Below are 144,179 nucleotides of genomic sequence, written 5' to 3' on the forward strand. Positions count from 1 at the left end.
ACTTATTTTTAGACTGCAGATTACAGAATTTCATTACATGAATAGTCAATATGTGGTAGTCTAGTTAAGTCGGGCACAAGAAGCATGGGAAAGCCTTAACAATCTTCATCTAGGCACTTTAGGCCCACAAGAATGTTCAGTCACAGTAACACCAACAGGTATTTATGTAGTCTAACAGCGTAGTCTAACAGGAGCTGGTGGAAGGCCAGGGCTTACGTAAAGCTGATAAGGGGGATTCAGGCTGGAAAGCAGAATGTCTAAACAAGAATTACTGCCCTTGGGAGTAAAGCACATCCTGGAGAAATACATAAGCTATTTAAGATGTTTTGGAAACCATCTGAAACAACTAGTACAAGTGTGATAAGAAGCACCCTCACGTGAACTGTCCTCATTATACTACTAAAAGTCACACCCCTCGAGCTAGAGACCCCGGCCCAAGCAGAGACCCCTCACCTCTGAGTGTGCCCAGAATATTAAAGTAGCACTGTAGCTTTAAGTTGAAATAAGAGAAATATAGACCAATAGAAAACTGCTTTGTGTAATTACTTATGCATATGCATAACTAGACTGTATAAATACTGTACCTGTATGACTGAACTTTGTGCTAGCTTTGTGGAGCTGCCACCTAGCACCCATCTCTGTGCAGACATGAAATAAAATACCTCTGCCCTGTGTGTATACTGGCATCTCGCACACCGGGTAAACGACCTCACACTTGTGGGATAACATTTATATACGAAGTAATTTCTGTTACTGCATCTACCAACACAACAGGGAGTTGAAGGAGAAACGAAACCAGATGAACTTTCTTTTGAGAAGTTCTTTTGAGAAATCAAACAGAAATAGCACACATCAAGCTAAGAATATTCACTCTAAATTTAATTTAATTATACTAATTAACATTAAAAAACAGAGAAAAAACAATGCTCTGCACCAAGGGTCTGACAAACTTTAGCAAGGGATAGAGTAAAAGTGACTGCTAGTAGTGAATATCTGCAGTGAAATTTTAGAGCATGCATATAGAGAGAAATATGTCAAAATCCAGTATTTTTATTAAATTTAGTTAGGGATTGTCCCCTTGTGTGAATGTTTGCTCCCAAGTTTGTTTTTGAAGTTTTTTTTTTAAATCTCCCCAGAAGAAGAAGACTAAGGCACAAAGGATAGTTATTTTGTGAAAAATGCACTGCTGTTAAATAGGTGTCTCCATCATTCATTGACTGGTTCAATGCTGATGAGCAGTGTTTGTTCAGTTTAACCCACACTGTTTCCACAAAGACATATGATGGATGAAATTGAGTATATCACATTCTGCTAAGTGCATATATAGAATTCCTATTTTTTTATGGTTCAGCTGTGGGAGGCCCCTATTGAAATGGTTGTGAAGATCTGCAGGTAAGTCTTTTATCTACTGTTCTGGTGCAATCTGGTTCCATTTGCTGTACGGTCTCCTGGAAGCCTGGCCCTGATGAGCCTCATTGGACTGTGGGAAAATGGGGTTTATGCGACATCCAAAGCTTCTTTAAATATATTTAATGAATTCTCATAGAATTTTCAAAACAGTGGTATAAAATAACTGTATGAGTTATCACTTCATTTTGTATTAAGTCTATATAGGGTTTTTTTCCTTTTTCTTGCAGAGCTGAGCCTCAAACAATATTTTCCTTGTGTTGCCCTTATTTTGTGAATTCCTTTTAAGGTTGTGTTGCAAGTGCAGCTGTGTATAAAGTAATTGAGGCTTTTATGCAAACATATGTTTTAGATGATTGCTGGTTTTATGAAGGTGGATGTGTTAATGTTTGAGTTTAAGTGCACCTAGAAGTCTACAGGTTGCTATTTCTTTTTATGTTCCTCATCCCACTAGAGGCTTACTGGATAAATATCACTATGAAAGCAGTCTAATTTGCATCCTTAGACCATCACAGCTGAGACCACTAAAATACATGGTAAATTATTCTACCAAGTTATGTACGTACTCCGTCTTCAGTATCAACACAGAACAGAGTAAAGCTTAATTTTCTTTTTACACAAACACAAATGCATAAGAACTAGTGAATGCATCTAAACTGGAAGTGACATGACTGTCATTAAAGCAAAAAAAGTAATGAAGATATTACACATAAAAAGTGAATGAACAACAAATGAAAATAATAAATACAAAGTAAAAGTTATGTAAATACTATGGACAATGAAAACAGAATGAGGCATTATGCTTATTATGTAACTTTAAAATAGTCTGTAATATTTGCTAATTAATCAAACATTACTGGAAGCAAAATCACACAAGATTATCTACATCGTATTTTCCATCTTGGATGGAAATAAACTTGGCTTCCTTAAAAAATCGATCAGTATCTCATAGTTTTTCTTTCTGCTCTCAGTACTAAATCTTTGAAAGACCAGAGCTTTCCTATCTTCTTTGAAAGCTATTAACAAGGTGGGATGCCATGCCTTTTTTTCCCAAGATTTCTCACAGTGGGTTTTTTTTCCTGCTGTGTACTTTTTTGTATTATTCTTTGGTTCCCCTGGAAAGCTTTAAAGCACATTACACAGACAGCACATGTGTCTCATGTGCTCCTGTACCTCCTTTAAAGCAAAAATTCTAAGGATGAAAATGAATGTCATGTATTTGCAAATTAAGCCGCTTATCAAGGGTCTCATGTTTCAAAGTCCATATAAAGGAAATAATGAAGAAACGGTGTATTTTGGAGTACGTATCTTCCTTGTCTGTCATAGAGATTTCCTCTACCTACATGGAAATTATCAAGGGAAAAAAATGCTATACTTTGTCTACCAAAAGGCTGAGGACTACTGCTTTTGTGTGTGTGTGTGTGTGTGTGTGAAAGGGAGGAAGGAAGATACAACAGTGGGAGGAGAAGGGTTTAAATTTCTGCAATAGTAGTATGATTCATTTGGTATTCTCTCTTGCTGTGACCAAAGCAAGCCTGTGAAGAAGGGTCTCAACTTACATGACAGAAAATTGTATGTGTTTTAAAGGAATGTCAGGTTAATATCTGTGACTCTTCTCTCCAAGCACATTTATTACTCTTTTTCCCCTTCAGTAGTTTATCATTCCTTGACACATAGTAATAGATCATTTACTTACAAATGGGATGTAACTACACTGGTAAAAATGAAGACTTTTGCTGATAGCAAGAAAAATCTAATAATTGAGACTGAGCTATGAAAAAAATAATTAGTTTTCCCACAAAAACTTCCCCATCAAACCTCTAAAACCTCAGTTAGTTTTTGGACTTTGCTCAAATTTAAGTACTGATTTAATTTATTTTAAACACAGTTTTCTTCATTTACTTTTTACATATGTTTCAATTCTAAGCAGGTTCATTGTAAGCCTGCTCCTAGAATTTAAATACATTGACCAGAAGTCACTCTCTCTGAAAGCAGAAGGTAGAAATATCTGATAGATCTTGAGTTTTAGTTTCATAGTAGTTGGAGCATTTCCCTTAAAAGCTGAGCTTTATTCACCCCTTCCTGATAATATGTAAGGACTCATTCACTTAAAAAGACTCAAATTTTAATGATGATCACCTAAATTTGAACCTTATTGCAGTTTTACTGAAATTGTTAAAAGACAGATGTTTGGTTCCTGTAGGCATGACATTTCATAAATGTTGCAACCATGTCATTCAGCAACACACTGGAAGGAGGCCTCCATTTCTCTTAACTTCTGTATCATCAGCTTTATAGCAACTTGCTTGGAAAAGACAAATTGGCCACGGAGCTAATTAAAGTTACCCCTTAATAAAGTAATAAAGTCCCTTTAATTATTCCCTTAAAGCAAAGTTAAAGCAGAACTGGCTGATTGATCCCAACATTTGAAGCTGTTGGTTGAAAATCAGGCTCAGAGGCAAGATGTTGTTATCCCTCAATTGTGAGGTCGTTTACCCAGTGTGCGAAACACCAATATACACACAGGGCAGAGGTATTTTATTTCATGTCTGCACAGAGATGGGTGCTAGGTGGCAGCTCCACAAAGCTAGCACACAGTTCGGTCATACAGGTGCAGTATTTATACAGTCTAGTTATGCATATGCATAAGTAATTACACAAAGCAGTTTTCTATTGGTCTATATTTCTCTTATTTCAACTTAAAGCTACAGTGCTACTTTAATATTCTGGGCACACTCAGAGGTGAGGGGTCTCTGCTTGGGCCGGGGTCTCTAGCTTGAGGGGTGTGACTTTTAGTAGTATAATGAGGATAGTTCACGTGAGGGTGCTTCTTATCACACTTGTACTAGTTGTTTCAGATGGTTTCCAAAACATCTTAAATAGCTTATGTATTTCTCCAGGATGTGCTTTACTCCCAAGGACAGTAATTCTTGTTTAGACATTCTGCTTTCCAGCCTGAATCCCCCTTATCAGCTTTACGTAAGCCCTGGCCTTCCACCAGCTCCTGTTAGACTACACTGTTAGACTACAATGTCATTCCTCCTTCAAATTCAGATCAAGCAAAGATTTTGCAACTTGGATTCTGAAGGTTCTTGATTCTACCATCATGTCAAGAGGGCTCTGATTCTTCAGTAGTTAAAGCTGATTCTTCTTAGGCTGGGAGGATGTCGGAAAAGAGAAGTTTTTTGGAACCGGAGTGAACCTAGTTCCCACCCAAAGCAGCCCAATAACCTTCAAAGCTTGTAGAAGAGTTCAGACATTCTGTTCCCAGAAAAACTAGGTAGTATTTGAAACATTCCAAAATTCTACGAAGTTTATGTACGGCACTCTTTTTTTTAAACAACGGTAAGTTAAAAGACAGTTTGCAGGATATTATTCATTAAGTTAAGTTGCATTTTGTTTCAGAATACGATGGCCTCCAATCAAACTCTTCTCGACTCTTTAAGGTACAGGAAGCCAAATGAAGAGTGCTTCATGGCTGTCTTCATGCATTAGAGTTTCTTTGTCTTACGATGTTGTAAGAGAAAAAGTCGCATCATGTCATGCTATACTTGCCAATGTATATGTAATGTAAGGCTTGCCAGCCTAATGGAAGATAAAAGCTAGGAGCACCTTGGACAGTCCACCAAGTCCATCAAGACTGTGTAAATAACTTGTAACCAGTGCTTTTGTTCAGCTGGGGTTTTTGAAGTGTTCCTCCTTTTTTGTTTCCCTGTTCCATAGATGACAAGAAGGACACGATTTTGAAGGAACTACTCTTCCTCCATCCCAAGAAATAACGCTGGCTCTCTTCCATAAAGAAGACAACTGCACAAAATGCAGTCTTTCATTTTGCTTTTCTCTACATCTGATGGCCTCTATTACTTACAAACACTTTGCCTAGTCACATGAAATGCTAGTTAGCTGTCAGGTAGCTGCACAGTCTTGGGCTTCTCTGTACAAACACGACCACCTACACTTACTCAGATAACCTGAACAACCATCATTTGGGGGTAGTGTAATGCAGAGCTCCAAGCTTGTGCTCAGGCAATCCACTGCCTCACACAGTTTGGCTGAAGCAGAAGGTCAGATCCAAAGCTGCAAGGGTTAAACAGTTAGGTTTGCCCTGCCATGCCTAAGGGTGAGTCAGGCAGGAGCTGTCAGCAATTCCAAAGAAAGAACAAATGGGCTTGATGGGCAGCCAATCTCAAATGCTTCTCCATCAAGTGGACACTCTTCCATGCCAGCTCAGGGATCACCACATCCGTGATGGGCATGGGATGGGAATGCATCCTCATGCATTTCTCCATCCAGGCATGAAAATGCAGTCTCCTGCTGTGGACAACTCCCAGTACACACAGAGAACTAGCAAGAGTGGTTAGCTGTTAAAAAGAGTTGTTAGCACTTGATGATCCTGCTTGGGAGGGTTTTCCAGGGTAATGGCTCTCTAGAACCTTCCCAGGAAAAGAAGATCTCTACAACTACCCTGAGCAGCCCGGGATTAACAGTAGTTAAAGTTCCCCTTTCAAATTGCCCTCCCCCTAACAGCATAAAGGAACTACAGTGTAAGTAGTGTTCATAGGACTGAATGCAGTCCTTTTTCCTGGGCGCAGATATCCCTCCAGAAATTACTCTTTGGTGATCCCTTCAGAAATTACTCTTTGGTGATTTCACATTTGGTTTGATGACTTCAGGAACTGTCTCCAAGAAAATACCTGGTTGGACTCAAACAATATTTCATTCAAGAAGCAGCCACATCCCATTTTTGTTTTGTGGCCTGTAAACTGAGAGACAAGGCCTGTGGTAAAACTGGAAGGCTTGTGAGTGAGGGTGGTAACTGCAGTTACCAGCAGTGCACATTTTGGTTTGGCTCTCTGGATGCTCAGAAGCAACTGAACTCTGAAAAAGAGTGTATCTGGAATTGGTTCCTACAGGAAACAATGTAATTGTAACGGGCATGTAATTTAGCCTGCTGACAGAACAAAACTCTTGATAGTGTTTGTGTAAAGGCAACATGGGAAGTGCACAAGATAAAACAGACCATGCAGGTTGTGCTAAAAAAAATGTTAAGGAGGAAAAGGATGTTGTCAACCTCTGTAACTGTGTGACTAAACAAAAGAAATACACTTAGAGCATTGGCTGTTTTTAAGCAGCAGACCCCATCTCTGCTGCCTGTGAAGCATACGTTAGTCATAGCAAATCGGCAGAATTGAAAGGCAGTAAAAACAAAGCTTGTGCCATTTGAACCCTGTTGTACGCCTTATATCATGCATGGGATCTCACAAGAGAAAAATTTCAGGAGGTAAATAACTTAGAAAAAGAAATCCAGAAACTGAAGGAGGATGAAATTCCCAAATTAATAGAACAAAACTCTACCTTAATCAGAAGAAAGGAAGATCTTAGATCTTGTTTACAAATCAAACAACTGGAGTTAGACATGGGAAAAGTGCAAGATTAGAAACAGGAGGGTTTAGAAAATTATCTAGAAAAAGCTAGAACAGCAGCTCAGTTTCTGGCAGAGCAACGTAAAGTCATGCAATCAATGCATCGGTGCAATGTAATCATTGAAGATCTAACAGAAAACATTTCTTTGCATGAAGGGTTAATAGCTCTTGTGAGGGCAGAAAAAAATTCCTGTTATTTTCCTAACGCCTGAACCTTCTTGCCCAATAATTTATTCTGAAATTTGGGAACCCTCTCCCAAAGACACACTGCCATGAGCTCCTTCCAGCCCTGAGCTGGAGGGACTCCATCCATTAACCCTATAGTAACCTGAAAGGACAGGGAATAACAGGCACAAGTGTTCAGGAAAAAAATAAGCGAAACAATGCAACAGAAGTCCCTTGAAGCTAAGTCCATTGTAGACCAGTTAGGTCCTTTACACAGAAATACTCTGACTGGTCCACTCGAGTGTGGGGCATGTATCCACACTTAAATGGAGAAGATGTAACCCAGCTGGCTCCTGGAAGTCTGTCTAATACAGATGCCCATATGTTTAGGGAAGATTTAAGCATTTTAGCCAATCCAGACACAAACTTTCAACAGGTGGATAAGAGGTTTTAGCCCCATTTTTCCCAGGGAAGAGTCTTAATACTTGTTTGAGAGTGACTGCACTGTTGCTGGATGCTGGGACCATCAGGACGCCTAGTCAGTTGCAAGGGAAGAAACTCCTGTAAGCCCATTCAAACTGTGATTTATTCTAATCATGGCCCTCACTTTGCTTCAGGCAGAATGGCAGAAAACCTCACAACCCCCAAATTTCGGTGTTTCTTCATGGAGTATTCTAACCTTTAGCCAGAGGTGACCACCTTTTAATCAAAGCCACTTGGGATAAAGAAAACCAAGGCCATCCAAAGGTGCAATTCAACTCATTACCTACGCATAATCCCTGCCCAAAATCTCTTGAATTCACACAAGATCCATTCAGAAATCGACTCTTGAATGAACTAAATGATTTCGGAGAAGATATGACAATCTACAATAGTCAAACCTACTGATACTTTTATGGAGGACCGAAATTGGGAATCAAACTCCTTAACAGCAATGTAGCATTAAGAAGCAGGCATTCTGTATTATGGCACCAGATGCACAGGGGATCGCTCCACCAAACGTGCATACTGTAGGTTACATCAACCAAAACTTATACTGTTTGACTATATACATATGCATCAAATTTCCCAGAATGATCATACATATTCATTCTATTTCATAGAACTAATTATCATATTTACATGGTCATTACGCATGCGTCCTTGAACTCCGAGGGGCTTCCGTGGGGGTCTCGTCCTTGGTGGTCGTACAGGTGTGTCCTTTAATTGACCCCTTTCTTATGGGCATGCATAATATTACCTTGCTTATGTAACTTGCTTCCCTTCTTCATGGTGCATGGTCCCGAACAATGATTGGCACCCTTACTCCTATTCTAACACAAACTAATTATTCTAACTACTCCTCGACTTGTTGTCAACGTGGGCTGGGGCTGTACTGGGACCATAGCAGCATGTCCGTACTATTCCTCGTCCTATTGTCTTTGGGCATAGCAGCACATCCATAGCCATAGATGTATAAACACAACATTAAAGTATTGTCTATCCCGCTCCTATCTCCATGTTGATTCTATTACCTTAGTTACAAAAGACCACACAACAAACTGATCACTTTGGTTACATTTGGTTACATTTCCCCCCTTTGGAAATTTTGAAATAATCACCTTTTCAATACTTCCACTCTTAATCTTTCACATCTCACCATAAGCGGGTGGCTTCTCTACTAGCATTGGTGCATGATGCTTCATCACTGATTTTAAGATTGCTACAGAGTTCCTAGACATTGTCTGTGTCAACATTTTCTTTAAACATTGATAAACCAAACAAATTATCAAAACAACTATAATCAAAATAATTAGTGTCTGTAACAACTCAATTATCCATCCTTTAAGAGAAAATCCAAAATGTCCCAAAATTTGGCCTAACCAATTTGTTTGCATTTTGCTATTATTGACTTCACTGTCCCTGTCATTCCCACACAAATAATTGATTTCTGTAAATCCACAATCATCACTTAAATTCCCCAATGTGTTTCTCTATGTTTTTCCTCTCCTATTTTTATCATTATTTGTGGGGTAACTATGACTTGTTGGGTGGGTGTTACCCACCACCCCTCCTCATTTTCTACTGCTCTCAACTGTTCTGCCAATAATCTATCCAACTTACCATAGTTTGGTTTCGGGGTTGGAAGTTTTACCTGTTTTACTGGTACCAGGGCAAGGATGCTTTGCTCCGCTGCCTCTCTAGTAGCTTTATCAGCCAATCAGTTGCCCACATTTACCATGGTTTGTCCAAATTGATGTGCTTTACAATGCATTACTGCTACTTCCTTGGGCTGCTGGATGTCCTGGAGGAGTTGAAGAATTTCTTCCTTGTATTTGATGGGGGATCCTTGAGCTGACAACAGTTCTCTTTCCTTCCAGATAGCTCCATGTACGTGAACCACGCCAAATGCATATTTTGAATCAGTCCAAATGTTTACCAGTTTTCCTTTAGCGATTCTCAGAGCCTGTCTTAGACCCACTAATTCTGCTTTCTGTGCTGATGTATTCCCAGGGACGGTTTCAGCTTTCATCACTCGGGTGGTAGTAACCACTGCATACCCCACCATTCATTTTCCATCTCGGGCAAAACTGCTTCCATCCGTAAACAACTGCAAATCAGGATTAGTCAATGGTTCGTCCTTCAGGTCCTGCCTGCTAGAATATACCTGCTCAATAGTTTGCAAACAATCATGGGGTAAAGACTCAGAGTTTTTCATTTCCGAGCTCAAAAACATTGCCAGATTCACTGCTCTTGTAGCTTTAAATTCCATATCGTCTTGTTCCAAGAAAGTGACCTGGTATTTGAGCATGCGGCTCAGGGACAGCCAATGCCCCCCTTTTTGCTCCAAGACAGAAATTACTGTATGTGGGACATAAACCATAACTTTCTGCCCCATGGTTAATTTCCTTGCTTCTTGGATTAAGAGTACAGTTGCTGCCACAGCTCGCAGACATCCAGGCCATCCCTTGCTAACACTATCCAATTGCTGAGAAAAATACCCAACAGCCCGTTTCCAAGTTCCTAATTTTTGAGTCAACACACCCAAAGCAAGATGTTGTCGCTCATGTACAAACAATTCAAAAGGCTTTGCTAAATCTGGGAATCCTAACAAAGATGCAAACATCGGAGCCTTCTTCAGATTTTTAAAAGTTGTCCAACACTCAGGTGTCCCTAACAGGTGATTCTCCTGGGATCTTTTCAAAGCTTCACGAAGAGGTTTTACTAACAGCCCATAACTGAGGATCCACAATCGACACCACCCAACCATACCCAAAAATGATCACAATTCCTGTATCATTCTGGTTTCTGGAATTTGACAAATTGCTTCCTTCCTGCCTGCTCCCAATCTTCTTTGTCCTTGCAAAATTTCAAAGCCTTAATATATCACAGTCTCTTTCCCAATCTGGGCCTTGCTTTTTGATACTCGGTATCCTGCTTGTCCCAAAAAAATTCAACAAGCTGATGGTCACTTGTAAACAGTCCTCCCGAGCGTCTGCTGCTATCAAGATGTCATCTACATACTGCAATATTATTCCTTCTAAATTTTGTTCCTTCCACACTTCCAATTCCTTTGCCAACTGACTACCAAATATTGTAGGACTATTTCTGAACCCTTGAGGTAGCACTGTCCAGGTGAGTTGTGTTTTGCATCCAGTGGTGGGGCTTTCCCATTCAAAGGCAAATATTGCCTGGCTATCTTTGTCTAGAGTTACGCAGAAGAAAGCATCCTTGAGATTAAGTACAGTAAACCACTTACGTTTTTCTTTTAAGGATGTCAGCAAGGTATATGGGTTAGCTACTACCAGGAGAATGTATTGAACAATCTGATTCATGGCCCTTAAATCTTGAACTAACTTCTATTCCTTGCCATTCTGCTTTTTCACTGGCAATGTCGGGGTATTATATTCTGATTCACACTCTATCAATAATCCATAATTCAAAAATTTTGTTATTAATTCTTCTGACCCCTTTCTAGCTTCCCACTTAATAGGATACTGGTTTTGTCTTACCGGTTTACTTCCAGATTTTAGAACAACTTCTACTGGTTCCGCCATTTTAGACCGGCCTGGGATTCTGCTAGCCCATACCAAGGGTGTTACTGCATCCTCTACTTCTGCAGGAATTTCTTCTGCCCCTGGTGTATCCTGTAATAAAAATCTTTGCCTCCCCGGCTTTTGACTTAAGTATTAACAGCTGTATCTCCCCATTTTTAAAAATTATTTGTGCATTCAATTTGCTCAATATGTCTCGTCCCACTCGGTGGGTTGCGAGATGGGTGAATCTTTTTGATTCCCTGACAGTTTGTGTACCGACAAAAGCTGATCTCTGCTCAGCAGAGCCATGCGGTCGGTAGAGTCACAGCAATGACTCAGAGGAACAGTCTATCCCAATTCTGACACCAAATTAATGTCTCGTCCCACTTGGTGGGTTGCAAGATGGGTGAATCTTTTTGATTCCTCAACTGTTTGTGTACTGACAAAAGCCGATCTCTGCTCGGCAGAGCCGCGTGGTCAGTAGAGTCATGACAACGACTCAGAGGAACAGTTTGGCCAGCAACTTTATTAACAGGCGAATTCAACAAACTGACAAACTTAATGAACTGGCAAGCGCAACAAACGAACAGAGGTGATTTGGTAATGGAGCTATTTTACAGGCAACGCGTTACAATTTGTCCCAAACTTGCATATATTGGAAGAGTGGAGGAAGAGAGAAGTGAGAAAAGGAAAAGAGAGGAGGAAAGAGAAAGTATCACCACCCTTGGATCCCGCAATGACGATGACAGAAGTGGCAATCCTCCAGTGGTGGGCGCGCGCCATTCCCTGGAGGGCCTGTCTTTTATAAACTAATCCCTGCCTCCAGGCACGCCCCTTCAGGACTTACATGGTTCTTGTTCTAGAAAGGTCCCAATCTTCTGCGCAGGCGCTGGGGGAGGGGGGTGGTTGCAAGGGGTCTCTCAGGTGGTTGCAAGCCCCTTCCTCAGATCAACTCTGTGTGATCTCTGGCCATAGATGGTAAGGTCCAGCAGAACCCGGAACTGCGCATCCTCTGACACGCTCTCCACGTCCCGCACGTCCCACTCCCGCTCTTGCTCTCCCCCACCCTGTGCTCGCCGACCTGCGTCGCCATGCAAATAGCGCCTCACCTTGCCACAATGTTTGAGACGTTAACTTCCTAACAAAGATGATGGATACTCTGGCATATACAAAAATTTATGAGTTACCCATTGCTTTCCTAATTTGAATTTCAAAGGTTGTAAAAACCGATGATTTTCCTTCCACCCTGTCACCCCAACAACACTTATAGTTCTATGACTAAACCCCCCTTTGCATATATTTAATAACTAATATGTTGCCCCTGTATCAACTAAAAATTCTACTTCATCATTCCCCAGCTTTAATGTAACCAGGGGTTCAGCTGGGGTTGACTCCCCCGGTCTCCTTCAGTCCTCATCATTTAGAGTCATAACGTAAAGAAAAAAGCAACATAGGACACTTGATCCCATTTACCCTCCCGCCTACAAAACAACATTAAATCCAAGATGGCATTATACCTCAATGTACCATTCTTTGGCCATTTTTCCCCACTATCCAAAGTATACAATGGCCACCAATAATTACAATACTCAATCAATTGTTTCTGAGTTAGTGGATCTCCTCCTAGATTTTTCCAATGCCTTAATATACAGCCTAGAGGGGATGTTCTCGGGATCCTCCCTTCCAGCAATTGCTGACTTCCCATTATAAAATAATACAACACAAAACCATAAAAACTATATCTGAACGCACAGCAAATCCGTAGTTCTAATATCCAAACCAAAATTCAAAGACCAATCAAGACAATTAGCTAGCTGGGGACTCCAACCCCATTTACTTTAAGTGGGACTCGAACCCACAACCTTATAGGGGACTCTAACCCCAATCCTTTAGCCAGAGCTCCACAGGCTTTCGCCTAGCAGAGATTAGCTTCCTCACCTTAGGTACCTTTTACAGCCCAACCCTGCGTAGCTTTCGCTGCACCTTACCAGCAGACAACCACCCCTTGTTACCAGTATACCCAGAAAGAATGCCTTATTACCTTGTTCCAGGGGATTTTGCTCAGAATTCTTCGGTCCGGGGATCAGAGGTTCTCCTCGAGAATCCCTCGGTGCCAGCTGGAGGTCTTGTTATCCCTCGGATCCATCGAAATTCAAGAGCAGCGTCCCATTTGGGTCACCAAAACTGTCACCGAAATCGGGAATCAAACTCCTTAACAGCAATGTAGCATTAAGAAGCAGGCATTCTTTATTACGGCACCGGATGCACAGGGGATTGCTCCACCAAACGTGCATACTGTAGGTTACATCAACCAAAACTTATACTGTTCAACTATACAGATATGGATCAAATTTCCCAGAATGATTATACATATTCATTCTATTTCATAGAACTAATTATCATACTTACATGGTCATTACGCATACGTCCTTGAACTCCGAGGGGCTTCCGTGGGGGTCTCGTCCTTGGTGGTCGTACAGGTGTGTCCTTTAATTGACCCCTTTCTTATGGGCATGCATAATATTACCTTGCTTATGTAACTTGCTTCCCTTCTTCATGGTGCATGGTCCCGAACAATGATTGGCACCCTTACTCCTATTCTAACACAAACTAATTATTCTAACTACTCGTTGACTCGTTGTCAACGTGGGCTGGGGCTGTACTGGGACCATAGCAGCATGTCCGTACTATTCCTTGTCCTATTGTCTTTGGGCATAGCAGCACATCCATAGCCATAGATGTATAAACACAACATTAAAGTATTGTCTATCCCGCTCCTATCTCCATGTTGGTTCTATTACCTTAGTTACAAAAGACCACACAACAAACTGATCACTTTGGTTACATTTGGTTACAGAGCCTCTGTGAAGAGCTGAAAAGATGGAAGCAGACACTACAGCAACTTCGCTGTCCCCCCAGTGAATCCGTATCAAGGTCTCCGAAGTGAGTCTGGCCAACTCAACAGCGAGTCCTAGAAAAGGTCTGTAGGTTCTGGCAGGGAGACCCAGGTTCCTGTGGGCTGGCACCGCAGATCCTGGCACCTTTGCCAGTGGATTCTTCGGGATGACCCTCAGTCAAAATGGTCACTGGGAACTCAGAAAAAATTGCCCCAATTATTAACAGACGCAGGAGCATCCATGAACATTCTTGACATGTCTATGGTAAACTCAAGCAGAAAAACTCAAGTGCAGGTCACTTTAAGTAGTTAGGGTGGAGTCCACCAGCATGCCCCAGTTTGGGAAAACATCCCCTTACAACTAGGGAAATTAAAGGGAGTAATGCATAACACAGTTAGCAAGAGCCCAGAAGGAAGAATTTTAGGTGTACCATTTCTAAAGGAAAATTGTCCTACAGTGGATTTGGCAAAAAGAAATTTATGGTAGTTTGAGAGAGGACCCTCAGTCATTTCTGCTGTGCATAGCTGGGCTGCACTCAAGGTACCAGACCCATTGCTACCAAGACTGATGATGCTTGGGCAAGAAATCCATGAAAGCTTGGGCACAGAATGAGACCGAGTGTGGTAGAATTGAAGCAGATATGACGATCTTGTAAATGAAGGTGTTCTCATAGAGATGCTGTCTATCCATAATGCTCCCCTGTGGCCTGTGAGCAAAGCAGATCAGACTTGGAGGCTTACAGTGGACTAGAGAGCTTTGAATGCCTCTGCAACCCCAGAAGCACTTGTGATTGTCACATACAAGGAAGTTGTGACAGCAGTTGCACCAGGATCATGTTGATACAGTGTGACAGATGTGTTCAACGCGTCTTTTCTGTACTGTTGAATCAAGCTTGCTGGTACAAATTTGCCTTTTCCTTTTCAGGAACTCACTTTGCCATCACTTGCACCCCCAAAGTTAGCACTCTTCCCCCAGTATTTCTCACATGCATGTATCACGTATGCCAGAAAAATTGTGACGAGAGTCCAGAAAGCACGTGATCATACGTGGATGACATTTTAATCCACTCACCCGCCAAGGAGAGAAAAACAAGACTTCATGGAAGAAGTATTGCCTTTCCTAATCGAAAAAAAAGACTTAAACCCAGTAGGTAAAAGGCTCAGTTAGTTCAAAACTAAGTCAAATACTTAGGGATGTTGTTAAAAAGAAGTGAGGAACATGTAAAGAATTAAGTTCAAAGGGTTAACCAAGAAGTAACAAAAGAAAACCCAAGAATATCCTGGTAAAGCCGGATCTTCCAGCATGCGATCTTTAACAATGGAGAAAATTAAGCCTTAAAAGGAAGAATGACCCTGAATTCATGACCTGAAAAGCATGGTTTTGGGGTCTACAACCAGACCACCAGCAATGACCAGAGGACCCCCATGTGAAAAACTGAGCATGCGTTATGCTAAATCATCATTATGTAAGCTACTAATTAACATAGTCCCGCCTAGTAGTTTGAAAACCTATGCATATGGAAAGATATACTGTATAAATGGACCTACATCTGTGTAAATTGGTATGCACACTAGGTGGAAGGATCCCCCGTGCATCCAGCGCTGCAATAAAGAGAATGCCTGCTTCTTAATGCTACATTGGTGTTAACAGGTTTAGTGCCGATTTCAGTGACAATGTCCTTGGATAAAAATGGGCCAATCTCTGTATGTTCAGATTGGAAACACTGTAAAATTCCAGCCCCAACCAATGCTCACTCATTATGGTAATTTTTAGGCTTAATTAATTTTCCACAAGACTTCACCAAATCCTTTGCAAAAAACCACAAGCATCTATATTGGATACTCAAGAAAAAATCTAAATGGATGTGGGGAAAGGAACAGAGTGAAGCATGCATAACTTAAAAGATTTACATAGGGCCACTGCATTAGCCCACTCAGGCCTTTCTCCTCCCTTTCACTTTCAGTTAGCTTGTTCCCCTGAAAGCATGGGAGCCACCCTTTCTCAAATTCAAACAGGGAAACCAAAGGTTATTGCATATGCATCCAGACTTTTGGATGTAAGTCAACAGAAGTTCAGCCCCTGTGAAAGGGTTTGCCTTGCCCTGCTACAGAGCTTGAAGCATTGGGATTATATAATTGGAAGGTCCAAAGGGATTACACAAACTGCACACTCTTCTCTAAAATAATTTCAGGTAAAATCAAGGACAGTCAGGTTAGCAACCCCAGAACTGCACAGTGGACTCCAGCTTTAGTAAATCATGGTGTCAGTTTCAAAACTGCACCCCAAGAGCCTGCAGCCCTAAATGGGTTGCTGGTGGAGGGAGAAGTACACACTTTTCCCTTCCCCAAGGTAGAGAGTCTCTTGGCCTGCAAAATGCAGTGAATCACAAGAGGAAGCTGTAAAAAAGGGTTTTACCATCTGCTACACAGATGGGTCCCCCTTTTATGACAAAGGTATTACCAAAACAGGATACAAAGCAGTTATGTTCTAGATGGTAGAGTACTGTCTGGTCCAGCATGTCCTCAGTCTGCATAAACTTCAGAGCTGCAGGCAGTGTTGGAGGTTTTGAGATTCGAATCGCCAAATGTGGTTTATATGGACTCAGACTGGACCACGTCTGGCAAGTCTGGCCTCCTGTTTGGTCAGCAAGAAATCTAGAGTATTCAGATGGTAAACCAGTAGCACACAATGCTAAATGGCAACAAATACCTAATCTAACCTAGACCACAAAAGGATCACACACACTCCTGCCCATAGTGAACAGCAAACGGCAGCAGCATACTGTAATAACCAATACGGCTGATAATATGGTCAAGCAAGCTGTATACAAGTCTGAGCCCAGCACAGAGCACAATCCTGACTCCATCCCTGTTGCAGTTGTCATAACTCACACTCAGGGCAGAACTGGAAGAGTCATATTAGATTTAAGTACCTTCCAGGAAGGAGATGCAGAGATTAGAGCATTGACTGAAGCAGGAAAAGACCATCAGGTCAATTCACCACAGTATGGGAAAGTAATAGGTACTGGGCTGCAGATGCAGAAGATAGTAAGCATTGGATTCTGTCTCAGAATACACAATATCTAATCCAATTCATACATTAGCAAGGCCATAGAGCTAAGGCAAACACTCTGAGCAAAGTAAAGGACACTGGCTGGTGGCCTAATAGTAAGAAGGATGTAGACCACTGGTGTGAGAATCGCCTTTCTTTGTGCACAACCAATGCAGATTATGCTGGAGTAAATGCCCCAATCCAGCACCAATGTGTAGTCTAACAGTGTAGTCTAACAGGAGCTGGTGGAAGGCCAGGGCTTACGTAAAGCTGATAAGGGGGATTCAGGCTGGAAAGCAGAATGTCTAAACAAGAATTACTGTCCTTGGGAGTAAAGCACATCCTGGAGAAATACATAAGCTATTTAAGATGTTTTGGAAACCATCTGAAACAACTAGTACAAGTGTGATAAGAAGCACCCTCACGTGAACTATCCTCATTATACTACTAAAAGTCACACCCCTCAAGCTAGAGACCCCGGCCCAAGCAGAGACCCCTCACCTCTGAGTGTGCCCAGAATATTAAAGTAGCACTGTAGCTTTAAGTTGAAATAAGAGAAATATAGACCAATAGAAAACTGCTTTGTGTAATTACTTATGCATATGCATAACTAGACTGTATAAATACTGCACCTGTATGACCGAACTGTGTGCTAGCTTTGTGGAGCTGCCACCTAGCACCCATCTCTGTGCAGACATGAAATAAAATACCTCTGCCCTGTGTGTATATTGTGTTTCGCACACTGGGTAAACGACCTCACACTTGTGGGATAACAAATATATTAAATGCCCATGCATATGACTGCAGATTGACTTTGTGGGACATCTGTCAGTGACAGCTCGAAACAACAAATACATCTTGGTAGTATTAGACCCTTTCAGAAAAATCCACACTGCAGCCACCACTGCAAAGCTGTTACTGAAAACCGTTTCATGCTGCGGTATGCCCCATACCACAGATTCTGATCTCGGCACTCACTTTGTCTGACCAGTTACGCATGAGCTGTGCAAAGCCCTAAGAATAAAGCAGAGGTTCCACACTGCTGGGCACCCCACATTTTCACATTTACTGGAACACATAAACCGCACAGTTAAGGAAGCTTTAAGAAAACAGTACAAACCTAATGACAAGAATCAGGATGAGAAACTCTGCATTATTTTCACAGCATTGTGAGGACCTAAAGCAACTCATGGTTATACTCCCTTCCAAGTTATGCCACACTGAGAGAGCAAATGAGAACGCTCAGGTCCTGGTGGTTTGGGGTAGAGTTACCCAGCTCTTGGGAACACAAGGTAGTTACTGATAGTAGATAGAAACATTAGTAGAAGAAACAGCCAAGGCTCACCAAGACATAGTAAGACAACTGGGGAGAGCCCAAGTAGATATGGACAAAAGGTTAGGATGTGATAGCAAACCAGTTACATGGTGTGCACACCAGCCAGTAATGTATAGGAAACTCCCCGTGAAGAAGCATTCTCTGACACATCTGTAGGATAGACCAGCCTACATTATGGATAAGGTTAGTCCTGCTATTTATCAGGATGAAATTTCACAGGGCAAACATGGCAGGCCATGGAGAAAATACTTCCATGCTTCTCAACTGAAGGAATAGAAAGCTGAACCTTCAGCCACCACACATAGGTGAATTCCCAGAGTGGACTTGAGTAACACTAGTTTCATGGTGTGGAAACAGGTGCTTGAACATAAATAGCTCCGAACACTTTCGTTATAACTTTATCCTTTACCTGGGAGTGACGGTGGGGAGGGGGCTGGCAATAACATCCTTCTCTAGTTCTGTTCTTCACAGGAAAAATGCAGTCATATCTACACATCTGGTTGATATAAGCAATCAGAGCAACAACAGTCAAGACCATTCAATCCACTGATAAGCAACTGAGACCTGTGCCTCTAACAGTTTGGAGCTGCTGAATGAAGCAGTATTGTGTTGGACTGTCATATGCAATGGTTCAACGGTCACATAAAGAGTGAAACATATCAACGCTCCTATATTTTCCATACACTGAGATGGACTGAAAGCATCCAGCACTCCTCTGGAGATTTGCTATGCTTTTGTTAAAGTACACATCCTTTAGCAGGTGATCAAAAGGGAATTACTGTGGCTTGTAAACCACTGCAGAATCACGCATGGAAAAACCCAGATGCCAGCATCACCCATGATGTTTATAACAGAGACTTGTGAGGTGGTGCTGTCAGCTATTGCCTAGGCTCCAAGTTCTCCTTTTAATCTTGCTATTTTAACAGGGCCTCGAGTCTTAAAAGAGCCAAACAACAAACTGCGCCTTGGTTTGGTCAACCCCACCAGTCTTAAGACCACGAAAGTCATTGCAGAATGAACTCCCTACAATTCAACAATTAAAGGTAGAGATTTGAATAAGAAAGGTCCTGCACTGGCAGAGATTTGATAAGAAAGGTCCTGGACTAGCTCATCCCACTGGGTGGAACCACATCCAGTAAAGCTATGTCAGTTATCCACTTCAAAAACTTTGAGAAAGTGTCATTTAATGTTAGTGAGGGTCCGGAAGGGAATTATACATTGGTTTGGGGAAGAAAGAATCAAACGATGCAGTGGTTTATCCTTACATCATTAAAGAAATGTCCCTCTATGACTTAAAATATCCCAGTGTTGGTCCCCATGTACTTAAAACTAGATGAACCCACTAAAATCCTCAGAAACTCAAAAACTTCTCTTAAAGAAGTCCAGGTGCAATTAGATGGCTTTAACATCTCCTTAACCATACCCCAGTGTGCCTCCTACTTGAAAATAAGCTGGCAGGGATGGATGAGATGGACCAAACCAGACCATTCAGAAACACCCAAATCCAAGTTTAAAAGAGGTTGCAAGGTCTAGATAGGTCCTAATGGAGCAGGTTTGTCTCCTATTAATGCTGCAGAATTAAGTCATTGCTAATAAGCTTTCTTATGCTACCAAGTAGAAAAACTGGATGCATCCCATGCCAATTCTTTCAGCCAAACTGGCACCACACAGCAAGACATCAGTAAAAATCTTCCAACATGGGAAAATATTATAGAAAATTATTAATAGCTCATGCTTACAAGTATTCGGTATCTTCAATCAGGGAAAATAACGTATCTATGGCTATAGCATATATGCAAGCTCAGAATGTATTACAGACTGTAATCACTGGCATGATTAGACAAGCTAGAACAGGTAACATTCTTACAGAGGTTAAATCATTGATCAAACCTCCACTAACCATGAATGAGATTTCTATCATTGAATCCAGCAAATTGGTAAGTGCTACTTATCATCCAGACATAAATCAACTATGATTATTCATAATCCTAATTTCAGATGCTGACAGATGTATTGAATGTCTATCCTGTGATCCACTTGGGTTTGCAAGCAAAGTAGGGTTTAGCAACGTATCCCAGGGAGATGAACCACTATGATATCAAGAAAGAAATAGCTTTAAAACTGTGAATGTTGAAGTTTATCACAAACACAACTCTTGGTTTTGTTTGTGAAGATCAAAGGTTACAGTTATAATCCTTGTTTGTCGCCACACCCCACTGATTCTTCCTCCTGTACATTTGATTTAGTCAAGGAGAGTAACTCCTCTACAGTTTACGTTGGTACAGGTCGTTTGTGTGTCAGAACTGCTTGTACTTACGTTCTTACTTCTCTGGACAAGCTCAAGAAGTGGACCCATGTGAACTTCATGAGGTTCAACAAGGCCAAGTGCAAGGTCCTGCACCTGGGTTGGGGCAACCCCTGGTATCAATACAGGCTGGGGGATGAAGGGATTGAGAGCAGCCCTGCAAAGAAGGACTTGGAGGTACTGGTGGATGAAAAACTGGACATAAGCAGGCAATGTGTGCTCGCAGCCCAGAAAGCCAACCATATCCTGGGCTGCATAAAAAGAAGTGTGGCCAGCAGGTCAAGGGAGGTGATTCTGCCCCTCTACTCTGCTCTGGTGGGGCCCCACCTGGAGTACTGCATCCAGCTCTGGAGCCCTCAGGACAGGAAAGACATGGACCTGTTGGAGCAGGTCCAGAGGAGGGCCACAAAAATGATCAGAGGGATGGAACACCTCTCCTATGAGGAAAGGCTGAGAGAGTTGGGGTTGTTCAGCCTGGAGAAGCGAAGGCTCTGGGGAGATCTTATTGTGGCCTTTCAATACTTAAAGGGGGCTTATAAGAAAGATGGGGACAGACTTTTTAGTAGGGCCTGTTGTGATAGGACAAGGGGTAATGGTTTTAAACTAAAAGAGCGTAGATTCAGACTAGATATAAGGAAGAAATTTTTTACGATGAGGGTGGTGAAACACTGGAATAGGTTGCCTGAAGAGGCAGTAGATGCCCCACCCCTGGAAACATTCAAGGTCAGGTTGGACGGGGCTCTGAGCAACCTGATCTAGTTGAAGATGTCCCTGCTTGTTACAGTGGGGTTGGACTAGATGACCTTTAAGGGTCCCTTCCAACTGAAACTATTCCATGATTCTACGATTCTTTTAACTTTAGGAAAATTCAACCAATGGTTGCTTATCTCAACAGCTGTCTTGTAATATTTCAGTGATATACACATGTGATTGATTACTGATTTTATAACCCTGCTTGGACCGTATAGCATTATTAAGCTGAACCCTCAACTTTACCAATCTTCATCCCCTATTTCATTAGATTTAGGTCTCACCTTACTAGAAACCTTACTCACTCACCCCAGCTTACAACAACAGATCAGTTAAAGCAAGTGAGAGAAACAGATTTCTTCAAAGTCTTCCATTAACAACGAACAAATTTCTAGCATCACTGCTGAGGTAGGCAGGGCAGGTAATCATGAGTAGTGGGAGACTGCTCAGTTGGTCACCATCAGCTAACCAGATGTTCTCAACTGTGCTTCATCCCATAATAAAAATTTTAATATTTCAAATACTCACAGTTCTTGTGATAGTATGGCTGGCTTGTTGGAAGAAATGAAAACTTGTACAGCTTGAGACACTGACTTCTTCTCACTCACACTTCTGCTGGCAAAATTCCCCAAAAGGTTCTCAACCAGCACAGAGCAGGGAGTGTAACGCGGAGCTCCAAGCTTGTGCTCAGGCAATCCACTGCCTCACACAGTTTGGCTGAAGCAGAAGGTCAGATCCAAAGCTGCAAGGGTTAAACAGTTAGGTTTGCCCTGCCATGCCTAAGGGTGAGTCAGGCAGGAGCTGTTAGCAATTCCAAAGAAAGAACAAATGGGCTTGATGGGCAGCCAATCTCAAATGCTTCTCCATCAAGTGGACACTCTTCCATGCCAGCTCAGGGATCACCACATCCGTGATGGGCATGGGATGGGAATGCATCCTCATGCATTTCTCCATCCAGGCATGAAAATGCAGTCTCCTGCTGTGGACAACTCCCAGTACGCACAGAGAACTAGCAAGAGTGGTTAGCTGTTAAAAAGAGTTGTTAGCACTTGATGATCCTGCTTGGGAGAGTTTTCCAGGGTAATGGCTCTCTAGAACCTCCCTTTTGTTCCCTAGAGAAGACGACATCCATGACTCCACTAACTCTGCCCAGGATTAACAGCAATCTTTTATTCTCTGCCAGTACTGCAGCAAACAGAGCTTTTAAGGGCCCCTTTTTGTTAATATATGTAAATCTTAAAAGACCCCATAAGAATCAATGCAATTTTTTCAAATAACTACGAGGTCTGCATACAACAAGAGAGAGAGGGAAGTAGAAGAAAGGAAGGAAAGTGACAAGGTCCAAACCAGACAGCAGGGCTTTTGACCCCACTCACTACAAAACTATAAAGACAGGTACAATTCTCCTCACTTTACTCCTATGAGAAAGCAAAGCTCTCTTTTTCACGCTTTCTCTCTTTCCCTCTCTTTTCCTAATTCTTTCAGAAGCTTCTCTCTTTAGTTAGTCATCCTTGTAAGTGTATTTAAATTGTAAACAGATCATGTCCCAGAGTTTGGGGGACACCTTTGTCAGAGGAATACAGGGGATACAGTCCTTCTTTGATGAAAGTGAGAGTTGTGAAATTAACAATGGGCTGACTAAAGATACGGTTCTTTGTTCTCCTGTTTTGCCAGCAACAATTTTAAGCAAAATATGTATGCTTGTACATTCATGTTCCTGTATTTTATTTTGTGTCAAAGACTCTGAATTTGTGAATGACGTGATCCATGAGTGTGAATCTGGAATTTGGATCTTACCCTTTGTATTTGCTACTGTTGAACTAAGAAATCCCAAATGTGTACCCATCCTTTGAACCGAATTATCCTTTCCCCAAATCAATTTCATTTCTTGGACTCCGAGTGTACATGTGGCCCTTAGCTACATGCAAATGCCCTACACATAACAATACTTTACGGCTCCCTTAATGAATGGAATTTTGTCGTATGATGTTGTAACAGAAAAAGGTCATACCATGTCACAACACATTTGCCCAGCTCTACTTTGAAAAAAGTGCCCGTTTGATTTGTTAAGGCAGACCGGGTCCCAGCTGCTCAGTTGTTTTCATTGTTAAACAAATTACTTGTCAGAGAACATAATCTTACTTACTGCTGTTTCCCAGTTTGTTGTCAGTCTGAAGCTATGAATGGTTCTTGGAAGTCTATGCTTGAATGATGTACCAAAGTGATGGACTAGGATTTGATGACACTGTATCATATTGTCATCAGAACATCTACAGATGATTTTACTTTATTCTTTCCTATGACTAAGGGCTTACACACAGTTTCATCTGAAAATTTCTGGTATGGCTTACTGAATTTCTTCCTCGTGTCCAACTCTATCTATATAGTGCACATTTCATTAATTAGAAAATTCTGTGACAGTTAAGAAGCTTGCTGATTCTCTTCCAGATGTCCTGGGATTTAACAGTCATGGTTCAGTAGATGGCACTTAACTGTGGTCTGGCAATTGCTCAGCAACAGTCTTGACTACTTGCAAGCTTTCCGTCAACTGCCCTCTCAGGTATTGTTCATCAGCCTACTGGATGCCAAAAGCTGGGAGCACCCAAAAGCTGGGAGCACCCAGGACAGCCCATCAAGACTGTGTAAAGAACTTGTAACCAGTGCTTTTGTTCAGCTGGGATTTTTCAAGTGTTCCCCCACCCCCTTTTTGTTTCTGTTGCATTGATGACAAGGGCATGTGTTTAAAGGAATCCTCTAAGTTTTGAAGGAACTGCTCCTTTTCCATCCCAATAACGTTGCCTCTCTTGCAACAAGAAGACAATTCAGTGCAAAATGCAGTCTTTTGCTTTCCTTTGAGATCACGCTATACTCGGCACACCCGAGAGCCTCTATTACTTACAAACGCTCTGCCTAGCCACATGAAACGCTACTGAGCCTTCAGGTACCTGCACACTCTTGGGCTTCTCTGTACAAAGACGACCACCAACACTTCCCCAGATCACCTGAACATTGTTTGAGGGTTGGAAGATGACCAGAGACACCGCAGAAACCCGCTGGAAAACGCTGGGCACCCTGAAACCCGTGAGGCTGCCAGCCATGGCCCTGCGCCCCGGGTAGGCCGCGGCCCCACGGCCTGCCTGGGGAGGAGCCGCCGCTAGTGAGCGGCACCTCCGCCACGGACCGCTGCGGCCCGCCCGTGAGGCGGCGCTGGGTGCGCTGCGGAGAGCGGACGGGGCGGGGCGAGGGCCGCCCGCCGCCCCAGGGCCGGGCAGGCCGTGTTTTGAGGCGGCCCGGCAGTCGGCCGCCCGCCGAGGGGCTCCGGCAGCGACGCGGCACCGCCATTCCGGTGGGTAGCGGGCAGGGCGAAGCGGCGGCAGAAGAGCGGCGGGCGGTGGCTGCGGCCGCGCAGGCGCGCTGGGATCGGCGACGGCGGGTGGGGCGGGGCGGGAGAGCGCTTCCTCCGCTCCTGGCGCAGTTTGGGAGCCGCAGTACGCCTGCGCGCCGCGGGGTGGGGAAGGGGGGCAGGGCGGGGGAGGAGGGCGGGGCTCGGCCCTGTGTTTTGAACGGCTCGATGCGGGAGGCTCACTATTTGGCAGGAAGGTGAGGAGGCCTCTATCCTGGCGGCGGAGCTCGCGTAGGGAGAGGGGGATCCAAATGTGGCAGAGGCGAGCAGGAGGCAGCGGCGGCGGCGGCGGAGGGGGGCAAACGAGACAAGGGGAGCGGCCGTCCCCGCTGCCGCCGCCGAGGAGCTGAGCGGCCTGGCGAGGCAGGGGGCTGCGGCAGCGGCTGCAGCGCTGGCACCCCCGGGCCGCCCGCCTGGCACCCCCGGGCGCCCGTCCCGCCGGCAGGTGAGCGAGCGGGGAAGGCGGGGGAGGGGAGGGGGGGGGGGGAGCGCAGCCCGTCGCGCCGCCCTTGGCCTGGCCCGGCCCAGTACCGGGCAGAGCCGGAGGGAGTCGCTGTGGGGGGAGCTGGAGCCGGAGCCGCCGCTCCCAGCCCGCCCAGTCTCGCTTCCCCTCCCCCGGGGCTGACATTATGTATCCACCAGCGGCGTCCCGGCCCCGCGCCCCCACCTCCGCCGTGGTCCGGCGCCCCTCCCGTCTCGCCCCCGCCGCCCGCCTCAGCGGCCCGCCCGGAAGCCGCGGGAGGCGGGCGGCAGCGGGGCCGCGGGGGCCCCGGGCTCATGTTGCCGTCTGTGCCCTCCCTTCCCCCGCAGCGCCCCGGCTGCCTGGCAACCCCCACCCTTCCGGGCTCCGGGGGCCTGCCGCCCTCCCCTGGCACGGGCCCCGCTCGGCGTCCACCCTCCGTCCCCTGCCGGAGGGGAGGGGTCGGGGTCGCTTTCCCCCGCGGAGCTATTGTATGTGGGCTGGGGCCCGGCGAGGGGCTGCCGGCAGATAAGCCTCCCCCTCGATAGCGCACGCCGGGGGAGGCGGAGGCGGGGGGGGAAGCGTGCCCCGGCCCCCCCCCCGCCGCGGGAAAGCGGGGCGAAGGAGGCGTGAGTGCGGTGGCGGCGGGGCCGGGCCGGGCCGCGGCAGCCGGAGGGGGAGCTGCCGCCCCGGGCTGGCAGCGGCTGCGCTGCGGGTAGCGCTGCCGCGGTGTGGGGCACCCCGTGTGTGTGCGTGAGTGTGTGCGAGCGTGTGCGCGCTCCGCTCGGGCTGCGCTGGGATCCTTTGTCTGCTGCTGCCGCTTTCCCCTCCTCCCTCCCTCCCTTCCCTCTCTCTGTGCCTGCCTCTCCTCCCTCCTCGCCTTTCTCTCTCCCTCCCTTCGTTCCCCTCTCTCCCAGATTCCAAGCGCTGCTGCAGCTGCAGGTTTGTAAATACTGGACCAACACACACACAACATGGCTGACGCTCGCCCTGCTCCTCCACCAGGGTCTCCGCCTTCTCCCTCTGTCTCCGCCGCTTAGCCTCTCCTCCGTTTAGGCTTTTGTTTCTTCCCCCTCCCCCCTCATCTCCCATCCAAAAAAAAGAGGAAAAACAATTCACCCTCCTTATTGCGCGCATGGCGGGATTTCAAGGGTAAGGATCCTCGCTTTGGAAGCTTTCTCCTTTCGTTTTGCTGTTTACAACAAAATGAAACCTAAAATCAAAGGGGATTTGGGAACCTGGCAAGGCCTGGGGCGAGGGAGGAAGGGAGGGAAGGAGGGGGGAACTGGGTGAGCCCCGCTGAGAGAGGCTTGATTGGAATGTGCATATCTCTTTCTCTTTTTGGGTGGGGGGAGGCTGATGCATCAGAGTGCTGGCAGAGATGAAATACTGTATTACACTTGCAGAATGATCTAGGGCCTTTTCTTTCATTTCAGGATGTAGTTTGGTATAAGGTATCAACTCAGCACAGTCACATTAAAAAGACCTGAACTAGTTACGTCAGAATAGGCATTGTGCAGGTAAAAACCGTAGCATAGGCTTTTTGGATTTCTTTGCATTCCCTGTGTCTCCTTGTCAGTATCTTGAACAGCTCACAAATCATGGGATACAAAACTGGAATTAACACTTGCCAGGTCTTTGTGTTACTAGTTTTCTGTCACAGATTAATTTGCCCTTGTGATGACAATAGCACAAACTGAAGCATTTCCTTTTTGCTACAAGGAGCGCTCCTGCTTTTCAGATTCCTTTTTTGTAAAAAAGGCATGGCATCATGAACTTAAGTGAGCTCCCAAACTAAAACAAGACAGCATGCTTCTGACCTCTCCTAACACAAGGCAAATGCTCGGCTCAATACCCCCCACCTCAGTTATTCAGAGCACCCCCTTCTGGCTTCGAGGAATATGGCTTATTTTTTTGCTTGCTTGTGACGTAAAACCAAAATAATGTTTGAAGGTAGTTTGAGCATATCTGAAGTGATCTGCTGTGGAACAGATTTATATCTGGGTTGTAACTTAAGGTTGTAACTTGAATGCTGATGTTGCTAAGACATGGTGCTTTATATTGCTTTCTAGACATGTTACTGTAATTCATAGTAAATGTTTCATTTTTCAAAGATTATATTTAAAGACACGGTCTTTATTCAGTCATATACACATGGATGGCCATGGCTTCTTTTAATATCTGAGCACTGCCCTAAAGTAATGAACAGCCTAGCTCTGTCGTCTTTGTCTACTTTGCTTTGGAAGCTTCTAGTGGAGGAGCACTGGCATGGCATAATCATACAGCTTTTACTGAGATAGAAACAAATATGGCACTTCGGTGCTAGAATTAAGTATCATGTATTAATACTGTTTTTGTGCTGCTTTTTCCATCCCCATTAACAAGTGTTGGTTAACCGGTGACGAGAAAATAATTTATAATAATGAGTTCAATGTAAAACTTGAGTGGAGTCGTCCAGGTTACAAGTTCATTTTGGAATGTGTATCTACGTCATGGCTCCTGAGCTAACTGTACTACTTCTAGATGGAAAAGTGTGAGCAAAAGTCTGTAACTTGATATATCGGTAGATTCCTGCAGCAGTCACTTTTTTTTTTCACACATTTAACAACCTGAAGGCAATATTGATAAAGCCACTAGAATAGTTTACCTGTTGTAGCTAATTAGTCATTAATTATGATAGCCACCAAATTTTGAAATTATTGTTCTCTTACTGAAAGTGTGAAATGTACTGAGGTATGCAGCTCCTCCCTCAGAATAGGTCTTTGGATAATTAAGCTGATTCTTAGGCTGAAGAGCAAAATAAACGAAATAAAAATAGGCCACCCGCAATATACCTGTTTAAATAATGGATCACTTTAAAATAGTCATGTTTCTTCACTCTGATAAATTGTAGTGTTGTTGCTAGGACTGAATTTTATTCTGTAAAATTCAGCTCTCCTTCATTAGCTTTGTGAAGTTTCTTGTTTATAGCATCTTTGCTATAACTTGTAGTTGTGTTCTTTTCTACGACACCTAGAAGATTTTTCTTTCTGTCTTGATTGTGTTGATGAGTTGGTCAAAAATCAGTATTGTGGGTCTTGGTATCCCATGAGGAGCTGATCTAGTTGAAGAACTTGCCAAATCTTTGTGTCTTTGGTACCACTAAGTGAAGACATTCCTGTGTTTTTGTCACTGTGGGTAATGCTAGGCTGTGTTTAACCAAATTAAAAACCAGGTAGTAGTAAAATATTTTTTTTTCCGAAACTGTTTATTTTTTCGTATTGGGAAGTGAGACTGGGGAAAAAGAAGACTGTAAGAAATGCAGTCTCTGTGATTAGCTTGCTGGAAGATGTTAGAAATTAATCAATTTCTTTTAACATACTTTTCAGTGAATCTTCGATCAAGTAAATCATGACTTGGTGTAGTTCTAATTATTTATGAAATTACCAATTAAAATATAGAGTCTTAAAGGTAATAAACACTTCTGGTTGATCTTATAGTTCAATACTTCTGGTATATTTTCTCAATCCAAGTAGTATTCTTCCATCAACTTCTCACCCTGTATCTTTCCTTGCTATCTGTTGCCAAGCTGCACTGTTTGACATGTTCAGATCTGTAAACATCTAGCTGATGCAATAGCTGTTCTAAAGTGCTTTTTTAATGTAATGCATAATTTGCTTAATGTTTGACAAATGAAAGATTTTCAGTAAGATTCTCTTTTCTGAAGAAAAGAAACAGACAATTTTTTTAGAATGAAGCCTGTTGCTGTAAACTTTTCGTGTTTTCATTTTGGTTTTCCTTGCCTCCTTTCCTTTCTTTCCCCAGGTATTAGAAAGATCAAACTTGACTTCTTGATAGTATGGCATGAGAATATGTTTTTGTAGATGACTAAAACCAATTCAACAAAGTGGTTTAAAAACCATCTTTCGCAAGCTGTTAGCTGAAGCTGAGCCAAGAGAGAATCACTATCATGGAAAGTTACTTCCTGTTGTGTGGTTAGATAGCTTGTTTCTCATACCAGGTGTGAGAGAATTTTCTGGTTTGTTGTTTTTCTCATTTTCCTTCTCTTACTACTCTTCAGAGTTTGGTGGTTTTATGATCGGAAGGTGAATGCTGGTCTTTCTTGACACTGGTTTTCATAATGAGTACTTTCTGTATATCAAGATGTGTCCCACTTCCTATCCAGGTACTACCTAGATGTCAGTGTACCATGTGACTTAAAGGAATGGGGAATGTGACCTTCCTTGTATAAATGTGCAGATGGCTTCCATCCACATCTTTATGACATGGATAAGTGTTGAGTTCCTTGAAACAGTGTAGTTAACTAGTTTGTATTTATCTGTGAACAGTTGATTCTAGTGACAAAGGAGCCTCATCACTGATCCATTTCAAACAGTGGTGAAATAATTTAATTCAAACTTACCGCTTTCATCATGTGGTGGCTGTAGTTACTTTTCTGTTGTAGTGTAAAATGTGAATTTGCCAATGGCATGCAGAATTCAGGAGGTAGATTGATTTGGCTATCAGGTTGTGGAGAATGGCTCTACAAATCCAGGTTACCTTTTTATGTTTCTTTCCTGTAATGTATGTTGTGAAACTGCTGTAAACCTATGCTATATGAGGTCTAGTTTGACTTGCTTACTTGGAAACTTTATTGAAATGGTTCTACAAAATGCTGAAATGTATACAAATTGTTGTCGTTAGCTGTGGTGACTACTAGCCTTAACTATTACCTGATCATATTCTAATCTTTCCAGTTAATTGCAACGTAGTTGAGATGTTGTTGAAATATCTTCTGATGATTTTTTTTTTGAAATCTGCTTGCAGAATAAGAGTATACTGTAAGCACTTACAATTAGGTTTTTATAGTCTTTTTGATACGACTGTAAGCTTATAAACCCCTAAGACCTGATTAGCTCTTGGTTTGTTTTTTTGTTGTTTGCTTGCTTGGTTTGCCTCTTTAAATGTTATTGTTGAATGTTCCAATATGGTATTCAAGGTCTGCACCTAAAAGTACTGGTGAGAGTAGATACTTACTTCAAGAGCAGTTCCATGGATTTCAATGATATAGTAAATACTTAAGTTACACAGAATGGCTGCTGAACTTCAGACCTTTGGTTCCATATGATAGTTTGAACAAAATGGAATTGTGTTATTTTACTCCTTTGTAGTGTTTTCCATTAGTTTTCCAGTTGTTGTCACATTGCTGACTTATGGTCGCCTTACATAGGGAGAACATTTTTATCATGGTGCCCAACTGCTGAGCCCACTTGCTGTCTTTGAAGTCATCTCTTAATTTTCACTTCACCACTTCTGGCCTAGCTGTACACAGGTCATATTCTCTGACTCAGTGTAGCTGGTAGTCCCCTTCTAACAGTGCCAGATACCTCGGCTGAAGGACCCTGGGTTGTATCACTACAGCTGCCTTTCTTGAGTGGTTGGTGGTGTATGGTAACCTAACTATTGTTAATGCTGGTTTCCAGAGTTGTTTGTTGTAGTGTCAGAGTGTTGGGGAGCCTGTCGGGTGAAGTCTAGGACTGCTTTTATCTGAAAGTTTGGAAGTGCTTTAGAATTAAAGTGCTCCAATAAAATGTTCTGCTTTCTTTAAGGTCACTGGTGGATCTTCCATCCTTTTGTTTTCAGAGAGTCTTCATAATGGTTCAGAGGTAGTCTTGAATCCTGAGATCCCAATCTTGGTGAAGTAACTATGTAGCTTTGGGAGTTGCTTATGAAGATGACCGCTCCCTCTGAATGTGTACCTCAGAGGCTTTTTTCTTCCCCTGTCCATTGTGTTGCTTTGTTTTCTCTCCTAGATTCCTGTTAGAGCAGAACAATTATGAATACAGGGAATGTTTGTAAGTGTAATCTGTTTTAAGATTGCTATCCTGACTAGGTTGTAAAGTGTAACATTACCTAGCAATTTAGTGTCCACCACTGATGCTGCTGCTTGGAGTGATACTACTCTACCCAGATGTGGCCAGTCATATGAAAACATTATAAGCGTGCCTTTTTTTCCCTGTACTGTTCTTTGACTTATTCTAAAGTGTAGTAAGCTGTTCTACCTGGTCTATGCTGTCATGCAGAGGTTTATAAAATTCACCTACGTAGACTTTAATTTGACCCTTTTTCAAAGAAAATACTTTTTTCCTCTGAACTTGTCTTAATCCAATTTAACTGTAAAAATGACCTTTGCTAGATAATGATCTCTTACCTTAAGTGGGTAAGAACTGAAAGATTTGTTAGATGTCAGACTTCTGGTCTGGTATTTATTAAAATCAAATAATTATTTCTGTTGCAAAACTCATTTTCCTAATTTAGTATTTATGTTCCCTGCACAGAATTCTTCCCTAGTATGCTGAACAAAGGTAGCTTAAGTCCAGCGTATAATCTTGTGTTTGCTGATGAGATTTTTAAATGTGGAAACTTCAAGCTTTCTGGATTTAATGTAAGAGCTGAGTAGTGTAAGGGAATGCATGTTCTAGAATAGTTCCCTGGTGACATTTCTGTTAAGTTTTCTTGCTAACCTTTTCCAAATGCCTTGACAAACATAACGTCTGCTAAAATTCAGTACAGTACTTAGGCTTCTGGTATGCAAAGGTAAGTATCATATACTGGGAAGTATTGTGTCTGTTCTTCTGCATGTCTGTAACTTATCTCTGGTCTTGAACTGTAACAATCTTTGCAGATTAGACTGTCTTTATTCAATTTTCTAGGAATGATAAAAATAAAAATAATGCTTGGAGGATGTAGGTCATGTAACTTGTATAATTATTCTTGGAAGACAGTTGGCTATGTCTGTATGATTCTGGGCAATTGCTTGCCTGTCCTGTTTTGTAATCACGTGTTTTAGGCAATGATCTGAACACCAAAGTGAAATCAGAATGGGAGCAAATATTTTAGAGATTAATTTACTACTTCCTTGTCAAAACTTTCCAGTTGCAGAGAGCTTTATTACACAGACATGATGACTTTTTTTGTTCATGAATCCCCTTCAGAAGATCTTTGTCTTAATGGTGAAAGGTGACACACAAATTCATTAATGGTTATTCTGCCATCAGTTGAACTGCAGTTTTGTGAGATATGATTGGTCAAAATCCATGCTCTGACAAGAGTGTGTTACAAAATAGCTTAACAGTAAATTCTGCCTTTCATGTGACTTCATTGAAATCTGACTCTTAAGTGCTTTTAGGGTTAAGGAATATGCAGGTGTTTGATATACTTGGAAACCACAGATTGTTGGATACTCATATGGTTGACATCATGTTGGTAGGGGGAGGAAGCATTCACAGTGGCTGTCCTCAGGGTCTTCTCTGTCTGCTGCTGAAAGGAGGAGGAAAAGGCTTCTCTAGGAGTGAATAAGGATAGAAATCTCTCTTAGTCCCTAGACTGCAGGAGTGCACCTCAGGTGAATTACATCTCTCCATCTTCTGCACCTCCATTTTGTCAATAAAAGTGTACTTTATTGTTAGGTGCCAGCCATAAGACAGAGGGGGCAAGCAAACTGTCTTCTGGTTCATGTGTTCTCCTAACTGTTCAAGCTGGGGGGGAGAATCACTCCTACCCTCAGTTACACCTGTGTGTATACGTGTGGCTTGTATGGAGAGAGAGGAGACAAATTTGTTATTTCATATCACTAGGGACATGTGGCCGTATTAATAATGGATGAAAAGTACATTTTTAAATGGTAATATCTTGCTGTGACCTTGGTGGGGAACCAGGGGTGAAGGAAGCATTGCATTACAGATGGTTTTAGGCTAGATGCTTGAAGAATGGAATTTACATGGATTCATTTGAGGTGGGTTTTTCCCTATATGTATAAAATTAATTGAAGGAGAAAAAGGGGGGGGGGGTGAGATGTTGCTGTGAATAAACATCCTAGTTTTCAGTCATACTTAGGCCTCTAACCACATTTTGAGGAGACTTTGTTTGGGCAGGGGTGGTGCAAGGTTAAATATGAAGCAGGGATCAGCGTAAAAGGCAGAGGCGTGGTTGTTCTTGTGTGTGCTCTGTTTATCTGTAGGACAGAATTCTAGAAAGCCTCACCTGCTTTTATGGGGAAGGATATCCTGCCTTCTGAGATCCTGTTTTCATTGGAAGATACCTCACTTTTTCTGGTTTTGAACTTCTATTTATTCCCTTCTCTGCTGCTCAATAGAGCACTCAACCTTTTTTCAAGTACTACAGGACAATTTAGTCCTCCCTGTGAATAAATGTGTGCATTTCCAAAAGGAAAAAGGGATGTGGGTTTTCTGGGGGTGGTGGTTGTTATTACCAGTACCTCGATTGACACAAAATCTCAGGAAATACAATTAAATGTTTATGTTAGTGAATCTAGTTCAGGTCAGATATAAAGCTTTCTGGAGAGAAAATCAGATTACACAGCTAAAAGGAGAAAAGTCTACCTGTTGCTGCTGCTGAAAGCTCTCACTCTGAAGTCCTATCTTGATTAATTTACTTTCTCATTTCATTTCCATTCATGCTGCATGCACAGTGAAGTAATTTCAAAGCAGGGTTTTTGATCAGAGCTTATTATCAAAGTCTAACAAAGGAAAGCACGTTTGTGAGACAAGCAAGGTATGGTAGGGAACAAGTGATTCCAAAGTGGTCCTCATTCTTAAAGTCTCGACTTCTGGCCATCATTTTGTCACCTTTCTGCTATTACAGAGCAAGAGGGATTCAATGTTTTAAGGCAGCTGTTTCTGAGAAAAAATTGTCATATGCTCCAACGCATGCAGGTGTTCTCTTAAAGTACATTTTTTTTTACAGTCCAGTAAATAACTTTTCAGAGTAACTTGAAACAGTTCTTCATCCTCTTAAATACTTCCAAGATCTTCTGATTAGTTTCATGAGAATGCAGAAACCACACCAGTTTCAGAACTCGTACTTTGTGCATTTTTTCTTCCATGTTTTAAAAAGCACCAACAGTATGAGGATTGGTCTGTTCTGATGTCTTCACTGCTTTTAGGGAGTCACTGGTTTTACCAGCTTGATTTTTCTCTCCCTGTTGTCCCACTCCTCCGGTCCTCCTGTCCCTTCCCAGCTTTCACGTATGCGGGATGTGTTGTGTTTTCCACCAAAAATCTGAAAGTTCTGTATGTAAGCAAAGAAAACACCATGTATTGTTACAATGTTGATGGTTCTCATCTTTTATAGAAAAAAGTATGATCAGCAGTTTAATAAGTTACCATTGTCCTTGCTGATGAATCCAGTATTAACTGCAGTATTTAAATTATTAAAATTACACGTCTCTGATATCTTTTCTCTATTACTATACTACTATAAGTAGCAATTTATGTTTTAAAGTACTGTTCTTTCACTGACAGTATGAATTTATCAAAAACAGTGTAGTTAGCTATAGCTAGAGCTCATAATACAATGCTGAATTTTGTTTTCAGTGCCTTGCTGTTACTGCATATTACAACTTTGACATCCATTGCAGCTGTTCACCATGTAAAGCTGATAATCTGTTTAGGTTGAGATTTGTATTAACGTTGTAGATGGTGAGTGAATATTCTGCAGTTGGTCTGGAAAAACGAAGATCACATTGTTGGTTAGTAGTCATGGCAAGAGACTTGCCAGTCTTAACAGAAAATGCTTTCACTTAAGTGATTTATGTTTCCAGTGTGATTCACGTTTCCAGTGTAAACAGTTACTGGAATGCATTTGTATGAGAACTGCTTTAATCTAAGCTAAAATGGCTGAAGGTGAAGAAAATAGGTAAAACAAATTCAGTTCATGACTGGCTGGTCAGCATTTTCAAGATGCAGATTAAAGGCAAGAGGTCATTTTCCCTGAGTCCTCTTTTTGGGTTTTTTTGTGGGTTTTTTTTTTCCCTGATCATTGCAAAGATAGGATGAAAATTACTGCTGATTTAAATTGTCTAATCATGTCTATAAGTTTTTCCTAAAATCAGATCTATAGGGAGAAATTTTTCTATGCTTTGAGTATGGGCTTAGGGTCTTTGTATCTGTGTGATCATGCTTCAGTTTGCAAAAATGTTAGTTTACTCTTTCATTGCAGCAATTCGTAACAAAATTATTTGTCCATTTTCTTGTGACTAGGGGAGGCCTTAATTTACCCAATATCTTTACTCTAATTCTTTGCCCTACTCCCAGCTGATTTAAGAAAGAGAACTACATTTTTATCAGAGTAGAGGCAGTCAGTATTTGTGTCCAACAGAGACCCAAGTTAATACCTCTGATTCGTTAAACACTGTCTGTTATGGATTGTAGTTACTGTGGTGTTGATGGGAGAAGTTTAGGTGTGTGATTCTCAAATCCATGAATAAATTGGCTCATAGTACAGCTTGTCATAGTTTTGGTTGTATACAGAGCTAATGTGGGTAACTGTATCTTCTAACCTGCTCCCTCTAAGTATTTTGTGGCCCTGCTTTTTTTGGTTTTTTAAGTGCTGAATTACTACTTATTTGTGAATATCCTTATTGGTTACTTAGGTTGAGGTTCATAACAACAATTAAATTTTGACTTTCTAGTCAATGCTGTGAACAATAGCTTGTCCTAATAAGAATTTTGAATGCTCATGAATTTTGTCTGCTTCTAAAACTGGTAGGTAGTTGCTGTAGCACAAGTCTTAAGTATTGATATACAATTACTTGTCTTACTTTTCCCCCACACTGTTTTTGGTGTCTTCTGGCCTTCTCCCCCACCTTGGTGGCCTGCACTCTTTATCTTGAAGACAAATAATGATTATGTCATGAGTAAGTTATAAAACAGCTGCAGACATTGGATATAAACCATAAGAATCAATGATTGTTAAAGCATGAACTGTCATCTCTGAATGCAGGAAACAAAGTATGTTCTTTACTGTGGGACTTCATGAATAAAGTTGTAGAAGGCTGCTGCATTAGAGAGAAAAAAATGTTTTAAGTATGTCGGCAAAATATTTGCTCGTGCAAAATTAACAGATGTCACAAATTCTTAAGCTTGGCTTAGGAAAATATTTTAATTATGCATAATTTCAGTTTAGTGTTGCAGTGGTGTCTTGTCAGTGTACTAGGCTCTGAATAATTTGTTACTTATGATCCACAGGCTACTGGTGGGCTAAAAAGCTTGAAAGTGGTCTGTCACATGGCAGATCCTCCCCCTCCTTTAAAATATGATATGAAACTTACATTCCCTCAATGTTGTAAGGTGTGCGTAGCAGTGTTACTAGCCTGGATTGTTGATAATTGGCTGCTGCACACTTAAAATGTCACTTAGAAAGATCAGCCAGCCTCCTAAAGAGATGTGAACCCAAGAGTTAGATTTGCCAAGATTAATGTAACAGACTTAGCGAAGTGCAGTAACTTAACACTCCATTACCTTTTAACAGCAGGGTTAGGTACGTTTGCCCTGGGCTTGCTCTTCCAGAATGTTTGGGTGATCCTTCTGACTTTGGAACAATGTTTCTCAGACTAACACAATAGCAATTAAACCTAGTCTTCAAGCAAAGGCTGATGACCTAAGTGTCCCCTATGAGGAGACATGTAAGCAGAGAACGGAGAAATGTCTTACTTTTTCAAATAGACATTTCCCTCTCTAGTTTCCAGAGACCTGTCTTTGTCACTGTTACCAAACCAAACTGACTGAACTTGCTTACAGATATAATGAATTATTTGGATCACTCCATCTGTAAGAGCATGAGTAAGGACAAAATGCTTGCATTATAACACTTAAGTTCATTTGCATTTATGACAGAGTGGCAGCAATCATATGGCTTGTACAGTAATATGGTGCTGCCATCATACCCTGGGCAGTGGGTTTTTTGTGCATGTTTTTTGGATTCAGGGGAAGAGGAAGATAGCTTCTCCTTATTGATAAGTAGCTAAGTGATTCATATGATTCATATTTGCCATGATGCAAAAGTGTACAACTTAAGGCAATTACATCAGCCTGTGACAACTTGTTACCCTGGTGTCTGTACATGTTCTTGCCCTGTGGTTAAGTGCAAGGTAATTTGCAGTAGACTGAACAATTAGGAGTGAGTTAAAATTTACCTTTGGATAAAGGGGTGCAGAGAAGGTTCTTCTGCCTTTCAATAAATACTAGATCTCTTCACACTTTTTATAAAAGCACTCTCTTGTAAGATTTCTTTAAGCATGGAGAGCTGTGTATTTATTAAATGATCAATCAGTAAGTTGGAACATACACAAGGTTTTGTCAGGGACTAGTTTTGCATTGCCTGTAAGAGAAATTATGTGGATGCTTTAAAAAGTAATTGTGCTTCAGAGTCCTGGTATGTTGTGTAAAGTCACAGGAAGAATTGTAGCAATGGGGTGAAAATAAATGAAATCGTATCGTAATGTTACTAAGTAAGTGATAGGCTTTACCACTGTTTTAAAGCTGTTTGGTTAAACTCTTATAGCCACTTATGATGATTCCACAGTAGAAGGACAGAAGAATACTGAAATTGAACTATGATTTCTGTTGGCATAGGCAAATCATTCCAGAATAAACAAAAGAGGTTTTGCTTATCCAGGCTGCTTGAGGGAAGAGTAGACTAGAGCTCTAAAACAACTCGTTAAAAATGCTCTAGGCATGTGTCTTTATTGTTCTAGTACCAAAGGTATGCATAATATTGCAGTAATGGGCAAACTTTTTTTTGCAAAATTAGTTTTGCTTTGCCAAGGAATGACTGAAAGGTTTGTGTGTAGTTAAATGTTTCACTTGTTCTTTTCAGCTGTTGGAAAGCAAGTAGACTAGAAACTGGGTTTTTTATTTAAAAACCTGTACATGAATTAAGGTGGAACTTAAAATTTTATGTTGACAAGCACATTCTGTTTTTTTAATTAAGCTGTTGCAAGCTCATTTGGCACTAGTCAAGTCTTTTATTCCTTCTTTAGTTTGATTCCTGTTCAGCAGAACAGCCAGTGCGTGTGTGTTTTAATACCAAATTTCACATCCAATTTTTTTTATTCTTGTGTTCAATTTTTGGTATGTGTAATACGGGAAACAAGGAGTTTTAAAAAGGGCAAGCATATGGGAGATTGTCATTGAGTCCCTTAGCCAACTATTATTGAATCTGGTTGTGACATTACTAAGGTGGGAGGCAGATCAAATAAGAAACTATTACCTGGCTTTACTGTTGATAAGCCCTAAAAACCAGACTAAACCTGCAAGGCTTTCTGGAATACATGTTTGGAGAGCTTAACTTTCTTTTGTTTTCTGGGTTATTTATGTATTGTTAAAGTGGCAGGCATGTAATTGTCCTTTCCTCCTGAAACCTGGAGGGAATTTCAGAAAGCTAATTGTATTTAGTGTGAGAGTAAACTTCAAACCTGTAATTGAAAAGAGCTTGGTGTTTTTCCTTACTGCGTTCTGGATATGGCATGCATATCTTATTTTCCACTCCCAACCCCTTTTACCTCAGGAATTTCGTTTTTCTTTAATTATTTTGTCACTTTGGTTTTTCAATGCTTTTTTTTGCCTGTGTGTGTTGATGACTTGCTCTTTTCCCTTTCAGGCAAAATCCTATGCCTATAGTTAATTGTAACCATCAGCTGATGTATTGATAGCTTGTCTGCTTTAGTGAACATGTGGCGTTATCACTGTCACTTACTTCTAATCAGCCCATATGACTTGAGGTTTAGCATTTAAAGATTAATGCTCTTGGGGTGTTAATTCCATATACACTAATGTACAATTCCTTTAGTAGTGGGTTGTAGGCCTCTCCTGGCCTTTTTTCTTTCTCTGAAGAATTCCAGGAACATAAAGAGCAGCACATAATTAAAGGCTTTGATCAGAGGTTCCCAAACTGTTTCCAGTTGATTCAAAGACCCAAACAACGGGAGAAGCCTTGATCTGTGAACTATTGAGCTGGACCAGCCAAGATGATCATCTCTTGCAGGCACACCTGTCTGTTCATCAAGGGAAGATCAAGAACTTTAAAAACCTCTGGACAGAGGTGAGCTAATTCCTACACAACAGTACTGGTCTGAATGATGTATCCACTAATGGAACTTCTGGCTACCTGTTATATAAAAAACAAAGGATGAAGAGTAGATAAAGCGTAATAAAAGTACACCTTTTTCTGATGAAAGTGAAGTTAGTCATCCTCTTTATCTTTCTTTGTCCATCTTGTTTAATTCCACAAATGGAAAAACTAGCTGCAGTCTGGTGAGCTTATTTGGCAGCAGAGGGGGAGGAGGAGTTGGTTTTGTGTATTTGCACTTCCAGTGCTATTGCAAAGATCACTTAGTGTATCAGATACATGCAGGTGTGACAGAAGCTGCATGCTATACAAGTTCCTGAAGTTCAGAGAACTGTATTAATTTGCTGGTTATACCCAACACAAAGCTAAGTAGAATAGTGGTTTTTGTAGTGCTTTCAGTTTAATGACTTCTATGCCTGATACATAACTAAGGGTGCAAGTTGAAAGGTTGTTGTGGAGCTGTGCTAGAATATTTTATAGACCATTAAATGTTCACAGATTTTACTGAAGCATAATATTTCTGATTATTTCCAGAATTTTCTGCCATGCTGAAGGATGATTCTTTCTCCTGTTAGTTCAAACAGCAATATCAGTCACTAATGGGCTGGAATGATGCAGATTTGTCTACAATTATTTATAGGGATTTCTTACTTTCTGTTAAGCCTTATATTAGCTTCAAGTAACTGTTTTGCCAATCTTTTACCACTCTTTAGGAAGCAGATTTAAAAAGCTGATAGTGAATTGTCCCACATTTTGGATTGTTTTGGTCATTAGAGCTAATTAAGCCACATTTCATTGCTGCCTGTCTGAGGGTTGAGAGGTGTCCAGTCAATCACTGCTATTAAAAGCTTGTGAGGGCAAAACAGAGGAGTTCTTGCTGTTGAAGTTCACTGGGTTAATATTCTTTGTGTTCATGATGTGGTATTGAGGTATACTTACAGACACTTGTAATATGTGGTGAGTTTTCAGGTGTTTGTGTATACCAGATTGCCTATCTGGAAATTTGTCATTACCTCATCATTATTTATTCATTGTGGTTTTTAAAAAAATACTGTATTTTTGCTCCATAAGGATCTGCAACAATGTTTACAAGAGCTTTTGTGAATTTTGAGAAAGAAAATGCATAATCTTTTAGTACAGAAGTGGCTTTCTTAAATAGAGTGAGGTATTGTGAGGGAATTGTATCAGAACAGATTGATTTCATCAATCAGCTAGCCTTCTTTAGATGAAAGGATCACCTAATTTAACGTACTTATGGAAGCTGTAAGTATAAGAAATAAACTGTAGGTGCGCACTGAGAGAGTTTTTGTTGGGAAGGTTACTTTCTTTAGCTGTAGAAGATTCTTGTAGGTATAACTTGTTACATGGTTTCCTGGGGAGTTCTGCTTAGCATGTCATTGGATGAGTTTTCATTCAAGTTCCATTAGTAATTTGAAGGATAAAATGGAAGCATGCTTACAAAATCTGAGAGAAGAATTTTAGGCAGCATACTTTAAAAATGGGAAGTATAGAGGAATAGTCAATAGAAAACACAAGACTTGGAAAACAGGCTTTAGCTATAATTAATTTAACCTACCATCAAGGAAACAGCTTAAAATAGATGATAATTCTGAGGACTTTAAGGCCTACTTCTCTAAGAAGCTATTTTATTGTACGTATTACAGGGAGGGTGGGAAAGCACTTATTACCTGTCTTTGAAGCCTTCAGCATGCAGAATAATTCAGGAGTAGTTGGAAAAACTATAGATGAATAATGTAGCCATTTTAAGGAAACCTGTTGCTTTGGTTTTGTATGAGTGAGTAACAATTTTTTAAAGCTAGTAAAAGAAAATGCTGATAAAACTCAAATACAACTTGAGAGTTCAGTTTAATTAGTTTGGGGAGGGTTGTTTGGTTCGGGGTTTTTTGCATAACAATTTTTTTATCGTGTGGCACTGTATGGATCATGCCTACTGTTGAAGGAAAAAATGTTGTTCTTCCACTTTTCTCCAAAAAAAGCTAGAATAATGTTTTTCTTAAGCCATATGAAGGGAATTGTACAGTGTGATAAATTCATCTTGCTTCAAGGGCCAGGATTGTCATATTCTACTAGGTGACTGGACTACCTGCATATTAGTAGAATTAAGTGTTAAGGCTTGTAATAGAAGAAATAAAATTCACCAAGTTGTCAGTGTAGTTCTAATTGAATTGCCAGTGTCCTGGGGAATTAAGGGAAGAGAAAGTAGAGAGGTTTCTTTTCAACCAAATCTTACTCTTACAGCAGAGACATTAGCTCAATCTCCAACTCTACCAATACAGAAAAATGTCCTTTTGTAATACTTTTCACAGAAACAAGATCACATTAAATCACACTCTCTTGCCTTTTCCCATTTAAGTGTTATACTGGGTTAGTAGGAGACCTCAGTAGAGGAACTTGGTTCCAGCCAGCTTTACAGGTGGACAGATGTTAAATGTAATGTAAATGGAGAGTTTTAAAATACATGATTGCATAAGCTAGATGTTAAAAACAGGTGATCGGGGAACCTGTTTCAGCATTGACATTTAAATCTAGAGAAGTTGGCTTTTGTTTTAGAGGACTAGCAAGACCCAGCCTTATGTATGGCTGTTTTGTAAGGAGGTGTAACTCACATGCCTAAGGCTGAATTACAAGAATTTTTCATTAAAAAAAAAAAATCAACAATTGTTGTGGTTTAGCCCCAGTTGGCAATTAAGTACCACACAGCTGCTCACTAACCCTGCCCCCCCCCCCCCCCGTGGGATGGGGGAGAGAATCGGCAGAGCAAAAGTAAGAAAACTCGTGGGTTGAGATAAGAACAGTTTCATAATTGGAACAAAATAATAATAAGTTGTAATGAGAAGGAAAACAGCAAGAGAGCAAGAAAGGAACAAAACCCAGGAAAAAAACCAAGTGATACAACCACACTCACCACCCACTGACCGATGCCCAGCCAGTCCCCAAGCAGTGATCGCTGCCCCCCGGCCAATTCCCCCCAGTTTATATACTGAGCATGACATCGTATGGTATGGACTAGCCCTCTGGCCAGTTTGGGTCAACTATCTTGGCTGTGTTGCCTCCCCGTTTCTTGTGTGCCTGGCAGAGCATGGGAAGCTGAAAAGTCCTTGACCAGTGTAAACACCACTTAGCAACAACTAAAACATCAGTGTGTTATCAATATTATTCTCATACTGAAATCCAAAACACAGCACTATATCAGCTATTAGGAAGAAAATTAACTCTATCCCAGCCAAAACCAGGACAACAATGCAATGCATTGCTAGTGGAACTAGCTACCATGAGAAATACTTGTGCTTCTGAAGACCTTCTAGAAACAGCTGTATTTGTAGAGAAGCTCGAGATGGATTTTGCAATACTTGGATCCTATTAAAAACAGCATGAGAGGGAGATGCTGAGTTGCTGAAAATTTGGGCCAAGTGTTCAGCACATTGTTCACAGGTGGAATATTTGGCCTTTAAATGGATATTGACAATGCCTGAAGCATTTCTAATACCAGTGGTTTCTGTTGTCATAGGTTGCATGCCATGTAGAGTAGATAAAGTCATATCTTAATTGTGATAAAATATACTATTGAAATAAGAAAAGTATAAATGAGAACTGTTCCTGCTCTGTAAAACTTATCTAACTGCAGAAAACAGAAAAACTCCTGTGTAGTTAGTAGTCATATACTTGCATATCTATACTGTTTCAACAAAGCAATGAATAGTAAGCAGGTCAGAAAGAACAATATTATGTGATTTTTCTCCTATAAAAGGGAAACTCTGTCCCCTGTGTACATGGAACAGGAATGGATTTCCTGTAGATCTACAACTGATAGCCTTAATTATTTTGCTGACTTTGACAATAAAATAGGAAAACTTTTTGCTCCTTCTCTTGAAATATGTTATCTTGCTCATTCTGTATACCTCAAGACTGTCTCTTGGTTAATGTATGCAAAGTGCTTATCTGTCCTATGTGATAATTGTATTTTGTGTTCAGCTATAGTAGGTAAAGTTCTTTCTGCATTTAGAGCTGTTCCACCTTTTAAACGGGTAAGGTGAAGAGGTCACTTGAATTAACCAGTATAGTTCTTTCTCTTGCTGCACACAGTTGTGTATGCATGGATATATGTGCTTGCAATTCATTCTGATCAGTGTTTGTTTTCCTTAGCTGTCTTCCTAAGTGTTTGCTGCTGAACAGTGAGGAAAAGCAACTATTTTCAGTTGCGTATTCACTCACCAAGGGAGAAAGGCTGGTGAAGTTAGCACTAGTAAAGTGTTTGGGAGTACTTTTCTTCTTAACAATACTGACTAATTTTGGCCCATTTGCAGAATTTGGTAAGATTACTTACTTTAAACTGGAAGGAGACTTAAAAAATGCTTCCAAATCCAGTGCCGCCTCTTTTGTTCTTAAAGTTGTGGCTAGTAATATAAGATCAAGTGTGTAAGCTGATGAGTTTTATGTATTGTAAAGGAAAATATTGCTTTCATTTAAAGTACAAAAGGCAATAGTTTGGATAGCTTAACTAATATTTGAAATAATATTTTAAAAACATTTTATTTTTTGAACTTAAAAATTAAGAAATTGCAGTCTACTTGCATATGTGTGCCCTGCATTTTGCTGTTGGCTGGCTAAAACTGTTGCATACTTAACTGAAAATGATTTATGACTTGTCAAATATCAGTTAAAGTTTTCTGACAAACGTGGTTCATTAGTGAAGATTCAGTACTTCACTGTAGTGAGTGTGTGTGAATTAAGAGCTGCCAGTATGTTAGAAAGCATATTTACCTTTAGATTTTCATTAAGGTAGTAGCTGAGTCGCTGAATTTCTGCTATAGGCTTTTTATTAATTTGCATGGTCTTACGAATTTAATTGTAAATGAGAGATCATTGGGTGGAAGGGGACCACTGGTTCCACTGAACTTTGTGGAGAAACATCCATCCTCTAACAAAATAATGGAAAGAACAGTGGGTAGGAGCTGCTCAAAATACATTGGTATAAGATTAGGGATTAAAAATGGCTTCCTCTTACTGTATTTTGGACTGGTAGGGTGATAGTGTGGTTGGGAAATGCTTCCAAAGAAGGCATATAAGAATTTTGTGGTACTAGGGGACTGTGGTGCTGTGAGTCTGTCCATGGTTCTGTTTATGCTGGAAGCTAGTCCATGTTCAAATTTGGGAGGGCTTGTTTGCAATTGCTTTTGACTGTCTGAGATTAGACATTAAGACTTGCATCTCTTATTCTGGATGTATGCTTTAAGCTCTTTGGATTGAATTTCTAATAAAACTTCAGTCAAAATTGCTTAATTGTCTTCATGAAGATGTAACTAGGAAAAATAGTTTTATTTTTTCTGCAGAAAGAAGCTGTAGCCTTCTTGATCTGATACTTTAACCTGTAGATTAGAGAGGTGAAACTGAAGAGCATAAAGAGTATATATATCTTTGATAAGGACATAGTGTGTTTTTACTTAAAAAAAAAAAACCAAAACCTAGTGAACTGCTAATGAAAAACTTCAACTCTGAACAAATAAGCACTGAGCAATTCTTGTTCATGCATACTTAGCAGAGACCCACTGGTGTTTGGCAGCAGAGCTCCCTAAGTCCCCGTGTATGTTTTCTTCCTATCCAGCATTGTGTGGGCTGGATAGGATTGCAACTATAATTCAGTAGCGTATCATTTGTTGTGCTGCTGAAGATGACCAGTGAGACTTTTTCTGTTTGTATTCTGTGTTCTGCTTTATGCTTTTTTTAAATGGTTTTCTTATTGACTGAAATGCAGAGTTTTTCAGAGGTGGAACTTGTGACAAGTAGCCCTCAGTGAGAAACCAGAAACCACAGAGAAGCATGTACTGCAGCTAGTTTTGCAAACAGGCTAGGACAGAAAAAAAATGCTTCAGTGATCCCAAGAGAGTATTGGTATGAGGAACTATGTAAAAAGAGGTTGGGCAGCTGATTGAACTGGTCATTGTCAAATGACTGGAGGAATTTTTGTGTAAAGCAATGGCAAAATGACTTACGTAAACACAAGGAAGACTGGAGGCTGAAGTCAGGGAGAAGGATAATGCAGAAAGAGTGTAAGACAGTGCTGGGGAAATAAGGTCTTTAAACAAAGTTTAGAAAGAAGTGAAGGACTTCTTGGTTTGCTTTAATTCAGTATTCTGGAGTGGCAGATAGCTTTAGAAACTATGGTAGAGTGGCAAGTAATTTTGACAGGTAAAAAGACCTCGGCAATCTGGAAGGGTAACTGGTGTAATAAATGTGGGCAGAGCCAGGCAGGCTAGGTGCTGACAGTGGCACAGACTTCTTAACCTGATACCCTCAATAGAAGTGCTTTGAATGTACATATGCAGTATTAGTAGTCACTTCTGTTGCACGCTTGTTAAGGCTTACCTCACCTGTAAACCAGTTATTATCTGTGTACTTAAATGTTGTGAAATGTGAGAAGAGCAGAGCTCTAAAGAACATAGAAAGAATTAATTGTGTTTTTGTAAAGAAAGCTGTATGTGATTAGTGAAGCAAATGTAACAGGTGCACGACTTTGCCTTTAATATTAAACTCTTATTAAATAGCAATGCATTGTGGCAAGTTTCAAGGATCCTACTAGGGAAAAAAGTTCATAATGATTTACATGCTTTAGAGAAAAATTTCCCAGAGTCCTGTAGAATAAAAATCTTCTTAAAAAATTTAAAATTAGTTTAGAAGCCTTTTTTAACTTACTAAGCAGTGTCTGTATGCAAAAAAGTTGAATTTAACTTTGATATTTCCAGGGTTTCATTTCTGAATTATACTTTTCTTAACTGTAATTTTTAGATTGTTTTCAGGATGTACTGTATTGTACGCTGCTTCTTTGCTTTGTGTTTAGTTTGCCTATTCTTTGAGCAGTTTTTTTTATTGCTCTGAAATATGAAATCTAACTAAAATCTAAACATTAGTTAATTGTTATCTTGGAGTTTCAACAGCTTGGGCTACAACAGTTCATATTGCAGTTCAGTAATTTGCCGGTGGGCTGTGTTTTACAGTGTTCTTAGTAGCACAGAATTTGCTGAAATGGGATCAAGAGAAAATTCTCATAATTTTAACACATGTTCTGAAGCAAGCTCTTATATCAGATTTCATTTATCAAAAAAGTATGTATTGCAGTTCTTGTTCCCAATTTCTCTTTCATTTAACAGCTCTTACTCTCTTAAAAGAATCTGAAGTCATTTTTTTGGTGATTTTGAATGTATGAAGTGATTCTGATATGACCCAAGTGATAAAGTTTAGTTATAAAACTTTTACTTAATAATATCAGTGTCAAAATTGTCACTCTATGTTAAGTGGCAGAGACATCCAGTTCAATTTCATAACTTCTGGGTGGCAGTCTGTGTAGGGTAGCTACTAATTCTGTGTAGCACTTAACTTTTTTCTTAAGGTCTAGTCATGGTGCTCTCTAACAATAGCCCTCTGCCCATTTTGAAGTCAGCAAGAAAATAGATGTGGCTCACTTAACTTGTTAACAGTTAAGGCACTTTTAAACCTCTGATCAATTCTATCCTTTATCCTTATCCTATGATCTTTACTTCATGCTAGAACAGAATTCTCCTTATGGGAAGGCTTTTTATGCATTCATCTTCTAGCTCTGTAGGCTTCTAGAGTAGGGTTTCATTACCACAACTGCACATTAAAGCTTCCCATACAGTGATTTCTTGAACTACCTGGACAGATATTGGAGAGTTAATAATGGAACTTCTTACAGGTTATGTTGAGATTCCTGCCTAACTCTTATACGTAGGAAACTGTAGAAGATAATTCCAGATCTCTGATGGATCAAGCTTCAACTTCTGGTTTTGTTTGCTAAGAATCTTTGGCCAGTTTGTTCTAAGGGCTTTCTTCCTGCCCCACTGAAGAATAAATAAAAAAACTAGACTGGCACAACCTGGGGCTTTGTAACCCTGAAGGTAAATACCAGTTCTCTTATGATGTGTTCGTACATACTTAATATTTTAAGTCGTATGTTCGAATGTGCTGAAAATACTATCATCCACATGAAAGATTCTGCAAAGGAAGAAAGCCACTTACTCTCTAAGGCGTACCTGAATGGCAGATGAAAACAATGGTATCGTGCAAACAAATAAAGATTATATGAGGATTGGTGGGATGGAACTGAGAGAGGAAGAGGGAAAGAAATAATATGAAGGGCATGCAGGCTGCACTACAGTACTCACTGCACTGCAGTATATGTGCTTAATTTTTGGCTGCTGTTATGGTCAAAAGTTACTGCTAATCATCTGTAATAACTTTAATCTAGACTAGAAAACAAGAAGGTAAGTTGAAATATATTTGAGGTACTTCTGTGCTTTCACTGTACAGATGTTCAGATAGCTGTTTGTCAGATAGCTATTAGGCTCTGAAGGCTAACAGCTGACCTGCTAGTTGAGTCATCTTGGGCAGTTTATCTTGGACAGTTTACTATTTACTCTCTGCTTCCACTTGTGGCCCACTGAGTAAAATCTTATATGTGTAAATGCAGTGCATTTCATGGGGAATCCCTTTGAACTATGTTTATGGTATGTCACTTGTGGAGACTGCCGCTTTCTCAGGCCAGAATCCCACATTCATGTTGGATATGGAGTTTTTAGTATATACTAAGGACTAGCATAAAATATCAAGCCAGTCAGATAAGAATGAGGTGACATCACCGTAATGCGTAGTTGACCAGAAAGTCTGAAATAATGCTTTGATTGCCATAGGATTTAGCTGCGCTTTCTAAAGTGCCACCTTGGTATATTTCTGAAAAGTAGGCATTTGGTTCTAGATACCTAAACTTTCAAAAAAGTGGTTCTGGCTATCTGGAGAGACTTTGCCTCTTTCAGGGCTTAATTTCTAGACAGCTCAATTTCACCGATGTGGCACTAGTCAGATCCATTGACTGTTTTCTTAGGCTGGAAAACATTTGGGAAATCTCACTTTTTATGGTTGTTTTTCACCTATGGATTTTATTTATTTTAAGAATGCAATGCATACTTCTGTGAATGTTTAAGACAAACACCCTATCCTTCATTGTAGGGTGCTTAGAATTAACTTCCTGAAATTGATCTGTCTCCCAGTAATACAGGGCTTTTCAAGGAGCAGATGCCAGCAAAATATGCCCAAACAGGATATAGTGTGTTCTTCCTGTGATTTTGAGCAGTTGTCGAGGATGGTAATGTCGAATGTGATTACTCTGGGTTTTGGGGTTTATTTTGTTTGGTATTTTTCTGTAGAAACTGAAAAATCCTACTTTTTTTTGTGTTCCAGGCTATTGATGGATGGGTGCTGTAATGCAGACAAGAACACACTTAACTTCTCTACCTTGCATCTCCCACAGTAACTATTTATGTAAGCATAAGGGTAATGCAGACAAGGCTAAAAATTATTTTATAAGCTTTTGGAGGAAATAACATCTTTTTAGCATTTAACCTGTAACAAGTTTTCTTAATCAAATAGGTGCATTCTGACATAGGGGCTGAGAATCCTGCACTCTCCTGCTTTCTTTGCTGGTGCTTTTACTACAATTTGGAACTGTAGTGTGGGAGTTCTGAAAATTAGTCCTGCAGGATAATACTCTGATGCTGAGAGGGTGGACATTAAGTCCCTGACATTAAAATAGATAAGCAAGTTTGTTTAAAGTACTGTTTTATAATACTGACTTGAAGTTCTTACTGCTGCCTTTACAAAGTGGCTGAATTACACACTGTCAGAGTTTTTCAAATTACATCTGTTGCAAAAATAACAGTTCTTAAATGCTAAATTGGATTAACTGAGACGAGACTGCTTTAATGATGTATTTAATGAGGAAAATGCAGTGGAAATAACAAACTACTGTTGTCTCAGTAACAACTAGATTTTGCTAATTCAAGAGGAAAAAAACAAGCATGGATAGGAAACATTGGAAATCCTACTTTCAGGATTTCTCTGTGGCTGTTCTTTCCTTTTTTTGTGTGTGTAAGATTTTTAAATGCAGTCTTCAAGAGTTACCATTTGCATGTGTTCTTGTAAAACTGTACTAATGCTTCAAGATAAGTTAATTTTTTAAAAAAGTAAAATAAAAATAAATCCACATTTCACCTGAAATACTGTTTCTAACTTTAGTAGAGCTATGGTAAGGACATGGGCTGAAAGAGGGTTTAGACAAAACTTGTTCAAATTGTTGCCTGAGAGAGAAGACTTCTGAAAGATTAGTATCCTTTGTAAAGCTACCTATCTAATTCTGAACCATTGGGATAATTCTTCAAAATAATATTACTGTTGATAGTTGTTCTTCTATTATAGCATTTTCAATGTTTTTAGGATTCCTAAATTATGTCAGCTTCCCTGGTTTTATGCTATAATATGAAGTTCTTGTCTTTAGAACTTCTCAGCAAACCCTTTTTTGCTCTATATTATGGTAAATAGTCTGTCCATTTGTTTATGCTAAAATGTTTTAATAAATAATTATTTATAACTAGGAACTGCAGTGTGCTGTCTCTTGCATTCTGTATTGTTAACACAAAGTTAAAATACAGGAGTTTGCTGAAAGGTTAAAAACATTTTTATTCAATTCCAGAATCACCATAAAGTATCATAGTCTGATCCCTAGAATTCATCAAGTGTACGCATGTGCTGCTTCCTCTGTAGCAGAAACTGTACGGTATTTGCAGTCCCATTCTCAACAAAAATCATTTGAATAGATACCCTATCAACAGAGATAGTTTGCACAAATTTCAGATTCTTTCAGTCTTCTGCTGAATAATCTGCAGTGCATCGCTATAGTGTTGTAGCATGAAAGTAACTTAGTTTTATTTGTTTTTATATCTGTCATAGCATCACAGACCGGTTTGTGTGGGAAGGGACCTTCAAAGATCATCTAGTCCAACCCCCCTGCCACGGGCATCTTCAACTCGATCGGGTTGCTTGAAGCCCCATCCAACCAAATATTATATGCATTTGTGTGTGTGTGTATATATGCACACACAGTTGCATATATACAAGCCAGTGCTGCTTTTTCTATACAATTGTAGACAAATAACACATCTTGGGTAGAGGAAAAGCTGCAGAGATTATCATAGGGGAGGGATAGTAGTACTTGATTGTTGATTGGGGTCTTTGACCTCAAAAATCCATAGTTGAAATGTATTGTTCTTCATGGTTGTCAGCTGTAAATCACTTCTGTGTTCAGAGTTTACATACTGTAATCTTTCTTCTCAGACATCAGATGTACTACCCACACAAAATCCTAGTGATAGGATAAAAAGTTATTTATAATCACTATGCTGGATGAGCCTGTAGGACACTTCAAAATAAATTCGGAATTTGAGTGGCTGAATTCTTATACCATAGGAAAGTGTTTGGGGTTTTTTATTAGAGAAGAAAAAAAAAGTAACACAAACTAAAGTGGGGCATATATTTTTATTCCCCCTGTTATTTAGGAGGTATTTTAACATTAAGATTGCTTTGGAGAGTGGGGTGCAGAAGGCTAGCACAGGATGATCCTTTCTGTTCATATGGTAAGAATTAGGGAGTCTAAATAACACACTTGCTTCATCCAGTTGTTAGTGCATCCAGTTGTTAGTGCATCCAGTTGTTAGTGCATCCAGTTGTTAGTGCATCCAGTTGTTAGTGCAGAAACCGTGGTACCGCTTCAACTGAACAGGTACCAGCAGTTCTGAGATGAGTTATGGAAATCAGAATACTGCTTACCAAGGAATCTCTTCAGCTGATGCATTTCATTTCAGAATTACTCCTTCCACCAACGGTCTTGTGATGTGCTGGTTCTCCTCTAAACAACTACCAGTGCAAACTTACAGGGGGGTGGGAGGGAGTTGCATGCAAGAGAAATGTTTTGGATATCAAAGTGAAACTGTTGGAGTCCACCAGGTGGTGCCAGAAGGCCTGCTGACTGATAGCTCTGAAAGCAGGGACAGACCTGAGAAGGTGCAAACTGGTAGTTAACATCAAAGGGTCTATAATCTGAATTTGCAGTTCTGTATCTAAGAGATACAAGCAATACATGTTGTTACCCTCCCTCTCCTTCCAAACTTTTACCCCAAAAGCAATGCCTTAGCAAATGTTCGGATACTGTTTCCTTCTGTGTTCATAATGGTGACATTTAGATATGCTATTTAGGAGTGAAGCACTTAACTTTGTGGGTTTGGCGCCATTAACATTAATTATCACAACTATGTTTTTGTGCTACTAACATCCCTCTTCCGTGGATAGTAGGGTCATGAAGCTTTCACTAGAATGCAGTAAACAACATTGTGCTGTGTGTTGCAGTGAAATGCATGTCATTTGGTGGAAAAACAAGAATGAAAGTTAAGCTAGAGAATTATTTTAGGTGTGGTTGTGCTTATTTTCATGGACTTAAAACCTCATATAAAAACATTTTAATGTTTTTAAACTAAGTTTATAGAGGGGGTTAAGCTGGTTCACAGTGAAAGCTGCAGTCTGTGTGCATGGTGGTTTTTCCTCCTTTTGCCTTTATACTGCAAAAATATTTTAACACAGCTTTATTTTTTCTGTCTTAATATTGTGTCTTCCACCCTACTCTGATAGCATGATTATACTATTCTTACTAAAACTGGTATGATTGACAATTTGTAGGGCTTGCGTTTTTAGTCTTGACACTTAACCTTCTGTGAAAGACTCCACAGTAATTAGAACACTATTGGACAAAGTAGTAATCTAATTTCCACTTTGTTTTTTTAAGTGTGCTGTGATCTAGGAGGGCTTGTAAAAACAAACAAGCAAAACACCTGGACTGGTGAGTAGTTGCAGCTGATGACAAGTCAAAGGAATGCCTGTCTTGAAGTGAAACCTGCAGCTGTGCTGCTGGTGACCTGTGCTGTCAGGTGTTGGGGAAATGGGTGCTTAACTGGTAGGCAGTGGCACTTCTCTTCTGAAAGTTACTGACAGTCTGTAAAGACTGGTATAACTTGTTTTGGATGTGTCAGTTTGGATCCAAAAAAGCTACTTGTGTTGTTTTTGCTATATCTGCTGCTATCAACAGAATTACCCTAAAAAGTCGGTTGTTTCATAAGTCGTCTTACATGCATCCAAATAAGGAGTTTCTACTCTTCCTTAACAGTATAGCTTATTGCTACTGAGTGTGTCAGAAGCATGTTAAAAACTTTTCTACTTTTATGTGGAACATGACACTTTTCGAGACTTGTAATAAAATTTTGTAATAAAAGGGCTTGCATTTTATGAGTTAATTTTTTTCTTGATTATTTTCCCTATTAAGAGTTTAAGGTATTTGCATGATGGCATTGTGTTGTTTTGTCATTCATCATATTTAAGAATCCTAAGTTTTATGGGTTTTGTTTTTATTTTTAATCATGTAAGTGAGACTTAATTACATACACTTTAGAAGTCAAGATGTTCTCAAAGTATGTCAGTTTATTTTCAGAAAATCAGGTTTTATCCTTCCTTATTAGTATCTTCAGAACTGTCAGTGTGAAACAGAAATGTAAATTGAATTCAGAAAGCTAGTTTTAGGAAAACACAAGTTTCATTTGCTTTTAGCGAAAATCTTCAGTGAGGTTTTGAATTAGTGACAGTTACTGGCTTAGTTTCTAGAAAATCAGTTTGAACTGCTGAATCAGGTTTTGACTTTATTAGCCTTGTGTCCTTAGGTTCAGAGAGTTCAGTGAAACACTTCATTAAGTGCTAGCAAATGAATTGTGACTTTAAAAGGATTAGGAAGTAATTTTCCTTTTTAGAGGTATGACTTCAGATTTGTGCTGTACTAATGATTGGGGACATACCATAAAAAAAGTTAACTGGTAGAAAACCATGACTTCTGTGGTGTTTAGTTATCTTTATAAACATAGCTACTTAACAGCCAGTGAAATTAAAATATCTATATAGTACTTCATATTTTTGCCATGAATTGGAAATCTTGGGAGTGAGGGGAAGTATATAATACATACAGATGTTACGACATATTTACAGCTTCTCAAAAAACAGGTCAACAGCTTACTGCAAAAGGGTATGTTAGTTTCTAAATCTGAAGGATTTTCACAGTTTGTGATTTTGTGGCAGGAGGGTGGTTTGGTTTATGGTTTTTTAAGTAGAAAAATATAATACTAGATTACAGTTGATTCTCAACTAATGGTTCTCCTGGAGGAAAAAAAATGGATCTCTTTTGTATGCTTATGCAGTGCCTGTGAGGCTGAATATGGTAGTATATCACAGCAGTGCTCTGAATTCTGAGTTTGTTTTCATAATCAGCAATGCTTCTGTGCTAACGTATTTTAATCCATAGTAAAATATTTTTGAGTTTAATAGGAAAAACCAACCCTTATGCTGTATTCTAGTAAACTTAAGCAAGCTAATTGCTTCTTAATTGCATCTTCAAGTGCTTTTTAAAAGTTGACTATTGTCCTGATATCATTTCAGCATTGTGTATACACAGGTAGGTTTCAGGAAGAGATGAAATGTGGAAAAACTAGTAAGTTCCTGTAAATGAATTTTTACCTTTAATTTCACAAATTCTTATGAATTCCTGACTGTGAATGTCTAAGTTAGCTCTTCCAAACAGTACAGCTCTTTCTAAAACCTGCAAATTACTGAATGTTTGTCTCCCTATTGCTGTTTTTTCCTAGGAGTATTCCTCTATGTTGCTCTAATGTTCCTAGAAGTTAATGGGTGCAATTCATGGAAGAATTGGCAAGTGTTGTTAGATGTAAATGCATTTTTCTGCATAACAGTTTTACCAGACCTCCAGGCATGTCCTTGTATGTTCCCTTATTCACTAAGGCATGAGCATAATAAGGTACACTTTTTCCCTCAGCTGGGTCACTAGTTAGGGGCATTTACACTTTTATACTTCTTATAAACTTTTATATTTTACCTGTTTTGTTTTACTATTTATACTTCACCTGTTTTGTTTTTCAGAGTACTGTAATTGAAAGTGTATATTCTACATTTGAGGAAGGACAAATTCATGATTGAATGGTGGATTAATAAGTAGCTGTCTTATTCCAAGAGTAAGAAGGTATCCTGGGAGTTGTGGAAGAACTGGATTTTCACCCTAGTCCAGCAGCTTTGCTGCTCACTTAAACACAGATGAATGAAGACCCCATTTGGAAAATCACCAGGTCAGCGGTCCAGAGCTGATGCAGGTGAGGTGTTTTTCTGGGTGGTTTTATTTGGTTTTAGTGGGTAAAAAGTGTTCTTGCTTCTTAGATTTTTTTTTATGTTAATGGTTTTATGAAGGTGTTATCATTCCTGTCTTAAAATAACACTTTTGTTATAGAAGCTGATGAATTGAAAATGCGTACATAAACTTAATTTAGCAGTACAGACATACATAAGTGTTTAATATAGTTCCAATAAAACTTTGACATTATAGACTGTAAGATACATAAAATTCTAAAAAGGAACAAAATCAATTTTGTTGTAGGATTACATTGACATATTAAGGGGAGAATTTCTTTTGTTCATCTCAGACATGCTGGAACATAAACAGAAATTTATTCACTATATATTTATAACTTAGAGTAAAACTCTTCATGGTTTTATAGAAGCTGATCAGCTAGTAATTGTAAAAGAGAATCTACTGAAATACGTTAGTCAAAGTGTTTTAAAGGAATTTTTTGTTCAGAGAAATGCAAAATATGAGTAAGCATTCATCCTCTGACTAGTTAGGCTTATTTGAAGTTTTGCAGCCTGAAAGACTAATGAATCTGTCTTGTGTGCTCTGTACTAAAGATTATCAGCAATGATGCAGAAAAGGCATTAAGTGACCAACAAAGAATTGCTCTGTAGGTTGATACTTGGTGCTGTATAAATTAAGCTATACTCTGCTTCAGCTGTGCATTCTACCTGGACTAGTGTGGGATGGGGACTAGAAGTTATCGTTTGCAAGTTAGGAATTCTACAGACCAGGATTTTGAGGATGAAAAGGTTACAGATGAATGTTGTTCGTTCTTCTGTTCAATTATTTGCTTTTTAGTTGAACTTATTTAGGTAATGTAAATTGTTTTGTATATTTAGTAATATTTTTCTGTTACAAAATTACTTCGGGGGGGAGGGGAGTGTCCTTCCTATTTTTTGCTGCAGCAAAACTCTCTAGTCAGTGACCTGTGTGGAGAAAGACTTTGTCGACACATGATGCAGCATATTTTCTATCAACAACCATTGTGAATTGGTGCTTTTCTAAAAATCTCAAGGAACTGTCATGTATAATTGGGAAAGTTTGGTTAACTTTTAAAATACCCAAGCAATAGTCCATTTTGGTGCTTTCAAATACTCATTCAATTCATTGAGAACTGAAGCAACTGATACTGGAAAATTTCCCTGAAACCCTTTGGAAACTTTCAAAACTGTGTTTACCTGTGATTAGCTTACATTAATGTTAACTTGCTGTCACTCATTTGAAACATCTTCTGATGTCAAAGGTAATTTAGGCAAATATTTTTAATAAATGGTTTCAAAGGAGAGACCCAGTACAAAGTCTTAAAATGCTTGGTTCAGTGAGCTTTCATTCTGTCAGCTGATGAATCATCCTTTCTCTTGACACTAGCAGAATACCTGTGGGAGTAGAATTGTATTTGTAAGAGAAAAGGAGAGCAGGCTTTGACCTGGTACTTTAACTTCAGTCTTGGTGACTTCTAAGCATTAACTGGGCACTGTGCCCAAGTTCAAAGAATTCAGACAACTAGATTTTTAAGGCAACTGTTAGAAGAATTTTATCTAACTACATTAATGTGACATGCAATGAACAACAAAACTACAGCACAGATTTGAAGTGTCATAATGTGAAACTTACATAGAGGGTGATTATGTGTCAGGATTTTTTTCTGAAAACCAGAAAAAGTTAAGCTAGGACATTTTACTTAAATATGTTGAGAAGAAAATTTTGCTTCCTATTTGTTCTTTTGACTCTTTAAAAAAAAAAAAGAGATAATTCATAGACTTACTTTAAAGAGTCACATTTTCCGTTATTTGGTCATTACAGTTTGTCCTATAACTGGCACCATGCCAAATTGTCATTAAAATTGACACACTTTAGATGCCATTTTTGCTTTTTAATATCCCTATACAACAATTAGTTTGTCTTTTTATCTTTTTCTCTGTGAAGTTTTTTAATCTTAACTGAGAAGTCCTTAACTTATATTCATTTGATTAACGTAGTATCACTGTCACTTAAATACAACCCAGAAATCATACGCATTTGGTCTGCCTCAACTCTTGGCATAGGTGTGGCCTAGGGTCTTGGCCTAGGCTTGGGTCTTGCCAGCTTTCAGCCTCTGGCTATTATATTCTTGAGGAAGACAGCTGCTGACCTCCTCGCTGTTGTTGCTCCTCCTCCTGATGATATATGGTGGGCTGAAGCTAGATAGCTTTTACTGCTTTTTTTGGGGGGAAGGGGGGTATGGAATTATCTGCTGTTTATTTCTTGATTATGGGTATGCATTAGGAAAGAGTGTAGCAGGCAGACATCATTAGGGGACCACATAGCCCACTCTACAATGAAGATTGGGCATGGGACTTTTAAAGGCAGCTACTGGGCAAGACAGGCAGAATGTTTGTTTATCACAGCAGTGGTTTCACTGATGGTGGTCAAATTCTTCCTTTGAAAAGAACAGCAAATGCAGTAATTGAGTTCATCAAAGTTTATAAAATGATGATTTTGATGGCTGGAAGAGAGGCCTTGCAATGTGATATAAATTAAGATTATAGTGAGTTAGTTGTTCGGGGTTTTTTTATTTTTTAAAAAGTGTCTCTAGAAGAGAAAGCTATCAAAAGTGCAGCCAGGTAAAGTGACAGAGTGGCTTAGGTGGCAACTGGCCCTCTTTTTAGGAGGAGAATTTAGTTACAAACAGGTGAAGAGATACTCTTCCTTAGTTTTACGTTAAAAGTTTATTCGCTAGGGAAGAATGAGTTTTAGTCCTGCAGTTGTGGCAGTGTTCTGTGCATTCGGATTAACTACGTCAGTGATCTTTGTGACCTTTTATAGACTTTCAAAGTGGTCATGGTGATGTTTTGGGTTGCGTTTTTTTTTTCTTATTTGGGAACATTAAGGATTTACCATAGTAAAGTGATTACTGAACTTGACAGTTACTTTATTTGAAATAATTAGTAATGACAATAACAGCAGGGATGAGCATGACATTTGTTACCTACATAATTGAAGAGATACAGGTTTGATGGATGGACTGTTACATGGCTAAGGAGTTGGCTGGATTGCTGTATTTAAAGAGTTACAGTCAACGGCTCAATCTCCAACTGGAAACCAGTAATGAGCGGTGTCCCTCAAGGGTCTGTACTGGGACCAGTGCTATCTAGTATCTTCATCAATGACATAGAACAGTAGGATTGAGTGCACCCTCAATAAGTTTGCAAATTACACCAAGCTAAGAGGTGCAGTTGATTCACTAGAGGGAAAGGATGTCATCCAGAGGGACCTTGGCAGGCTTGAGGAGTGGGCCTGTGCAAATCACATAAAGTTCAACAAGACCAAGTGCAAGGTCCTTCACCTGGCTTTGGGCAATCCCCAGTATCAATACAGACTGGGGGTGACTTGGAGGTACTGGTGGATGAAAGATTGGACATGAGCCAGCAATGTGCACTTGCAGCCCAGAAAGCTGATTGTATCCTGGGCCACATAAAAAGAAGTGTGACCAGCAGGTCAAGGGAGGTGATTCTCCCTCTCTACTCTGCTCTTGTGAGACTCCACCTGGAGTACTGTGTCCAGCTCTGGGGCCTCCAGCATAAGACAGACATGGACCTCTTAGAGCGGGTCCAGAGGAGGGCCATGAAAGCGACCAAAGGGCTGAAACGCCTCTCCTATGAGGACGGGCTGAGAGAGTTGGGGTTGTTCAGCCTGGAGAAGAGGAGGCTCTGGGCTGACCTTATTGCAGCCTTTCAATTTATAAGGGGGGCTTATATGAAGAGGCTTTTTACCAAGGTCTGTAGTGACAGGATAAGGGGCAATGGTTTTAAACAGAAAGTGGGTAGACTTAGATTGAATATAAGGAATAATTTTTTTTCAGTGAGAGTGGTGAGGCACTGGAACAGGTTGCCTAGAGAAGTTATGGCTGCCCCATCACTGGAAGTGTTCAAGGTCAGGTTTGATGGGACTTTGAGCAACCTGATCTAGTGAAAGGTCCTTCCCCCAGCAGCGGGGTTGGTGATCTTTAAAGGTCCATTCTGTGATTTACTAGAACAGCTGTGAAAGAAAGTCTTGTACATTAACAAGTAACTTTTAAACAGGATTTGCTGTGCTTTGCAGTGTTATTGATGCAAATATCTTGTTTTGACATTTATTACCTTTTTTAAAGATGGTTGCCACTTCCAAGAAACGACAGAAACATATAGTTTTTCAGAACATGTGTTTACGAACAGCTAGATACTTCAAGTGGAAAATAAGTATTTAAGTCTTGCCTATAAATTTGCTATCATCTGGGAGTAGATAACACCACATTAGTATAGTCTTCCTATTATTCATTTTTCCTCCTGATTAAAAGATATGGTGAAAGCATGGAAGTAGCTTACAAACTTTGTATTTGATCTGTTAATCATGTAAAATCATAAAACTGTGGGATTCTAGGAGACTCTTGGATCATGTACAGGCTACAGAAAACTATCAGGAGGTATAGATAAACTAGGGGTTTTGTCAGGTTTTTGTATAGGCCAATATGATTACTGTTACAAAATCTAATGCATTACCAAAGCTTTTTGCAATTGACTTTGGTAAGTCTCTACAACAGGATGAAATCAATCAGTGACATTACAGGTGTGTTGGCTTCTTTGAAAAAGTCGGTTTTGATCTGTCCTGTTTGTCTGCCTACAAAGGAAGTGCTTTAATATGCTGTAAAGTAGACGTAAGAAGAGATACATTTGATTAAAATATCTAGACTTTTGAAATCTGTCTCTGCTGGAAAACATAATTCATAGTTCCATCTTGAGAAATAAAGGGTAGGACTGAAGAAAAGAAGGAAGGCTAGACTTTTTATTTTTTCACAACAGTAGAGTACATGGCTACAGCCTCTACGAGTTTGTCAAAGTATAGAGTCACTTTCCAGGATATAGTTTCAGTAGATCAGCCAGCTGCTCCTATTCATGGCAGTGTGCCTGTCTCTCTAATTAGTGTATGTCTGTCTCCAATATAGGGAAATACAGATTTTTTTTTTTTAATTAACATGATATAGTATAATTGATTATAAAATAAGTTGTGATTACTCTTGTGTTTACACTTAGATATGGCCTTTTTTAGTCTTTAGTCTTTTTAGCATTAAACAGATCACCTGTTTAATGCTGTATTAAGTGGAAAGCATGGTCCTCTAGAGTTCTTCCTAGCAGTTATCTCCCAGAGGTACAGAATCCCATCAAACTTCCTAATGGTCAGGAGCAATTATAATGCCTTTACTGGATGGTTTGAAAACAAAGTAATTTCTTAGTAAAGAAAAGAACTTGGAGACATTAAGTCATATACAAGCTTTTGTAGTTTTTTCCTATTTAAAAGCAAGTGTAAACTGTTTCAGTACTGTCTTTGTGATCTGAGAAAAGAGATCCCACTCCTAGATACAACTCTCTTAGGATTGTAGTGAAATCTTCTGGCAGAGTCAATTCATTTTACCTCTGTAATTCTGGTCTACTTTGATTAAAAGAACTTTATTCCTTTCCCAGACTCTTAAGTTGAGGTTGGGCAACACTAGGCGTGAATAAGCATGTTGACATATTTCTTAGGTCCCTGAAACTAATTCTGAAGTAGCCTCCAGATACAGAGTAATTCCTGTGGGATTACTGCTGTTGCCACAGAAGAATCTGAAATATAACTTAAAACATCCAGCTTTTGTTGCTTGTTGTAAACACAGGGGATATTCAGAGAAATAAGATTGTGGTGTGTTTTGAAGAGTCTGTCTGACTTTCCTGGATTGAATGGAGGGTGCCATCTGATGTGACAATAATAAAAACATTGCCAGTAGCTTTCTCCCATCCTTCTCCCTATTCTCTCCTCCTATACCCCCCCAGCTGAAATGGCATGCATACTTCCCTTGGAGTCAACGTCCTGAAAGAGTGTTTGTTTTAGTGGGTCTTGTCTTATCCTTTTTTTGTCTGTCTTATATCTATAGTAAAGTAGAAGTATTCAGAAACATGGTTTCTAGTTTTACTGTTAAATTTTAAGGTTTTATTTTAAGGATCTGTTACAAGCAGAATTAACTGAGCCTCAAAAAACACAGACCACATGACAATTAAATGCTTAATTCCATTGCTCTTGACTGGGAGTTGGAGTTTGTGTTCAGTTTCTATTACAAAAAATGTGTTTCTGTGCTCTTATGAGACTCAGACATAAATATTTTCTCCTTCCTCAGATCCATCAAAGTTTGAGTCATCACTGCTTATTACAGAAAAGACTAAAACTAATCGTTTACTTTGATTTTTGTTCAGTATTATTTTTTTCTACTGTTACATTCAGAGCAATTTAGTTGTACAGAGTATTTTGAGTGTTACCTAAAATACAGAATTTCATCAAGTGTTCTAGTTAGAACTTGTCTCTGTAGTTAAAAGGATGTGAATTTAAACCCATTCAGTCAATGGCATTCATGCTGTATAGAATATAACTACTCTCCTTATTGTTCTCTAATTAGTATTAACATCTTTGAAGTCACATTGCCACTTGTGACCAAACTGTGTTTGACCCCCAACCACTTGGTATGCAGATGTGTTTTTCTCTTTAATGCGTGAAGATGCTGCCCTTGAAATGTTTGGGATTTTTTAAATGCCTGTCTGCTTTGAACTGGGCACTTGACAGAGAATGACTGATGCTAATTAGACTTCTATCCTAAGCTGTTTAGATAGTACTGGAGGTTTTAGGAGAATTTATATAGCCAGGTTGCTGCTTTATGTTCCACAACCACTAGGTGAAGGAGAAGATCACCAACATATGTGTATATTAAAAGTTAACTTAAAAAAATGTATTTTCTCTCAAAAAATGTTTAAGTCAATAAGACATCATAGGCATTGCTCACTAAAATGTTGTTCACTAAAATGTCATGCAAATAAATATCTCTGTAAAGAAACTCTACAAGCTCGTGGCAATTATAAATTGGGAAAGAAGAGCCTTCTGCAGAGCTGATTTCTTGCCATACAAAGATAAGTTTCATGTCTGTTTTCTTTTATGGTAGCTTTACTTCTTTCTTTAATCTTGCGAAAAAGCAAAATACACAGGACTTAAGATATCCTCACACATCAGAATAATTTTAGTATTTCCAATTAATTTCTTAATTCCTGTAGGGAAAATAAAAACTGAACAGCATTTCTAAATATTTTTATGAATTGGTTACAATGGGCTTTACCACTTCAAAGGAATAGTTTTTGCAGCCATTCAAAGACTACCTCACATTAGCTGCTTGAAACAGATGTTTTACCTTGGCATGGGTCAGGTGATATTTTGCAAGGAAGAGGTAATAGTTAAAGAGGTACTTTGGGGTCCATAGCTATTCCTCTGTGTGACAGGGGCTGTTCAGCATACCTGTTACATTTTTACTAATGGTGCTTGTGTCTGTTGGAACATGCTGTCTTTTTGTGCCATCACTGGACTTTAGTGTAAGCTCCTGTTAGGGAAATGGTCTTTCACATGTTGCTGTTAAACAGATTGAAGTGTGTGCATCCTATTTATGCAATTTTGAGGGTTACAGCATTATGTAATACATGGTCTTCAAGTGTGGAACTAGTTTCCTAAGGTATAAAAACTGCATTTGCTTGATTTTTTAATTGTTTTTTATAAATAATATCTTTAATTGTGTTAGCAGTTATTTTAAAGCATGACTTTGTTTTAGATGCTTTTGATAATAAATGGGAGAAAAAGCAGTTTGAAATAGGTCTGGTGTGTTACTACCATTTTACCTGGACATCATCCTTGTTTTTTGGTGACTGAAGGGGGAACAGGCAGTGAAATTTGGGGGTGTGGTAGGGGAGGGTGCATGTGTGTGTGTTTAACAATGCAGCTGCTACATCAAGCTGTCTTACTGTTATATGTGCATGAAGCGCTTAAGTTGTGTTCTTTGTCTTGATTTCAAAATCATCCCTGAAGATTGCAAGGATTATAGCTGTACTATTTGAGTATATCTTGTTAGCACTAAGGAAGATGATGTCCTGAGTGATAAATAATAAAGTGCCACTGTTGACATCTTGAACGCTTCCCTCTCTCTGTGCCATCCTCTTCCCCAAAGTTTAGATACAACTTCCAACTCTGGATGTTACTGAAATTTGGCCCTGTGAGTAGCTCAGAGTTCTTGCAGCTTTCCGGTAGCAGTAGAAAAACTATTACTGAAGGAATTCTCCTGGTCAAAGAAGGAATCAGGCAGGCAGATTTATCAGATAATTCTGATTTTGACCTTGTTACTCTAATATGCTAAATGTAAGGATTCTGTGCTCTTCCATCCCCCTATTTATTGCTGTGGTAGGGGACAGAAATGTTCATGATTCAGTGAACTCTTGCTACAATTTCTGCAGCTGTCTAGCCAAGTGAAGTGCTATGCAATTCAATAGTGTAACCTGAGATGTCTTTAAAAGGAGTTTACATCTCCTTGAGACATCACTGAATTCAGACAGTGCAAAATACAACGGTGAATTCTGGCAAACAGGCATGTAGTCAGAACGAGAGTGGGTTTGTCCTAGGATCTTCAAATACTTGCTATTCTTGAAAGCTTGTTATATTCATATTAAACATCCAAATGCCATAACTTTGTGTATTAAACTGCGAGCTATCTTAAGGTACTGACTGACAGAAGCAGCTGAGCAGTGCTTAGTTGTCTTAGCTGGCTTTGGTTTAGAGCTCACTACATAAATGAACAAATTGAATCCTATCAAAAATACAAGGTTCCAAAGGTGAGAAGTTAGTGAACAGGGCAAACACCTATTCCCAGAGGTCTGCATAGCTTCTCCTTTATGTTTATTACAGCTTCTATAGTAAATCTTTCTGTGTACACCTAGAGTTCCTATTCTTCACTTCAGAAGATTAAATGCCTTGGACTTCCCCTCTTACACTCAGGTTCAGAGTCCTTGAGCGGAGGACAGAAAGCAAGTTTTGTGCCGAACCATTCTGCAGAATACGTGGGTGTTATTTCTGTAGTGTTCTTAACTACTTGAGCTGATTTAGCCAAAATATTACTTTCTCATCAGCCAGTAATGTAAAACATAAAACATGTGTGTTCACGTTCTGATGGTGCAGCTCCTGTACTTTATAAGAATAGATTTCTTTTTCCAAGTATTTTGTTTTTAATAAAACACCACCATATTTTTAATAAAACAGGTTTTATTATGTATTAATAAAACGCAGCCACCTCATATGCAGAAGAGGTAGCTGACAGTGCGATCAGAAAGCATGTTTACTGGTTGTAGTCAAGTCCCAGAGTCTTTGGGTTTCTAATCAGGCTTTGTGATACTGTTTTTTAATTTCCAGCGAACAGTTCTTATAGACATGCATTTTAATTATTTGATCTTTATAACAGTCAAAAATTGCAAATAGGATCTTTACTGTAGTGATTGCTATGTAAGGCTTAATTTTTTAAACCCAAACATTTCAGATGTCATTACAGCTGGAAATGCAGGTTCCTGAGGATTTGACATGAGCTTATGCTGTAAATATAAGATGTAGTATTATTTTAGTTCTGCCATTTCTGTAACTTTGTATATGTCCACTTTAATTTTTTCACATGAAAATGCAAAGATTAAAATATTTACGAAGACTTTGAAGGTTAATGGTGCTTTCAGTGCTTGAGCCTCTTGTGTGACGTTACTCCTGTCGTGAAAGTTTTCAACATATATATTCCAAAGCTGTGCTTGGAACATGCACATAGTGTTAAATTTAAAAGAATTGGGTTTGTTTAGACCTATAGGGAAACTCAAATATTTCTCTATAGGTGTTAATTTAAGCATCCATAATTGAAATTCTGGGCATGTTTCTACATACACATGAGATGTTAGAGTTGCACAGGTGTCAGTCCAGCACTCTGACCAGGTTCTTTTGATATTGCAGACAAGGAGGGTTTAATGTTTTAATACCAATTGAAGATATTCAACATTATGTAGCATTCTGATTTAGCAGAGCAATAAGCTGAAATTACAACATAATCATAATATAGCAATTGCACTGTGACAGTGGCTATCACAGTGGCCTCTTGATGGTGTGAGCCACCTCACTACCTTTTGTCCTGAGCCCTGTAAAAACCCACACAGCTAGCCCATGACTGACCAAGCTTCTCTGTGCTGTAGGGCCCAGGAGACTTGGTGGCTGCCTTGGTGTCCTGACCTATAGGCTCAGATCTGTCCAGCATGTCTGAGATGGCAGATTTCAGCATGGTGATTTGCAGCTCTTGAGTATTCTCCCACCACCATCTCCCTTGCCTGCTCCCCCCCCCCCCCATCCCTCCCCAGTGTCTGGCAGGGAGCTGCCTGGCCCAGCAGACAGCACAGCTCCACAGCAAGTCTGTCTGTTGAAATGCAGGGTTTGTAGGAGAATCCCCAGTCCTTAGTACTAAACCTTGAGCCTTCTCCAGGGTGAGGGTAACCTGATTTGCTCCTTTTCCCTATAAACAGATCATCCATTCTAGGGGTGTATATGCTGGTTTAGCTGAAAATTTAGTTTGGAGATAAATTAACTAACTCTAAGAAGATAAAACCTGTCACAAGGGGATGCATCTGGTGTGCCCTCATTTTTTTTATCATTGCACCAACCACTTTAAAGTTACATTTTTTTCCTGATCATATGAATAATCATCATGAGTGTTGTTGTTTAACCCTGGTTGCTCACTCACTCCCCCACAGTGGGATGGGGGGAGAATTGGAAGGGTAAAAGTGAGAAAAAACCTCATGGGTTGAGATAAAAACAGTTTAATAATTAAAAAGAATAATTTTTAAAAATTGTAAGGACAAGAGAAAAAAATAACAGGAAGATAAAACCCAAGATAGACAAGTGATGCAAGTGAAAGCAATTGCTCACCACCAACAGACCGACGCCCAGCCAGTCCCTGAGCAGTGGCCCCCATGCCATTGCTGAGCATGATGCCATATGGTATGGAATATCCTTTTGGTCAGTTGGGGTTAACTGTCCCAGCTGTGTCCCTTCCCAACTTCTTGTGCACCTCCAACCTACTTGCTGGTGGGGCAGTCTGAGGAGCAGAAGGGGCCTGTAAGCACTGCTCAGCAGTAAGTAAAACTGTTACCTGTGTTATCAACACTGTTTTCAGCACAAATCCAAAATACAGCCCCATACTAGCTACTGTGAGGAAATTTAACTTTATCCCAGCCAAAACCAGTACAATGAGAAGACTGGGAGAATTGGGATCAAGCCAGACATCTCCTGGCCATTTATCATCTTCAGCATACATGGCAGCCATCACTTTAACAGGGTCTATTGGAGTTGACCTTAGTAAATGATCCCTACACATGTCACAAGTAGCTTTCTAACAAGCAGTACAAGCCTGTTTTCCCCTTTCCTCTCTCCAACTTATAAGAAGCTTTCCATTTTTCATATTCATCCCAAAATATCACTGGGGTCAGTGCAGTGTTCTATGCATGAAAAATCCCACTTAGGATTTCTCCATTCCTCTTTTTCAAATTTATCAGGTAGCTTTTTCCAGCTTTTGTTGCCACTCACAATGTTTTACCACCCTCTAAACAGTAAAGGGCCTGTCTGCAGACAGTCTTTTCACTACCTGTCCTTACTCACAGTGCAAGTCACTGCTCTTAGGCTCTTATTCATGACTAAAGTGCTAAATCGGAATTCCCAGTATTATTGAACTGCTAGTAAATAATATACCGCCTATCATGTCACAGACTATCATGGCCATGATGCCAGTTAGTGTCAAGAGTTCACCGCTCTCCTGACCAGGTTCTCTTACATATTGCAAACAAGGAGGGTTTAATATTTCAATACCTTTTTCTTAAAGTTTTTTTTGACATTGCACTAGTTTTTGATTTAGCAGAATGTTACAACCATAAAATCACCAGTACTTAGCAGAATGTAATAATTGCAATATACAATTGCATCTCAATACAAATGTGACTCTATTTACTGGTCTCCATAACGTGCTCACCATCACAGCACAGGGTGTATCCAGTTGCTGGGAAGGAATACATGGGTTGAAACCAGCTCACCCTGTTGCTCTTCTCAAAGCTCTCTTTGTTCATTGTTTGGTTTCTATGTGCTCTGTTAGCCTGAGATGCGCATGTACTTCCCAATGCTGGTCTGGCTAACTCAGGAAGACATGTATTTGCACCCTTTTGCTTAATTCAAGGATAAAAAGTTACACAGCCAGTTGATCTGCTTAACTCTTGTAGCTGATTGATCATCTCAGTTATAGCCATTTTCCTAGAACAAAGACCACACATGACCCTGTTGTGTTAAGTTCAGCTTTCTTTTTAATAGTTGTGGTCAGTGACCCCTTCTGTTCACCTCTGAGCTTCGTGAGCATGTAGCCTGTGTCTGTCTCTGCAGAGCCTTCTCCCATTGTAGTAGTTCATTGATCAGTCATAACATGAAGTGTTTGGATTCTTTACGTTTTGACATTCAAAAGGAAGACTTTTGTAGAAGGTGGCTTTTTTGGCATTGTATACACACTTTATTTTTCAATAATTCCATCATCATTTATATTGTAGGTCATGCAGGAGTGTCTGCCAGCATGATGAAGAAAAGAACTTCCCACAAGTAAGTTGTTCATATTTTTACTGAAGTACAGCTCTCAGTAACTGGAAGTACTGTTCTAGAAATATATCTGTGTTGTTGCACTCGCTTTGCTCTTGAAAACCATGTTAAATAATATTCAGTCTGTATATGTGTGTAGAGTCAGACTTTTAATTCTTTCAGGAGGGTGGTAGGAAAGAATGCCCACACATAGTTTTAAACATCATTTTGACTGTTAATATGAAATTATCCTTGAATACAATTTTGGAATTCTTTCTGGAATTCAGAGAGAAGGAGTAGCGAGCCAGAAATCAGCCACGTGTACTGTAGGATCTCTGGTCTCTGGCACAGAGTTCGTGTGTTGTCGCCAGGCCAATAAAAACTGCAAAGCATGCTTACTAATAACTCAGTCTGGAAATAATCTTAGAAATAACTAATCTTGCATTCACTACAACTGTAGTTTTGAAAAGGATTTTTCACCTTTCTAAAATAAAGAATATACTGAAATACTTCTGTAAGGAGGCTGCTGTTTGTGTGTCAAGGATATCTGCTTATCCTACACATTCATGGCATGTATTTTTCCCTCTACAACATTTTTAAATAGTAGCAGCTGAATGCTGGTGAGTAGCTGTGTAAAAATAGAGGTAATATCCTGGGCATAATTGGTCTTAGTGTTAAACAGCGAGATATCATATCTGGCTGCATCTCTGGTGGGAGAAATTTAAACTGGGTAAGTGTGAAACTTACTAAATGTTACTAGTTGTATTTTAAGTGTAAAGCTGTGTAGCGGTGTGTCAATCAAAAGCCATTTGTTTGGCAGGTGTGTTTTCTACAATTAACATAGTTAATCACTGCTAACAGTGTTAACTGTTTCCCAGAGACAACACCTGATGTAAAACTGCTCTAATCCCTTCCACCAGCTCATCATTGTCCATTCTTGTCTATCTTCATAGAAGGCAAAGAGAAACATTTATTTGTCTAGGGGCAGGTAGAGTTGGTTAAAACTTAATTTCTCTTGTTCTCTTTCAACCGCTCAGAGAAAGGAGTGTATGATGGGAAGACTATCAGAGGTGGGTTGCCTTTTGTACTTGAGGGTGGCTAGATTTGTCTTTATTGTTGTGGTGATATACAGTTATTTGAATACTTAAATAGGCTGTAAATTTGTTAGCATAAAGGCTTTTATGGGGCATAAGAAGTTTTGATCCTAAGTGACGTGATTTTGAGGCATTTAACTTGCGCATCCAGCTTAGTTTTATGTTAATTTAGCCTAGTTCAATTGTTTATTAATTATTTAGTGAAGGTTTTTTTGTACCAAACCAAGATGATTTCTTGTGTGCTGCTCACTGACTTGTCTGAGAATGAGGCAGAGTAGTAGATCATAGTAGTTTACCATAAACGAGTAGGATATGAATGACCATGTAACAATATATGCTGATACTACTCTGAGCTGTTATGGTAGACTGAGTTACTCCTCATTTAAAGAAAAAGAGGAACAAGCCTACTGGCACTCTAAGACCATTGAGGAGATTTTAAACTAGCTTCAGAAGGTTTGTGGCAGAGGAAGGATCCAAGAGGATGGAACAGGGCATGACTCAGTAATTGAGGACATGATAGAATGAGCAGTGTGGATGAGTCTTCTGAACTCTTTACTAAATGGTAGTTAACTGTTGAGCCTTTTGGAAAGGGTTCCCATGGTTATAGGGCAGTTCTTCCAAGTGCTCTGTCAGTAGGTAATGGTGATCTCTGCCAATATGAAGCTGACCTCACTGGCATCAGATCAGTCAGTAATCTCCCAGATCTCAGTCTTTCCACTCTTGGTGTGCATAAGGAAGGAGTACAAGAAATAGTGTGAGTATAAAACAATCCTTTCTCCATAGGCTCTCCAGATTTCTTGTAGTTGGCAATTCAAGGACTTTGAGGTGCAGGTTATACCTGCAATTTAACTACAAGTGAACTTAACCATTTTGAATTTCTGATCCCACTTTAAGCTAATTTGTAATCTTGGTTTCTGCAGCATCTGAAGATGAAATTAACAACTGTATGATGGCTTTTGAGGGAGTGCAGAAAGCAATTCAAAACTTTTGCCTCAACTAATGTGCCCCATAGTCTGAATATTGTGAAAAGTATATAATAACAATTCTCTCCTCACCATTCTGCTATTAATGATAGTCTGATAAGATCACTATTGTAATAAGTTTTGGGTCCTGTTTTCTGCTTGGCACCATGAAAGACTTGAAATTGTACTGACTATTGCTGCTGTACTGCATTTATACTGTTTTACAGTTTTCCTTCCTGTTTTTCACAGTTGTGCCTTTTTTTGCACATCTGAGGGGTATGGTTTTCTTTCACCCTTCTGTTTTTTTCCTTAGTTCTACCCTGTGGTGTTTTTCTGAGATGAGATGATCAGGAAAAAGAAAAAAAAAGACAACAGCCAAACCTAAATGGATAACTTCACTTGATAGGTTATTGGGAATTGCCATTCTCCTTTTTATAAATGCTAGTTTGTTTTCTAAGCACAACCTTGAAGTAACAGTTGATTTTTCTGCTAACAGTCCTGTGCAGTTCTGCACTACATTGGTTTCCCTGGTAGCAGCTGCCAAATAAAAGTTTGTGTGAGGACCATATAAATACAACTTTAAAATCAGGGAAGATTTCTTTCTGCCTGTGTAGTCTCTATAAAGTTTCTAAATAAAGTATCTGGTTCTGATAATGAAACCTTTTCACATAACTAGGTTTTACTTAGCAGCTTACACCTTCAAGTTAAGGAAGAGGATCTGAAACTTTTGGGGACTGAAGGGCCATTTACAATGAGGACGTGTCTGATGTGTCAAGAGCTATTTCCAGGACTTGCTATTTTCTAGTTTTCCTGGCTGCATGTTTTACATGTCCAGGAAAATTGTTATCCAATCTTCAAAGGCAAATCTTTGTAGAATTTTAAAGATAATTCTAATGAAACAGAAGGAAAAAAATGTGTTGGGCCTTATGGATATAGCATCATAGAAGCTTATGTACATTTATGTTACTTGGTGTATCACAGAAATAACCCACTGTTGAGGAGACAAGAGGTTTGCATTGGTTACTTGGTTGTCTTACATGGAAGTATATTCATAGCTATTATTTATTGATAGTTAGAAACCTATGCTTGCTTTCTTACCACATGTTCAGATGCAAGAAGCAGGTTTTCTGTGGTAATTTACTAGTTTGAAAAATCTCATTTCTTACAGTATGTACCACTGCAAATGACAGTGAATGGCTGTTCAGTAGTAGAACCTTCAAACAAAAATTTGAACTGCAAGTACACCTGGCGGGTACTTGACTTGTAATTAAATTTGTAATGCTTTTTGCTCTCTGAGGCATTTTAAAGGTAGTTACCAGTTTGAACTCAGTTATGTAGTCTTTTTCCATTGTATTTTTTAAAATGAGTGTGAAGCTTTTTGCTTAATTGTTACAATTTAAACATTACAGTGGATTATGCTTTATAGGCAGAAAGTAAAATTGACTGTGAGGTTGAAGATGAACAGTGTTATTTTTACCTTTTTCAATTATGAGATGATTAGCAGCATAAACAAACTGTTTAAAACTGACATTGTTTTGTCTATTTTTACTTTTTTTATCTTCAGTTGGTTTTATTCTGCTTTAGAATGGAACTATGATTCATTAGAACTAAATAAATTAATTGCATGCAAAACAAACTCATTTTTATTGTGCTGAGAACCAGATCTCTCATCTCATTTTGTAATAGTAAACTATTACTGAGACTATTGCAATTTAAAAAAGTAATAAAAAATATAATTGAGTAAGAACTAGAATTTGAAAATGCATTCTAGTTTCTGCATAAAATTAGAACCAACTTTGTGGGAGAGTGCTTCTTAACTGGAAGAGGTTGGAGTTCCTATAATAATCTGTGCTATCCAAGTCAGGAATACAAAAACTTGTTTGATCTTGCTGAAAAGATCATTTGATAACAAAAGTGAAATTTGACAAACCCCCCTGCTAAGATTTTCATGGTGAATGAAAGTCTGGAGGTGGGAAAAGCTGCTGAAGGAATCATACATCTTGTTTTTAATAGTTATGATTACATCTTCAGCGTTATGCATTCCAATGTCATGTAGTGAGTCCACTATTCTGCAAGACTGCTTCCAGCATTTCAGTGGTATGATTGTTGTTTGTCTCTTTTGGATCATATAGGAACTTCTCTGAGAGCGTTCATCGTTCCTGGAGACATTTATCTTTGGTCACTGTCTCTAATCTAAGGAAGAATATGGTTTTCTGCAACTGATTTTCTCTTTTAGATGTTGCTTTTAAGCATGCTAATGGTGTGCATATTTTATTGCCTTTTAAATGAAGTGTGCTACAAGTAGTAACCCAAAAATTTTACAACTAGTTGACATTCATGAGAATTTTGATCAGTCAACCCTCTAAATAATCTTTTTAGGAATAAGTACATTGTAACATGCTAGAATAGATACAATATTCATTTCTTATCACCAATATACTGCCATAATGTTCCTTAGTTTCTTCCATTTGTATTCAAAATTGTCAACTAGTGTTTTTAATAACTGGGTAGAATAAAACTTGTATAACACTTTCAGTTACTTGAAACTGTGAAATAGCTTACATGACTGTTGATCACAACAAATACTGTTATTCACCAGAGGGAATTTCCATGCAACTACCATGAAAATAGAGGAAAGACAAAAAAGTATATGTAATCTATTTTCCACATTAAGGAGTATCCCGTCTATTGCCATTACCATTACATATCATTCTTCTTTTGCTATACTAAAAAGGAATGCTAGAGAAGTGTTGTTGCTACCATGTGTCTTTAAAAATACTTGGAGTCAAAAATATCTGTAAATGCAGAAGGAAGCTAAATTTCCTTCAGGTGAAAACACAGGTTAGGGAAAACAAATGCCTTGGAAGAATTTTAGTCAGCCACCGGTAATGTTTCCACTGACTTCTTCCTCCTGGAGCAGGAATTGTGTTTACTATTCTGCAGAGACCAACAAGGCAGTAAAGTTATAATACTGCCAGGTAACCTTGTGCTTTGAGACCTAATCAGGTGAGTTTTACTTTTGACATTCAGTGTAGCAAGGGCTAAAATAGTTCTTTTGGCTTAAGCAAATTAGTTTTAGAAATGACTGTTAGGTAACTGACCTTATAAAGCACATCAAAAATGTTTCACTACTTTTCAGAGTGTTTTTCTTTTTTCCAATATAGTGTAATGTGCTTTATACCCTAATTTGAGTAAGGTGCACTAAGCGATAAAATATATTGCCATCTTAAAGCATACAGCTCTTGTCTGGAGTAGAATTTTGAATATGTATGTACTTGTTTAATGTTAACATTTGTATCTGTGTACAGAAAGCATAGGAACAATGTGGGACCAAACAAACCTGTTTCTCAGCCACGAAGAAATATTGTAGGCTGCAGAATACAGCATGGATGGAAAGAAGGGAGTGGACCTGTAACCCAATGGAAGGGCACAGTTCTTGATCAAGTTCCTGTAAATCCCTCTCTCTATCTTATAAAGTATGATGGATTTGACTGTGTGTATGGACTAGAACTGCACAAAGATGAAAGGGTTTCAGCACTTGAAGTTCTTCCGGACAGAGTTGGTAAGTGTTTGGGGTTTTTCTCTTAAATCCACATACATATAAGCTGACATTACTATTAAATGTTCTCCACTAATCTCTCCAGACTTCCCCCCAGATAACATCTGACCACTTAAATGTTACTAGTCAAATCCATTTTTGTCACATGGCAGGTAATCTAAATGCTCTATTTTAATTTTCTTGACTCCACAAAGATTTGATGATACCAGTGAGTGAAGTACTGTCTTCTGTCTTCAAGTAGTATGCAGTACATTCTATAGTTTTTGTTTAGAGTCTTATCCCTAGGAACCATATGTAAAGTTAACGTTGGTATTTCTGTTTAAGCTGTCTTGGCTGTGTTGTCTGTTGGGTGTGTTTGACGGTAATAATGTCACATTTTTCCTCATGCCCTTTGCCTAAGTACTTTTAATAATGGGGTGAAAAGGCATTTTCTAAGTGAAATAACTTGGTTAGTAGCAAGGCCTTTTGATTTTCAGAATTAGCACTGGATTCTGAAAACTGCTGTTTTTTTCAAACTGCAAAGTTCAGTATTTACCCAAGTAACTACTAGTTTATAAACAGAATAAGCTGTTACTTCTTCTGACTGCAAAGCAATTGGTAGCAGTCTCTGGAGTGGTGTTAGGGGGAACCAAACCCCAGAGTTTCATTAATAACTTAATAGAGCTGTTCTGTGACTGGCCTCTCTTCCTCTTCTCCCCTGCCTGCCTTGCTCCCTCCAGTGTCTAGTTAAAATAGAGTATTCACTGCTGTGGCCTTGATTGATCTCCTTTTACCTTGCATTATTATTGTTTAATCATAGGCAGTATGATGATACATTGTTATTTTAACAACATTTCTAAAGTTCTGCAGCTCCTCAGTAGTAAACGCTCTGGAATGGACAGCGTTTGTTTTGTATATGAATTGACTAACTTCCAATCAAATTTGTTTATGAATCAGGGTAAAGATTATACTTCACAAAGACATATATCTGTGCTTTTGAATGAACTTATGAAATGCTGTCATTTCAGCTTCATCTCGAATTAGTGATGCCCACCTGGCAGACACAATGATTGGTAAAGCTGTGGAACACATGTTTGAGACAGAAGATGGCTCAAAAGATGAATGGAGGGGGATGGTTTTGGCTCGAGCTCCTATTATGAACACATGGTTTTATATTACCTACGAGAAAGATCCCGTCTTGTACATGTACCAACTCTTAGATGATTATAAAGAAGGTGACCTTCGCATTATGCCTGATTCGAGTGAGTAGGCCAGTTACTGTTTTCTTCTAGAAAGTGGCAGCCTCTTACATTAATGTTTGGCTGTGGTTTATTTATGGACGAGAGAGTTCACAAACAAAGATATTGTTTGTTACTCCCTTTAATTTTTTTTTGAAGCATCACAACTAACAAAGGTTATAGCACAACAAAGAACATCTGTGATAACTGCTGAAATATTTTACTTTTATCAGCAGTGACATATGCAGGAAAACCATTTTCCATACTTATTCCTAATTCTGCTGAAAATCTGTACATACTACTGTGGAAGAATTTATGCTTGCACTTTTTAATGAAAACTGATGAACCAGAAGTTTTCCACTGTTTTCTTCTTATAGAAGTATCGCAGCTTGTTGAGATGACTCTTGATTTGTGTTTCTGAAGCAGTTCTTGTGGGAATAGTATTTTGGGTCCTACTAATACAGTCAGATTAATTTCACTGGGGTAGGTGTCTTCAGTGTGAAAAACTTTTGAGTAGTTTCTTGGGGGGAAGCAGTACTAATCTTTTGAAAACTTGTTTCTTCTTACATGTGCAACACTAGCAAGAAAAATATTTCGGTAGATTAGGAGGCATATTTTTTCCCTCCCTTCTTGAAGTGAAAGTCATTGGGCCTTTTCCTATTAATGTAGAAGGATTTTCACAGAATCAATACTGTTCAAGAGATTTGGATAGCTAGTACAAAACAGGAAAAAAACTTGTAAAGAATACTTGGTTTTTATTTCTCCCATCTATCTAAAACTCTGACAGAGGCAGTCTGGGCTTTAAAGAAACTTAATAATTGGATAACTGTAGTGGTTGCCTATGTAGTGCTTTACATAAGTATTAGTTACAATTAATTTGTTGAGTTTGAGACTGTCTTCCCTCAGATCTAGCACTGATAACAGTCTGCTGGCTGAATAAACAAGTGGCACTTATTTGCATAACATCTGTAGTAATCATCTGTTCAGATTACACACACACACACACCCCAAAAAAAGGCAATGTATCTGCTGCTTGTAAAGAGTGAGCCACAAATGTTAATGGAAAAAAGTGACGTTCTTCCTAAAGAAATAAAGCAAGCTCTTTCAGATTTGAATCTTCAAATAATTTGTTCTTTGTCTTAACTATTAAAAAGGACTTGGAATGTATTTTAAGTCTGCTTTGCTTTCTTCCACCTTTGGGGGTGGGAGTAGGGAAAGAGCTTATATGCTTTCCATTTAAGAATTAATTGGGTTTAATGCACTTTTTCCTCCATGCTTACCACGAGACTATCTACTGTGACTATCTACTGTTTACCTGTTTCCAAAACACTTCTAAGTATTCACTACCTTCCCTGAATCCAAATGCTTTCCAGATCTTTTGAATTGTCTCAGTGATTGGATGTTGAGAGTAGTATTTTTCAAATAGGATTTTAGAATACCTGGAAGTATGTCTGTGAATTTGGTGGAACTTGCCATAGTATTATAACTAAAATTTCTAGGGAACTCTCTCTTGTCAAAGACAGGCTTTGCATATGTGAGGAGACCAAAATTGAGATACTTTCTTTTACACTTTTTTTGGTGAGGGGAAAATGTATTGCTGGATCTCATACTAAAATTTTGTCAACACTTCATAATTCCTTCTAAATGAAAAAATGTAGGAGTTTAACTTGCATCTTTGCCAAGGAAGACTCTTTACATAAAACTGATATTAAGAGAATAATAACTGTATGACAGTGCATTTGTAGAAGAACTGAAACAAAAATTGAAAAGAGAAACTTCTTAAGTTTGTGGAAGAATCTTAAGTGTAAGTACAAGCCAATCTATTCAGTCCCTGTTGGTTTTCTTTCTCCTTTGAGAGTTCTTTCACAACTCACAGAACTGAAAAGAAAATGGGTGAAATCTGTAAGGGATTCTTAATGCAAACTTGGAACAAAGACATTAATTTAAAGGCTTAGGTTTTCCAGAACAAAAGCTACATCAGGTGTGACCATTACTAAGAAAATTCCTCACTGGAATACAAACACAAGTTTATCAAAACTAGTCAAAAAGAAGACAAGTTGAGAAAGAAAGTGTGGTTAGCTTCCAGTTCTCCAGTACAGTGCTATACCTTTTATCACATTTGTTCTGTGACTGGCTTTTAACCAACCCGTTGGCAATTGGCATGTTACAAATTACACCTTTTTTGTATCCAAATTTAGCATAGGTATCGTCTAAAATACAAGGATATTTCTGGCTAGGTTTTGCTAGATAAGCAATTAATATGGTTAGACTTTACCAACAGCATTATTCCAGTATGGACTCAAAAACCCCTTTTTAATAAGGAGTTTGCACGTACTGTCATCTTAGAAGAGATGTTTTTGTTGCAGTGACATGCATGCACTGAAAGTTTGAATAATGTGTGTGGGAAGAGGGAGGATTAGTTTGGCTGCCTTTCTGCTAAGGAGACCCAGTGCCTTTTTCTCCTGGTGGCTTAAATTCAGTTATCCATAGACACTTTCTGTAACTTGTGCGTAAACCTTCATGTCAAAAGATTTACTTCTCTTACCAATCAAAGTGCTATTTTTGTCTTAATAAAACTGAAGACAGTATTACTTGAAAATTTTTTGGCAACTCTACTTCCTAGAAGCATGGCAATCATTAGGTGCTTGTCTGAAGAAAACTAATTTTCTACATACTCTGTATTTAAAACTTCTCATTGTTTCATATGAGTTTTAAAGACGACTGCAGTTGTCTTCCATATTGAAAAATTCCATAAATGTCTACCAAAGTACACTGGTTTTGTGTTACAGATGATTCACCTCCTGCAGAACGGGAACCAGGTGAAGTTGTGGACAGCCTGGTAGGCAAACAAGTCGAATATGCCAAAGAAGATGGCTCAAAAAGGACTGGCATGGTCATTCATCAAGTTGAAGCCAAACCATCTGTCTATTTCATCAAGTTTGATGATGATTTCCATATTTATGTCTACGATTTGGTGAAGACATCCTAGACGTCATAATGAACTTTTGCCAAATTTGTGGAACTATTAAATGTAAAATTTGTAGACACAAAGACTTGACTGCTTTCCAGTTTAATGAAAGCTTAAATGTCCCTGCGAACCCACAATCTCTGCCAGCAAAACTGTTTTGTTCTGAATAATATAAACAAACATGACACATTTTGTGTAAGAGAACTCCTTTTCTTGAAGGAAGTCAATATATTTGGGCAGGAGGGAGTTAAAAGCAAAGAACAGCTGCAATTCAAGCTGTGTAAAGTTGATCTAGTATTGTAATCATTAATCTAAATTTTTTCATAGATTTTAACTTTTTTCTTCAACCTGCACTCACCTGTTCAACTGCCACATGCAAGTGTAGTTTGATATTTTGATATGCCTTCTTTTGTAACATTAAATTTAATTTCTTGGCTACTGGCAGTCCTTGTTTTCAGGGTTGGGACAGAGGTAACTTTTCTGAAAGTTTTAAACAGTTTGTGCAACATTGAGGAGTGCCTAACCCAAATAACATCAATCTGCTGTGTTTCTACACTTTATTTCAAATTTAGCTTTTTAAGAACTTGCAGTACATGGAAATACTTGTGCATTTTTAGTAGTCACAGGGCAGTAGGATATCAAGTGTTTGACTTATGCACCTTTCAGTGAAAAGGCTTTAAACTATAAAAATATATTTAATCTGTATAACCAGTTAATTAGAAAATACAGGTTAATGGCCCATATTTACAAGTTGTAGGAACCAGTAAAATACATGCAACAAGGCTGCCTTCAATCCTAAATGTACTTCTTTCTTTGTTTGTTATACACACTTCTTAGCAAAACCCAAGTGCTTGGTGCCACAACTTTAACAGTATATATGCTACTTCAGAAGAATTTAGACTACGCATTGGCAATCGGTAGTCTCTCATTTAATATCAAAACCTAGCAACCTGAATGTTTGTGTGTGGACTTAGAAGCCTAACAGTAGTTAATATTTTACATGGTAAATACAATCTCATGCCAGGGGGCTGGGGGGTGGGGGTCCTTTTACATTGAAGACTTACTTTAGAGAAGGAGAAGCATTTGTTGCCTTCTGCTCAGTCTGTTGCATTTCTTTGTATGTATGTTTGTTTTGTTTTTAACCATTTTGGTTCAAGAAGGCATCTTCCCAACTTACTCTTTTTCTGGCTTTTCCACATAAGGAGTGTCCGGACAAATCTACAGCTTAAACCTGTTGTTGCCTTTTGTGGTGTACATTGTACTTGCTTTGAGGTATGCTGTTAATGTGAATTTCATTCTATGAACACTAGAGTTCTGCATGCCAGTGGTGTACTATCTAATGGAAGCTATAGGCAGTCTCAGTGGTTCAGTCATCTGCATTAGATTGTGGATGTAAATAGCAGCCCACAACAGCAAAATCCTTTCACGGTTTTAATCTTGCAAGATAGCTGTAAATCAAGATTAGGATTTTTTAAGTGTGGCAGCTTTTAAAAGTATCAGAATTGCAACCACGATCAGCACAGCAACAAAATTGTCATGTTACATTAAGGCAGAGCTCTGCAAGTTTCAAAGAACTGCTTCACAGAAATACAGTATGTGAAGACAGTCAACACTGTTGATGGAAGGAACAAATACTCTGATATCCAACCTTATGCCATTAGTGGAAGGATGCAGGAGAGGTGCTGTTAATCAGAGATCAGAGGTCCGGATGACCTCTATTGTGGGTATTCTTGATATTGAAGACTCAGTGGTTTAAGCCCCTTTCTGTCCATTTTTTTGCCTGATTTCATATTTTAGCCTTAAGGCTTGTGCCTCATTATGCTGTTGAATGGTAATAAATACTCTCCATATAAATATGATACCTTAATTCTTTGTCCATTGCTACTATATTGCATTATGTCCAGTATTTCATCATGGGCAACCAAAGGCAGGCTATTGTCTTTCAGTGAATAGTTTCTCAATGCAGTCTTTAAGCACTAAGTACCTGAGTCGTAAATGTTCCTTGTGTTTTGAACAAAGTGAGCAGATTTGCAACACAGTGTTTTCATCCTGCAGATCTGTTATGTGTTTTCTATTGACTCTTAAGAGTCCTGCATGTAAATCTCAAAGCTGAGCCTGGCTCCATGAGCCCAAGTTGGTATTTGTGGCACAAGAATGAGTGAGTGTATTGATTATACACAAGATACATGAATAACCTAGTATACTGAACTTTGGGCTATATATCTGAGGAATACAAGGTTTGTTTTGAAATATCTGAGGTTTAGGTCTACTGGAACATTTTTAGCATTAGGCTTGCATTTGTGGGTTTTCTGCAAGCCCCTTGAATACACCACATATTCTGCCAATTAGAGTATAATCTATAAACTGTAAATTTTATGATTGTTTTTAGATGTCCCCGTTGTCTGTTGCGTGGATATTTCTTTTCATCTTTTTTTCCTCTTTCCTTTTTTTTTTTTTTTGATAGCTTAAACCACCTTTTTGAGGCTTGAGACTAATTCCACTCCCTGCCCATCTGCTTTGGGCTTTGTTTTAGGCTCATGTTTCAGATCTGCATGCAGTGCTTGCGTTACCCTGGTAACTAAATGTTGGTTCCTTGTTATAGGGGTTCAACATTACTTTCCAAAATCACATAGGGCTTGTGATAGCACAAGCTATGGATCTTTGTATAAAAGTTATTCGCCTTTCACATTTACCTGCTGTAGTATTGTTGTATATTGTGTGTGTGCGTGTGTGTGATGTCAGGCTGCCATGTAAAAATTTTTAAAAGGAAAAAAAAATTCAAATGCAGACCATCCTTTTTTGCATGCTTAGAGGGTTAGAACGTTCAATGTAACAAACTAAAGTTGCATGTTAAAATGTTTAGGTTTTTGTTTTGTTCTGTTTTTATTTTGTGTTTAGTTTTTTGTGAATTTGCTTATTGTGCTGTTTTAATGGTTGTTAGTAGGATTAAATGCACCGGTGAGACGAGCATAGTGCCAACGGAAGGTAATTTTCCAGTTGTATGTGTCATACAGCATTTGAAGGGACCATGTATTCTGTTAAAGAAAAAATAAAATCACAGTTGATTAGTAAAACACTACATTTTTCTTCTTTCTTTTTGAGTGCCAAACCCTAAACTATGTTGGAGTAGACTGGGGAAAACCCTTTTTATTGCCAGAGGCAGAAGCCTTCTTTAAGTGAGTTATTTAAAAAGGGAGGCTTTATCTTGTTGCTTCAGGGAAAAGAATTATGGTAAAAACAGTTTCTGGTTCCTTGAAAATGCTGTGCTTTTGTATTTTACATCATTAGTGCAATTTGGATGGTTCTTGGTATGTGTATAGTTCAAAGGTCTTCGTGTTCACATTTTAAAATTAGGTAATGACTTCATCCTTAGAGCTTGGTTTCATTATTTTTATTTTATTTTGAACAATGTAGACAGTTCCCTGTTCTCTGCATTTAGAAGTATAAACACTTTAAATCTGTTACTTAATTCTGTAAGTAATTTTTATAATTATGATGTAACTCTATCCTTAAAACATTTAAAATAAACCCTTTATGTGCAACTTATGACTGTAAACTTTGTTCTCATGAGAAAAATGTAGTGATGTGATTTCAAATTGTGAAGAAGCAGTTTATTCAGTTTTCTAATTTAAAAGGATTTATTATTTTAATCCTGAGCCATATATCCTGGTATAATACTTGCCCTATGAAATAGATTTGGCTTTGTAAGCAAACTTTTATTCTCTTTTCCAAGTAAGTATAAATGCTGGTAAGATGGAACTTGGCTAAGGTAAAGCATACTGCTTACATGGTATTTTACCAAACACAGAAAATCTCCTCTCCAGGGAATTATGCAAGTCTGTGAAGGAGCCTCTGTTTCCAGAGCACACAAAGTATTTCAGCAGTGGGGAACAGCAGAAGCATTTGGCAGTGTTTAGGTGATACAGTTGTCTGCTTTGAACTAATAAAATTCAAAATTCAATTAACCACATTTTACTGATGATGAAAAAGCAAAGTTGATCCAAATTAAGAGGTGATGAGCAGGGAAGATAACATCACCATGCTGCAGATTTTTTTAAGTCCTGTAAGTTGTTCTAATCAATGCATGAAGACTTAATTATTTTATGTCGTTAAATAACTAAGGCAGACTTTCAATACTGAACAGATTTTCTTTATTCCTACCTCTTTTCTGATAATAAAGGGGAAAGTGTTATATAGATACCCCAAAATACATTTTTGGCACCAAGTTCGTTAGATGTATACTGAGGGTCTTGGAGCATGCCAGCATGCAGTTGGGATGAATACCCAAGCCTCTTCAGTTCCCTTACTTCAGTGTCCTGTTGTATCCTGTTGCCTGAGAGACTGGTCCCAGTGAAGATTTATATTGTGTACATCTGCTGATTAGGGAGAGTCTAAGACTTTGCTTTAGCAAGAGCATCACATCCCAAAAGCAGATGTTAATCTGTGTGAGCTGGCTACATTAAATTATAGTTAAAAATAGATACACTAACATTTTATGACTAATGTCTGAACCTGTTCTGCATTACAGCTGATAAACCACCTCAGTTTTGTAGCATTTCTTTTCTCTTCATAGAGGAAGGAGTCTTATAAAAACAAAAATATTTTTGTTCTCTATTACTGTAGTAAGGAAACTGCCCCTGAAAGCTGGTTACATAGGAGCTTATTTACAAGCGGCTCAAATGTCGATGCTTTGAAGACAGTAATGTCCCACAGATTGAGGAGGGTGGGGGTAGGAGTCCTACCTGGAGCTACAGCTTTAATACTACTGTACCCTATTTTCACATCTGTCAGGTTCCTCCATGTGCATATGAACAGGTTATCTTTTCAGAAAAAAATAGCTTTTTCTGCTCTGAGTTTTTTATTTCAAAATCTAAATTTTTTAAATATGCTGTAAACAGTTGAGCTGCTGATGGACTCCATTGTTTTTCGGAAAGGATAAGCTTTAGTAAGGATATTTTGGAGGAGGTTGGGCTGCTGCAATTTAAGATCATTAAGGTCTAAAAGGAGAAGTGAGAATAGGTCAAGGAAGGGACAGGTATGTACTTTCATCCTCAAGCACTGGATTATAAAAGATTCTCACTTTTTTTCACTTAGAAGCATTTTTTCAATGCAACTCTTGTTTCTTTTTCACTGAGTAAGTTCCTGCGTTGGCATGTTACATCACTTACCTCTTTTCTCTGCCAATATCGATACCTTACCATTATAATTCATTTCAGGATTAGGAGCCTGGGAAAGTTATCAGGCTACTAAGCATTTTTTTCATGCTTTGCTCTTCCCATTTTAATAGTTTACTGCCCTGTGAATTCCTTGATTCCTCTTCGAAACTCACAGTGCAGAGCTGCATATGCACAATATAAAGCTGTGTGTGCACAACAGAAAGCAGCTGGGGTCTCAGCAGTGTTTAAATAAGGTGGTGTCTACTTAACACTTCCCTATTCTACTTAGATGTTAATTACAGATTTCTGCAGATTATTTTTCTGAAATCAGTTACGATTTGCATAACTTCACTGGTTTTGTAGCCTGACATTTAAAAAACCTATGTGCTTTGGCACTGGTTCCACCCACCCCACCCTGTGCAGTTAATCCTTAAATTTACTTGTATTCAGTGGAGTCTGACTTTCACAAGTCCTTTTTGAACATTTTGCATTTTGGTGCCACGTTGTTCCTCCGGTTTCTGCACAAAGACTGACCTGTTCAAAGCTAACTTTGGTAATGAACATGGACATCTGCACACTTACTTTGATTTGCACAAACTTATTTTCTTCTTAAGAATGTTCCACCCAGACATGACATTTGAGGCTTTTTTTTAAATAAAATAATCAATACAACCTTATGCTACTTTAAATGCACATTCATGTTAAAGTATTTCATGTAAACAGCTGCTATTTTGGGAGGGGAGAGGGCTGGGGTTTTTTTATGTTTGTACAGAAGATTGCTCAGTGACAGGGCAGCTAGGCCTTTAAATATGAGAAAGGAAAGGTAACATCCTTACATGTCACTCAACCGGATTTTGGGCTGATGATATTTAGTTCTGCTGCACTAACTATCTACACGTGGTATATATTCACCATTAAACTGGACTGTGGGATGACTTCTTAAATTATCTCCATAAAGACCTTTATCTTTTACCACTGGAGTCATGCGCTGGGAACACTGGTTGTTATGCTTTCCATAAAAGTTCTAATTAATTTGATTTTACAACACTGTTTACTAATTCCTAGCCATTTTTAACTTACAGAAGCAGATGTCTAACTTAAACTCTCATGAATTTAATGAATTAAAAAAACAAAGTAACCTTTTAAGCTGTAAGAACAAAATAAATCAACATTAATAGCAGAAGCATTAGAGAAGAAATCTGTAATGATTGAAAGGTTGTGCTCAAAAGTATAAAAAGAATAGCAACAAGTTATACAAGTAACTTTTTACTACATTGCCACACATTTCATTATGGAAGGTTGAAACTGTGTCTTGCTGGGAATCCTCATTAATCCCCGCTTTTCTTCACTCACTCTCAGTTTTCTGCCTTAAAAGGATATGCATTCTGCCTGACACAAAATTCTCTTCTATTGTTAGTGAGGCTCAGTGTGTTGTCTATTCGGAAGCTGGCAGATAGCATATAAGTGGGGTGGAAAAGCTAATTACTTTGATTCAGAATTTCTGATGGTGGGGGAAAAAAAAAAATTACTCAGTATCTACTATCATGAACTGAGAATAAGAGTTCATTCCAGAAGAATGACAGTAAGACTAACCAAGAGGATGCTCATAATATATAATAAACATCATGTGTTAGGTTTTACTGAGGAGAAAAGAACATTAAGATTCATTATTGCCTAGGATGGGCAATACTTTCTAATGCTGTAAATCCAAACATCATTATCCTGGTCTCTTTGATATTGCAAGGCTAGCAGTGTACATGGGAGAAGATTCATAGCATTTTAGCTTCCACAGAATTAGTTTAACACATGGAAATTCTCATATTTAAAGCATAATCAAATTATGCACGCAAATGGCCCAAATTAACATCATATGTGGTCCAAATTCTGAATTTTTACTTCAACAAATGACACTCTTGTGGATTACAAAATTACAACTACCTAAAATTACTACTAATTATTACTAACCAATAACACTCTTGCAGATAATCTGAAAGTGTGAAAAGAGAGATCTGAATTGCCTGAGACTTTTATAGAACACAGTCATGTGTGGAAGGAAGGAAAATGCTTGAAGAGTGCTAAAAATTTCATTGCAGAAAACCTGTGATGCACATGGTCATATCCCTGAAAACCATTTTTTACTTCATGCTTTGTACTGGGATGCTCCTCTGTGGAGTAAAACTTTTTCTTGCACTCAACATAGGTTCTAAATTGCAAAGATAAGTGATGCTGATGACTTTGTCCACTTGAGTTAATAAAGAACAAAGGCAAGTATGCACTGTGCTGCTGAAGACAGAAATCTGAATTCTGTAGATATCTCTGCTTTTACATAAACTATCTGATTATATCACTGGCAAACATCTTAGAAATAACTAATGCCATTTCAAGGTTTGTGTTGTTTTTCTTACTGGGATTAGTCATTAATCTTGAATGGCTACTTGGCAGGGTAAAGGTGCAGAATAACCACCAGAGAAAATGGTGCAGTGGAGTGAAGAGGAGGTCACCTGGCCAACCGACCAAAATCCTGAACTGCCCTTTGGGATGGCAGTGAGACAGCAGGCTCCGGCAAGGTACAGCAGCAACTGAACCTTTTTATTAGGCTCTCTACCATAGCTATAAGGACATAAATACTCCGTTCTGAAGCAATAATCCTTTAATCACTGGGCCAGATTAAGGTCAGTCCTGTCCCATGCTGTAGTGCTCTCTTTGCAAGGTGTTTAACAACAGGTGAGGAAGGCTCTGTCTTGATGCTCTGGTACTTCTAAGTCTGTTACTTGTTTTCAAGGTCCAAGTCCATCTCACAGGAAGAATTTGTGCCACAGCCGATCAGAGATGCAGAATGTGAAGTGGTTTCACTGTGAACATTGAAGACTTATGCTTTCAGGCTTCTTTAAAACTTAACTCCCTATCTATGCAGACAACAGATCTGCCCTTCTAGCAGCAAATGACTTGTAGAGCTTCCAGGTCCTTGCATCCTGGGCCTGACTTTCTGCCTGTTCACAGTGTCCCATTTGCAGTGATCTGTTCCTGTGGCTTAGCCCCAGAACCATCCCTGGAGCAGCTGGTTTTCAGAGTTAACAGCCTTCTGATTTCTTGAATATGAAGAAGATAAAGATGATTAAGTTCAAATAATTCTTCATCTGAATTGTTTCATCCATAGAACAAGTTTTGGGATGAAGTTATTCTTGGGATGCAAGAGTTTGAAATAGCTGTATTGGGTCTACGTGGCAAGGTGTTGGCAGCGGGGAGGCTGTAGGGGTGGCCTCTGTGAGAAGGTGAGGACCCCACGCTGCAGCAGGTGGACATGCCCTGAAGGAAGCTGCAGCCCATGGAGAGCCCGTGCTGGAGCAGGCCCCTGGCAGGACCTGTGGCCTGTGGAAAGGAGCCCGCGCAGGAGCAGGTCTTCTGGCAGGAGCTGTAGCCCATGGGAGACCCGCACTGGCACAGTCTGTTCCTGAAGGACTGCACCCTGTGGAAAGCATGCATGCTGGAGCAGTTCGTGAAGAGCTGTATCCCATGGGAGAGACCCCACGCTGGAGCAGGGGAAAAGTGTGAGGAGGAAGGAGCAGCAGAGATGGAAGCCCCATTCCCCAGCTCCCTGCAGCGCTCAGGGAGGAGTGGAGGAGGTGGTAGATTCAGGAGTGAAGTTGAGTCTGGGAAGAAGAGGGGGGCAGGAGGAAGGTATTTTTGGTTTTGTCTGTCTGTCTTTGTCACCATTGTACTCTATTTTTAATTGGCAATAAATTAATTTTCCCCAGGTCGAGTCTGTCTTGCCCATGATGGTATTTGGTAAGCAACCTCCCTGTCTTTATCTCAACTGATGAACTTTCTCATCATACTTTCTCCCTCTGTTCTGATGAGGAGGGGAATTGAGAGAGCAGCTGGGTGGGCATCTGGCAGCCAGGCAAGGTTAACCCACCACAATAGCATAAGGATTTATTCTACTCAACAACCTTGTGTATGATTTTTTTTTTTCCCTTGGCTAGGACAATTTTGTATGTAATCGAAAATGATGTGATTATATGAAAATCAAAGTTCATGAGGCAGAGAGACTACCAGGTGACACCTGAGTCTTTGACATCTTTAATTCTCCCAAGTTAAATGTCATTTCAGAGCTCTAAAATAAAATCACTGTTTTCTTAACTCATGTCCAACCAAAGGAACAGGTCTTCTTTTCCTAGGCTTTTTCTCTTCGTAGTGGAGCTTTCAACCTATGCCAATTTTCTGGTGATATTTCTTTTTCAGTGTAAAAAACACACCATGTTTTAACTGTCTTGGCTCCTAATTATTTCTCTGTTTCTAATGGTTTTAAAATTAGAGAGCATGAAACTAAAGACTAGGGGATATTATGTATTCTGAGTATGTCTGTGCAAGGGGAAGGTCTTGGGGATTTTAGAGTGGTTAGGTAAAGCATGTACAATATAAATGACAGTGAATCCCAGCCTTCAAATAACATTCCCTTTATGCAAACAGCAAAACCAGAGATTTCTTATGAAAATGACAGAAAACTCTTTCTGGAGACTATCTGCAAACCCCTGAGACAAGTGACTGCAGTGGGGTCAATGTGCTCTGCCAAAACTCCATTAGGAGCTCCTACCAGCAGCTGCAACATAGCTGCATTGGCAGCTTGCTTATTTGCAGAAAAGTATTCTAGCTTTCAGCCCTCTAACACTTGCATCGGCTTGGCTTTTTTTTCCCCAGGATGTGTTCCTTTATTTGCTAATGAAGAAAGGTATACAGTGGGAAACTGGAATGAGGGCAACACAAAACAAGGCTGAGTACTCAAAGCATGCTCTGTCTGTGTTGGTCTTGCACATTATGAATCTGTAATGAACATAATAATCTAATGAAACAATAGGTCATTTCAGGTATCTCTTTCAAAGATGAAACTGGAAAAAATGTTAATAGGCTGAAATGGTGCCATTAGACATGACAAGCTTTTTAGTAGTGTCATCTCCCCTTCTATCAATAAGAATATAATCCTTTTATTCTTTAAAATGCAACTCTTTCAACTCATCAGAACTAATACTGTGAATGATCACCTGAAATCCTTGGGTTAATTAAATCGTTCAAAGTCAGTCTAGCTAGAATAGAGGCTGCTAAGAAGATTGGCAGGAGTAGATGCTGGCTGTCCCTTCCATGACTGAAGCCTGTTATTTGAGTTTTGCCAGAAGAGGATGAGTTTATATAGCGAAGACCATTTACTTTTGTATGTGCCTATCAAATTACTTAAACAAAGCAACTGAAACTACCACCAAAATTCTGGAGTCCCTCCTTGCAACAGAGACCTTGTGACAATCAGGCCTCCTTCTTCCATCAAAAGCTCTGGGAATTAATAGATTAGATTACTGTAGAGGACTAAGCTGGATTCTGCTGGAAGTCTCAGACAGCCTTACACTTCTCATAAGGCACAAAAATGCAGGGTCTGATGTTGGATGATTCTGACCCTGAAAGGGATGTACCTAGTCAGAGGACTCATCACAAAAAAATGTCTACTTAATTACACTAAACTGACAAAAGGCTAAAGAGTGAAAAGGAAAGAGTGTCTGAACTCAAATGAACTTGAGCAGAATTTTATTTCAGTATTTTTCCACTGCTGCAGGCACAAATGTTGTTCCTCGTTGCCATGCTGCTGCTGCTGTGTTAGATGACTCTAAATTGCTTCCCTGTTGTACCTGTTTGGAAGTCAGAAATGTTACACACTGATATTTAGACTATCTAACATTATTTGGCAATTTGATACACACTCGCTAGGATAAAGTTAGATGCAAAGAATGGCTGAATCAGGCTTTTCATACTGCAAGGAGAAATTTGTATACCTTTGCTATTTTCCCAATGTTCAGCACTGCCATAATTTCGAACCCAGGGAAAAATGTGAAGAATGTAGCCCTAGTTGTTGCACTTCTTATAATAGATTTCTTGCTTAGTTAGAATCTATTTATAGGTTTGAGTATTTCCTGATTAAAAGAAAGAAAATATTCCTTGCGATCTCTCAAATCCTACTAATTTATAAGTCTTTGTAATGGCATTCTTTCCTCCTTGCTCTATGTGCTACTGTTTATTTATGACAAGAATGCATACTAAGCTGGCACCCAGGGGCATGTTCCAAATGTTAGCATAACAATTGTTATCTCTAATAATTATTACCTGTTATTTGTAACAATCTGTTGCTTCAAAAAGGGGATATTCCTTACATAAATAGTATCTTCCATACTAAAATGTTTTAGTTAATTGGTAGCTGTTAAACTCTCATTCAGTCCTGCCTTGATGCTAGATGTCTTTGTGCTAAGAAAGATAAGCTATGTTCCAGTACCTCTTATCTAGGGAAAGCAAGATTCCCTTACAGCTAGCCTTTGATGTCTGCAGCATGTCGTTAGTCACTAGACAGTCTGAATAACAGTAATAAAATTGTAATTTAAAGGACCTATGCCCTACTTATTTGGTTAATTTTCATACTTGAAAAAGAGATATTGTTATTTCTTTTGTGTTTGGAGGTTACATAGGGAAAGTAGATCCAAGAACAGTCATAAAGGAACATTCACGAAGTATTTGTATTACTGCTGACTGTAATAATGACCATGTGTTTGGGTCTCCTGATCCCAGCTGAGCAAACAGTGTACCAAACGTGACAGCTCTAAGGAGTGCTATGAATATCCAATAACTATTTTATTTGGCAGATTGTGTATGTTAAAATTGAATTTTTTTGGCTTGGTATTTCTTTATTCACGGGTCTCTTTTTACAGCTCATTGGTTAATGTATTGGGTTGAGACCAAGAAGCTTTCTTTCCTTCTCTTTTGTAAGTCACTGTGTACATTGTGGAAAGTAATTTTAAGTTTTCTCATCAATAACTCAGATTATAATAACTCTCTCCTGTAAAGCATATTGATATGTACTGTGAAGGTGAATTAAAAAACAACAGTTTCATCTAGTTGTATCACTGACTGCTATATATTTAACTCTTCAATCCACTGGTATGTTTCCTTTATTCTGTGTGTTCCTTCCCTTGACGTCTCCTTTGGGGGGGTCTGCTTTTCCGGCTGGCTAGTATTCACACACAATGGGATTGTCCAAGGTCAGTTTCTCATCTGACTTCTTCAGGCATTGTATTCCGTATAGTTTTGCCCAACCAAAGTTTATCTTGATTAGGTTTGTCACTTCTATTTTTTAATTAGAGTATAATTAAGAACATGGTGTGCTAATGATTAAACTGAACACAGGTCCAACAAGCCCTCATCCAGGTAACACAGTCCTTTGAGTAAATTTAGTCAGCTTTTGCCTTTTGGCTTCGCAATACATGTACATGATTTGTCAATGTCAATTGTGTTATACAGGTATGCATTTCCTATAGACTGCTTAAGAATTATAAGCAGATTGAAATCTTGCATTTAATACCTTTTCACTTAAAAATCCAGCATCGTGCATATACTGCAAGTTATAATTGTACTCATAAGAGACTGCTTATTGCAAATGCTTATTGGATCAAATCCTTTACTACTCAGAACAGTGCCAGCTATGGAAAAAGCACACGACGGAGAGAGTGAAGGGTATGTTCATAAAAGACCGGGACAGGCTTTCAGAACCTTCTCCTAGTTGAACTTGTATATAGCCTATAAAGACATTAGCTCTGCCACCAGAGGTGTATGGAATTACACTGCCTTGAGCGTATACTATATTATATAGGTGTTAGCAAGTTTGAACATTTTTTACTTCCATTTCATTTCTTCTCTGTCTTTTTCTCAGCATGCTGCCCTATATCATTGAAAACATTACTTTATTGATGCAAGCTCTTAATATATTTTTTTAAATTCTCATTTGCTTGTCAAAACCTGGATATGTAACTTCAATGTTAATTGAAGCAAAACACACAAGGGAAGTAGGATCATCTTTGCAATGTGAGTACAAATAAACTGACAGTCTTGCTTTTAGATTAAAAGATAGAACTAAATACTGGTACATTAAAATGATATAGCAAATTCAATAATAAGCTTATTTTCTAGCAAAATCAGAAATGCAATATTTTGTGGTGGGAAGTTTTTATCTCAATTATTTTACCCTGGAATTCCCCAGAGGCTTCCACTGGAGGAGTATGGTTTACAAGCTTTCCAATAGTGTCATCCCAGAGCTAGTACACTCCCTTGAGACAGGACCACAGGTTCTGTATAAGAAGCTCCATTATTATTAGTCCAAGTGGAGATTAGGGAATGCAATAAATCATGATAGTGTTAACACCTCTAATGAGAATAGTCCTAGAAAACATTTGTAGACAAAACAGGCTCTAGCCTCCTTGGTATAAATCATAAAATGCAACTTTTTATATTGGTCCATGCTAGTGTCATAGAGAACTGTTTCTGTAATCAAATCAAATGCAGGTGCAAGATAAGACTTTCTGTGATATGCAGCATTTTCAGTCAATCTGTGATGTCCTGACAGAGTTGATCACCTTAAGTTTCCTGAGGAAGGTATCTGGTTTCTCATGCTTAGTAGCTATTCCTCAAACAGTTTCAAGAACTTTAGTATCACTGTAATTGAGACTTATAGTCTGGAGCACATCAGCCAATAATTTATAATTTTATTTACAAGTTAGTATGTGCGCATGTGCCTGCCTTCTGTATAGACAGGATGTGGCCCAAGCCAGTCTTCTGCACAGGTTTTAAACTTTTATTGTGCCTTCTATTGTTTGTATGCTTAGGGAAGGGGGAAGTGTACCCAGACTGAAACAATTTACAGAAGGTAGTACAGTTATCTTCTCATATACAGGATCATTCTTTTTACCAGCTATAGGAATTACCAGAGGTAAAAAATGGCCGTTGCTTTGCATGTGGACGCACACACAGAGGAAGCAGCAAAGCACTGTACTAGTTACAGCTATACCCCCTGTCAGCTTGGACTCCCTTCTTTGCTTGTTATATTTGTCAACAAGCTTAGTACAGACAACTGTAAGCTCAAACCTTGCGCACCTTGTGCATCCAGCTCCTTCTCCCTGTGGAGTTGTAGGTAGCTGGGAACTTTTCCCTGTGTGCCCAGAGGCCTCGAAGACCATCTCAGTATGTCCTTTTCTCATGGAATAGTATCGTACCTGGTGAATCAGCTTTCTAACACATAGAGGTGAGATGGTTCCAAGTTCCTTGGGTCATTGCTTCAGCTCATAGTATCTGAGAAAATATGCTTTCGCTGGTTGAAGGAGAAATTGGTAGGAATATCAATAATGAACCTATGGTAGCCTGAGCTTCCATGGAAACTTTTTTCCATTTTCCTGTGACTCTACAGGCTCCAAAGGCTGCAACTCCATCCTGTTTCACAAGTGGTCTCACAAAGGCAGACAGTGTGGCAAATCAAAGGCTCAGGTGAACTGGACTCCCTTCTGTGCTATTTTAAGAACAGGCAACCTTTCAGAAAATCTCCTTTTGTCTTCTACTTCTGACATAAGGTAGAAGTCTGAAGCGGGGAACAGCACACATCAGCATTCAAAACTTGGAGAAAGGATTGATGGGAGATGTGAGAGATGGGAGGACTACGTCGTTTTAAATGTCGCTTCTGTGTTGGAAACAGATACTTGGATTTGAAAACAACATAACTCAAGAGTCCATGAAAATGGAGAAATATTGCATTTGAATAAAAATCACTTTCCAAACACCTAAGCAATTATTTTTATTTTTCCACTAAAGTATCAGAATAGTAATGACAAATTAGTCAGATATACTAGGACATAAATAAAAAGGCCTGATTTTTCAAGATTAATTCGTATATAAACAAATCTCTTAGAAAATAATTAATAATGGCTGAACTCTCATGCTTTTTTAAAGATGTGTGAGCTTTTGCACATGAAGCAAGCAGTCTTTCAATTAGCAGTATATCTGCGTAATAAAAGGAAAAAGGGGTAAGAGAAAGGGCAGATGAATGCATCTCCCAAATCAAACTGATCCTACAACCAGGTGGTTACTTCTGATGAAGCCTACTGAAAAAAAAAACATTGCTGGGTTACTTTTGTGGTGTTTCTTTGGGATTTCTCTCACATGTCAAATTTTTGAAATGATACCTTGTTTCTTTCACTCGGGACAGAAAGTGGCAGTAGATAACCAAAAGTTTGGGTCAAGTCAATGGAAGAAAAAAACATTTCAAAAATATCTCAAAAGGAAAGGTATGTGTGTGGGAGGAGACCTGTGCTCAGTTTATTCCTGTACAAAATTAAATCTGAATTTTTGACTTCAAGAATTGCAGTTCTTACAGTGCACGCTATGCGGTCAGTAGATGGTCAGGTGTCAAGAAATTGGACTTCATTTCACTATGAACTTAGTTGCAATTTACCTAACCAAGCACTCATCATGGTTAACATTAGTTCCATTCTACTGTTCGGTATTTGAATCATACTTGTCACAACTCTGTCTTTTCCGAAAATAAAATTGACAGATTTTTGAGAGGCTGCAGCTTAAAAAAAAGGACCAACAAAACAGTAAAAGCCTTGAATGCATCTGGATACACAGTTTTAATGTGAAATATTTTCTATGGTAGCTTCATGATTAGACACTTGAAGTATCCAGTATAAATACTAGAATTTGTTTTGGGGGACATTGATAATTTTTTGTTTAAGATAAATTGTCTTTTATTTGGGTATTGTGCAATTAATGAAAATGAGACAATGTACCAGGTGTGGTTATCACCCTACCATGACCCTTTAATTAAACTGTAATTTAAGTCTCCTACAGCCAAATCATCTTTCATTTCCTTTTTGCAGGTTGCTTTAGGCAGAAAAGAGATTGCATATTTGTAATATAATGCTATTTTTATTAATGTCTAACTCAGTATCAGCTGGAGGAAAAAAAGCATTATTCAACCCAAACAGATGACAAAGGCACTGGAATAAAATGAGAATTCCTGCTCTGCTTGGATAGAGAATAGACAGCCCCTTTTATAACCAGAATTCAGCTGACTGTCCATGCTAGAAAAAAAATCAGTGCCGTATGTCCAACAAAAAAACAGTTCAGTGCCAAAGCTGACCAAGCCGTGTGGCGAGATCTTCAGGGGAGAGAAGGCGAAATCCGTGACAAGCTGAAGAGGTCTGACGTTGGTGTGAAGGCGATTACTGCTTAAATGTATTAAGAGTTCGGTGCCTTCAGAAAGCTCAGCCAGCCTCGCGGTGTGTCTGCCGCGCCGCCCCTGACCCCGCACCCTCCGCTGGGGCCGTAGGCCGTGGCCGCAGCCACCGCCGCCCGCCTGCCTGCCGGCGCCGGCGTCTGCCTTGTCTGGTACGGCTGAGCAGGGTCACCCCTCCAGGCACGACTTGTACCTTCAGAAACTCCTCTTTTTTTAAAAAAAAAAAAAGCTGTGTTTTCGTGGACTACCACGGGGGAGGCGGCCGACACTGCGCCCTGCGCCGCCGCCCCTGCAGTCCCCAGCGCGTCCCCGAGCCGCCGGCAGTGGGGGCCGCGGGGTACTCGCCTAGCTCCGGCGGGGACCTCGGGCGGCGGGGGGCAGCCATGCCGGCGCCGGCGCTCGGACCCGCCGGCCGTTGCTTCCGGAACCCCCGCCACCGACGGCACGGGCAGAGCGCGGGGCGTGGCCACGCCTACTGACGCGGCCATTGGCCAGCGACACTGTCAGTCAGTGGCGGGCGGTCCCGGGCGGTGGCGGGCGGGTATAAAGAAGGCGGCGGCGGCGGCGGCGAACGGCTGCGCGGGTGCGAGTGGCGGGTGGCCGCGGGGGAAGGGCAGCTGCGGAGCCGGTGCCCTGGGCGGGTTGGGTGGCGCGGCTGGGGCGGGAAGAAGGTCCCGGCGTGGAGGTGCCGTGGGCCGCCTGGGCTCGCAGCCCCCGGTGCCACCCTTCGCTCTGCTGCGTCCCGCGGGGGCCGGCCGGTGGCAGCATGGTGGATGTGTTCAGCGGGCGGCTCCTGGTCAGCAAGGACGGCCGCAGCGTGGACCCCGAGGAGGCTCTGCAGAACAAAGTCGTGGGCTTGTACTTCTCCGCCGGCTGGTGCTCGCCGTGCCGCGACTTCACCCCCGTCCTCTGCGACTTCTACACGGAGCTGCTGGAGGAGAGCCAGCCCCCCGCCCCCTTCGAGGTCGTCTTCATCTCCTCCGACCACAGCGCCGAGGAGATGGCGGGCTACATGCACGCCATGCACGGGGACTGGCTGGCCCTGCCCTTCCACGACCCCTACAAGCAGTGAGTACCGGCGGCGGCGACCCCCGGCCCCTCCCGGGCCTTCCCGCGAAGGGCGCCCGGGCCGGGGGCTGCGCCCGCCTGGCAGGCCGCGACAGGCGGGGTGCGTCTGCCCCGCCGTCAGCGCCTCTGCTGGCACCCCTCCTCCGAAGTGCGGGAGAGGGCAGGAGCGCGGTGCGGTAACAGCGGTACGATGTCACAACGGAGTCTCTGATGCAGAAGCTCCCCGGGACCTCCACCCGCCCTCCCGATCCACTCCTCCCCTTCCCGCTGAACGCTCTGAAATCGCGGCTGCGGCGTCTTCCGTTCGGTGAAGCGCACGGTTCAGCGTCCCGGCAGTGTAGTCCTGCCTTCGTCCTGCCCGCTGGGCAGCGGCCGCTGCTAGCTGGCGCTCCCTGCACTCCCACGGAGGTGTACCACAAACTAACGTTGAACGAACAGCTTACTTTCTTCAGAGAAGTAACTTGGCTTAAGCCTGTTACATCTGTAAAGAACGCGATGAGGGAAGACTAGTTTTGCATACTTCATTTAGGATTGAAAAGATCTCTGAGGCAGGGTTAATAAAGACCCCAAGTATTACAAGTTGACCTGAATAGTGAGTCAAAAACAGGCTAACGGCAAATGAGGATCAAGTGATTGTTTTTCAGCACAGCAGTAGTTGTTATTAAGGTTTTTCTGGGTTGTCTAGCTTATTAATGCTCTAGAAAAAAGGCAAATGAAGAAGCAGTAGAACTCATAGCTGAACAGCTTAGAGGAGAGCAGAGCAAACTGCATTTCAGACAGATACAGGTAAGCTAGGTGGGAAAGAAATGTAATAACAGTTGGAGTTTAGCTGTGGCAAGTGCACATGGTAACTAGCATGTGAAATTCCTGTGCTGAGAGGCTTCTAAAGGGGCATTTGTGTAGGCAGCTTGCTCAGCAGAACAACAAAAGGAAAGGACGCAACCATGTGTAAGTAACAGGGTGAAGGATAATACCAAGAACTGTTTTGATGACCTGACTCAAGGATGCAGACTTGTTTGGATGACTGTCAGAAATATGATTTAGCTCCTATCAAGAGGTATAGAATGGGATTTCAGGGGCACGATGTTTAGGGCCACTGAAATGCCTATAACTGGAGACTTAAAATACATGTGAATACTGGTAAAGGCATTTTTTTTCCCTTTAAATAATGTGTAAGTAGATTGTGGAAAATATTATTACAGATGTCATCAAAGTCAATGAGTTAGTGACTTTTAAACATAGACTGTGTAACTAGACTCACAACAAGATTTGTTCTTGTAACAAAGAACTCTATCCTAGTGCTTCTAGTAGCTTCTAGCATTCATTTAACTCAAGATCCATCCCTGTGTGCTACCTGGCATAGAGCTCTGTAACACCCTAGCTACTCACTCAACGCGGAGCAGGTTTACTAACCTTGTTTTGTCAGTGCACTTTGACAACCTCAAGAGCAAACAGCCTGAAGCCAGGAACTATTTCATCCTTCCTTGGCTCATTCCTGGATGTCAGCAGCCAATTAATGTTAGGCCTTTTTAATGACAGTTTCCATTGATTTAAAAGTAGATTCAAATAGCAATGCTGTTTTTTGTAGTTCTCCAAAGACTCCCTAGGCAGTGATTGTATTTGTTAACTACTAATCCTAATAGAATTCAGGCAAATTTCCTGATGGAAATGTGGCACTTGAAGTTACTGCATCCAGCAAGCTGTTCAGCATAGACTATGCAAATGCGCTTACACCTTCAGGATTAGGGGTCTATTTCTGACTCTGCTCTTGCCTGTGTGGAATGGAGGTACAGAGATAGTTTAATTGGCTTTTCTGTGGCAGTCCATAATGCCCTTCAGAATCCTGTAGAGAAAAATGGCTTGTCCTGTCAGGGATAGCTGCAAGATCATAGCGTTTGAAGTGGCTTACTGAAGAACAAAGTGCAGAGGCATGTGAAAAGGCAATGTTTTTGAAGCTGTGTTTCTTGCATATAACAAAGGGCTGCATGGAGGTGTTCAAAGTGCTTAGGTTGAATTAGCTGGTAGTTTGGCTTCAGGGATACTGGTGAATCATTGTAGACTTAGAGCAGACGGATGCGTGTTCACTAAACCAAACTATAATTCTGGCTAAATACTAGTTCTAAGTAAGAATGTAATTTTTAAATCGACTAACATAAATTAACATAAATCGACTAACATAAATTATCGACTAGCATAAATGTTCATAATTTCTGAACATTATTCATTAATATTTTTTAAGTTCTATTGTAAATAATTCAAATTGGTTGCTCTTTTGTGGACTATATAAATAAGGCATTTCAGTATCTTCAGCGAAGTTAAAATATTCTAGTTGGTGACTTCAGAGTTTAAGATACATAAGTTCAGCATAGAGGGAAGTCTCTTCTAGGCACAGTAGAGCCAATTTTAAATTTGCCATCTAAAACACATTTCACAACCGGAAGCATGGAATTTCTTGGGGATGAATTTTGTCTTGTTAAGAAATAGCCTGCATTCATGCTTGTAATGTATTAAGTGTAACACCTTGCACATACCTGCAGAGAAGCAAAATGCTGAATTCAGAGCAGGATCTCAAGACTCTTCCAATGCTGTCAGTCCTGACTGTTTCCCGGAGGTGGGACTGCACCTTTACTACTTTATGTAGTCTGTGGCATGACTAACAGGAAATACTGCTCCTGATGCCTTGACTGTTTGCAGCTTTAATGTTGATTTTTGCTGCCCGAGGCACAGGCTTTTGATCCTTGCAGGGGTATGTGAAGACAATCTAGTAGGAACTGAGCACTAGGAGGAGAAAGGGAATAGTAGAGGAAGAGCAGGAGTAGGACAGAACATGTCAACGCCAAATCCTAGTAAATGGGGACTGATGTTTTAATTATGATACACAAAGGCATACTGCTATGTTTATACCGAACCCTTGTGTGAAAGGCTGTTCTCTGTCTGGGTACCCAGCACATGCTAGTAGTTTTTGCAGGCTGCCAGACAGACAGGTATTTACTGAGTCCATGTCCTGTACCCCTCAGTGAAAACTGGAATCCCAAAGAATTCCTGAAAAAGGAAAATAAAAAGGGTATGCTTACATTTTCTACTGGGAAGCTTTAGGTATGAGGGTAGATTGGCACCTACAGGAATGGGGGGGGAAGGCGGAAGGGGAGGCTAAAAAAGGAAGGCAGAAGGAGAAAAGTGAAAGTATCTGAGCAGTTAAAAGCCACTGCCTGTTCTTAGTCTTTTTAGATTGCTGTTCCAAAATCTCAACAGATACTTTAATATTGGATCCCATCCATGTGATGTGCTTGTTTGTGACTAACACTTAACAATGCAGAAAATTCACAGCTAAAAGAAAATAGACATACAGCTGTGTATTACAGGGTATACTGCTAGAAGCAGATTAGCAAGGTGCCCATCACTTTCAAGTGAAAGCATTTCCAAGTAAAAGCTGTTAAAATTCAAATATCGTCAGATATCACATTACACAAGTATATAAAATGTACCATTTATGTTCCCAATATGACACGCACTTTGCTCTGTGTCATCAAAAACCAACTTGTGTATAGACCTTAAATCCTTACATAAAAATACTCACTTATGTTGTGAGTTAGCCCTGGTAGGCACCCAGATGCTGGGTTACTCCTTGCCCCAGTGAGAAGGGGGAGAGAATCTGAGGGGTGAAAGTGAGAAAACTTGTGGGCTGAGATAAAAGACAGTTTAACAGATAAAGCAGAGGTGAACACACAAGCAAAGCAAGGTGAGGAATTCATTCACTACTTCCCGTCGGCAGGCAGATGTTTAGTAACTTCCAGGATAGCAGCTTCATCATGTGTAATGGTTGCTTGGGAAGACAAGTGCCCTAACTCTGAATGTCAGTCCCTTCCTCCTCCTTTTTTCAGCTTTATATGCTAAGCATGACATTATATGGTCTGGAATATCGCTTTGGTCAGTTGGGGTCAGCTGTCCCAGCTGTGTCCTCTCTCAACTTGTTGTGCACCCCCAGCCTACTCGCTGGCAAGGCAGTGTGAGAATCAGAAAAGGCCCTGGTGCTGTGTAAGTGCTGTTCAGCAATAGCTAAAACATTGATGTGTTATCAATACTGTTTTAGTAACAAATCTAAAACACAGCACAATGCAAGCTGCTATGAAGAAAATTAACTCCATCCCAGCCAATGCCAGTACTACCTAGTAATATAAAATCTGTGCTCTCAAACTTTCATCCAGCCTTCTCGTAAGAATCAAGAGACCGAACAATTGCAATGACTTCCAGTTTGCCTCAATTTAATCTTTTTGGTATTTCATATGTGAATGAATGTTGCCTTCTCATGTTCTAACCTGCATGGCCAAGGTTTGATATCTCAAAGGATTTGGGTAAAAGATTCCCTGTGTTTGTACAACGGTTACTTGTTCAGTCTTCCATAGCTGTCTTTTATTATAGCTTCCTCTTCTGCTTTGTCTGCTTGTGTCTTAGATTTTTCTAGTCAGTAAGATACTGTATGTACCTTTACACTTACCTGGGAATAGCTAAGCAACTGATTTTTTAAAAATGTCATTAGTTACATTGCTGTATTTTACTGTAAGAGAATTGAGTTTGCATTTGTAGTGCATATGATGCTTCTATTTACAGTTAATGATTTCATAAATTGTCATTGGAGTTAGTCCCATGGCGCATATGTAGTTTGTGTGGGTGAGTCTCAGGGTTTGAGATCCCTATAGGAGAGAAAGATCTTAACAGGTTTTAAAAAATAATTTTTGTAAGCACCTGTACACATGTACACCGTGATTAAGAAGTGTTGTCTGTAGAACTGTTTGAGCCTTCTTCAGGTCCATTCATTTTACAAGTTGCACACAATGTAAGCAAAATCTGTGCATGCTTCAGTCTGGTTTGATGCAAGCAACCTTCAGCCCAGAAGCTGGGTAAACAAGATTCTGTGCTGGAGTGGATAAGCTATATATGCATTCCCTTAGGAAAGCAAAGTGTTAGTTTCCAGTCTCCATAGCAAATTACCTTCAGTTTCCTACTCTTCTGTTTCCAATGGCTACAATTGAGTTAGGCATCTCGAGCTATTTTTATTGTCCGCTGAACCAGTAAAATGCATCTTCCACCCATCTTGTTTGCCATACAAGTGGTATGAGGTGATAGTCTGTTACGTACTTTCTACATGAACTTGCTTTAGAATGTTTTTTCTCCCATTTTAGCAGACTTCAGAAAGGTCTATGGAGATTCTTGATTGCTTGCTTTTATTTCAGAATTCACTGAGAAAGCAAACCTGTTGCTAGACCATATCATTGCTCCTTCTGTAATATTTCCTGCATTATTGCTTGGCCAGTGTAATGGTAGAGCAGAATCCTTCACCTGTTGATTTTTCTTCTCTTAAGGAAAAATACAGAAGGAAAGATGTGTTTCAGGAATGCCTCGTCTGGGCCAGTATTTCACTTCAGTCTTATTTTCTGTATTTTTAAGACTCCTCCTCTTTTTTAGGAAATCACAGAGTATATATTAATGTCTTCTATTTTTTAACAATGTCTACAAATCTTTTTTTCTACTCAATCAAAATTCTTCGGCATTTGTACCTCTCACAGCTAGGATGTTCTTGCTTGTAGTGATGGTGCTCAGGCACTACATTTCCATTTAGTGTTTAAGTTTTGTTTTGAGTGTTGTTATTTTTAGCTCATATATTACAGTTCACTTAACCTGTTTCTTACACACCTTCTGGAACATGTGACCTCTTCCTTAAAAGTCATTACATTTTTCTGGGATTTCTTTTAGACTGCACAACTTGCATCTTAGGTATAGGTTTTATGTTCCTCACTTTTCCAGTTAGATACCAGCATGTCTGTCACCATAGCTTGCATTCCTACCGCTAAAATTGTGGAATATCACTTGTGAGGATGATGTGCTAGAAGGTATTTTCTTTAAATTCTGCCTTCCAAAATGAACATTATGAATTCAGTAGCATCCATATAGTTTCAGTCATGGCTTTCTAATGTGAACATCTAGGACAATGAATAGGTGTGCTGAGGATGACCTATGAATAGTGTAACGTGGTAGGAGATGTGTAATATTTTTCCTACCTTTTAGCTTAGTTTGGAAAGGGTGGGGAAACACCCTGATGTGGTTCTGACTTGATGACCATCAGTCTAAACCCATTTCTCTGTCTGCTTATTTGTATTCAACAAATGGTTTCCTATCTTCTTTGGACATTTGGTGTTAATGAAAGTAGTGTTTTTGCTATTGCCATGTATTTGGAAATAATTTGGTTTTGCAGTGTCCTGATAAACACAGCAGGAAACTTCAGACATTATCTGCTTTTCTTTCTGAGTTGGAGCTGGGGCAGTGAACTGCTTCTGGAGGGCCTGGAAACACTTGAGGCTCCTCCTGTTGAGCAGCACTCTCAACTAACTCTGATTTTTATGTGATGTCCATTGAGAGGTTTAATGAGTTCAGAGGTAATTGACTTTTAATTACATCTGTTGTGAATTAATAAAATTCATGCCAAAAAGTTGTTGTCAGTGCTAGTGATTAAGTCTTAGTCTCAAAATTGTTTTTTCTGGCTTACTTGTGTTCTGGATTTTACTTTTTCATTTGCATTGAAACATCACCCTTCCAAATGAGGTGATTTTCTTGTATAGAAGATGCTATCTTTCTAGAAAGATAGATCCATGTGCCTTGCTCTTTTCCTCTTCTTTATTTTGTCCTGTAACAATTTGTAACAAACAAATTGTGTCATAGCTGTTAAACTGTTTTCCTTGGAAATGGTTTTCATTTTGCCATTTCTGTTGCCTGTGTCATGCTCAACTGATGTGGCTTACTATGTGGTATTCTTTGATTCTTCTCTTTTGGCATATTCCTTTTATTTGCATCTTACTCATCTATATAAACAGTGAACTCTATTTTACTGCTTCGTGTGGCTGATAGTCTGCTATTCGTGCACTTTCATCTCTGTGGTATGTAATTAGTAGTCATGCCTTGTTATTTATTGTGTGCCAGTGTCAGCAAGTATTTTTGTTTCTCCTTGGATGTGTTCTGTCCTCTAGGTTTTTCCCTCCCAAATGTTATTTTTATTTCCAGTATTAATAATCCATTTATTAATTTTTCCATGTATCTTGAGTTTGATCCCATTAAATTTCCATCCTTCAGAAGTCTTTAATTTTTCCTAGGTTACCTACTCATCAATTGTTTGAATAGATCCTGATTTCATTCATGGAACATCACTGTTTATATGGCTTTTTAATTTTTTAACTGTATTTTAACTATGTTTTGTTATAAAACAACAGGCTATTTAAGACCAAGTTATTTGTAATCTATCTGGATTTTTCCATCTGACGTAGAGGAGTGGCCACTATTGTCTGTGTGATGGACAGAGGAGGAGTTGAAATTTTATTCTTGGACAACTTAGATGGGTGGTCCTTATTCCAAATCTTTCTATTGCTTACATTTCTGTATGTAGAAGGCCTGTTTCACTGAGGGATTTTAAGGCATTTCTGCAGTCTCTTCGGCTTACACTAAAGGATTATGCATCATGCTTTAATGGAGATTATAGGAAGTAGCTCTATGGGATTCACACACTTGACCATCTTTGTATGGGAATAAATGTCTAATGCTAATTTAAGTGAGATCTTCCTCCTATCCAGTAAAAAGGGACCAGAAGACGCCTGTTTCTGGCTAGTAAAAGTGGAAGGGTGTGTCACACTTTCCTTTCATGGACCTCCTTATAGTCTCAGAGTCAGTCTCTGCTCCTGTGGAACCTACAGGCAGCGGTGAAGAGCAGTTACAGGATGGGTGCTGCAACTCTCTCAACTCCCTGAGCTAAGTTTCACCATGTAAACTCCCAGCTGCAGCCTTGTTCATCTCCCTATGCTGTCCAGTGCTCTGCCTCAAACTCTGAGGAAGCCCAGGCACTCATCACTTCTGCTCTCCCATGCATCCTGACCAGAGTACCATTCATGAGAGACTACGAGTTCTCTTAAAATGCTCCCTAATGGTATGTTTTATTTTTAATTTTTTCCCCTCAGTGATCTGAAGAAGAAATACAACATAACAGCAATTCCTAAACTGGTGATTGTGAAACAAACTGGAGAAGTCATTACTGACAAGGGAAGAAAACAGATAAGAGACAAAGGGCTATCCTGTTTTCGGAACTGGCTTGAGGGTGCAGATATCTTTCAGAATTTTTCTAGCTAAAAAGTTGGCAGATGAAAGCAAGACAAGGCATCATGGAAAACTTGGTAGAACTCTGAAAAGATTGTTGCCTTCTTCAGAACAAGAAGGGTAAGGCTTATTTATCTTTGCTTGTAAACAAATTTTGTTTTCAACCTGAAGATTAGCTATTCCAGTGAGTCATAAAATGTGATTATTGTTTTATTTGTATTGTTCTGTCTACTATATTCGGTATGAACCAAAGCATTCCTGATAATACTGAAGAACTTCAGGAGGATAGGCCGTTTCAGACAGTAATAACGGAGCACTGTGAAACCTATGCAAACACTTACTTTGCAAAATCTGTACAGTAAAAGTTATATATGCACAAACCTATTTTTCTTGATGACAGTTTTTTCTGGTGATTAGCACATATTTTACTAAGAAAAGGAATTTTTTTGCTTTAATAAATAACTGTTTATGAAGCATATGTGTCTAATGTGTCTTCCTTATCTACCTTAACAAGCTAATAAGAAAATGCCATGATTTTTAAATAGGACACATTTGTTTGTCAGTACTGAAGAAATACTTTTCTTTGTTTTTATTTTACTTTGTGTGGGACTTAAGTTCTGCTGAGTTTTCCTTACAGTGCCAAGTTTAAAAATCCAGAGGTAAGCTATGTCATGTCCCAAGTTAATGTCAGGTCAAGTCTAAGAAAAAAGCATTTTCCATCTCCTTTTGCCAAAGTGTGTAGAAGCAAACATCAAAAATGATACCAGCTCTCTACGTTGAGTGCTCATGTTGCATCTGAAATACAGCCTGGTTTGCCTGTATCTTCCACCAGTTGTTGCATTCAGATAGCCAGTCTTCATGATTGGGGTCCCAGGCCAAACAACCATGCAATTGGTGAGCTAAAGAAACACTTCGTATGCAAGCCAAGAGTTTGTTGACTAGAATTTAAAGGCTTTAACTCAATTATTATTAGTCCAGTTACTAGCACTTAACATTACTAACACTTCAAATCCAGATTACTCAATTATTACAAGTCATTCCCAATAAAGATGCAGTTAACTTTTCAGTTCTCTTGCCATGTTCAGCTTTCCTCTTGGTTCTAATTTTAATGGTGTTTTCCTGAAGATGATGACTTGCCTCCAACTGGACTGCATGCTGCTGATCACAACCCTCTGGGCCTGGCTGTTCAGCCAGGTGCGAGTGGCATTTGCTCTTTTCAAGCATCAGGAACCTCTCACAATGGACATGACCTGACATCAGCTAGCTCCCTCAGCACTCATGGGTGCAAGTTGGTTAAGGACTTCCTACTCTGGTGGTCCTCTTCTGAGTGTAAGTCTGTCTTGCTCCAGACTTTCCCTGTAGTCTCTGGGGTTGCAGATACCAGAAGGTTGATCTTATATGTGCTACAGGAGCACTTGTGTTGGTCTGCCTGCTAATCATGGCCCATAGGCTCCATGCACTCTAGCTGCTCTGCTCTGTCACGTGACGTGCGATACCCCTTCTTTGCCTTCACAGCCCGTGCTTGCTAAAGAGCCTGTATCCATCCATTGCGGCACTCCAGTTGTGTGAGCTATCCCACCATATCTTTGTCATCCCAAGGAGGTCACAGCCCTGTAATTGCACACAGACTTCTGCCTCCCCCTGTCTGTCCTGTGCTGTGTGCACTAGTGTAGAGGCATTTCAGCGAGGCACCCAAGCGTGCTGCTTCCCCAGAACAGCAGAACATGGCTGTTCTGCTGGCACTTCTTTGCATGCCTGTGCTCAAACGGATTCTACTTCAGCCTTGTTTTGTTGATTGCTATGTCCCTTCTGAAGCCATTGGCTTACTGATCCCATTTACAACTTTCTCACTTGTTTGTTGAGGAACCTTTGCCTGACCATGAGAAAACTCAGCAAGGAATACCTGAAATTGGTGTGTGTGGATAATTTTATCATTTAACACAGCTGTGTCATTTTCTTGTAATGGAGGAAAAAATAACTTTTCCCTGAAGAGTGTGTGTATAGGAGGGAATATATGTAAAGGAAGTTATGTGTTCCTCACAATATATCAAAAAGCAAGTACTCTAGAGAAACTGAATTTAAAATGAAAAATATTAGATCTAGGAAGTGTTCAGCAGAGTTGTGAGTCAGAGCATCTTACAGCTGTTCTTAAAATGACATCTGGGGCTACTGCAGACAATTTATAATTTTTGCCATCTAACCATATAAATAATGGTCAGGTTCTTTTCTAATGAATACTAAGCTCCATAGTGAATTTTCAGTGCAAGTGATGTGTAGGCACTGCCTGCTGTGCTGGGACCAGCTAATGGCAAATGTATTTCAAACATAAGATGAGAAAAGAATAATAAAAGTGCTTCCAAAAGTTTTTACAAATAATGTTGCCTGAATGTGGAATGAATTATATAGCAAAAGCATTCACTGTGACCTGCTACCAGATATCGGGCATCACTTGGGCCAAGGTAGCTTGGTTCATTGTTTGTATGTATGTTATATGGAAGAACTCAGTATTTTAAGACTGAGGTGGAGTTAGGTCCTTTGATTAATTGACGCACTGATTCAGTAACACAGATTCAAATTAAAATTCAGCTAGGAAATTCATCATGATGATGCAAAGATATATACTATACAAAATACCTAGTTTGACTTCAACCAAGGGCTGTTGTTTTTGCACATCAGTGTTTGGAAGCTCAGAAAATTTTTCCTTGTCAGTGCTAAAATAATGTATGTTTGACATAGACAAAGTACAGGGTAGTGGAAAATATTTGCTTATTACCAGCACCTTGTGAAATTAGAGGAGCAGATCTCAGTGGGACGACCATAAGGCTTGTTATTACTTTGAATGTTTGTCCAGTGGGAATTAAACTTACCAGCGTACTAATATTTGAATTTACAGAGTTGTCCCTTTAACTTTCTTAAATATCTTCAATTCACTAGCAACTTTCTACCCTCCATCTTTAGTCACAGTTACCTTGAATATTAGTGAATACTAGTACTTTTTCAGAATGAGGAGGAAAAATGCCGTTTTTTATGTAACAAGAGAGGGTAGCATAGTGATATTGATAGATGTTGCACACTCATAAAGGAATCAACTAAAAACCAACTAAGGTTAAGAGGAAGAATGTCCTTCTTTATTCCATTGGACAAGATATTTCCCATTATTAGTAAATGATTTATGAAGCAATGTATGTTAAGATTGCTTAAGAACCTACAGTGTTGATTTTTTGTAGAATTTATGGAGAATTATTTTGCTAGGAAAAATGGCAGGGATTATAAGTTGATACTTTGTGAATTGATCCATACCATGACTTTCGAGGAGGATGACTAGCTGCAGATGAATGCTGGAGGCTTTCCTGTGACCACTGAACATAGCCTTTGGGAAGAGGCAGAGCATGGTGGCAGATTCAGACATGAAATAAACATTATCATAGCAAATGCAACCAACATCTTTCTCTTTGTTAATGTTTTTTTTCTGTAATTAATTCACCATCACGTACAGCCCTGCTACCCACTAGGCATTCTTTCTTCCTACTGAAGAGCTGCTGTTGTCAAACTTTAATAGTTCTATTCCCATCCAATATTGTCAAATAAATAAAATGCTTATATTAGTAGAATTTTTAAAGGCAAGATTACTTACCAGTGCTATGTGCCTAAGATGCAAAAATTTCAAGGATAATTCTTTTCATTGTTGGTCTTTAAAATACAAACCCTCAAGCACCTTCTCTCTGTTGGCATTGTAGACATGGATTCATTTTTAATTCTTCTGCATTTTTGATTCTTTCTGAGTTAGGGTCACAACAAGTCTTTCAGCCTTAATCACCAAAGCTATCTCCCTACTGAATAATCTTTACTGCAGGAGTATTTTTCTGTTGCAGATGCCAAGCTCTTGCTTTTCTCTGAGGTACAATTGATGTATAAGTGTCTTCTAATTTGCAAATTCATCTGTGCTGTACCAAAATAATTCATATTTCTGTCTTGTTTTTCTTTTGCAGCGTCATTATTGTAAATAGTATTGGTTAAAATATCAAAATCAACATCTGACAGTATTAAAAAATAGATACAAAATTATGTTGTCTGTGGACAGTTGCCTATGCAGTTATAGAGACCCTCAAAACAGAAAATGAAATAGTTAAAATTAAGGGATTTGGGGCCAGTTTAAGTTTGCCTTCATCTTGCTGCAGAGGCCACTGGAATTTAAGCATGTGCTTATGTGATTTGCAGAAAAGGGCTCTAAACCATCACTAACTTTAACAAATTGTCATTGGCTGTCTACTGTCGCTTGAATGTTGTTTGGCAGCACTTCTCTTGCCCTACTACTGCTGCTAATTGGCTTGTGGAATAACACAAACCAGGCAGAACTGCTGAGTTGGTCTAACATCTATATTGACTTAGAACTAGTATCGCATGTGCATACCTGAAGATTATATTTCAGTCCTTTCCTCATGATCACCAAATAAAAGTTAAGCTTGCCCATGACTATAGTTCACTTAAGTTCCAACGTGTGCTCGTTATCAGTCTGTGGATGAAACAGTAGTAGTGAACCAAGCAGAAAATGCCAAGGTCACCTTTTCTGTGCATTACAGAGTAAAAAGCAGTTCATTGATCTAGTTACAGAATTTCAGGTCATTCTCAATTGTACTAAAGTCAGATATCACTTAGCTGGTAATGCAATAGTAATAGTCTGTCATTGGATCTAGCCACTAAAAGCTTGAGTAGCCTGAATGCACTTAAAAAAAAAAAAAGACAAAGAAAACATTACATTACAAAGGGTGCACTAATCTTACATTATTTTGACAGAAAGTTGCATTTTCCTTTCAGATTTTTCCAAGACAAGGTTCAGATGTTTTGACAAAGTAGGAAAGGGTTGGGTTTGTTTTGTTCCAAACGATGATGTTTTACCTTGGGCTACCACATTTACCTGTGTGATCTGCATGCCAGTTTTTGCCTAATAGAGGGAATTCCTGTGGTTGGCAGTCACTTTTCCATCCAAATCATTTCTGAAATGCTGCATACCTCTGTTCACCAACAATCTCTTCTCATTCCCCTAGAATAAGGTTTTTGAATCAAAAGTGAAGCTCTTTGATGTATGTCAAGTCAGATACACTGGGTGCTTAAGGCAATGTTGTATTTTCCATTTGTCACTTGTGTAGAACGTAAATTGTGGCAGCTCTTATTACTGAACACAGTTATATAATATACATTAAACAGTATAGAACACTTAGTTACTGAACTATGCAGAATGTATATGTAAGACTCAAAACGCAAACAGCACCAAAGATGAAGCCAGTAGAAAGTTTTCTATCCTCTTGCTTGGCAGCTTGTATGAGGCTGTATCACACAAAGTTAATATAGCCTCTCTTAAAAAGATGGTTTCCAAAGAACATATTAAAGTATATGCGGGTAAATGTGATTTTTTAAATCTGTGTTTACTTTTTCATATTATTGCAAATTTTTGGATGACTTGCAATGAAAGGAGTTTTCAGGCTCATGTTTTAGCCTTTGGGTCTGTACCTAGAAGGTTCCTTTGGGAGTTCTGTGAAGAAAACTGCAAGTCTTATGCCAGAATGTGATGGGACCATGATAAATACCTACGCAGAAAATAGTTATGGTTATCAAAACTCCTACATTTTCTCTGGGAATAGAAAAATGGAAATTAACAAAGTTTTTGTCACACCTAAACTGTATAATTTTGAGATTTGGGCTGAAGAATAAAGATCTAAAGTGGGTACTTGGAAATTTCTTCAAATGCTGTAATGATTTCTTGAATATTCATTTTAAATATAAACAATCTTTCACTTTGCATCTCAACTGAGAGTACGTACAGAAAGAAATATCAGTAGCTCTTTTTGCAGCAAGAGGAAAGAATAGACTGCAAACAGGTGTTCTTCAGAAAACAAGTAACGGTTGATACATACATGATAACTTTTTGCTTTTCATGCCATTTCCACCCTGTGCACAACCTGATTTTGCTTTTTGTAGAGCTGAGTTACTTGTTAAGACTGGACACGGATAAGAGTCAGCTCTAGCTGTCATGTGTTCTCTGTGCAGGCAATATTAATAAATGAGCAATCCTAAATTTTCTTGTCAGTTTCTATGAAGATGGACATATAGATGAGCACATCGAAACAGAGATGGATTTAAGCCTTCTACCTCCTCAATTTCATTTAAATTTCCGTGGATGAAGTTCAATACAATTCATGACTCTCTGATGTTAAGAAATGCTGTCAGTGTCAACTGAAGAAGTGGCTATGGAAAGTGCTGTTTCTATCCAAAAAACTGAGCTTAAGCACAGTGGTACAGACTCAAAGAAATGCTTCAAATACAAGTTGAAATAACTTAGCATAGGAGTGTTATTAGACTCCTGTCTGAGTAGGAACTGAGATGTGAGCCCTGTCAATTCGAACAGATAAACAAAGCTGTGCAGGCAGGTTGTGAATAGATATAAGTACTGTCCTGGAAATGTTTGTACTATGCTGATCCAGTAACTGTGCCTACTTAGATTTGTAAGATGTTGATAAATAATAGATCCTTGGCATGATAAACAACCATTTTGCATAGTCAGTAGCTAAACCTCCCCAACCCTTCTCATACTAATAACCTTAAGTGCACACACAGGGCATCAAAGAAAACATTTTTTAGAGATCAGTGTTTTTCTGGGTATAACATGAGGGCACGGTTCCCATGCAAGTGGAGCTTTGTCCCAAAACGAGGCTGTTTAGTGTGATTCTGTGCTTTGGTAGTAGTTCCAGTTAGGTTTTGAAATGCACCCAGGTTTCTAGAAGGACTGTCTGAGGTCCAGGCCTTCCTTAACAGATAGCCTGCCTGCTTTAAGATAGGAGAGGGTATTTTCAGTCATGTTTCATTTATGTAGCCATCTACTGGTTATGTTTATCTCTTACTCTGAGATTAAAAACAATATTCTGAGCCTCAGATGGTACCTTGGGACTCCTAATCTCTATTTCATCGTGCAAGTGACTCAGTCTCTCTGCTCCTAGTTTCTGACAGTATAATATATAATAACACAATGAATGCCATCTCTGAAGATTGAGATGCTTAAAGGGTGCTCTGGAGCTCCAGGTAAGCTGATGCAATGCATACACATTTTGTGACCCAGTACAGTGTATATATATATTGGAGACATGCAGCTGTATCTTGTCAGCATCACCAAAGCAAAACTCCATCATCTAAGTCTAGATATCTTCTTCCTACAACTTCCTAAAGTTGCCATCACATGTGAAGAGAGCAAAGACTGAAGGGCAGGCAATGGGAATGAGTTGAGATCTTGATTGTATCCTGGTGTCCCAGTCCTGACTTGCTTATCAGCACTGAAACACACATGCTCTGTTGTTCCCTGGTTCCATATTCAGCACTGCAGCTAGTCTGTGGTTATGAAGAGTGCTGCTTTTACTAATACCCTTAATTAACACCTATCACCAGCATAGTATTCACATTAACAGTATCTCAATTTAGATTTGAGGTTGACACATTGTCACACTCCTCTAAGAGAATAGACAGTTCCTTTCTAAATGGTATCTGTTTTGAAATTTAAACAATTGTATATTTAAGGTCATGCAAGAATTTGAGTATATGGAGGATTTTACTGTGCATGGTGCAGAAGAAGAGATCACGTGCAGAGACCAAAGCAGAAGTATCCCACATGTGGAAGAAAGACAGAACTGAACTGCTTGGTGTAGAAGTAGCTGTAACTGCCATGAAAGAAGCTTACAGAGAAAGTTGTTGGGACTCTGGGCTGAAACAGGTGTGGGGCTGTGACAATAAAATTCTACTACGTTTGTTTGAGTCATGCTACATGCAAGATAGCGGGACTTTCTTCAAAAATGAACAAGACTGGCCAAAAAATAACCCCAAACCTTTTAATTAGATGGTGGTAAATTACAAAACTTCAAACCTTTGGCTTTCTGCTCAAGTCAAGGGAGTAAGCACCAGCTTTGTCTGAATCTTCTAGCAAATGTCCAAAACTAAGCAACTTTCTGGCAGGTACATGGAAGCAGGTCTTGCCATGCTTAAAATTGGGTCAAGGACAAAGCAGCACCACGAGTGAGAGGTGGAGGAGCTGGACATAGGTATGTGGAGGCCACATGGCTAAAGTTTCTGAGTTAGGAAGAAATGGGTACATCTGCTGGAACCCATTGCCTTCTATGCAGATGCTGCTGTGCCATATCAAGCCCCTTTGCAGAGCAGTTTATATCTTCTGTAAGTGTATATAAACCCTAGTACTGTTGTGTTAAGTCAGCGTTCGTATCGATAGAGGGCTGAATCTCTCTCTGCCTTCTCTCCTATAGCTGTAGAAATAACCTTCTGCCTGACCTGAATCTGCAAAGTAGACTGCATGCTTACACCATGACAGGTATTTTGTGTAGCAAGGCACAAAAGCATAATAGCTGGAGACCACTTCTTAACAATTTATGTTCTCTTATACTTCAAGCCCAGGAATTTTTGACTGGCTGAACTCAGCTCTGTGAATCCAGGCAGAATGCTTGCTCATAAATCAAGCCACGGTTTGTAATCTGCTTACCAGATTTGTTTTAAAAAGAGTTGACACACTTGTCCTTTGAAGGAAGACTATTAGTTTGAGGTATTTATTTTCAATCTCATCCTAGAACATTCTTATCTAATGGTCAGATGCCAAGACACAATATGCAATATAAAATCTGAGGGCACTAGAAGCTATCTTAGAAGTACTATCTACTATCTTAGAAGTATTCAGTCTGTTAGAGCTTAAAGGAAAGAACTTGATGGGACCATCAAGTAGAGTCCGGATACGCCACAGTATATTGCCAGCTATATTTGTTGACAAACTGTATTTGTCAACAAATAATTTGTTGCCACACCCCAACTGCACTTAGCATGTAGATAATCCATGAGTACAGGGCTTCCAGAAGCATTCCTGTGGCTTTCAGAAGGGTAGTGTAATTACCATGCCGGATAGAGTCAGGCTGATTATTGAAGTGGGATGTGGGAGTGTCTCTTCCACTTAAAATAGTAAGGGAGTGGGTGTTCGGGAGTTAAGCAAGCTAGCAAGAGACAGCCAGCTGCAGCTGCTCCTGGCTAGGAGGGAGAGGGGAAAGGGGGAACTTTTATTAACCTGGGGTTGCTATTAGCCTGGCCAGTTGCCTTCAAGCTGGTATCTATTGCTGTAGACCCAAGGCCAAGGGATGCTCAAAGTTGCAGGGGGGGGGGGGGGGAGGGCGGGGGGGGAAGAGAGGAGGGACCAGTCCTACCCCTCTGTATTGCCTGTGCTTTCTATATGGAACAGCAAAGCCGAGATCCAGCAGCAGAAGCCAAACCTGAATCCCCATCCGAGGGTAACAAAGAGACAGGCTTGGTCCTTTGCTAGGCAAGGTGAAGGACAAAAAAGACTGCAAATGTGTGTGTTACATCCCCCTCTCCCTGCCCTGTGCTATGCCTACACTGGGAAATCCTATCTGTTCAGCTGCCTTAAGATGTTCAGATTCCTTTCCAAATCCTTACATGTTTTATCTAAGGAAGAGATTCACAGTTCCTGAGGACTCATGAGAAAGGCTATTTTAATCTTACCAGGTGTCACACTTCACTAAATACAGGGTCAGTTAATGTGGGGTTTAGCCCTTGAGCAGTAGTCACCTGCTGGTTTTCAGCATATAACCTTTACTTTTCCATGTGTTCCTCCAGTTTTTGTCATCCATATTTATCAATCTTCTATTTACCATTTGTACTGAAGTACACTAGCTCCTAAATTTTCATGCATTAGTAAGAAAATCTTCTAGCAGACATACTTTGTTTGTATTAGGTGTAATTTACAACGCATGTGATAAGTAAAATGGATGCTTTTTGAAAAATGAATGTATAAAGTTATACCAGTGGGTTACAGTCTGGAAGTTAAGAAGGAAAATGAAGTTTAAAATTTAAGGTCTGTATATGTATGTCTGATTTAAATATGCAAAACTGTGATTTATATCACTCAATATCAAGTGATCTCCCCAAAAATAGCTCATCTTAAAGCACACAAAAAATAAGCTATCCAACAGTATATTACTTCATGAAGATAATTCCTCATTTTATTTTTTGTCATACTTCAGAAAATTTCTTTAAGGCTAAAATTGCCATTATAGGACCTTGAAAATAAACGTATAATAACTGATGATTGACCACAGATAACTAAGAACTCTAAGAAAGCAAAGAGGCCTTTCAATCAGACAGGAAAGCATTTCTAGTTCGTATCAGTTACCCAGGATGAGACAGGAGGTTACAAATATACAATTTAACAAAAAAAAATTTTAAAAATTTATCATCTCACTCATGCTGATTTAGTGGTGCATTCATGACTCCATGTTTATTAGGTTTTATCAGCAAAGCGCCACTCTTACTGGTTTTATTCCTGATACACACCACACTAAGAATCCCTCTATCTTCTAGCTTACCTTGAAAAATTAAACTGTTACTTAAGAATCTATTTTAATGAAAAGAGAATATGGACTCACAAAGCTTGCACCTTATTACGGCCTTCTGAGATTTTAAAAAGGCATGAAAACTATGCCACTAGATTTCTAACAGCCTTGAAACACAAAAGCTTTTTCTCCTATGCATGATTGCCAGGATGAAATACCACTTCTTTAAAGAAATGTTTTACTTTATTCTGTGAAAGATTGCATGAAGATCCAGATTTCTTTGATTCTCCTAAATCTGATGCCAAATTGCTGCAAGAAAATTGCTCGTCAGTCTTTCATTTCTGTCTCTGGATGTTTCTGGATGAAATTGAGGAATTTCACTGACCTGATGCCCTACAAGTTAACTGTCTGATCCCAGTGCGAATACTTCAAGTGGTTTCTCAGCCTTCTAGCAGGAAATCTGTTGCTGTGTGTAAAACAAAAGCAACTATAAAACAGTGCTTCTATTTAAAATTAATTTAATACTTAATCTTTTTTATTCCCTCCCCTCCTTTCTTTCTAGTTCAGAGAGCGAGTTAACACATTATTAATTACAGGCATGTCTGGAATTGCTGACAGTGCCCAGGAAGTTAGCCCGTCACCACTCTGTCTCAGGCAGGTAAAAGTCTCCAGAGAAAAACTAAACCATGTTCGTAAACCATCCATGGAATGCAAAAATGTCTATATGAGACCAGACACATTCTTGAAGAGAAATATTCCCTTATGCAAGAACAGGGTCCATTGCCCAGTTAAAATAAATTTAATTCTGAAAAGAGGATTTAAGTGGGATTTAAATAATTCAAGAATGATTTTCAGCACAGCAACAAAATTTATCTTTCTCTCCTGGCACTGATCTCACCACAACTGTGACATTGATGCCTAGGGACACCATTTTCTCGGTTTACCCCCAGTTACTGGTTGAGAACATCTCCAGAATTTACATGAACATTAGCCACAATTTTAGAGGAAATTACAATGTAAAGTAGCTCCCATTATGTATCAAAGTAACTATTATTCTCCATATAAAGTGTACAAGTCTAAGCTTTTTTATCAGCATGCTCAGAAATAATGATTCTTGTCATTGAATATTGTGAAGGTCGACCAGCAATACTCTTGCATTTTTTTGCACTAGGTAGAAATCTTCAGCTGGGCTGCTATAGACTGTAATAACCACAAAAGCAAATTGATGGAAGTAGCAATGATGAAAAGCAGTTATGTTTTTTCTCCTAGGACTCATAACTGCAAAAATGAATAGAAGAGCATTGTTCTTACTATGAAACTAGCAAATAGATTCACAAATTGAAACTAATAAGCAGAAGAAAAATAGCAGATTCCAGGGCAGATTTTTAAGGTTAATTTCCTAGCCTTCTGTTAAACAACATGATTCGTCCACTAGGAAAAAGATCTGTTATGAGAAACAACGCAGCAATCCTTTTTTTAATTTAGTCTTGTAGAAAAGCCTTTCCTTCCAAATACCAGAAGCTGGAAAGCTGTAAACTAGCCAGGGAAATGACGGCTTAAAAGTTGTCCCAAACAAAAGGAAAATGAACATTATTTAGTGGCTAAAGCGTTCTGTTTTTTAAAATATTGTGACAATGTATGCTGTTACCAGCTCCAGGGGAGGCAAGGCAGTAGCTAAAGGCAGAATTATTTTCTTCTGCATGGCTGTTTGTTTATTTTGACTTTCTTCTCTTGTAGATGAATCTGCCTGTTTTCTGTGACTGTTAAACCAAGTCATTTCTTCTCAAACACCTAATTTAATGAAAGATGATGAGCATCCTTTGCTGTTTAGTCCTTGGATGTTTTTTTAATTTCCTAATCCACTTTCCTCAAAGTCAGCTGAAGTCTAACTCTAAACTGAAGGGTTTATTTAATGGTAAAATATAATAATGACACTTCATGCCTGTCTGGTCACATCCACCCAGATTTCACCATCATCTAAACACCAGTCATCCCAACACCGCTGGGAAGCAGCTGATACGATCTGTATTCCTTTTACTGATGGGGAAAATAAGACATAATGAAAGTGTCTGGAAAGGTTGCCTGTGAAATTTGTTGGCAATGCCAGGACCTGAACACAAATTGTGGTGTGATTTGATTCCTAAACCAGTGGTTGCCAAACTATGGCTATGGACTCACTATACAATTGTGGTGAATAATCTACAGGTGATACCACCTTTGTAATGTTTTCAATTAGAAAAGTTGATTGTAAGGGAGTGGGAAAAGTTACGCTCTCTTGGGCTGAAACATTTGGAAAGCACCACCTTTTGCTGTGAGTATGAAACATAATAAAGTCAAAACGCCTGTAGCTGTAATTGCTAAGTGAGTTTGTGCCTTCATGCATCTGTGTTTTTCTCTTCAGAGATCTATGAATGAGAAACACCATGATAGGAAGATATGTTAATTACATACTCACCCACAGCACCAAATGTATATATATCCTAAAAAAGAAAAAGGAGAGAGAGAGAATATTTACTCAAGAAAAATTATATCGTTCCAGTCTATGAAAATAATATTTACTCCAAGAAACATGATGAAGTTCCAGCACGCTCATGACACCAGACATAATGTAGGACATGGGAAGGATACAGAGTCGCTGCAGGTGCCTTCTAAACCCATTTTAAAGAGGCAGGAATACTGGCTGGTAACCTAATGACATAAATATGCTTGTGCTATGGCTACTGCACCCATTTTTCCAGGACATGTTCTTCTTTCCTGGTCTCAGAGTCTTGTCCAGGCAGATTTTTGGTAAAAGCAGCTTGTGCCTGTGATTTTTAATCTCTGTGAAAGCAGGAGCCAGAGTTGTTTGGTGGGAAGGGGAGCAGCAGTACCTGGGCCAGCAGAGCAGGAGGAGCTGAGCAGCAGGCACCTGGCTTCTGGACAGAGAGCTTAGGCTGGGATGAGAAGACAGGGGAAGATTGGCAGCTCAGGGTGAGGAATTTAGGGAGATATTTGAAAGGAATGGCATGATCCAGAGTGGGAGAAATTGAATTTTCATCTTGCAGCCATGTAATTCTGAGTTGGGATACACCGGCAGGGTCAGGACAAGCAGGGATTGGAGCAGAAGAGGCTGGGGTCTGCGTGTTACGTGAGGGTCCAGCAGGGATGGGGTTACAGTGGGACACGTCCACCCTCTTCCCACTCAGACAACAAGACATTCGCAGGTTTGTGGACCACAGCAGATACCCAAAACTGGGTGAAACACCCCCTACAGCCAGGAGGCCAGGTGCTACCTTCCCTTCTTTTTTGGAAACTTGTTCTGTCACCAGCAGACGTAGCAGGAAGGAGCCAGGAGGCCAATGCAGCACCAGGGAATGGACACTAAGTTCACAGAGGGGATTTTTTTCTGGCTATTTGCAGTGTTGTGGACAGACCCTGGGGACTCCTGCTGCCCAGAAGAGACACTGAGGGCCACGAGAGGGCTCGCAGCCAGCCCTGGTTTTGCAGCTGGGGTGCCGCTTGGTTCACCTGTTCTGCAGGGCCGTGCCGCGACAGAGCGGAGGATGTGCAGCAGGCATGGGTCCTGTACTGCTTGTCATTCAGTCCCAGAGTTAGCACGAGGTCAAACCCAGGCACTGCTTTGCTTACCTCAGTGTGACATCAATCCCTTAGCTGAGCTCTGGCAATTGTATAACAGTGGACCTGAAATAGTTCCTTTTGCTCATAACTTCAACGCAACTGGCTTCATCTTGAGAGGCACTAGTGCTACCGTTTTTCTCTCTTTAAACACCTTATACATGCAATATCCGACACAATAAAGGCAGCTATTTTTTAAAAGCGCTCACATTCTCCTCTATCGTGTTATCCTGAAAGACAAGCTGTCTGAATGTATTTTCTTTTTGTGTGCGTTGGTCTGTTAGATAGTCCTCTTAGCTCCCATCTCACCTTTCCAGCAGTCAGCTGTATCTTCAAAGCACTGTTTGTTCTCTGAGCAAGATATTGCTTGTTCTCTCAGTATTTGTCCTCCATCCCAAATAAATTGAAATTGAGGCAGTTTGAACATGAACTTTGATAGATTAAGGTTTTACTTACTTGTGGCAGTTCCTACCAACGTTTATATATATGGGGAGAATGGGAGATAAACAAGTCGTTTTAAAACCAGAACATTGCTAGTTTAACGTATTCTTACATAGGTTTGCTGTGGTTGTTAACAGCTGCTCTTCACAGTGGATAACAGGAGCTGGGGAAGGATTCTTCTGGTGTTGAGAATGTTTATTAATGAGTAATATCCCAGCAGCCATGCTTACTGTAACAATCCTGTGTACGCTGTTGATGGTGACCCACCTGTATAAACAATGTGCCTCCTGCATAAAGATATTCTGAGATGAGTGATTATGGCATTTTTGTCATTGCAGCAATGTGGACTTCAGAAACATTTCTGGGCACAGGAAACATGCTGCTTTGCTTAAGGCAAAACCAAGCTAGGTTGTCCTCAGCCTGCCTGTCCTCAACCTGTCCTCTCCTGCTTGCTTTTGCTCCTTCTCCTCCATCTCCACTTTACCAGTTGAATAGTTCATCTTCTACAGCGAGGTTCTCTGAAAAGATCTAGGCAAAAATAAAGTCAGCTCTTTTTATAATATGTAACCCCTCAGGACAGCGCATTTTTAACGTGGCAGACCAACAACTGTGGCAGGCCAATCACCTGCTCTATACCACAGATTTTTCAATACAGTCCATAAATAGTGTACATGTCTTCTGAAATGAATCCCGTCTCTCCTCCATCCCTCCACTCTGTACTGTATGAACTCGTCTTTCAGGAGACATGATCGGAACTACTTAGGTTAAACACTTGGTGACGAACAGAAAAGAAGGGTCATTTTTAAAGCAAAGCAGTCCTAGCCAGGTTGGACTCTCAGTGGCCTAGCTCTGTGTCTTAGCTCTTAGGCTAAAACACTAAAATGCAGTGCTTTTCCCTGTGTTCTTCCAGTAAAGAGAATCTGGCCTTTACAGGGATGCTTCTGGGTCATAACCTCAGAGGTGTAGTCCTAGCCAACACAATGAGTTTTCTAACCAAGACTAAGTTCCAGTCCTGCAACATGCCACAAGGTCTCAACTCTGAATGACCTGAGCACATGGAATGAAGATGTCGAGAGGTTTAAGTGCCTGCTGTAATGAGACTTGCGGGATTAATAAACCAGGCGGGCAGTAGGACTGGAGCTTGCGATTTTCCATTTCAGCGATTACCCACGAGAGGGCAATGTCACCCCTACATTCAATCGTTCAGTAGCAGAAAACATCCATAGCCTTTGACATCATGCATATTGCCACCTCCACTGACATCTCCATACTCTGTTTGCTGAGCTGTTCTTACCTAAATAGACCTATTTAACAGTATCGTTATTAATCATCAATAACAGGACCGCTATTTATTGGCAAAGGTACTGAAACATCAGTAACTGGGAGGCCATTCACTGGCAAAGGTAATGTAAGCCCAAAAGTTACCTGTCATTACGTGAGCCCCAAACTTGTGTGTTCTGCTGAAATCTTGTAATTTACTTTCTAAATATGTTTACAAGAGGAAAGCAGCTTCAGACTTTAGTGCTGGCCTGCTATCCTTAAGTAACACAATTATCAAGCAGATGAAAGGAACGTGAGCCCAATGTGTATTTGTTACTGGTGGGGAGCTGTCGGGGGGAAAGGTGGAAAAGAGGGAGGTGGGAATTAGTGTTCGGTGTCCCGGCAAGTCACCAGTGCATTGGTACACACTTTTGTAAATTGCCCTGTAAACCAACCTTGGGTTTCGTTAATCTGCTATAAGAGCTCTTCATACATAACAGTAACAAATCACATGTGCTTATTTGAGCCCAAGGTGGGTCAGTCATGCCTAGTCTCTCCAGGATGTGTACCTGCCTCTTTAAGGACTGCAGTCTTACAACTTTTGCCTTTATATGCAGAGAGGACAAGCTAGCAACATCATCCATCCCAGTGCTACCAGTTGTTTTGCCATCTGGCATGTCAGCAGTGCAAGCACAATATTGCAACATCCAACTCCTCCACTTCGTTCTCTGCATGCCACAACAGCAGCAAAGATAAATGGTATTCCAGAGGAGACACCTCAGCAGAAATTCATGCCAGGGACACATCTCTGTGTCTCACAGGAGGTGCTTAATATCTTTCAGGATCAAGCCTACACAAATTACCCATGAGAGTCTGTGTCATGTCCAGGGCTAGGTATCAGTGCTTCCTGGCTCCAGGCCTTCTGTTTTGACACAGCCCTTTGGAAAGGAAACTGTAGACACATCCAGATGGTGAGCCTTCAGTATTGCAACTGCTGAAGCTCACACAATACTTTGCTTTACTCAGAATATGCATGCTGCAAGTTTTAAAACCCTAACATCAAGGGGGAAAAAAAAAGCATTCCAGTTTGAGTTACAGAATTCTAAGTATTTTAATCGAGTTACACTTTTTTAATAGCCAGAAAAGCTCTCCAAAACAGACAGTATACTACAATTGGAATAATATATTTTTCTCTGAGATATTGCTTGGATTGGGTAATTCGGGGATCAGAAAAGTTCAAATTGCTGATGTTTTCTTTTCCAACACTTGAAAATGTTCCCAGCAGATGCCATTTTTGCATTCCTTGATGCCTCCTGCCATTGTAGATAATGTTCATTCAGTGCAGTCTTGGCTGGTGTGATTATTCATGTGCTGCAGTGACAATGCTCTCTGAAGCATTCAATTACACCTGCAGACGTGTAATGGAAAAGGAACTCTGTTGCCTAACTATGAACTACACACTGTGGTGTCTTTGGGCTGCTTTGTGGTTTCCACTGGCTGAACATCCATCTACATCTATCCAAAGCCTCTTCTGCTACCTCTTCTAATGGTGTAAAAGGATTAGAAGTAGGCCATAAACATCCATACAGTTCGTGTTACAATTGCCGTATAGCTCCCGTCTCATTTTATCTAGACATTTTTTTGTTAGTTTCATTCTCCAGTATGGTAAAAGAGCCTGAATATATTTACAGAGCTGTTTTTTCTCCTTTTTTTCCCCTTTGTTTTGGTTTGGGTTTTTGTTTGTTTGTTTTTGAGTGTTATGCTTATTAAAAAATGCGAAGGTCATTTTATTGCCACTTAAGTGTAGCTCTCAGTTGCTTATCAGTTCCATCTTTTTGTCTAGGTACAACTTAAAAGAGTAGCAGTTAAATGCAGAGTATTACTCTAACTGAGCAAGCTAAATGTGGAAGAGGATAGTCTCTCAGCAGCTTGTTGTTACCTATGGAGTACAGCCAAATTGAGACAGGCAGTGATCTGACAACTGGGCTGAGCTGAACTGGGCTCTGCAGTGGCAGGGTACTTGTGGCACAACTGCCATCCTATATTCACTGGTCTTCATTTCTTGCATATGGAGTAAGCTTGATAGGAAAGAATAAGAAGTGCATTTCAGAGTATTCTTTGCCCTACTGAAATAAATCGTGTCTCTTACATGACTTAACTAACTTACTGCCCCTGGCAGTCTTGAAGCTTTAACTATAAAGCATATGTTCAGGGGTAAAAGCAAGTTGTTTTCCCAGAGCCTGTGCTCTAGTTTTTGGGACCCTGGCTTAGAGATTTGGGATGTGTGAGATGTCGAGAAAACATTTTCTTTTGCTCCTAGAGGGGTCTGTTTTCAAAAATGCTAGATTGCATTGCCAGTGGCACAAAACTATAGAGCATGACACACATGATTATGAAAGCCTCTCTGCTAGATTTGGCAAGTTACACTACTGTAAAAATATTTAAACAAGACCATTGACTAGTCCAAACCGTGACACTGTGGTTTGTTGAATGTTTTTTAAGCCTCTGTCATTGTTCTAGACTACCTGGATATGCTTTGAAACAGAACATTTTGAAATAAACACTAGATGCACTTTGGAAGATGATGCAGTTTGAAATCAAGTGATTGTATTTGGTTTTTAATTGGACGCTGTAATCATTAACCTCTTGGTGGCTGGGAAAGAAATCTAGATAAATGTGTCAGTCACTCTTATTTGCACTCAGCTGATATAAGCTGACATTTTCATTTTGTCTTTCATGGATTTCAGCAGAGGAATTCAAATGTGCACTTTCTATTTTTTGAACAGGGCACAATACTGGCCTGGGAAATAGTTGGTTTGAAAATAATGATTTGAAAAGGTATAAATAAATATTTTTTTAAAAGGAACAAATGTCATCCCATTAAAAAGGCAAATGCATTTAACAAAAGCTCTGCAAATGTAGTACTATTGTTATAGTTCCATGTTCCTGAAGTCTTTGGATTTTGTTTGTTTCTTTTAATTACATCAGTATTTGTCTGAGGGTATGAAACAGAAACCCTATGCATAGAAAGACAGAACGTGATAGAAATTTTGCTTCTTTAACACATTTGCAATTAAAAAGACAAAAGGCCTGTAGAACAGATCATTCAGCCTGCAATGATAAGCTGCTGGTTGTTACTGGTGCAATGGTCCCTACAAATGCTGCCAAGTGTCATCCTTCAAAACCAACATACTAAAGGATAAAACCTTGTGACAGTGTAATAACTCATTATTTTCCTATCACGACAAGTAAGAGAGACAAGTCTGTTCCTTGCCAAATCCCAGTCCTGCCTGTCTCCTGATTATTGTATCAGCTCCTAGAGCACCATTGATAGTTCCTTCCCATTTTTATTACCCACTACCCACTTCTTACTACAGGTGGGTGTTGCTGCACTAGATGATATGTTCATGATGCTTTTTTGCCAATGATAACCTGGTAAGTGGTTACCTCTGAAGTGATGCAGAAGATATATGGTAGTGTCCTCCTACTTCTCTGGGAGCTGGGACTGCGCAAGTCAGAATAGTCACCTTCTGCTGGGTGTCTGAGATGGAAGAGGTGGCAGCTGTGCTCCTCAAAATGGTCAGCCACAGCACAATACTGGACAAAAGTGGGTTGAGCACAACAGACAATGCCTACAAGTGGAAATTAAAAAGCAAGTTCCAATGACTTGTTCTATTGACAGTAACCAGGAGAAGTTTGGTCATCACAGGGGTAGTGTTCTTCTGCTGCTTGCTGCCAGATGTTTCATTTTGGTGGCTTGGCCCCTATGAATTTCCACTGTTTTCTGAAGGCTTGCTTGAATCATGAACATAGGCTATTCCTCTTCTGCTCTCTAGCTGGTGAAAGCTCCTTGTGGTGAAGTGTAGCAGAGGAATTCCCCTAGAGAGAGATGAGGACTGGACGAGTGAAGGGTGAACCCCCTCATCAGGGGTTCTTTGATGAGGACGTTGACGCAGCAGGGTTAGCATGCAAGAGTGCTCTCAAGGCCCCCCCATCCTGCAAGGTGTCGAACAATTCTTGGGACATGTCAGTGTCTGGGAGAGGATGCTTTTTTGCTGTGTGCTTCGTGCACTGAGGATCAGTTCTCTGCTTAGAGCTTGTTGTGGCTAATGCAATACAACGAGCCATCCTATTTTCATTACTAGCTGTGGATTTTGGAACAGATGGGTTACACTTAACAGTTAAAATCAACAGTTGATTAAGACTGTGAAATCTTAGTGTGACTTAGAGTAGCTTAACAATGTAAACTGCCTGCAAGATGAAGCCTCAATATTCTCATGGAGATTTGTTATTTTTGTGATCTGGGCTGTGTGAGCTTTCTAAAAATATGGCATGAATATAAGAAAGCAGTGTCATGACCTTTATTATAGCAATAAAGTGTTGTCCTTCTTTCTCAGACCGTTTTTATAGAAAGCACTGAGCTCATCCTATTGTATGTTCTGTAGACTGTGCAGCACTCTCAGGGAAGCCGTCTTGGAAAGAATAAGTGCAGGTTTAAAAGCTATGGCTGAAGTAGGATGCAGACGGGAGACCATTTCCACCTCCCATTAGATGCAGAGCCTGTCCTATGACTGAGCAGACAATGAGAGTCACTGTCTCCCAAGGGAAAGCTGCGTGAGCCAGTGATCAGTGGAAGATACTGAAAATCGTACTGGTTTATTTTCTTTCCAGTTTCTGAAATTCACTTGCTGTGTGACCTTGAACAGATCTTCCAGCTGCTGTTTCCCACAAATTAAACGCAGATGATGTTTTTTTCACCTTGAAAAAATGCTTTGAAATCAGAGGACACTAAAAAACGTGGAATTTATCTTAGAAATCAAAGGTGACCTGTTGTGCCAAGGAAGGGTACAGTAGAAGTAAGCCTTCCCTTTTCCCTTAGTTTAACATTAGTAACAATTTATAATAGAGTTCTGAGGACTTCCTTTCTTTTTGTTTCCCAGATTTTGACCCCTTTTATTCTTCTCACTCCCTCAGGCCTATTTTTGAAGCTTCTGGCATAGAAGTGGCATAGCATCATAGTTTAAAATCAAAACAAGAAAGCTACAAAAAATCCCAGGGTCACCATTTTCCAAATGCACACAATAATACTTGTAACCCATTGCCTTCTCTCCAACATGAAATCAATGAGGGTGAGTCTGGGCAGTACCCATCACACCCTTTCTGCAAATGGCACAGGCAGACACTTTTTAGGGGTACCACTGGCTTTTTGCTGCTTTATGAGTCAGGAAATGTTACTGCAGCATTCCCGATCTCTATCTGTGAGCTGAGTAATGGCTAAATATTACCCTGTTCTTTGGTAAAGCAGCAGTGATCTCTTCCTCTGGTTCCTGGGACTCTTACGATGCTCCACAGGTGGGGAAGGATTGCAGTGGATCTGGGCAGAGGTGGGGGGCAGAGCTGAACCCCAAGCCCAGCTCTGAGGCGTGCAGCCAGTCTGTTAGCCAGGGGCTGTAGCAGGGCAGTAACATCAGCCCGTGCGATAACGAGGGGAAGCACTCTCTCTGGCCTGCAAGCAGAAACTACCACGTGGCCATATTATCCACCCCTCACGGGGGCTTGGGCGTGCTGCAACTTTTTTTCTTGGAGAAGTATTCCGTAGTCAGCTGTAGCCACTCTGTGTGGTCCCAACACTTGTAAAATGGGATTTCCTCGTTGCAAAGCAGAGAGATGGCTCTACGCTCTCCCCTTGCTCCTCGGTTCCTGCAGGAGGAACAAAGCGTGGCAGAGTGGGTGATGCTGGAGGTTGCTTGTGGCAGGAGTGACACTAACACCTCCCCTTCTGCTCTCATTAATGCAGATGGCCAGGGGCAGATGGCTGCCCCCTTGACTGCCACCCACAGCAGTGAATCCAGCCCTCAGCAAGAACAGAGCTTGTGCTTCCTCCACTCGATGATTTATTGGCTCCACAGAGAGGTGGCAAGGGATCTGGCCTTCTCCTGCAGCTGATTTGAAACTTCAACAGCTGCAGTAAAGGTCTGTGTTGCATCCCATGGAAAAAGTTCCCAGTGGCTCTCACGGTATCTTAGGATCTGTCAGATCTTACATGTACAGAATCAGTAGAGATAAGTAAACTGAACTCGCCCATACTTTGCAAGCAGGCTGAAGTATACATTGGATGGCTGTAATGAAGCTTGCATCGCTCTTATCGAAACTATCCATATTGCGAGTGGAAAGTTCAGTTGACCAGCCATCATAGTGCTTCCAACAGGGAGACAGGGCATGTTAAACCACATCAGACTTGATGTCTATCTATCTAGTTTAGGTTGCTGCTGTGCTGATTCCAGGAATCACAACAACCCTGCAAGAGGTAGCTGTGGGACCACCTGTCTTGCAGAAGTGCTACCTGGCTCAGAGGAAGAGGGGTCTGGGACTTAGCATTCCTTCAGTTAATGAGGATACCATTGGACGTTTTTTATATCTGCACCAGTGTGTTACAGCACACAGGTAAACACACATTTAGATTTAGAAGATGCATAACAAAGAAGTTATTTCCCTTTGCACAGCAGTGAGATTGTTAGTGCAACATCTTTTTTTCAACTCTGCTACAATAATAAATTTGTCATTTCCCAGGCTTCAGTCAGTAGCTAGTTGTTGTTGATGTGACCTTTGAGATTAATAGATGATCTGCAAAGAGGTGTAAAATCCACAAAGAGTAAGCCTGCAAGGACATGATAATTTTGCAACAGAGAACTCATGGCCGATATATCTTTCAGTATTCCTATTGTCTTTCTATTTCCTGCCTTGTCTAAATCTGAGCACAGTATTTTTCTTTTCCTCCTCTGCTACCCACTCCCTTTCCACCTTCTCTTCCCACTTCCACAATGGTGCCCAGAGTAATTCAGTTACCTTTTTCACAAGCAATTCTAGCATCAATGCCTTTTCAGGAAAAAAAAACCCAAAAAACCCAAACACAAAATTCTCCAAAAGACCCATGACATGTAATTTCAGTGGGCATTAAATACATGAACCCATGGTTGGCTCTTTAGAGGCTACTAAGGTAATGTAAAAAGAACAGTGTCAAGTAATCAGTCCTGTTCATGCTGAAGGACTAAATGGACAGTAACAGAGAGGAGCCTGATTTCTCTGGGTAATGAAAGATTGTACAGACACCCCAGTCATGCTCGTGACCCCAGTGGCTTGTTTCTATTCACTGGATCATCAGTGCTCCCTGTGCACTTACAGCAGCGACCTTTTCACTGCTATTTTCCTGACTTTTGTTCAAAATAATTTTATTTGCTTGTTCTTTTCTGAATCCAAACAAAGGTAAGAGAGTACACCAATTACGCTCTAAAAGAGAAATCTGTGGCTCAAATAAAGTTCAGAGTCTGTAGTTACACTTTTTTTTTCTCTCTCTACTTGACCAGAGGGTGCAGAGCTCTCTTCCCTTGCTGGAAGTCTGTTTGAGCAGCTATTTATCTCCATGGTTGTCATCTCCCCTTCCCCTATCCCTGCTCCAGTTTTCTACAGCCAGTCCCTCCCTGGCAAGGGCAGCCTGCTCTGCACTGTGGAAGATCACAGAATCACAGAACCGTATAGGTTGGAAAAGACCTTTAAGATCATCGAGTCCAACCGTAAACCTAACACTACCAAGACCACCACTATACCATGTCCCTAAGCACCTCATCCAAACATCTTTTAAATACCTCCAGGGATGGCGACTCAACCACTTCCCTGGGCAGCCTGTTCCAATGCTTGATAACCCTTTCAGTGAAGCAGAATTTCCTAATATCCAGTCTAAACCTCCCCTGGCGCAACTTGAGGCCATCTCCTCTAGTCCTATCGCTTGTTACCTGGGAGCAGAGACCAACCCCCACCTCTCTACAACCTCCTTTCAGGTAGTTGTAGAAAGCAGTAAGGTCTCCCCTCAGCCTCCTTTTCTCCAGGCTAAACAACCCCAGTTCCCTCAGCTGCTCCTCATCAGACTTGTGCTCCAGACCCTTCACCAGCTTCGTTGCCCTTCTCTGGACACGCTCCAGCACCTCAATGTCTCTCTTGTACTGAGGGGCCCAAAACTGAACACAGTATTCGAGGTGCAAATTCAAGATGGTGTGGAGCTGCACACAGACAGTCTGTCCCCAGAAATCCCAAGAGAACTGAAAAGGCAGCATCCTTACTGGAAGGTGTGACTTCAGCCCATCTCCATACCTCCACTGGAGCCCAACTGCTGCGGACGTGAAGACAGCAGACAAAGGGAACCTTCTTCCTTGCTCCGGGCTGGGCACCCCATGGTATTGCTTTAGGAGAAAAAGTGGGTAAGATGTTATTTCTTGCTGTTTTTTAAGGAAGAATGAAATAATTATTTCAATTGTGATGCTTGAAATTGCAACCATTCTTTTCTTGTCAGTGCATTTTCATCACATGTTAATATTATTTGTGGCATGTTTTTTTCCACAGCCAGATGGCAAGATGTAGACCATTCTTACAAGGAATTTACTCTGACTAAAGAATTGTGGCATATATGTCAAGCCACAGCCTATGGGAATGCTCTAGGCTTGTGGCAAAATCAGGATCAGGAGATGTAGTGGCAGTCTTTTCATTTTGAATGCATGTTACCTCAATATCAATTTAAGGATGAGAAATACAGAATGAGCTATTGCAAAGAACACAGCAGTTCACGTAGTAAATTGTTCCCTTATGTTCTGGGTGTGAAACAGCGTACAAAATGGCAGCTGCTGTTTGCAAGAGTTTGAGGGATTCCTGGATAATTAATATCGCTGTGACACTGCCTCTACCATATAGAGCATGATTCAATATCTTCTTCATACTGTGATTCTTGAGAAAGACAGCTCTCAGGAATGACAGAAAGGCAAGTGCCACTGGGCTGGCCATGCTTTTGTTGAATGGCCAGGTGAGGGGGGCTCTCAAAGTGTCCTGAGGCTCTAAACTTTTATGATTCAGCTCTGAAGAAAAGAGCTTAAGTTGACATCAACAGACTGAAAGTCACAGTCCTTGAGAATTCAGGGAATTCTGAGAAAAATAAAACTCTCGACAAACCTATGCAAGCTGTAGTGACTTTCAAGAATTCTTGGCAGCCCTAAGTATACGGTTTGTGTGCTAATAGCCCAGTTAATGTTTTGGAAGACTCATAATAGAGAAATCATCTTATTTACAATATCTCTGTGTTGTTTTTAGCATTGTACAATATGTTCCATGCTTAGATAATTCTTCTGAAAGTAGACATAAATTTAACAAGAAAATCACATTTCAAGTGGTATTTTTGGCTCTCACAGTACTCTTATTTAAAAAAAAAAGTCAGTAAGGCAATAGAGACTAAGGGCTTTGCAGAGGTCACACAGTGAATCAGTGATTCAGCTAAGATAAGATGATTGACTCTCTTTCTTTCCCTTTTTTACCCCAACCATTAGATCCTCCTGCCAGTACAAACAGTCTGCATAACTTGGTAAGAAGGTTAAAAAGTCAGGTCAAGTGCATTTTAAATTGCTTGAACCACTTGTGGAATGTAAACTCTATGATCAAGTTTGTGTTTAACCATGAATCTTCAAATAGTTCAGTACTGGGACAAAAACTGATTTCACAGCAAGCTACGGCTGCATGATAGGTACAGGCCAACAGTGTAGGTGGATCTTCCAATCTTCTGCTGGAACCTCCAAAGTGATTTACTGTCTCCATATAACAGATGTTCTCCATTCTCATTAGAAAAGTTAAACCCAAGTGGCTACATCAGAATTAGCTAACACACAGCCCTGCTAAACAGGGCTTGTTGGAGTATGTAAGAATAAAACTACTTAATCAGCTATTAAGAATGATGAAGAAACACTCATGATGTTTCTGCAATTTAGCATAATAATGAAGCAATACTCTGAAGGAAAATAAAGGGATATAGGGCATGCCCTGCTCTGAGTGGGAGGAATAGTTGCACCATGTGCAAGCATTTTGAATCAATACAGCTTGCGTTTAGAGCAGCTAAGGCTGGATGGCATTGACTTCAGTGCACACTAGCTCCTGCAGGTATAATCCAGCTCCAGATAAGCTTGTTGCAAAAATAAGAACTAAATGCCTTAATTTCTGCCCTATTATTTGCGTTGTACTTTTCTTCAGCTAGAAAGCATGGAAATTCATATTAAGAACTAGTCTCTGCCATCAAGATCCCAATATGAGTAACCAAGACAGGTAAACAGCTGGATAAGGGAGGTTGCTTGGTTCTGTATTACTTCTGAGGACCGAAGGCAAAAAGACTGTCTATGCTCTCTTGTTAGTTATGGATCAAGCCTGCATTCTTCTAGCAGTGGGGATAGATGGGGCCTGCATTCAAAGCCCCGTCTACCCCAGTAACTACTCACTAGTTCCCCAGGGTGAAGCGCAGAGCAGGAGAGCTAAGGCAAAAGGAAAGTCTGGTTTAGAGTGGGGTCTCTGCTCATACAAACTGTGTGGATGCAGCAAACTCAAACCCTTTGGTCACAGTCACTGAAAGCTGCCTGGCCAGTCAGAGGCTGTTAAACCAGCAAAGGCAACTTTGGCACGGAGGGTTTTTGGCCAAATCCAGCACTCGGAGCCAGATCACCCCTGTTTGCCACCTGCTCACTCCTCGAGATGCCTGCAGTCCTACAGCAGCTGCGTATCAGAAAAAGGCAGCCCTCAGACACTTGCGCATCTCTGCAGGCATGTCTAGAGCTGCCCACACCTGCAGAGAGCTGAGCAGCCGCCTCCTCCCGCGGACCTGCCCGAAGACCCTGCTGCTCTCCTCTGCAGGGACCGTGCTGGACGCTTCTCCCAGCACCCTGCTCCAGGCCACCGCGGGGAGGAGGAGAGAGGCCGTCACAGCCTGAATGGGCTTTTGGGTTACCCCTCTGTGTCCAGAGGGCTGGAAGGGAGAGACAGGCACATGGGCATGTGTTGTAAAACACCCTGGGTGTCACCTGCTGCTGCAAGGGGCACGTAAGAGACAATCCTTGAGTATTCATTTTATACAAAACTGTTTTTTCTGTAAAGCATTATGTGTAAGGACAAGAACCCAGGTTCTCTTGCTCAGTAAGAGACCTAAGGGCAAAGATAGGTCTCTGACTTTTTTTGTTTCCTCCCCTGACACCGGAAAGCATAAACAAAAGCGTAAACAATTTTTTTTGTGATTCAAAAGAGCTTCAACAGGAGACATTAAAACTTTCCCACCTGGCTGCCTTTTCTGTCCTCAAGTAAGTTAGCCTAGCCTGAGTTTCCTCTTCATCTTGGATACACTTCTTACACACACAGAGCAATATTACAACCCCATCCCTACCTCAGCCTGGATGGCCTTTTAGGTTTAGAAAGCAGGACAGTAAAAAACTCCAAGCAACTCTCAAAATGGCAGCCAACAGGAAGAATCCCATAAAATTTCAATGTAAGCAAAACAAAACCAATTTGATATGTAAACTAGAGCAGCAGCTTACACTCCCACCCCTCTCCCTTCCCCTCTCGGGCACCCTGGGAGAGGGGAAGCTATTCTCCGTTTCCTTTTCTGTCCTTCCCCTCCCTCTGCACAGGCAGATTATTTTCCATTGCATAGCTAGAATTGTAACCCTCTTCCCTCTGTTTTTCCTTCTGTCTCCCTTGGGCCTGGTCCAATACCCACTTAAATTAAGAGAATTAATAGATTCTTTTGTGTCTGACATAGTGAGTCTGTGTGAGCAAAAGTCAGTCTCCAGCAAGAATGGCAAGAGATGGTGTGACATCAGGAGTAAATCACTCCTTGAAACACTTCTGAGAAAACCAGACCACCAATTTATGACTGGTTTATAGTTAAAGCTTTGATTTTGATGTTCCAAAGTATCTTTTATTTCTGAAAAAAATTCAATCGCTTCCAAGCAGCAGGACTGTTTCTTACTAGTATCATTAAAAATATTCACAGCATTTAAACCTGCAGTTAGTCCCCAGTAAAACACAGTAAATAAACTAATGAGGAGATTGGAATTTTCCACCATTGCAAACATCACGGCACTTTTCTGTCAGACAGCTCATTTCACATCCAGAACCTAGCCCAAACATTACCAAAAAAGGACACTGAGGGAGCAGGGTGGTATTAGGCATGAGAGAGCACTCCTGCTACTGCAAGCTTTGTTCCTTTAATTTTTCTACTATGATGGGAAATAGCCAGAAATATAGAGTACCATGCAGCAACTGAGGAAGAGAGACTGAATTTACTAGTATTTCAAGACAGTAATAACCTGCTGAAACTGCAATGAGTCATTCGTCCTAGATGTTAAAAGATTATTGTGGCATGAAAAATACATAAACTTGCCTCAGTGTGTTGCGGTAACACACACACTGCTTGAAATGATTTATTTTGACCTTGATGTAATCAAGAAGTAGTCAAGAAGAAATCCTGGTAGAGTTACATCAGACCAACAGTGTGTGTACAAAAGAAAAAAACAAACTTGTTTTTCTTTTCAAAAAAACCCCTAGCTTTTCATAAAGTCTGAAGTAAAACAAAAAGGATAAACTGGATAGCAGCGTACAAAGTATACAACCGTCTGAGTAACTAAGGCTGAGTTAAGGGACGAAAAGGCGGACTGGATAAGTCTGTGGGTAGAGCAGATTTATCCAGCTGTATTTGAGAGCAGGACCTGGCCCTCAAGCTGCAAAATGCCGCTTATGAGGATGGAGCAAGATTGCACAGGAAGAACGCAGTTTACCATGCTGGGACTTAGAGGTGCTGGATTAACCCAGGCAGCAGTTGTTCAAGCAGTCATAAATTAACCGGGAGGTTACCCCTTTCAGCGGCTATCAGTGCAGGTCTCAGCTTTACACAGTGACAGGAAACAGCAAGGCAGATGAAATCAGGAGAAAAATAGGCCAGTAATTTGCATGCTTGCTTGGGACTTAGTCATTGCAGGCTATCTATCTCTGGGCAAGCCACATCTACCTGTGCCTCATAGGTTAATAATATTTTCTTACCTCACCTCAGTTCTGTGAGATTAATATATGTAATGTTCAGTAGCCATAGCAAAAGGGGTGACCAAAATAGCAAAGATTCGCTCCCAGAAAACATTCAAATACCTGAAAAAAGGTGTCTACATGTTTAAGCCATCCTGTGAATGATTTTATACCTCATGGAAAGTCCCAAGCCTGGTATGCTTTGCTACACCAGAAACATTCCTTTGGCAAGATGTATCCATCTTAAAAAAAAAAAAAGCCCTCAGCCATCAACAGCCTAAGGCACTTGCAGGTGCTCTGCACAGGACTTGAATACAAATAAAGTCAAAACCAGCACCACTCTTTCTCCCCTCCCTCCAACAAGCTCTCTTCAGTTTTCTGCTACAATTTCTGACTCCTCTTCCCAACGCTGTGCATCCCTGGCACTTCCACTCCTTCCCAAATCACGACCCCTGGCATTTCTTATGATCACTTTGCTCGCGTTGCCTGCCTGTCGCCCTACTTTTCCTGCGTGGTTTGAACCACTGTGCTTTTAATGGTGGGCAACTATCTGGGCTGCTATGTAACTACTTTTTCTCTCTGAGATCAAGCATTTAATGAGATGATGACTGCAGTCCATTCCTGTGCAGTTCTTACCCTCAGTGACACGATGTTTAAAGGGTTATCTAAAACCTCCATCATGGCATTTCCTAACAACATGTGTTTTGCTTGCTGGATTAGGCCTATTGCCAGTGGGGCAATGAAGACATAAAACTTAGCAGCTTCTACTTATTTAATTATCTTAAGTGCAAAATTACTTTGTCGCTGAAAGCAAAAAAACTTCATTTAGCAAGCCAGGCTATTACAGTGGAAGATTATAAAAACACATTCTGGAAAGAGACCGGGAAAGAACACAGGAATATGTTCAGTATTTAAATCTGTCACTGCCTCAAAGTCCCTGGTACGGAGTGAAGAAGGAGGCAGTCACGGGACCCGAGGGCGAGTTAGGTAGCCCTCGGGAACGGCGACGAGGCCGTCTTGGGGAGCCGACAGCGAGCCTGCGCAGGCTGGCAGCAGGAGAGGGAGGCGGCGCTGCAAAACATTCTGTGCTTTGCCTTTTGTTTTCATTCCTTCCTCATCGAGATGCCGATAAAGAAACTAGAACATGGAGAAACCTCTACCCTTGCAAGGGAGCTACAGCTGCTCTAGTCCATTTCCTCCTCAGCATCCTGCAAAGTGCGAGGTCCCAGGGGATGATTAAGCTGATGTTTTCAAGAAAGCAAAGAAGTGAAATGGGTATAAACTCATAGTAACCCCAGTTAAACCATGGGAGAATACCAGTGTGACCGTGGGCTGGGCTCCACTGAGACCAGTATGTGTGCTCCAGACCAGCACCATTCTTCTGAGATGTCATATATTTTTAGGAAACAACGAGGACCAGAGAATGAGTATATCCCTTTCAAAGCTGGAAGGTAGAATTGATCATTTGCTAAGGGGTAAATGTGGTAAATTAAATCTTCAGTGGTAAATGACAGGTAAATTAAAGACTCACCTACTCCCAGTGTGCTGGGAAGATGGGAAAGAGAAGGGGGAGAATAATCGGAGGAGAAGCATAAGCCAACATGCTGTGAATTGATGCAGCTGGGTCAATATGGCAGGTTTATGGAAATAACAGATTTTAAACACTGGCTTTTTGTGTCACAGTAAAAATAAATTTCAGGACATCGCTGAGACATTCAGTGTTGTGAACAGTTCCTGACTTTGCCTTTATGAAGATACAAATAGGCCTGATTAATCCTTCAGATACGTGCTTGCAGGTGAGGGAAATCTCACTGAATTCCGGACATTAGTCATGTACAGTTGGAAGCTGAGACGTGAATCATAGGCACTGTATTTATAAAAAGTAGTATTAACGTGGGCACCCAGATTTCTGTTTTCAACTACAAGCAATTTTTGTCCATATTTCTCAATCCCACCCAGACTGAGTTAAAAAAACCCTAGCTTTGTTCACAAAGGAGGAAAGGGTTTTTTTTCTGGTTTGCATTACCTCTATGGCATGTGCCTGACCATTGCTGACTCCAGTATATACTAAGCAGAGCAATCAATGAAACTCTTACAAAATGCTTTTTACATTGCAAGAGTATTTTTTATGCACTGCTATTCAGAGGGAGGAGGAAGATGTTAACCTTGTCCATTCATAGTGCTGAGAAATGCTATGGAGAAAAATAATCAATGTACACATGGATCTAAACCGGCTCGAAAGTAGTACTTTTTCCTGACACTGTCACTGGCAGCTTGCTCACATGTTGTACAGCATATAATCATCTAGCTGATGAACTTAAAACATTGTCTTGGGAGTTTTGATAAAGTATACCCTGCAGCCTCTTTCATCGCAACTGAAGTGATAGTTCCAGTGGATGGAATGCACAGTTTCATATTGGGGAAGGCGGGGGGAGCAATGTTAAAAACAAAGACAGATCTTCATTTTGTGTTAGGGGGAGATTTATTTTAGCAGAATGTTGTTAGTTGAAGTCAAAACAAAGTCTGGAGTTTTGACTCCAGATGAAGTTTTGTTACATCAGGTGATTGTGTATTTAATCCTTTTGTATCAATTTGGATCACGAATGTTACTTTTTGCTACTGTTCTTCCCAGTGGACTCAAATTTCATTTTTTATCAAATTCGTGGTTTGACTTTGCCAGTAATTATCAGAGTTATCAGTATCAATACAAATTGGTAATTTATTTTCATTAGTATTTTGCAAAAGCCTACTAACCAAATGCAATACTAATTGAAAAAAAAAAAAAAAAAAAAAGAAGTGAATATTATCATTTTAACCTAGTATGCCAAAAGATAAGACAGCAGTAGATAAATATACAACTTAGTGTTTTGACAGGAGCGTGCATCTGTTTCCCATTAACTTTGCTTGAGACAAGCAAGGAATCAAGGTTTCCCGTGATTTAATTTGAATAGCAATTTGGATTTCCTGTGCCTCAGCTGGAGGCATTATTGGTATGAGACCAGAAAGGCCCTAACTGTCCTTGGAGGTTCATGTTTCACAAAGAATAATACCTACAGAAATTCAAACAGGATGGCAAGAAGTGTTATATGGGGGCTCTCAGTGCTCTCCAGTGTTTCTAATATAAATTCACAAGGCAAAACAATATTAAACCGTAAGCTTCATTCTCTCTTCTTGACACACAGAAAGCGACCAACTTGGAAAAGATAAAAATATGCTAAGGAATGCTGCTCAGCGCATCCCCCCAGTGGATTTCTGTCCAGTGGAGAAGCTAAAATTCCCCATCAGGTTCCCTGAAAATGACATTACTGACCCGAGTAGCCAAGACTGTTGTTCACAGAGATGGAACAGAGTCTGGACAGACAGCCACCAAGCTCTGGTTAGGCACGTTTCTCAGAAAGGCCTGAACATGTTACCTGTGACAGCGAGGTCCTGTAATTTTTCTCAGGCTGTGTACACAGAAGTGGAGACACTCCAGACTATTACTTGCCTGTTTAAACCATGGCCTTGGTTCCTGTGACTAACATAATGCTGATGGCACATTTGCATGAATAATTAAACATTATTAGGGAGATAATGTCCATCTGTTAACTCCTTTTAATGGATTTTTTACAAAGTACGCTTCACTGTCTTTTACTTTTGAATGAGGAAGGGAATTATTCTGAGCCATTCAAATTGTCAAGAGGCTCATATATATCAGCACCACTCTGGCTCTTTTCCTCGGGTGAAATCCTGGTCCCACTGGAGTCCGCTCTGGATTTTGCCATTGCTCTCAATACAGCTGACGTTTTTACCTTTTGGGCTCCCTGATGGCTGAGAGAGCTCTGGAGAGGCAAGTGGAGAAACTGGGATTTTTAATACCTCCTGTGCTCAGGTAAATATGATTTTGTGCATTCTTGCATACAGACAGATGCCATGTCTAAGATACTCATAACTTATTTTTCTTCCTACCCAGAATAATCCACAAGACACTGAGTTTTAACTCAGCTGCCTCTGTTAAAAGGGGCAACGCTGGTTACTATTTGCGGTTTACTTCCTTTCAGCTTGTGTTGTTCTTAAGAGCTTGTAAAAACTATTTTAAAATAAGTCACTGTCAGTTTTGAGGAAAAAATTTGCACTGTTTCTTTGACAGTGTAAATTATCTTTATTGCTGTTCTTTCTGGTTACGGTTAAACTGTACTGGTGTTTGTAAGATCATGCCATTACTGGATATTTAAGGGAGCTTCAGATCATTCTGTGTTTTATGGTCCAAAAAAAGAAATTAGCCTGAAAAATAATGAAAAACTGTTTCCCTAATTGTGACTGCAGTATTTAATTCTCCATAATGAGTATAAAACATAAAAAGGCTTAATTTAGGCTATAATGATGCAAAAGTTAGGATTTTTTTGAAAATTCACAGATTTTTTCTGGGGTTTTTTTGTTGTTGGGTTTTTTTAAATGTTGACTTTGTATCCAGAACTCTGAAGTTTTAGGTGAAAGTCAAAAGATTTTTCAGCAGAGGCTCATCTCACATCTCATTTTTTGGAGGCCCTGTTTATCTCAAAAAAACCACAAGACAGCAAACAAAGCATGCTACTCTGAAATATTAAACTTGGTTTTGTTTAGAAGCTACTTATGTATGCTAAGCAATGAAAGGCTATTCCTGGTAAGTACATTTTCTAGTGCTTTTTTCTACTGTTAGCCTTTTTTGGTGTATGAGGTTTTCATTTTTCATATTAAGATTCTGTAATGTTACTGATCCCACAGCTAAGGCATCTTATGATATATTAGTCTATATTTGTAGCCAATACGTGACATGTTTGTCATATCATTCCACATAAAAATTCTCTCAACACTGCAGCAACATTAGCTAATAAAAACGTGTTTCATGATGAACAGAAGTTCAATGCAGCCTCCATGATTTTTAGTAAAATTGGAGCACGTGCTTAAAAATTCCTAGTCAGGCAGCTGAAAATTTGACCTTTGACATTCAGTAATAAGTGATAATTATTCATATAGAGACAGAATTTCATTGCTACATGTTGAGTGTAGCAATCATGAAACACAATTGATGAGTTCTATCATCGTGTATGAAAAATTGCATGAAGGGGTTTATTTATGGTTAATAGCTATTGTGTCACATATGACCTTCAGTTAGCAAGATAAAACAGGGTTTTTTTTCCCCAGCAGACTTTGTATCTCATTGCAAAGGCCTTAGGGATCTCTCACAACCAATAGTGCAGTGTCATCCCTGAGTGGAGCACCTAACAACTCTGTAGGTAACAAGAGAAGATCCTCTTTACTGATATAACCTCAGGTTCCCAGAAGGATGTAGCAGTGTCAAGATGGAACATGACTTTATTGCTATATAAACAACCTTCTCTCAGTTCTCCAGTTCCAGATTGAGATGCTTTGGTAATTAAATGCTGAAACAGCAGCTAGAAGTTTGACCTGGATCATATTCCCCCAACAGTTTGGAAGTTTGTAATATTTCTCGCAGTTGGTACAACACTCTACAGTTGAAAAGCGTGGAAACCGTCAACAACTCGCTTTGTGGCAATAACATTTGAGCATTCAAAGTACGGGCTGTTTTGGAACGGAATAATTTTTTTTTTTTTTTTGGCTGGTACTGGCATGCATTTTCTTGACCTCTCCATAAATTCCTGGCCATGCCAGGTTCTGAGGACTCTCTTGAGGATAGACAACATCTGTTGCTGTCCATGGAAACCTTGACCTTGTGCACTCTGTGTGACCCAAGAGCCATAAGGATAATGTTTACACAATGTCATTTGTAACACTACTGATAACACAAATGAGCAATGCTTTTTTACATGGGTTGGTATGTATTTTCTGAGAACTCAGAGTGGCACATCCCTGCCCAGCCCATACTTTGGAGAGGTAGTCTGTACATGCCTTACTTCAGTCAAATCTTTTCCTTTCCTGGAATTTTTCCAAAGTTTCCATATATTAAAACAGTGTTTTCCCTTACTAAATAAAAAAAGTTTGGTTTAGTTTGTTTTCTCTTACTAAATCAAGGAGGTGAAAGGAAAATGGCCAATACCCAAATGTACATCCAATGAGTAATGTGAGAAAATGCTTTTTTTTATGGCCCTAATGTATTCCCATAGTTGTGCCACAATTCTGAGAAAGTTCTGGCAGCTGAGCTCAAGAAATGCAACACTTATTCTTTATTACAGTATAACTTTCATTAAGAAAGGAATGATCTCTGACCCAGAGAGGCCAACAGCCTCACGTGGACTTTGGTGGACTGTGGATCAGTCCCACAGGATTTATCTGGAGAGGCAGATGCTAGATTTTGTCTCACCTAATTTTAAACATTTTCTATATAGGCATCTATGAAGTCACACTAGTCAGGGGAAAACAGAGCAGGCCTATCAGTACTAGTTTAGTGTCTGCTTGAAGATGAGAGGAATTGTGACCAATGAGGCCCTATATTCCTCTATACAAAGGGGAACTCTGATCTCAACAGATGTAGACATCTTCAATGTAGACATTTCCATTTAGTCAGATGAATCCCATCAGAAAGATCAATTCTTCCCCTGTGAGTTCCCTATGAGTTCCCTTTGTCTAAAATATCTCGGTCAAAGATGAAGCATTTCTCAAAATCATTTATGCCACAGAAGTTAACACTGTAAGCGTAATGGTTATTCTGATGCATGTTGGTGCTATCCACAACATGCAGGTAGGCACCGACGCCATAGCTCAGTGCAGAGCAGATGGCAGGAGGGGCTGGAACTCTTTTCACTGCTTCCCCATGGTGTAGGACTGGCAGCATACTGTTTGGCCCCACTGCTCTAAACTCCGTCACACTTCGTGTAGACCATCCAGCTCTTGTATGATGCCATTCAGAAATGTGCCTGGGTGCTTTAAGAATCAGGCTCATAGAATTTTAATTTGTAAAAGCAACTAAGAACACTTGCTCCTCTATTTTTTATGTTGAGATTGCTTAAAGGGTAATTTTTCTAACTATGTTAACACTAAAAACGGACTAAATTTTCCAATTAGCACTTCAACTTGCACATCTGAAAGAGAGGAAGTCGTTATGATGTGATATCAACTGTTTGCAAATATTGGCCAATTAGGTCTTTTTCTTGCACACATAACTATTCACCATGGTCCTGTCCTGTCTTTAGGATCTAGTCTTAAGAACAAAATAAACCAGTTTAATGAGGATGCAAAACCACTTTGCTTTATGTAACCCATGTGATATTATTTACGCCAAAGACAAAGCTAAATCATATCAGTGTTCAAAAAAATAGATGTTTTTAGCACCACAGCTTAATGATGACCATGATCTAAAGTCTCTGAAGAGAATGGGTAAGTGTTTAAGCAGAAAAGATTAGCAGACCTGAAATTCACAAGCAGATAGTGATTTTAAAAACCTTGTTACCTGAGCACGTTTTGGAGACTACAACAAACTTGAGAATTTTCCACCAGAAATGAAAATAAGTATTTTAAAAAAGGAAAATAGACACAAGATTCAATATTATTAATGAATTATTACAAATTTGTCAGAAGTATGGAAGAAATGAAATGCAGTACATGGAAAGGCACCTGGGGGGCTTTAAATGGAGCTTGCAACTTTTACCTCTCATTCACTCACGTAATGGCAGGAACACTCATCCAGCAGCAGGAAAGCTGGACTGCAAACTGTCCTCAGCTACAGGGGTTTACACTAATCTTTTTCAGCTCCTAGGAAAATGAGTGCTATAATTAGCGGATTGTACACCAACCAAGCCCATGGTTGATGTTGGAGCATTGTGCTGCCAAGAGCACAAATCCTGGAACCAAAAAGCAAGCAAGACTTTGTAGCATAATGTTATTGCACTTAGCTAGAGGGGGACAAAATTACGTGTACATATCTGTGAACCATCAGATGTTGGACATGCCTATTGTATCTGTTAGGAGCTGTAATATATGTGAGTTATTTCATTCCTTGCTTTCCACTTCTGAAAGTACATAAAATCCCACACTCTGAAATTCATTAAAATACCATATTCTTCACAGCTATTTATATGCTTTAACAAAATCCAGACTTCTATTTCAGGAAAAGAGAAAGCTGAGAGCAAAGATTCTGGGAATCCAAGAGAGTTCCAGCAATGAAAATAAATGTTTCAAGCATCTTAATGGCATGGTCAGAGAGGAGGGGCAAAAAAGGTATGTATAATGTATCGTCTCTGCTACACTTCTTAGTGTAAAACAAAATGTCTTCACAACACAACCATGACAGTAGAAAATGTAAGGCCACGTTACAGATAGCTTACAAATTATCTTATTAAACCAATGTGGTAGTTAGAGGAAAAATAAAAGAATGTGTGAAAAAAATTATTTTCTTTTCCACAGGTATTTCAAAAAGGTGACAGAGAGTGTTATTATGAAATAAAAGTAATTGTAAGCAATTAAAATTGTTTTTAAATTACTTTCAGACTATTTCATAAACCAATGTAAATAAACTCTACATTACAGGTGGCATCTGTCTTATGAGCACTAATGATCTAAAAGTTAGGTATCAAACTTTTCCTCTGTAGTAGAAAGCAGTAGTTATCCTGGAAACACAGTTCATCTTATCCAAAAATACAGGTCTAGGATAGACAAGTAATTGTCGCCCGAAGGCTCTTGTCACACTCCATTAACTGTAGAAGTTTAGACTGTCACCCAACTCTTGAAGCCTAAAATTAAGTGAGAAACTCTGTTTTTGTCTTAGCACCACAGTATTTTAAAGTGATGACTGCTGGATATTGTCATTTTAGTGATAGTTGTTAGAATTCTTCCAAACAGATGACTATAGGGATGCCAAGGCAATCGATTTATTTCTTTGGGGTTAAACCGAGAGCCAGCAGAGAATTGGATTTGGAAAGAACAGAAATATACTCTTTATATATTCAGAAAGTATAATCAAGTCTTTTTTAAGTAATTGAGGCAGAACTACAGTCACAGAGCTATAAAACAATCTGAATGTTGGGAGCACAGATATTTTTGTTATGCTTGATTTCGGCATAATTTTCATTAATAATTTCTGCCATTATTTCTAACCTAGAATATGATTCACCAGCTTGAAATCATTATAAACTCTGCAAGCTTTATTAGACATTTGAGTTCATTGACAAGCAACAGAGAGTCTGCTGTCTATGAAGCAAAATGGCCCTGAGTTTTCCTTTGACATTGATGTATACTGTATGTGTGTGATTAATTATCCATTGGAAATAACCAAGTAATGATAATCAATACAGTTCTGAATTCTATGTGAGTAGGAGAAATATGAAAAATAAAGAATTAAGAAAAAATGTGATAACAGTGGTGTTGGACAGCACTGGGAGTATTTTCTGGGAAACTTTCCAAAAAAATAAGACATCTGTGACTTGTCAACATTTGGAGGATAATCCACTACCACAGAAGAAGTATCAGCTTCTGTGACTAGTTTTGGTTGATGTCATTGCATTTAAGAAGACATATAAATTGGAGTGTCCTTTATACGCTTGGATGCCCTGTCAAGAGAGCCATCAGTGTTGGACTTCCAGGCCCAGAAAAACAAGCCCCAAGTATTAAAAAAATGCCATCAGATGCTTGACCATGTCCAGGCCTTCCAAAGCAGTTGTCTGCTTACGTAAAGACTTACGTTTCCAATAGGGTGACTAATCTGATGCATAATACAGGATTACCTGGTGACCACTTGCTGATCCTCACCTAGGGCAACATGACAAGGGATTCTGTATTTAAAACAGATCTTTATGAAAAACTGCAGAAGTGTCATAAATATAATGAAATTTACTGGGGCAATGAAAAATGCTTAATAGCTGATGGGGTTCTTATTTAGCAGAACCTGGTTAAATCAATTATTTTGTTCTCCAGTTTTTTCCAGATTGGTTTGTCTCTGCCTACAGATAAAATACCTGTTTGGAAGTGAGGAAGCGCAAATAACTGGTGTTTGGCACCAGCTGGTACTTTGGAGACAAACACATGTGAAATCATATGAATTAATACCTGTACTTCCCAGATCTATTTTGGAAATAATTAAATCTTTCTATTCCAGGTATGGAGCACAGTCGTATAGTAAGTTTCCTGCCAGCTGGAGTGACTGCTATCCCTTTTATGGCATACCAGCGCTTCAACATATATTAAGTTATCTTTTCCTACAGTGACAGTAAGGAGAGTTTGTCAGGAAGTTTGTGGTTTGGGATTAAGATCAGATTGTTCTTGCTAGTTTTAGCTATGTTATTCTTCAGCGTAGTTCATCTCAACCAATGACTTCAGAACATTAAAGGAAAATAGCGTACTCTGAAACAGCAGGAGCTGTGAGTTGTTCCTTTACACTAACATAAACCCACTGAAATCCACTGACATAAATCCACCACAGAGCAGACAACTCCCAGCAAAATAATGCCAAGGAACTGTGTTTATTGTAGGCTTGTCACTTATCTATTTCAAGATTAATTTTTATGGTTCAGTAAAATATAGGTTCATCAGGATATGCGTGTACCTAGAAATTGACGTGAACAATGAAAAGCCTTCTGGCGTGATGCCCAAAGATGTACCTGTGTAAGGCTGTAATGTATTGCCCAGCCTCGGTCAAACTGATCAGTGTTAAAACAGTATTTTTTAATTGAAAGGCTTAACTGGCAAGTCAAACATCTGTATGTTGAGTGAGACAGAAGGTCAGAACAGGCTTGTACTTGTGAATACAAAAAATGCTGATGGTTTTTTATCAGTAAAATTGTCTTTGAAGTCATACACTCTTACCTTTTGTGCTAATGATAAAGCACCACATTAGCATTAATGTGGGGGCTTTTAGTAGAGAATGTTTGTGATATGTTGCTCTTAAAATTAGGGTGATGACCAGGTTGTGTTCACCTCCTTTCTGTCCCATTTCATGTGTTTGCTGATTAACCCATTTATTTTTACTCCTGACACTTTTAAATTTATCTCTGTATCTGTCTTGCCATCGGATCAATACACTCTTCTTTACCAAATAAGAGATACTTGTCTAGGTATATATTGAACAATTTCTGACTGTTCATTTCAGTTGTGAAAGCAGGTACCTGTAAGGAAAATGTGGTTGGCATCAGTATTACCATTTACAGCATCTGTCTCGTCAAAAATCAGACTAGGTAATATAAAAAACAAGTTTTGGGAATAAGTTCAGAGTATCATTTTGCAGATTATTGGGTAAAATTTGGCAGTCTGTGTTACTAAAGAGATCAGAACAAATGTTTGGGATAGTACCCTCTCAATTTAAAACCTGACTCCTACTGGGCTGCTCATGGATGACATTGCATGGATAACTAAACTTACTGAGAAAACTGACACTAAAATGACACTAGTCTCTGGTTTTACCTGGTTTTGGCAGTCAAGCTGAAAAGGAAGGAATTAACATGCCCATAATTCAGAAACAGAAAGTCAGTGTCTTGTTCTGCAGCATGCAGAGACCTCCCGCTCACAGCAGAGGAAGCAGCACAAAATGCTCCCTCTCTTATTTCCTAGTTTGCTGTTCCCAGAAATCTGTCACTCTCCCCAGACGTTTAATCTTGTCACTTTCCCTAAATGTTTAATCTTTCTGTAACACCCAAAGCATAGTGGTATGTTTCTGGATGCCATAACTACATTTGCCTATGTATTTTTAGCACAAAGCTGTGAGATAATGGAGCAATTAAGGCATCTTTCTATGGATCCAAGGGAGTGTATCTGGGACTCAGTCTGCAGTTGTGCTGAAGGCTACACCAATAGATACAGATGTGTGTGGTATTTGGTTATCTAAAAAGGGAACTAAAAGGTAGCTAGAAAATGATACTAGTTATATTGCCTGCTTGTGCGATGCTGACTATACCCAGAAGTATAGTTAGACTCAAAGGTTATCTTTGCTTTCTTACTTAGTACATGGACCTCTACCTTTAATTTATCTGTTTGCAGATACGGATCTTTTTCTGTTCCTCAGTTTGAAAGGGACAAATGCAATTTAGTATTTGAGAGCACTGGAGAAACTGGGGAATTTAAAGAGAGAGTGGATTTTTTTAAGCACTGAGAAGAGCTCCTACAGACTCTCCTATCTGAGAGTCTGTTCCTGCATGAAAGATTTTATTACGATTAGTAATAGCACAAGAAAAAATTTTATTATATTTTCTATACAAAAAGAAAAATGCCAAATAGTGTAATTCTCACTATAAAGCCCAGCACTCTGGGTCGAATGAAAGTTAAGATAAAGCGACACAATAAGTGCTTCTACTGAGATCATGTTAAAGTATACAAAGCAATTAAAAGCCTTACTAGGCCAAATGATTTCCAGTGTTAAGGGGAGCAAATTCATACTGCAGTTGAAAAATGAAAGAAGTGAGTCAAATGTGACAAATGGGAGAACTCATTTAAGATATCTTCCTGCTTCTGCAACAACAGACCCATTAATACAATGCAAAATGAAGGCGGTGGGGGATTTACAGCTGTCTATGTACAGGTGTCTAAATTAAGTGCTTTAAATTAGGCCATGGAGGCATGCATCTGTCCACTGACTGCATAGGACACTTAGGGAGCTTCATTGCTGAAACTTTTTGTCTGCTAAAGCAGCTGGTGTGAATATATATCCCCCACCAGCTTCCACACATTCACAAATTCTGCTTTCTTAGGCTGTTACTTCACTTGTGTGTTATAGTATTCGCTAAATTTTAGAAAATCTTTTAATATGTTTGAAGCACAGATGATACAGAGATGCAATGGGTATTATTTATTTAATTACAGTGATTAACATGTGATGATTCCGGTTTACTTAGTAATTCAGGCAGCACTTGAAACACAGCAATACTGCTGAAGTTTACATTAAGTATCAGCTCTAAACTTCAACACATGTCTTTCAGCCAGTGACAACACACATCCAGCTCAGATGAAAGGAGAGCTGTTGTATGCATCTGCTAATTAGGAAACTAAGAATTTGTTCACTTTATTATCCCTAGGTTATGTTACATTAGTCAGACTTCTTTACATCACTGAACACCTGAAGAGGGGGGCTGGCCCTAGCATTCAGTTTGATATTTCAGACATTCACTTAGTCCCTGGAAGGAGAGCTGCAACATTATCATAAGCTTACCAGAAAATTCAAGTGTTGCTATAAGTGTAAAGGTACTAGAGTAGTTACTCCCAGAAGTACGAAAAATACTTACCCTGGATTTACCATATTAATAAAAGCTTAAGAATTAAAAAAATTCCATTTTCAGTGTTTCTGAAAAAAGATTCAGTTCACTTTAACAAGTACTTATGAAAGGTCAATTTTATTTAAGAGAAGCTGTACATTTAGGAAAGTTATACATAAAAAAAAATTGTTAGGCAGATTATATATTGACAGATAGCAACATATATATTTACACATACATATATACAAATGCCAGTGCAAAAACCATGCATATCTAATAGCTGATATAGACACATCCAAGGAGAAATCTAGGGAATGAGTTTGGATAATGCGAGAAACCAAAAAGCTGTTAGATTAGAGAAGCAAAAAGGGGAGGGGGGGAATGTTGTTTGTTTGTTTGTTGTTTTTGTGGTATTTTGGTACCTTAGCTCCCAGATGAAATATGTTTAAGGAAAAATAAAACATCCAAGAAGAGCCATTTCACAGTTTTCTTCTTGAGTAGACAGAG

The 144,179-nt window shown here is 39.8% G+C and overlaps 2 protein-coding genes across 16 annotated transcripts; both read left to right on the forward strand.

Annotated features, from left to right (window-relative positions):
* Nucleotides 1-24,553: 24,553 nt before the first annotated feature.
* SPIN1 (spindlin 1) lies at nt 24,554-80,085 on the forward strand. 15 transcript variants are annotated; one of them, XM_072859521.1, is made up of 9 exons: nt 24,901-25,198; nt 48,392-48,472; nt 51,822-51,875; nt 53,719-53,888; nt 54,011-54,237; nt 66,725-66,773; nt 72,114-72,367; nt 73,372-73,605; nt 76,371-80,085. In XM_072859521.1, the coding sequence occupies exons 5-9, from the start codon at nt 54,186-54,188 to the stop codon at nt 76,568-76,570; spliced, it is 789 nt and encodes a 262-aa protein (XP_072715622.1). In that variant the 5' UTR covers nt 24,901-25,198; nt 48,392-48,472; nt 51,822-51,875; nt 53,719-53,888; nt 54,011-54,185; the 3' UTR covers nt 76,571-80,085. The 15 variants fall into 15 exon arrangements, with proteins under 15 accessions (XP_072715628.1, XP_072715629.1, XP_072715634.1 ...); XM_072859526.1 differs by lacking the exon at nt 24,901-25,198 and adding an exon at nt 25,845-26,365; XM_072859528.1 differs by lacking the exons at nt 24,901-25,198; nt 51,822-51,875 and adding an exon at nt 24,628-24,696.
* A 13,343-nt stretch (nt 80,086-93,428) lies between these two features.
* NXNL2 (nucleoredoxin like 2) lies at nt 93,429-102,427 on the forward strand. Its single transcript, XM_072860372.1, has 2 exons — nt 93,429-93,862; nt 101,860-102,427. The coding sequence occupies exons 1-2, from the start codon at nt 93,561-93,563 to the stop codon at nt 102,026-102,028; spliced, it is 471 nt and encodes a 156-aa protein (XP_072716473.1). The 5' UTR covers nt 93,429-93,560; the 3' UTR covers nt 102,029-102,427.
* Nucleotides 102,428-144,179: the final 41,752 nt, after the last annotated feature.

This window comes from Ciconia boyciana, chromosome 4 (assembly GCF_034638445.1).
Source record: "Ciconia boyciana chromosome 4, ASM3463844v1, whole genome shotgun sequence".
Classification (NCBI taxonomy): domain Eukaryota; kingdom Metazoa; phylum Chordata; class Aves; order Ciconiiformes; family Ciconiidae; genus Ciconia; species Ciconia boyciana.

Bases quoted from the DNA above. Each gene is read 5' to 3' on its own strand.
- SPIN1 (XM_072859527.1), top strand. From the start codon at position 54,186: ATGAAGACCCCATTTGGAAAATCACCAGGTCAGCGGTCCAGAGCTGAT. The intron at 54,238-66,724 runs GTGAGGTGTTTT...TTTATATTGTAG, and splicing joins GCGGTCCAGAGCTGATGCAG to GTCATGCAGGAGTGTCTGCC. The intron at 72,368-73,371 runs GTAAGTGTTTGG...CTGTCATTTCAG, and splicing joins AGTTCTTCCGGACAGAGTTG to CTTCATCTCGAATTAGTGAT.
- NXNL2 (XM_072860372.1), top strand. From the start codon at position 93,561: ATGGTGGATGTGTTCAGCGGGCGGCTCCTGGTCAGCAAGGACGGCCGC. The intron at 93,863-101,859 runs GTGAGTACCGGC...TTTTCCCCTCAG, and splicing joins TTCCACGACCCCTACAAGCA to TGATCTGAAGAAGAAATACA.